The 143,789-nt window shown below is 46.8% G+C and overlaps 2 protein-coding genes across 7 annotated transcripts; one reads left to right on the top strand and one right to left on the bottom strand.

The window, feature by feature from the left end:
- Positions 1-51,827: 51,827 nt before the first annotated feature.
- Positions 51,828-121,342, top strand: LOC149358129 (serine/threonine-protein phosphatase 2B catalytic subunit 2-like). Of its 6 annotated transcripts, none has more exons than XM_089585053.1 (13): positions 51,828-52,013; positions 63,459-63,662; positions 75,235-75,359; positions 77,071-77,328; positions 86,947-87,086; positions 89,491-89,568; positions 93,386-93,480; positions 95,621-95,746; positions 98,116-98,193; positions 104,211-104,243; positions 112,951-113,026; positions 115,422-115,519; positions 117,739-121,342. In XM_089585053.1, exons 1-13 carry the CDS (start codon positions 51,965-51,967, stop codon positions 117,903-117,905), a joined length of 1,527 nt encoding a protein of 508 aa, XP_089441179.1. In that variant the 5' UTR covers positions 51,828-51,964; the 3' UTR covers positions 117,906-121,342. The 6 variants fall into 6 exon arrangements, with proteins under 6 accessions (XP_089441179.1, XP_089441178.1, XP_089441176.1 ...); XM_089585052.1 differs by having other exon boundaries at positions 112,942-113,026; XM_089585050.1 differs by having other exon boundaries at positions 104,190-104,243.
- A 7,479-nt stretch (positions 121,343-128,821) lies between these two features.
- On the bottom strand, positions 128,822-133,665 carry LOC149358128 (uncharacterized). The gene is made up of 3 exons (XM_089578028.1): positions 132,559-133,665; positions 130,179-130,408; positions 128,822-129,179 (listed from the first exon to the last, which is right to left on the bottom strand). The coding sequence occupies exons 1-3, from the start codon at positions 133,663-133,665 to the stop codon at positions 128,822-128,824; spliced, it is 1,695 nt and encodes a 564-aa protein (XP_089434154.1).
- Positions 133,666-143,789: the final 10,124 nt, after the last annotated feature.

Here is a 143,789-nt window from a genome sequence, read left to right as displayed (position 1 = left end):
GCGTCTCAAGTTACCGGGCTGCTTAATACGAGCCCGCCATAGCCCTAACTCAACACTGCATCCCCATCAAAATATCAAAATTCAGGGAGGCACACACATGCGTCTAGGCACGGCAGCCAGCTTGGAGGTTCTTCCACACCAAAGCACACTGTTCACGAAACAGAGATTTGGACGATCTTGGTGGCTCGGCATGTCTGTCCATCATACGGTTTTTCCAAAGACTGAATAGACCCATCAACACAAACAGATCATAAGGCACAACAGAGTTTTTGCCAACAGACAGAAATCTAATAGTGTATGGTATAATTTCAATGTCCTTCTTAAGAGTTCGTTGTAGTATGTCCCAAAAGAACATGGCATCACGGCACAGGATGAAGCAATGATCAATTGTCTCAGGCACGTTACACAGACGGCAATTCACATTCCAGGGTACAAACATCTCCTTGTCATTATGAAATGTCTTGACAGGCAGCGTCGCTGTGTGTAGTTTGAAAAAGAACGTTTTAGCGGCTGCCTGAATGCACATCCGCCTAACATGCTTTAGAACACTGATGTCCAAAGACCCCAGATAAGGCTGCCGATACAATGGTGTAGGGAACAAAGACTCAGTGAGAGCCTGGGTCATCTGCCGGAACACACAACCAATAACCAACCATCCTACACAAGGTTATACCCCTGTCAGACTAGCAAATTTAATGTCATTCTCATCGAATGACATTGACTCATAATGTCATTAATCGGCTGCTACACGGGAACATTTATTACATTTATCAAATATGTGGTTGACTTTGTACTTGGTTTGGCTTCTGATGGCTAGAGTGATGCAGAATGGCCGGAAATTATATTTTAAGCTTATAATATCGCACAGAAATGTTCTCACCCGTTCTTAAAGCACTACACAACAATTTCAACAACTTCATGCGCGCTGACATCTTTCAATTGCATTATTTTTTTTTCACTGATCGCCACTGCCATCATTTTCGAATGACATTATTTTTTACCGTGTAGCACCGAAAGAGACCGAATGACATTCGATGGTTCCAATGCCGTTCGGTTCAAATGACATTAAATCTGCTAGTCTGACAGGGGTATTACTGGTTACTTTTGGCAAAGGCTGAGCATACTTCACATGCATACAACATTGCATCACTGTAGTAAAGACCATCCGACCAGTGCTTGTACGCGTCTTTTCTGTCCCTGCTCCTTCGTTTTAGTTGCGCTGTTTTGTCCTTTACAGATAAATACCGCGCTAGAAGAAAAAGTGACGTAATAGTCAGTAGCCAGCGAAGCTGATCTGTTCGCGCCTCCGAGGGTTCGAGGCCCACCCGCAGCCATAGAGTGTTTTGCATAGTTGGCCATGAAGACGTCTGGCAACTTGCCCACAGCCCGTTGGGCAAGTTGCCACCAGCCCAACGTGGCAGCTGCAGGCCACCTTCCGGAGTCATCCTACAAAACATCGGCGAAATCTAATATTGCAGGTTTTATTGCTAACGCGCTGAAAAATTAGGAAACTAGGCAACTTGTGAGCAATCACACCGTTTTCCCGACTCGTGGTACAGGCGCGGCCATAAGTAAACGGAGCACGCTATTGCGTTCGAAGTGCAATCACGCTTTCTCCATTGGTAATGAAGAAGCGTTGTTCGTCTACAAGAAAGCCCACCAACCTCCTCTACCAGCATGCGCGTACCACAGCTGGAAATTTCAATTTGGTGACGCGTGAAAAATATTCGAAGACAGTTGCGTGCTCCGTTTACTTTTGTCCGCCCCTGTACGTGGAAGTACGCTCAAGGTGTGTGGAAGTGCATGAACTTGGCGATGACCGTCCTTAATTCAGGGCGAGGACCATTTGAAATGCTGACGGTTTCTTCGCGAAAGAAGCAGACATGTTTGAAGTGAATATGCAACGAATTAAAAGTCGCTTGTAAATTTTTTCAGTGTTTAGAAATGATGCTAAGAAGCATTCACACCAAGTACGAGCATTCGGAGCTGAGCCGGCAACTTATTAGGAATTTTTTAATACCGTGTTTTTTAAAATTCGCGGGCCGATTGGTGTCTTCGCAGTGAACGATTTTGAAACTAAAATCATGAAAATAGACGTCACTAGTCCCGTGACGCCGGCAGGCCACCACACGCTGTCATTCGCTGTAGCCACGGCAGCCACGACGTCACGGGCACACTTCCGATAGCCGTGAAAATCAATTCAATTCAATTCATTTCATTTATTTTAACCACATATTTACATGGTTGAAGCTCTCGGGCAAAAAGCTGCTCGGGGCAGCTTGACGAGGCCCAAGAGACCGTAACAAGGTATAGCAGTGCCGACATATGATTAAAATATAACAAAACGACATAATTACGGCATAATTACGCAAAGGACATCAGTATTTGATAACAAAACACAATATGATGATGGACTGACATTTTAGGATTTCATTGTGCGTTTAGAAATCGTTCCCGCAAGTCGCTTCTTGTGGGCCTGGCATCAAATTTATACTTGTTTAGCAGTGAGGGGAGGTTATGTTTCAATGACTGGTTCTTATAATTTGTTCGGAAACGAGGAACGTGCCAGTTTTCTGTGTTTCGTGTAGATACTATTGGTTCGTGGCGTTGTAGTGAAGCGGTGGCAATTAAAAAGTCACGAAATGAATTAGACAAAGAGAAGTATGTACGCAAAATCCGGAAGTCATATAATGAAAAGACAGGAATGAGCTTATAGGTTGCGAAAAGCAGGTCAGTATGTGCTAAGAGTTCGTGATTCCCGATGTATCGTGTAATTCTTTTCTGGATTGTAAAGATTTTTTGTTTATTTCTATTGGTTGTAGTGCTCCAGACAAGGTTACAGTAGTTGATATGTGAAGCAAATAAGGCATGGTATATTTGGAGCTTAACGCGTGTTGGAAGGAAAGTGCGGCAACACGAGACCACTCCAGCTACTGCGGAGATTTTTTTGCATATATTAGCAACATGCATGTCCCAGCTTAACGTGCTGCTAAATGTAACTCCAAGTATTTTAAGTGATTCTACGATATCAATGTTCTGTGCTTCATAGGTTATGACATGATTAGATTGAAACGTCTTATTTTTCAATCGTCTGCTCGTGCAGCCGCGCGAGCCAGCTAGGCATTGCCTTCGCGCGCCTCTTTCAGTCGGGAGTTCGGGAGCCACTCGCAGTGCCTTTGTCGCAGTGACAAGCAAAGCAATCCTACGCGCGCCGCAATCCAGGAAGGCGAAGAGAGACCGGAGAGACGCTGCCGACGCTGCTGCTGGGGTGCTGGGTCGCTTGGTGCGACAACCGGAAGTCGCGAACCGAACGTTAGCGAATGACGTATTCATGGCAGGGCCCAGTCCCACAGCTGTTTTCTTTATTTTTTCTGGTGCCCCGCGTGCCCCCTGCCCTCCTTGTGGTAGACTCCCCTGGTGTTGCTCTCCCGTGTGCTTTTCTTTTGCCTTTACTATGTACAGGTCAATAGCAACCTTTACCTCTCGGTTCTTGGCCGATCCCCCAGTGTGGGTATGTGCCATTCTTTCAAAGGCTACAACAACAACAACAACAACAACTTCGTTGTTATTGATGCTAGCTCAAAAATTCTTGCGCTGGGGGGGGGGGGGGGGGGGGGGGGAGTGATGGAATGCCTATCTCCCGTCTGCTTTACGTAACCTCAATTAATTTATTGCATAGTCCCTTTAAGCGCAACTTGAACTGGCGGCGCACTCTCGCGGCACCGCCTCCACATTTCACGGAACTGGGGCAGCCAGCTAGGGCAGCCATGTTGAAGAGACCTGCTACTTGTCGGATACCCTCTTTTACCGGCCCCAGTGCGTTCTAAAAATTCACTCACGAATGTTTATTTTCTTTTTATTTGTTGTGCTTCTGGGTTGTCGAACATATCATGATTGAACTTGTGCTCGTCGTCCTGCGCCAGTTGATACAACCCCCGTAATTTTCGATCAATCACGGGAGAGCAGGCGCAGGTGCTATGGGTGCAGGAGATATCAGCCATTCCGTATGTTTCGATGCATGCCGTCGAAAGGTGAGGACGGGCCGAGACGCGTGTGACGTCACACCAGCACGTTTGTTGGCGGGCTTCTCACGGACTGCGCATGGGAGCCAGGGCTCCTCGCCCGGGAACGAGAGTTCGTGGTGTCGGATAGGCCGGATGCATGCACAAACAAAAAAGAAGCGACGCGGCGCGCGAGCTCCTGGCGAGTGTCGGCTATCACGCTGGCGTTCCCACAGTACACCTACACGGTACACCATCAGCCCAGCGCCATCTTGATCAGCCTCGCTCCGTCGTCGTCTGCACTCTCTGAAAGCGACTTAAGAAAGGTGCAGTGAAGGCGAAGGAGGGTTTTACAACAGATAAGCGGCATCAAGTCTCTAAAAAAAAAATACGGAGGGCACTTAGGACAGCTTACCTGCTGTGAAGGCTAAAGGATGAATGTCTCATCGTGAGTTGTAGCCTCCAACTTCTCTTCGCAGGTTTCGTGGGCTTCCATGAGCGCGTGGGAGATACTTTCAGACTAAGGCAATCTATTCACTTCCTGCATTCTCCGCTCAAGGCTCCTTTTAATGCCTGTTAAGCTAGAAGGCTACGGCGCCAGCAGCTAATTTCCCTCCTACCGTGTCGTCTGAAGTCGGGAGGGGTTGACAATGATGACAGCACGTCGCGCGCGTCGGACGCTGTTCAAGGCCGCGGGAAACGGGGCCAAGGGGCTGACGACCGTTTCCCATTGAAAAGAGATTAGCTCTCAAGGGGTAGGGGTCAGTGGGGTGGGCGACTTCTGAAACGAATAAGCGGTGGACTTTAGTGGCGCCTCGTGAGAGTGCATATTCCAGGAAAAGTGCGCGGTCCGCCGAGTCGGGCTCTGGCGAGCACTGGGCTCCGCCCACTTGTATGTACAGTGCCATCGCAGCAGCATTGGTTGAAATTGGGCGAGAGCAGATTTAATAAAGCTCCACCCAATTATCGAAGGTATTAAAACCCGCTGCAAACAAAGAGCGGGGGGGAGCCGCCGACTCTCACTCTCTGCCGCTTTTCTACAGCCCTTCTTTTAAAAAGCCTTTTTTTTTACACCGCCTTTTTCTCTAAGTTCTTGTATTTGGTCCCGTCTTGAATGAACTAGTTTTGCTTCTGGAGATGTTTGGAGTTGCTGCCCCAACCGGCAACGTGTCGCAGGACGAGTGGACGAAGGCGCGAAGTACCCTTCGAGCTGCAAACCACGTACGATCAAAGACGACGACAATCCGTAGGAGAAACTTGGTTGGTTGGTTGGTTTATGGAGTTTAACGTCCCAAAGCGACTCAGGCTATGAGGGAAGCCGTAGTGAAGGAATACGGAAATTTCGACAACCTGGGGTTCTTTAACGTGCACTGACATCGCACAGTACACGGGCCTCTAGAATTTCGCCTCCAAAGAAATACGACCGCCGCGGCCAGCATCGAACCCGCGTCTTTCGGGTCAGCAGCCGAGTGCTATAACCGCTGAGCCACCGCGGCGGCGGCGGAGAAACTTAACTATGCCTGAAAAATTTACTAGCTGAAACTTTTCGCCTAGTTTCAGGGCTTTAAAAGTTGATCAATTCATTTTGTCTAATTATTTAGAAAAGGAAGAAGCACAACATACTCCAGTTTGGTCTGTATAGCGACTACTAGCTATGATGTTTCAGTTTTGCCGCATGGCTCACATTAGCTGGAAAACTACATATGCTGATTGAACAGCTAATGTAAGATCTTCTACAAGGTGAAGCGGAGAAACTGTCATGTGGTTGCACATCACCACCGCAACGGCAGCTCGCAATACGACTCGCAACTGCTGGATTGGGAAAAGCGCATCCTTATTCAGGGTGTTACACCTAAGACTTCATACAATTTTTAAAAATAGGCTTTTGTAGTTACATGAGCGCTTTTGTCGGCGTAGCATTATCAGCGGTGTAGTGCATCAGACTACAGCTAAGAAGTGCTAACTATCAGGATGTTTAACTAATATTGGATAGTCAACTTGTTAACTGCTGCTGTTATAGCCTCCTCAATTATTGAGAGGCGTGTAGCCCACCTTAAAGTTTTGAAAATTTTTGAAAACGGGGTTTCCTTCTGCGCCGTGGCCCAACAAATTCTGGCTACATCGCGTCCAAATGCATGAGCTTTCGAGAAGCTTGCAGGCAAAGCAACCTCTACAGTGCATTTAACCTGTCGAAATAGCCAAAATTTGTTGGACCACAGCGCCGAGGGTAACCGCGTTTTCGAAATTCCATAAACTGATATAGATATTACTTACGGTGGGATACACGCCTCTCAATAATTACAAAGCCTGACGTTAATAGTTAAAAAGTTAGCCATTCAATATTAGTCAACCAGCCTACTAGTTAACACGTCTAAGCTGTATTCTGATGCGCTACACCGGTGACAATGCTATGCCGAAAAAAGCGCTCTTCTAGCTCAAGAAGCCTATTTTTAAAAATTGTGTAAAATCTTGTGTAAAACATCCTGTATACACTAAAGCACGGGACGAATGCGTTTTCTGACGTGTACGCATAGGGAACGTGTACGAATTTGCTCTGTCTGCAAATTAAGCGTTTTGTGACGAGCAACAAGAGCGACTAATATGCTCAAGCAGCGCTTAATTGTCGAGGGTCGGAGCGCTTCTCGCCCAGCAACGGCTTCCGGCTGTGGCTGCAGTGTCCGCATCACGGGCCCCGGCTCTCTTACACATCAAGGAATCTGCCTGGACTCTCCTGTGTATATAGAAAATGGAGACCACCGACCGAGGCCAGGAGGACTGCATAATGGCCGGAGTGCTCAGAGCTCGCACACCCTCCTAACCCCGTCCCGCCTTCGTCTCTACGTCTTCCGATCCTACCCCCTGGCCTGCAGCTGCCCCTAATTGCACTCTACTGCCGTATACCTTTATAGTCCACCAACTCTTCCTGTCCCTGTCACCTCACGTGGAACGCTCGGCTTGCCTCCAACATGCTCGAGAACCGGGTGATGCTGGTGGCCCAGACAAAGTCATCAGCGCCGTAGTGGTGGTGTGCTGCAATTACAAATACAATCCCTCTCTCTCCACCACCACTGACCCAATGAAACGTGTTGAGGGTGCTTTATTGCAGCTCTACATCGAGGCCCCCTAACCTGCTCAATTGCTGAGCGCTGCCAGCGCAGAGAAGGGTAAATAAGCTAAAAAAAAATTGTTAAATTGTAGAAAATAAATCTAGCAACCCTAAAAAATCTGTACCGTCTTGTGGCATTAAGCATCATAAGAAATTTCTGCCGTGCTCTGAGGGCGTACTATATAAAATACCTATGTCCTGTGGTCAAATTTACAAAGGTCAAACGGGACGGTGTATTAACACACGACTCAGAGAACATCTTAACTCATTAGATTCTACCCGCTCCACGAATTTAGTTGATGATTGCCGAGAGTGGCAATCCTGTTTTCCTTCCTTACACTATAGTGACATATTGTGTAGGCACCCCGACCAACTGACCAGGGAAATCGTCGAAGACTATCAAATGAGAAAAAAACCTAGATTGTGCGTCAGCAAACCGTCCCTGCTCCTGCATGCTTAACAGTGAGGTTGCCTATCTTGACCCAACGTGCCTTGTGGTCTTGTTGCTCGGTTGTTATCCATTCGCTTATATTTCTGGCTGTCTCCTGTGATTAAGCTTTCGTTGAGAGTCAGCGCTTGTCCTGTGTTTTTCTACCCTTCGCCCTAGTTTTTCGCGCTGTTATTTTTTAAAATGTTTCACCAACTCGCCCGCCTAGCCATCGTGTTGAAACACGAGGCTGCCCGGGCCTCTGGCACAGCAGTGGCTCTGTATGGGCGAATTCAGCACACCGTGGTTCGTCCGATGTCGTGGCCAGTCGGAAAATCTGGCTCGGCAAAAGGAAGTTTGCATGGACTTCTTAGGCGTCTTCCTGGAAACTTGATTCTTCTAAACAGGTAATATATGCCACCCCTTGCTGTCCAACTCATTCGTGGGGTGCCGGAAAGAGTCTCGGTGCCCTGTTTTTTTTTTTCATTTACTACCAAGCTGTTAGCTTCAGTGTGAACTTATATGACACGAAATGTATGTGAGTTGCAGATTGAGTGGCTTTTAACAGTTGTATAGAGCCAACCACTTAGGACCACACGTTATTCGGAGCGGACCCATCTATCCACCACCCGCCGCGGTGGCTCAGTGGTTACGGCGCTCGGCTGCTGACCCGAAAGACGCGGGTTCGATCCTGGCCGCGGCGGCCGAATTTCGATGAAGGCGAAATTCTAGAGGCCCGTGTGCTGTGCGATGTCAGTGCACGTTAAAGAACCCCAGGTGGTCGAAATTTCCGGAGCCCTTCACTACGGCGTCCCTCATAGCCTGAGTTGCTTCGGGACGTTAAACCCCAATAAACCAAACCAAACCATCTATCCACCATAGGATACGACGACGATGTATGAATCCGCGTCTCCCTCAGACCTGCGTCCCACTTACAATGAACTTGTTAAAAGCGACGACTACCGTGGCCTCTTTCATCTCAGATTTAGCGTTCCTTTTTAAAGGGGTTGAGACACCAAATTTTGAGGCTATAAAAAGCTTGTTGTAGGCTTCCTCTGTGTGTATAGGTCACCCGCGTCCAAGTATTGGATATGACCAGCGCTTAAAATATATTTTAATTCAGCTCGAAACAGTCTTTAAATGCCCTTTCTGAAGCTCGAGACCCATCACCGCTAAAGTGGTAGTTGCTCACGTATGGGAGAGGCTTTCATCCCTTGATCTCACCCCCGCTGCTCCCTGCGCATGCGCAGCGTTGCGGCTCGGCGCGTCGTCTGCTTCCCGCGGCCCCAAAGCCGTTCGCGGTGCAAGCCAGGTGTGTGGAGGTATCAGATTCCACGGCGGCGTCAACAATTCACACGTAGGTGGTGAGCGTTGCCGGATCGCAGGAATGGCTTTGCTAACACAACAGCAGAGGTATACGCAGAGTTCACCCCCGTTCTCAGCGCCTTGGCGCTAGCATTTATATTGTTTTCAGCTGCATTTATTTGCGAAGAGCAGGCATTCCGCCGCTCTCCTTCAGCGCCGCACGCTGCATAGCAGCAACTTTGGAAAATAAATAATCTATACTCGTGTACCTCATAGCCGCGCGAACACCTGCGTTGCACAGTTCTTACCGGCCGCGCTTCGATGGAGGTGAAACGCAAAATGCACTTTTGCGCTGGATGATGGTTCGTGTTGAATTTCGATATGCTTTGGCTGTCGAAGCTAATCGGCAAAGTGGCGCTAAGAACCTCGGAACAGCGCGGTTGGAGGCTGTGCCGACTATGCCGCAAGCCAAGCGCCATGTTTGCATTTCTTTTCATCGTGATTGGATATCGTATTGATTCGCAGTCTTTGATACCTTCAAAGCAGTTCGCTGTACACGCCTTATCCATATTTTAGCGTGTACTTTGGAAACTGACTCGACGAAGCAAGCACAAAGTCATTGCTAATGGAGAGCGAAAAACAAAAACCGAAGCTAGGAAGCAAAGGTATCAAGCGGATGATGGCGTATGAGTCCGCCCCACTTCTAGGCACGCCGCGCGTGCTTTTGCTTTAATTAGGTTGGAACAGAAGTTTATGGGAGGCGGACGAAATTTTTTCTTGGTGCGGTAACCTTCACCTCGGAGTTTTTTTCGTTTCCTTTTCATAAACCACAAGGACTGTGCAGTACCAATCACACTAATGCTCTACATGCTGAAACGTCATATGCTGCAGAACACCCGGTAATCATAAAAGAGAAAAAGGGATTGGAATCAGTATACTGTAAGCAAAACATTAAGGGGGATTTTGTTACCTCAAAACTATTGTTTCTGGTTCAGGCATGCACTGACTTTTTGAGCTGGATTAAGCTATTTTATTAACAAAATACTTAAAAAAGACAAAGGAAGGCTGACTTATACAGCACAGAATTAGTGAACCATTTATATATTGAACTAAGATCACGGTAGTACAGCGAACGGCTTGGTGGCCGCGGCGCCAAGAGGCAGACGACGCGGATAGGTGTGTCGTCTGCTGACCACGGCGCCGCGGCCGCAAAGCACTTCGCGGTGCAATCATGCCCTATTGAAGCACTCGAGCCAAATTTCTGAGGCGGCATGGTTAAAGCGTTGCAAGCTTCGTCCGTGACCAGCAGTGCGCCTGCCCATGACGGGCGCCGTGTCAACGGTATCTGAAGGAGGATAAATTCTGAGAAGACATTTGTTGGATTTAACCAAGGAAACATGGAGATAGGATATGCACCATCACGCGAGGGGTTGAGGACCTTGAACAAGACCTCGCCTGCATCAACATAACTTTCCGAACTGAGCAAGGTTCATGCAAGCGTATGCGAGTCAGCTTCTAAAGCACACGCTAAAATAAGGATACGGCGTGCACCACGAACGACTTTGAGGTATCTGGTGGCTGTGAAGCAAATTTAAGATTACTGTAGCGGTGAAAAGGAAATCCAAACGGAGTGCGTGGCTTATGACAGAATCGGCGCACTCTCTAACCGCTAGTCCGATATTGTGCGCCTCGCAGAGCAAGGATGCATATTCGTGGGCAGTGGACGCCCGCGACCTGTGACATGGCCGGCAACGAGGACGCCGGCGACGTCACCACCGCGCCGAACATCAGCTTCCTCCTAGCGACGTTCCGCTCACTCTTGAAGTCGTCCGTGCGGTGATCCACGATCATCTGCGTCAAAAACGCCCAGACTCACGCATCGTGCAAGGAGCACGCATCTCCGCTGTCGGCGTGTGCTCTTCAGCGCCGCGCCTCCAGCGTGCGATGATCCTTCCAATGCGCGTCGGTTGCGTGTCGCCCGGGGAAAGACGGGCGCCACGGATATTCACTCGGCGACAAGTTCATCTGATTGCGGTGCAGTCGAGGCAGTGGAGCTCCTGCTCCTGCGCTGTGCCGCTTTTGCAGACGCGCGTCGCGAGATGCTCGCGGCGTACAGGGCGCTGGGCATCATCGAGGCGCTCCTGTGGCCGTGCGGCAGTATACGCACCCTTGAGCATATGTGCATTCATCAAGCAGGCGGGCCTTACATCCCGCTTGCTCTTCGCCAGATAGTGAGAGCGTGACGTGAACGCTCTGTTTGTGCTACTTTGGACGTACAATATGCGGCCGAGCGCACCACCTCGGCTACTCGTGCAATGTGCCACACGCGCGATCATTTAGCGACAGGACGCTACGACCCAGTGTCCTAAAAGGGGGGGGGGGGGGGGGGGGTCGCTTCCCCCTTCCCCCTCTCCGCAAAAATAAGAAGCCTTTGCACCACATCTTCCCGAACGTCTGTTTTCGGGCTCTCATAGGGCGAGATACGGTTTTTGACGTAGAACTGGAAAGCTTTTTCGTCTGTGATGCGTCAAGTAGTCCCCTGCTTTGTACGTTCACCGTGTTAGCGGCTGTCTAATTTCATACAATTCCACGTTCTACAGGTTGGTAGTTATACGAGGACAATTCGCGGTGATTGCCGAGGTGTCGTGGTCCTGCCTTGCCCCCGCCGTTGTCTTGCCTTGGCGCCGGCGCGGCGACGACGGCGGTCACGGTGGCCAGCAACCTCGTCGGGGCGGCAGGGAGCCACCCATCCTTGTCTTTATCCCCCCATGGGACACAGCGACGCCAGCGAGGGGATCATCCCTTTTGTTGGCTTGTCGGAGGGTACCGAGGGCGGAACACAGCCCCTTCCCCGAACTGCCGCTAACCCCGCTCGTGAAACGCCCGGGCAGGGGCTTTGACCTTCCTGGACACCCCGCAGCGGGGTATCTCAGCTGACGACCTGTTTTCCCCTGGCTTTCAATCGCATGTCTCATCCTAAACTATTGTTAAAGGTAAAATCACTAATTAAAAATGATACTCTGCTAGCGGGGACTGAAGCTTGTCTCTCGTGCCGTCGTCAGAATGTTAAGATCGATAATGTGTCCTCCAGACCTGCTTTAGTCGAGTCCGGAATTCCTCAGGGATCGGTTCTTGGACCACTTTTTTTTTTAATCTTCATTAATCACATTGCCTGTGAAATCCGTGTTAAAATCAAACTCTTCGTAGACGACTCCGTAACTTACAATGAAATCGGTAGTTCTGAAGATCAGGTTAGTTTAAACACATCACTGGCCAGAATAAAAGAATGGTGCAACACATGGCAAATTACCATAAATTCTAAAGAAACTGCAGCAATGACGGTCACTCGGGAAATAATCCGTAACATTTCACTTATTGCCTAGACAACCATGCTTTAGATATAGTATCAAGTTATAAATATATTGGTGTAATAATTATAAGCGACTTGAGACGGAACGAACACATACAGTATGCCGAAAAAAGGGCTGCGAAAAAGCTCAGGTATACCTGAGAAGAACACTGGCAAAGTCCACACGGGACATACAACTACTAGCACACAAAACTACTAGCACACAAAACATACATCAGACCGATACTGGTATACGCTGCAGCTGTTTGGGACCCCTACACACAAACGAATATCACTGAATTTGAAAAGGCACAACGCAAATCGGTAAGATTCATCTATAACGCCCATAACTGGCGCACATCCCCCCCCCCCCCCCCCCCCCAACCCAGGTCTTACTTGACGCAAACATGGAAAGCCTAGCCTCTAGGCGTTACCATGAACGGATGAAACTTTTTTACTTTCTTTATCATGACCAGTTAGGAATTAACAAAGCACTTTACATCGATACCGTTAACCCGCGTGCAACACGTTCCTATCACCCTAAAAAAAAGTTAAAGAATATGCCGGCAAGACTAAAATTTTTAAAGAACCATTCTTTCCAAGAACGGCTCGCCAGTGGAATGCCTTATCTGCTGATGTTGCGCAATCTGCAAATGTATCCTTGTTCTCTCGTGCGCTGTCCTGAATATCGAAGTGTGTTCATCACCCTATTGTTGCTTGCTCTTTTTATTTATTTGGTTTAGACGTGGTGTCAAGTTGAACGGCCATTTCATTTCATTTCATTTATTTACCTTAAAGGCCCCTTTCGGGGTATTACATAAGGGGTGGGGTAATCAAAAAATTTGTTACATTTTTTTCACGATGACATAGGAAGTTCAATGTTGTCGTTGAAGAATGATGGGCAGGTGATAGCAGCAATTCCAGTCTGACGCGGCTCGTGGAAAGAAGGAGGTGGAAAAGGTTACGGTACGGGCACGTGGACGAGTAACTTGAAGGGGGTGACCAGTGCGATGTGATATGCGCGGCGGAGGTGCGCAGATGCATGGTTTTTGGCCGAGTGAGCAGTAATAAAATTTATGAAAAAGAGATAGGGTTGCAATGCGACGACGGAAAGAAAGGCTTCATAAATTGGACAGTGATTTCAAGGATGACACAGTGACTTCGCATGAATATTGGGAGTGAATGAAACGGGCGGCGCGATTTTGCACGGCTTCAAGTGCGTCGATTAGATATGCTTGGTGGGGACTCCAAATGGGGGATGCGTATTCTAGTTTTGGCATTTATTCTAATTTGTCATGTTTTTTCCTTGTCCGGCAATATGTTTTTTTTTGCTTTGCAATTAACTTACAGCTCGCTAGTATCAGTGATTTGTCCCTAGCAATAAGTTTGTGATCCCATGCATGAAATGTTCTTGATGTCATGTTCATACGTCTACTCCTGACTCCTGCGTAAAGCCTGGCACTCAGGCTGGCATGATTCTTCTAAATAAATAAAAATAAAATGACATCGAAATTAATGTTTCTCACGTAATTGGTAACTTTCAAAGCATGAGTTCTGGTATAACATCTACATCGTTCGCCATTTATTTTTCAACACCAAAGCGCACAAAAATTGTTGTACATATAAAATGTAAATAAAAAAATTCTTGTGTCTATTTTTTTTCTTCTTTTTTTGGTATACGGAAGTCCGTCCGTAACCCCTAGAACCAATCTCTGGGACCTACACTGCTACGACCACGCGGCTTTGTATATAATCAGATGTAGAAAAATTTGAGGTAAGTGTGAACACGTTCCTGGAGGACTGCTGTGCAAATCTGTAATTCTGTGTTATTGAGTTTACTTTAGCGATTAATTTAGCGATTTCTGATTATTCTCGTCATACTAGCGTCACCGCATTAAAGGCTCGCCCCGAACTTGATACGTTATCACATCGCCGCAAACTATCACGTTTAACCTTATCCCATAAACTTTACCATCATGTTCTGCTCCATGACGATTTTTTTCAATCACCTGAATCTTTTTTTCCACGTCGCGACCACCCGCTGAAAGTTAAACGCATATCATGCCACACTTCTTCGTTTGCTAACTCTTTCATACCACGTACTATAGTCGACTGGAATAATCTTCCATCACACATCGCTTCTGAACGGGATCTTAATAAGTTTCAGGACCTTCTTACCCAAATGTCTGTTTAGCTTCACTAATTGATTGTACCACATGCTGCATTCAGCTTTTTTGTTATTTTGTTTTGTTCCTGCGGTTGTTATGCCTCTAAAACACTATCTGTTCTTTTTTTCGTGTAAATTACAATGTATACTACAGGTTTTTGTTTATTTCTTTTGTTTTCTACATGTGTTTTCTGTTCTTATGTATTGCACATTGGCGCTTGCTCAATATTATTTTGCGTTGTGGGTCATTGCTCCCCCCATGTAATACCCTCGATTGAGGGCCTTTAGGGGTTTATTGAATAAAAATAAATAAATAAATAGAACTGCACTTGTATTTGTATATGTTTCCCTCCCTGTAATGACCCTCATACAGAGAGTTAACGGTATGAATAAATAAATAAATAAATAATACAGTGCATTTTTATGTTTTGTAATTATGGGCAGTGGTCTTTCGCGCGCGGTTATACTTCGAACAGTGCCTGGAGCTCTCGCGCTCGAGTTGCCCGAACTTATTTAGCTTTTGCATTCTGTAAATACCGGTCATATATAGGTCTCCCTATCCCTGCCCTCGCAATCCTCTCCCTGCAGACCTATTAATTCTTATTCTCATTGAAGCCTCACCATAACTTCGTGCCTTTCATTTCCGCCGGCCGCGCAGCTCCGGTGCTTACAGCAGTTACCACGTCCGGCAGCTTTCTTTCCTTCCTTTTTGTATTTTTCTTTCTATAAACCACTACTACTAGCGCGCAGTGCTAGAGGGGAGCGGCACAGTCTTGCCCTTCGAAAAGAAATGAAAGCGAAAGCAAATCAGAACAAAAGAAATTCGTGCCGAGGCGGCAAGAAGGAGGGAGGAATCTGCGTATACCTTCGTCACTGCTGTTGTAAAGACAGTAGACGACTCCACTCTCTCAGCCAGTTCTTTCTTCCCTCCATGCTGTCAGCCTTCTCCCGTGACGTTGCTCAAGTAGAATTGAAGTAGTAGTTGAACTCGGAGTTGAACTCAAGTAGTAGTTGAACTCGTAGCCCACGCTAGCAGCGCGAACTGCTTTTGGGGCCACGGCGCCGTGAGAAGCAGACGGCGCGCAGCTCCGTCGCCACGCTGCGCGTGCGCAGGGCGGACATCACAACGCAGTAACGTTGATTGGCGACGCGCGTCCATGGGCCAGGCGCTGCGTCGTCAACTCAGCGGTGTGCGGTTCGGTGAATATGCTTTCGCTCACGCACCAGACGCTGCAAGCATCGGAGGCCAAGCGATACCTGCTCGTCGCTTAAACGACGACTAGTTGTTCTTGTCTACACCTTCTCCGTACTACGAATAAGTGAAACGAGCGACTGCACTTCATATGTTCACCGTTCGACATTAACCAGCGGTATACGATAAGCCTATAAGTGAGTGCGCGGGGTTCGTATGTGCGATGTCGACGATTGTGGAGAGCTCGAGTTCCGAAGTGTTAGCGAATACAAGTGGCCATCGAGCATATAGTTTCGACAACAGTGACCTAAAATCGAGTATTTCTTGCATCTTAGGACGCAAATGCATGGGGCGAGAAGCGCCACTGCTTGGCGGTGTGACCCAGTCTGCCGACCAATTAATGCTGCAGGCGCCCGGCTGGATATAGCAGTCGTCAGCGTCGCTTGCGAACAACAAATTAAGCCATTGTAACTATCGCAAATGGGCCCCCAACGTAATTCTAGATAAACCAATTTAAAGTCAAGTGCTGGACACTTCGGAAAAAGTAGTTACAACGAGCAAGAAATGCCGGTCCTACGCGGTGTCAACAACCTGCATGGATATATGAAGCGTCCCCCAGGCTGGCGCTCGCATTCTCCGGCGATTCTTGCGGAGTTACCGCACTGCGTAAACAAGTAAACGTACAACTGGCGCAAAAGAGAAGAGGCTGTTTAACCTAAGTAGTACGGAGCTTGCAATTCATGCTGAACTAACGCGCAATTGCTTCCTGTATAAAGATGCAGATTCCATGTAAACAAAGGTAGCGCTGTGATGCAGTCGTCGTCATGGGCGCATTCCTGGGGGAATTAAGAACTCGCGCTGCAAATGCTGAATTCTGTGCAATTGCCTGGAAGAACAGCGAATACACGGGCTGTTTGCTACACACACACAAAAAAGCGAGCAGCAGAATCGTAATCAGCAGCCACGGGACCCTGGGCAGTCTCGCAGCGCGGCTGCGCGGCCGGAGCGAAGCGGAGGCAGCGAACAGGTATTGGTAGGTGCGAACAGAGAGACATAGTATCGCTGCAATGTGAGCAGGGGATCGGCCGATTGACGCGCTGTCAGGCTACGGCCCACCGACACAGACGTGTCGGCGTGGTGTGATCGGTGGTGTGATCGGTGTCGGCGTGGTGTGACAAAGCGAAGTACAACGCGGAAACCGCGTTGGCGTACGCGTACGACGACTGAGATCGGCCCAAGCGAGCCGCTTGGTTTCAGAACAAGGTGTCGTCCCTTGCTCGATTGCCTTTTCTCAGCATGTCGCAGTACCGACTAAGTTTGAGGGAATTTCGAAAGGCGCTGGTATGCAGCAATGTGTACGAGAGCGGACGACGCAGCAGACCGTGAGTCACAACTTTTGGGGCCCACGTGACCAGGTTTGCTGCTCTTCCCTGATCATGACGTCACAGCACACGGAAACCGCCCAGAAACCGAAATTGCTCAGTACAAATAATGCAATAATAAATTATTTACCGCTCATATAATGAGTCGCGCAGCGCTCATCACGCGTCCTCGGGCAAAGCACAACGTTTGAAACAAGGCACAAGTCAGCGAAAAATTTAGCCAAAAAGAAAGCGCACCTCGATCAGCGATTTAATGTTAGACAAACGGCGAAGAATGTTTTGGAGAAGTTTTGTCAATAGTAATGAATTTGTAGTTCTGTCGCGAGAAGGAGAAAGCTGGTTACAAATGCCGGAAAACTTTTTTTACGCACTTTTGTCCCCGAACAGCAGTGTTCAGTATTTCGAAAGTTCTGCAATGCGATGAAGCAGCTGTACTTCGCATTTATGCAAAATAACGTTTTGTATACAATCGAGGAACAATTTTTGCTTCCGGATGCGGGTGCGCGGGAGAAAAAAAATAAATTGCTCACTGCCCAGTCAGCTAGAATTTATTCCAGCGGATTGGGCATGCATTCCCCTTCATGCTTCCAGGCTTTTCAGTGAACTGGTTGGACCTAACTGCGCAGAAATAATTTTTTTTTTCGCGCGCTGCCATCCTTGAAAATTTTACCGAGCTGTACTTCGTGAAGAAGGAAACCGGCTGACGTTTGCAGCCTGATACCTCGCCAGCAAAGCAGCTAGTAGAACTCCGATCAAGAAATGGCCCGTAAAAGATGTCGTCGTCTTTTGAATTACAACAGGATTTTTTTTTTTTTTTACGCGAAACCAGATGCGACTGGCTAAACGGTATGCTTACGGAGAAAAGAGGCGGCATTGGAGTTTACCCACATTACCCGTTTCTTCGTCCAGTTGTCCCGCCACACCTTAGATCTAGACTACCACCCATATTTTATCGCAATCTGGAAACTCTTACACCATCGAGCTCCCCTGAACGTGGCCTCTGCAAAAGGCTTAAGGTACCGCTTAGGAGAAGTGAGCAGTCCTCTTGCGACCACTGCGGCTCACTCGAAACAGTACAGCATACTGTCACGTTGTAGTGACGGCAGTCCAGCGGTCAGGAAGACAGCAACATGACTTGCAAACGAAGCTCTTTATTCCGGCTGACTTGCGCCCGCAAGAGAACTGAATCACTCGGCGGCGGCGTAAGCAACAAACGTGCTCATCAGTCGTCGAACTACGAATGCCCGCCGCTCGCGGCATCGCTCCATTTAAAGCCGGCAAGGAAACTTCGAGATAACAGGTCAAGATCAGCTACAGTAATCTGGAAAAACGTAGATGCAGTTATTCATGGCTGCGATCAATCGAGATTAGTCGGGTCGCTTCTCGCGTCACGAACAAAAGTGGTAACGCCTCGTTCCTGCGGCCTTGAGCGCGAACGAACGGACACTACAATGACACGTGGCAATACCATGTTTGAATGCCCAGTGTATGCCGAGTCGCTCGCTCACCCAAGTGCCTCTAACAGTTAGCCGCGTATTCGGGCCCTTAGCCGCCTGCCTTACGCAGTAGAGACTTGCAATGAACTTTCTATTTGCCGATTTAGACGGCTTCGGTCAAATCGGACAAACTCAGTCTACTTGCGTCGCCATTATGCGCTCTTCAAGCAGTGAACTTTGTCAGTCCATTTGCAGAACATTGCCTTCTAGTATTACTCGTTGATGTGCACCTAAGCTCAAATTCAATGTCCGCATAGTTTCTTTTTTTTTCTACTTCTTTTACTTTATCATTTCCTCCTCCTATCTCCTTCCATCGTTCTATCCCGAATTCTCTTCCCTATGCAAAGTAGAATCTCAGCGACCTTCATCGCCGGTTAGATTTTAAAGCTTTTCTCACTCTTTCTCTCACGTACGGCACTTTTTTCTCAGCAGCTGTCAGATGATGATGTCCACTTATGGACATCCACTTATGTCCACTTATCAGGCTTACGATTCGTTTCGCTCAGGCTGATCACGGTTATGAAATGAATCCGAGACAGCCGTGTAACGCTCAAAGTTATGAAATTGACTCATGAAACTTAAGCAGACAGTGAGGGCAAGTAGAAGCTGGCCTTTACCTATTGGGTACCGCGTTCTCTCACCGACCACTCTCACCAAAAACGGAGTTTTTTATCAGACATAAAATACAAAAAAAATGCAAGTGTCGCCATCGCCGGTGGATTTCGCAAGTGAAACGCGTGCCTCCACGCTAATCTTTTCTGCATTGGATCTCAGAGTCAACGTTCCACCGCCATTGGCTTCAAAGCAGTGGCAACCCGCCCTTTTCGGTGAGGACGTCACGAGTTTGAACCGACTGGCGGGAATATTTTTAAATGCATTTTTTTTCCGGCGACAGTCTTTTGTGGCCGTACATTCGTCAACATAGCCAGAAAGAGCCAAAGAATCAATGTTTACGGAGAACAATAATTAGACGGAGTTGCTCTCAGCGTCCCTTTACAACTATCCAATGAACGGAGGTGCAAAGTTGTCCGCACGGTGGGCCAGATTTGCCTGTGCCCCATCCTCTTGCTCTGGCGAGCGGGCGGCCTAGCCCGCACTGCGGACGCCTCCGCACAGGGAGCAGCTGTCCCTCGTTCCTCATGGTGGCGCTGGAGGCACCCTTCGAGACACGACATTCACAGCATCCGCGGACGCACTGAGGCGGGCGGCCCTGTTCTGCGTCCTCGCACGCTCTGGTGACGATGGGTCGCCATTAGTCTCGGACAACCGTCCGACGTGTTGTAGCTACCGAATGCTAGCTCAGCTGTCAGTGCGGCCACGGGGTGTGCCGTTTCTCAGAGCCCTGACTGGGCCGTTAGCAGCAACGCTTTTTCTCGGGTGGCCACGGGACTGGGCGGGTGATAATTAAGACGAGAGGGAAAATTGTCTTTGTAAAAAAGCCTGCTTATAAACAATCACGACACACCGTTTCAAGTGGGCAATCCATTTCGCTCGAACAAGCCAGAAGAATACCAGCCTTTTTTTTTTTCATTTACGCTTTTTTTTTTCATTTACGGGATGGATCAAAACGTACACTTACACTGTGTACAAACATGAATTCAGCCAGTTGGATGGTGGTATGAAAGCAAGGAGTCAACAGTGGGCCAAAGCACGCGCCACATGAACCAGAGGAGGCAGCGTGCGCCAGAAAGAGACGAAGCAGCGGGGTGGAGAGGGTGAGAGAGGGCGATAGAGTGACGCCACTGAATTAGATGTTGGTGCGTTTCGCTCCCCTATAGCTCTCCCTGCTGGCTATACGCTCCTCGAACAGTTAGACCTGACCCTTGCACCAGGCTCGCTGGCCGCGTGTACTGTCGTCGATGGCATAACGCGACAGGAGGGGGTGCAGGTGGAGAGGGCCACCATCTGGCCGAGTCGTGCGTGAGGGGGGCACTGTCGGAGGTGCACGTTCGCCGCGAGGGAGGCGCGCGAGCGAGCAGCGCTTTGACGCCATCCGACGCTGCGTATATTTTTGGAAAGAATGCGGCGGCGGAGCTCCCGCGCTAGCGGTCACGACTCCTCCTGCGCCGCCGACTCGCCATGTACGCCGCCGCTCTGCTTCCGGCACACACCGCACCCGGGGGCTGACCGCCCAATCCGGCCGGGAGACTGCGGCTCTTGCCAGCGGCTGGGCCGAGAGATGCCGCCGCGCTTTCGTCACGCAGTCTCCGGCGACTGATGAGAAATCCCGTGCCAGGTTGAATCAGCCTCCGCTGCTGCGCCGTTAATTGCGTGCGAACAATTCTCGAAATATCGGCGCCTTTCTAAGAACTAAGAAACAAAAAACATGCACGCGAAGTAAACATAATTTAAAGATTTGTGTAATAAATAGTTTCAAGAGCGTCGCTTAAGTCGGTGTTACACTCCCACCGAGTGTATAAAACAGGCGGAAAGCTGCTGCCAAGGTGCTCGTCGGTTCTTCCAGCGACGGTGCACAATGGCGTAACCAGCTCTTGGCAGCCGCGTCTGCCCCGTGTACCGAACCGGTTGACGGTACGCGTGCTCCCACCAGCGAAACCCGACCAACGAGAGCGGGTGACGACCGCGGGAAGGCTGAATTGGGAACTGGCAGTGATGCGCCAATTTACGCGTGAGTGGTCACCGCCTCAGACGCAACAGAGGCACGTTCTTCTCCGCCAGCTGTGAGTGTTGTTCTTGAGCGAGAACTGCCGTTGTGAAAGCGGGCGGCGAGGGGGCGTTGCTAAATCCTTCTCCGGAGAAAGTCCGCTGTAGTATACCTGTCGCTATAAAAAGAGACTCCAGCTACTCGCTGCAGCAAAAAAGAACCACGACAAAATAGGACAGGGGGGAATCGAAAAGTTCTCGCGACGCGCCTTACGTCTCAAAAGAGCTATCAAAGAGGAAAAATTAAGCTCTTCCTTTCTCTCTTTTTTTTTTTATTCCTCCGCGAGAAGGCTATAGACCGCATTGCTCCCGGATTCCCCCGTCGTCCTTCGCGCGCGCGTGCTCCCGGCTTATTTTATTTATTTTTTTGAACTTCGACGCCTCACCTATTCAAGTTCACTGTACCTCAGCATTGCTTTTCATTCCTCGAGTGCGCGTGCAGCCCCTCCCGCCACCAACGAGTGCGCGCTCAGCCATTCAAAGAAATGAGATCTGCCGGGACGAGCGGTTTTTCGCGAGGTAGAAATCTCCTCTCGTGGCGTTCTTCCCGCATTAAAACGACCTTTCTACTCTGTCCGACATTTCAGCGCTCGTGTTGACGAGATTCCCTCCGAGCCTCTATTTTTTTTTCATCGCTCTCTCCCCTCTCGTCGAATGAAACGGAGGAGACTGAGAAAAGGGGACGAGGAGCAAAGGCTTGGACGGTCTTATTTTCTTGCACGCTGGAGGCTTATCTCGACCACGTTTGCGGGCGCCCCTTTCGCTACTCTCTGGCGACCGATTTTCCGCTCGTCGCAGCTGGGAAAGTCCGGAGAATTAAATCAGACTTAAAAGATCGCGTGGCACAGGGACTCATCGCGAAATGTTGGGTTTATTCGTCCTCTTTAAGTGTTGGAACGACGTCGTTGGGTAACGCACACCGCGCCCCACCTCACTTTTTCTTTATATTTCTTATTTTTCACCTGCCGTACTGGAGCAGTGGCTATGGCGTTCGGCCGCGGCCGCGCCTATAGTGGCAGCGAAATGGAAAAGAGTCCGTGTACGGATATGTCGGTGCACGTTGTAAGTAACCCAAAGTGATCGAAATTAATCAGCACGCAGCCCTCCTTTATGGAGAGAGAGAGAGAGAGAGAGAGAGAAAGGAATATTAATTAGACGAAAGGAGGAGAGGTGGGATCTCTTATAGCTTCCCTGCTGAAAAAAAGTTATATGATGCAATAACCTCATAGAGGCTTCGTCATAGAATATCATACAATTTTCATGATATTCTATGACATCTCTACGATGACTGTATGATTTTACAGAAATGTATTACATTTGTATGATAATTTTCTGTGATTTGTATGATAAGTCTATGATATTTGTATGACAAACTGTATGAGTTTATTGCATCATACAACTTTTTTCAGCAGGGTTATAGTGCCTGCTTGGGCGCGTGAGATTCAACGAGTTCTATTCTTTTCGCGAGGCGCGGATACCGCTGAATCCTTACTACATAGCGTCTCCCAGGAGACGCCATTGCGTTCCAGCACCCTATGAGGCACAGTCCCGGCGCCCGCCTGACACAGTTGACAGTGACTGTCTAACGCGCACAGGTTGAGGAAGGGGGGGGGGGGGGGGAGTGTGTGGTTTGTTGCTCGTTGTTGGCCAGTGTATGTAGTGGGCGAGCCGGTGAGTGGGATACTTAATGGGTGAAACCATGGGACGAAAACATGCGAGTACAAGACAACTATATAGTCGGCGGAACGTCGCTGGGCTAATGACAGCTTTTATTCCTTCTGCGCAATACTCCCCGATCTCCTGCTTGTCCAGGTTTTCTGGACATCGCCAACTATAGCGCCATCTATCTGCTGCCAACAGAGAACAGTGCGTAACTAGATTGGAACGTTTCAGTCTAAACCAAGGAGCGTGGTGACGTGGTGCGCGGTGAAGTATATATAGCACTGATGTTCTACTCTTTCTACGCGATGAGAACCTGGCTTATAAAATGCTTCCCGCGCTCGCACCGATTAGTTCAAGCGGCCGTAGGAAAGCAATGGGGTGCATTGAATATTCCCGCGGTAATTTTAGATGTTCAGCGCCTTGCAGAACGTAGTGGCAGCCGCGTAAACTAGAAGCGTTTGTCAGGATTCTCTGGGCTTGATGACATTGTCCGTAACGTAAGCCACGGCTGAAATTTCGTTATATTAGTGTACAAAACACGCATTGTATTATGTCAGCGAGCCTACTGTTTTTCTTACAGACGAAGGACTCATGTTTTCAGCGGGTTATAGGATCTAGCATGCGCGCGTAGTGTGTGAAATGGGATGCGTGCTTGGGCTTGTGGTCCGCATGCACGTCTTTGGCCTTTTGAGGAACAGTGTCCAAAGAATAAATAAAGACACAGTTATTACCCCAGCGCCGTCTTGTCCACTTCTGCGGGTGCCTAAGTGTCTTTGCCGCTGGTCGCTCCAGTCAATTATTATTTTATCTGTTCTCGTGAGATAGCATGATGAACCTGATGAGGTCGCTTGCAGTGACCGTGTATACAAGCTAATGGTTGTTTTGTATCCTTTATTTAGTCGGATTTCGCTTTAGGTGCGGTGGTTTCCGGTCCTGCATGCTGGCGCTTGGCCTGACGGACGTGTGTCGACTGTGATGCATGGTCAGTTGTTCTTTTGCGCTAATATTAAGCAAAGACCATTCAAAACAGCCGTGGAAATGGCTTTATAAGGACCGATATTTACGCTTTCCGCTATTTCTTTCCATATTTACTTGCTGCAAATTTGTAGCTGCTGCACTCTTGACGACGTAGTATGGTACTTCAGAAGTGGCTGCAGTGCTACGCTTGGCTGTATTTCTCTGTACGTCTTTATTTTTTTCGCTGCATTTTTCACGGTCTCCCCGTCGTGCGTTCGTAGCTGTTCTGATAATTCGTACGTCGTTTCATCGATAATGCACTTGGCGGTGAAGTTTGCAGCATTTTCCGCACTGCTTTGAAACGGGTCATCTTTTATAAAAAAAAAGACGTCCTAGCAGCAAGACGCCACAAATCGCATTATATAGGTCCGATTTATTTCATCTGAATCTAATCCTCATCTAGCTGCTCGAGACCTAGCTTGACAACACCAAGAAAAAAAAAGTAATGCAAAAACATTTCATCTGGATCGCAGTTGACCGCCATAGCGGAGGGCCACAGATTAATTTTGACCGGTTCTTTAACGTGCGCTTTATTTTATTGCGTAAGCAATACTGCGCCAGGTTTCGAGCCGTCGCGTAGGCCAGTGCACGTTAAAGTCAGTGCACGTTAAAGAACTCCAGGTGGTCGAAATTCCCGGAGCCCTACACTACGGCGTCGCTCATAGCCCGAGTCGCTTCGGGACGCTAAACCCCCATAAACCATAAAAACCAAAATCGGAACGCCCAGCCGGATTTCAGATGTACACAGCGCTTCCCGATGGGGGGACGCCGGTAACACACTGAAAGCTTTTTCGCCAGTTGGTTCTCGACATGCAGAGACATAATTTCCATGCGCTGTAACAGGGTAAGACGGAGTGATCAGGACATGCGGGTCTTGGGAGGACAGACTGTATCGAAGTCCTTGCATTCCTCTTCTTCCTTCTGCCCCGTTTTAGCGCCAAAGAAGCGTGTCCCTCTATGCTCGGGGCGCGTTTAACGAGGCTTCGGTCGGTGGAGCGTGGGGCAAATATCCGCGTGCCGCACTCTCCGCGCGGTAATGGGCAAGGGCGTGACTGGCGAAATCGACCGGCGCACCACTTACGACGGGCAAACTGTGCTTGTGGGAAGCACACCCACTTTCGATCGCGCTTTTCATTGTCGTAACGGAAGAGGGAGGGAACGAACGGATGAGAATGGAGGAAAATAGTGAGCCCGAAATTCTCGCTCTTGAGGCTCGATTCGTCCAGCACTTTAGTCTTCGTATACGCGACGTTCGCTCTTGTTGTCACTCTCTAAGGGGGCTGTCGGGCACGTGTTCGATTTTCGCGAAAGACAAGGTAACTTCCCCGCACGAATTATTTTAGGCAACGGGTAGCGACATTTGGGAATGAAGTGTTTCGCGTGCCGAAGATGTTCCCGTCGCACTTTCGGGCGGTATGAATGTACTTGGACGCCGCCTGAGAGTGTTTTGATAAAGCGTGCAGACCTGAGAGTCGCTTTCCTTTCGTCGACGCATGCATCCCCATTCCGATGGGACCAGCCGAAAAGATAAAAAAAATATGCGCAACGACAAGGCCCGTAAATAGCGCTGCTTCCGTTTGCATTGAAGGAGCATCGCCAGCTGTATCACACATCGCGCATTTGCTCCCAAAAAGGGGGGTTTGAGGTCTCTATAGGCCACGTTCACTGTGCGCGAGACTACATTTACAAAAACACCGCCTCCAATGAATATATAGCTGTATTTCCTGCGCTTTCAGCGCGGCTGCTGAGGCAAGCCGTGATGTAATTGTTATAAACCTGATAGGCGAGTTTGGGACATCGTAGACGTAGGCGTAGAAAATATAACGCAACAGCAGAACAAACGAAATGAAAATGAAATAAGAGTTTTGTTCACTATACGCCTGTTCGCCTGTTGTCAATTTCTATGCTTCGCCTTCAATATCCTCGCCTTCACTTTTAATGCCTATATCCGTGAGTCTCCAATGGCAGTTTAAGAATTGGCCCAGCTCCGCAACATGCTGATTGATTGATTGATTGATTGATTGATTGATTGATTGATTGATTGATTGATTGATTGATTGATTGATTGATTGATTGATTGATTGATTGATTGATTGATTGATTGATTGATTGATTGATTGATTGATTGATTGATTGATTGATTGATCGATCGATCGATCGATCGATTTATTCTTATTTGGCAAAGCAGCATTGTGGCTATGGGAGTGGCCGTATGTGGAGGGCTCTTCGACTCCCTTGAAATGCAGCGGCCGCGGGATCGAAACCGCGAATTCCTTGCGCAGCACAGCACAGGCACAGCTGGTGGTGGATATGGACGGTATTGCAGAAGATGTCTGTTCGACTTCGCTTGGTCACGTTGGCTCTGCTTACGGCACACTCAGGGCCAACATACTCGGGCCAACGTGGCGAAAACAACGTGTACTCCGCGGGTGTGGCGTGCGGGTTGCCGCGAGCGCGTATTGCATTCACAAGAGTTTTACCGCACCTCGTATTAAAGGGCGAAAGAAAGCTGAAGCACTGCTGAATAGGTAAATAGCGTCTTACGCAGCTTATGCTACAACACATGGCTAGAAACTTCCGCCGTGCTCCGGGGCGAAAAAGCGAAAGCTAAAAGCTTTATACCCCACACCCACTCCGAGGCCGATTTAGATCACGTGACTACGCAGGGTCACGTGACCCTGGTGACCATGCACAGAGAGCCCTCTCCCCGGTCCGCCCGAACATACCACTCATAGTGGCGAGCAGGTGAAGTTTTTGCTTACAACTTACTACGCCGACGCCAACGCTGCTTGCCCCGGGAAAGTTGGACGTAACTGTCCACCTAAAATACTCTTGAACGTAATCTTTTTTTTTTTTTTTAATTAGGAGAGAGCATATGGGTGACGTGCGCTATTCCTGCGCCGCCGTGTGTACACACACTCTGGTCGCGCCCCTAGCGCGTCTCCCGCCGGGCGTTCAAAGCCAGCGTGCATCTACCGCGCGCCGTGTCCGTATCTGGGTCAGGCCTCTTCCCCCCTCCCCGCCCTCCTCCGGCCAGGGATTTCGCGGGTCGGCCGAAATGAGCGGAGAATCTCCGCCAGTACACGGCGGACGACCTCGCGTGTTGCGGCGGGGCATACGCCCAGGGCGGGGGCACCAGTGCCTCCCGTTCGTGACTGCGCCACCCTGCTGCCACCATCGATCCACCGCCGCCGCACCAGCACCACAGGTCTCGCCCCCGCTGACCTTCCGGCCAAATGTTTCGGCCTGTTGCCTCGCGCGAGGCAGGTAACGATCGCAATCAACGTAAAGGCGACAGCACTGATTCCCCTGCGACGCATAACTGTGAGGCTCTCTCCGACAACGGGAACAGAAAGAGAATTCCTTCCAGTCCTGGGCTCCAATCCGAAACCACATGAACTGGCTCGAGCGGCAGAGATATTGGTCCGCTAAGTTTGGGGCAATCCTGGCAAATGGATTAGATTTCAAACGAGGGAATATTTAAGGCCGCCATCAGAAAGTTTACACAGCTTGCATTTTGCTACGTATACGGCTAATTGGTAATGCTTCCCTTTGCAGTCGTACGACTGCACTCAGGTGCACGTTGAGTGCAATAATTTAAGATCTCATCCACCTCGAGGAATTCCCCTTAGCGCCTTGGAGTCTCACATAGTAACGATGAAGAGGCTATGTGAAGCTGTCATTCCTCCTATCTGTCTATACTACAGTTTATCGCGCGCAAATGCCCCTGTGCACTAGACGCACTGTGTGGTATAGCGTGCAGCCGCAGAAACTGTTCACAACAACGAGCAAGCTGCCCATCCCGTGCAACACCTTTCCGGTGCATTGTACGTGAAAAAAAAAAGACTCGGCGCAGTCTCTAGATATGTAGTCGAGATGTGTAGTGTTTAGAATATTTATATTCCAAACACTTCTTTCACATTCCATACATATTGTTGTACTCTTTTATATTACAAACTCTGGTCAAGCTCCTGAAGAAAAAAAAAAACCCCGAGAAATTTCACTTGTTTAGCGTTAATGTCCATAATCGCTGCTAATGCTGTGCTACGAAATGAAGCGCGTGGAGTCTTGCATAAATGAAGGCAACGATAAGCGGGGCTTCATTGAAGGGTGTGGCGCTTGAAAACGTTTCCTTTTTTTATATATATAGTCCACGGCTGATAGTCGTAGAGTCTTCTTTTTTGTACAGACAGGAGGTGTGTGCATCGCATCGCGGGTTGCCCCCGCAGTTAGCGGCGTGTTCCTAAGCTTTGTGGACGGAAATATTGCTCGCAATTCAAATAGCTTGCTCCTAAGGGCATTCGGCTACGTGCGTAATTAGCGGTTTATAGTAGACGACTGCACCAACCTTGTTCGAGAGGCCAGTCACTTCTGAAAAGTTGTTTAAAGATAGTTGGCCTGGGCCAACTTTTACAAATGAGATGCCCAAAGCAGCGGTATTGTTCATAACCCTCAGGTTAACCATCCTCTCTGGGCCAAATAATTGTTAAATTGCGAGTGTGTTCATTCGGATTGCGGTGTCACGCTTCGAGTTCACCATGTCTCAATCTTGAAGGTGCCCAAGAAAGTGCTAATCAGCAGGTAAAAAAAAAAGTGTAAAATGCTCACAGGACGCTTACGAGATAAGAAAGTCACAAGAAGATATGACGTCCCAGTCATTTTTTCAGACCCGGGAGAGCTATCAAGCATTTGCCGAAACGTCCAAAGAACCTCCGAGAATGGCGGAGGATATACAAGGGCAGGTGCGACGACCAATTGAGCACGCTTCGCAATTTGTATCATACAAAATTACAGTAGTGAACAATTTGCCTATTTCCTGTGGGCTCGAGCGTGTGGTAGTGAACACAATGGGTGCGTTACTGTGCATCTGAAAGAACATACTAATACAGTCATGCCTCGTCAATGTGAACATTTTGGTTCCCGCGCAAAATTATCCGTAAGGCGAGTCGTCCGTGATAACGAATCGTTAAAAAAGAAATCAGAAATCAAACACTTCGTAATCAAGTTCTGGTTCTGTACATATTGGCGGTAGGCGGTGAAGTGAAAATTAGACGAAACTTTCGGAATTCCGAGTGCATTATTCTCGTAACTATTATCTTTTAAATATTACGGTGCTATTTGAAGCCCCTAGTTGTCCATCACATGCGTGATTGTGTCTTATGGTATGATGGCTTATCTCCTGCTACAACTGTTAAGATCCCACAAACCAAGAGTTTGTACACATCTGTACTCTGTGGAGTAGCATATGCTAGACTCATAACTAGGCAGACCTCTCCTACATTCATTAAAATCTCTCTCTCATCTGTACTCAGTCGCTGACAGCTGTTCAACGGGCAACACAGCATACGGGCTACAGAGTTTTCTTCAGGTAAATTCATGCAATGTGGAAAACCGTCAAGTGGACACCGTTGTAACTTAAAACACGAAAGCATAAGAAAGGGCCATCACTAAGGCAAATTTGCAAGTTTCACTTACCTTACCCTCCTGATTTCAAAATAGAGGAGCATAAACATTTGGTTGGGGCAGTCGAGATTTGTTCTCTTTGCTGCCCATATTAACGCGGCAGAAATACATCGGCCCCAATGAGTTCTGTGCATTTTCGCCCAGTACGTTGTCCGGACAGCCAGTTTCCATATTAACAAGACGTACAGTACGGTCCATTGTTAAAGGGAACATGCGATCGCGTGGTCTCCGCGCTTCGCGAAGCCCTGTTGCCTATATGCGGCGAGAATGGGCGGCATCAGGCGGATGCGCGGAAAGACTGCCGTCAGTTCTCGTACGTTCTGGGCGACAGCGCTTCGCGAAGCGCGGAAGCCACGCGATCGCATGTTCCCTTTAACAGTGTACCGTACTGTACATTGCAAAAGTTTAGACCCCAGAAAAAATGTCCACAATTCGAGTCGTCCATATTAACGGGGGTCGTATTAACGAGGCACGACTGTATCTTACAAGGTAACATCCCCTGACCCTCTAATGGTTCACTATCACAAGTGCGGGTGCGCTCTCCTGTTTCCCAGCCCCATGCGAAACTTTGTCTCTCATCGTTATCTACTGACCCAGGAGACAGGAGAACCGTATCGCACGCGCTGTCAAGAGCAGTGGGTCACGCGTGAGGCAACCCTCTCTGACCCTTTAAGAAAAATAATTTTTTTTTTTTTGACAATCTTCAGGCGCAGTCAGCGCTTTAAGCTCTGTTTCGTTAGGCAAGAGCATGTAATGCACGCTGTGACCAATGAGGTTGATGCTTCCTTTGCTTTTGCGCGGCGTATATATAGACCCATCGTTCTCTCTACCCAGTTGGTATTGAACCACCGACAGGTTTCTTAAAAATCGGGTCAAACCTGATTTATACCGGGGAATATCCTTCCGGAAAACGTATATCTTTCCAGTGAATACACCAAACAAAAATTATCGAACATCTTGTGCTTGTTCCAGAGGGGTGTTTTCAGTTTGCTCATGTTTTCAAGCCAGTTTTGGCGTTTTCTATCGATGACTCGGCTTGACAGCTGGCTTCATAAGTTAGGGGTGAAAACATGGGAAGTGACCAGACGTCCTACCGGCATCATATAATATCAAATCACGCGAACGACGTACTGCTATACGTTTCTGAGTTTAAATTGGTTCTGGTGTTGAAGTAATGTTTCGCAGTGCGCTCACAAAGGCAGCCAGGTGCTGCACGGAAGTGGAAGTGCTGGGCAGGAGATGGTAATGAAGGGGACAAAACATTTATAATAGACAAAAAAAAAGGAAATACCTTATTTGGTGAACAGCTTTCTGCGGTCCAGCCAGAAATTTCCATATTGTTTATGAAAACAAGCAGCAAAAAATTTATCATTTTATGCACCGTACAAAAACGAGCGTTTAACAGTAAATTGTCTTTTGCTGCTAAAAAAGACCCGAATTATGTAACTGTTTTGCCGAATCACCCATTTGCGGGGGAATTTGCGCTCAAGAAATATCATCCAAATTCCCCCCCCCCCCCCCCCCCAAGTCGGGAAAAAAATGAAGGCCGAAATCTAAGGACCCTACGTACTCTGCGAACACAAATTAATTGCGATTCAACGACTTATTTGTTTGCCTTCCTATTCGCGTCGGTTTCCATTGAGCGCTCCTGTTTTCTTTCCCGTAACGAACGAGCACGTCGATCCCATCGCTTCTGCAGCGCCATTTGCAATGGCAGGCTGCTTTGGTATAGGGGGCTGTAACGTTCACAAATTGCACGTGGGCTATGACTATGAGGGATTCCGCAGTGGAGAGCTGCGATTAATTCAGACCACCTGGAGTTCACCAGCATTGGATTGACGACCTGGACTCAGCAGCCAGACCGCCATAGCCACTGAACCACGGAGTATGACAGCAGGCTTTGTAGTCAAGACTATACACGTGCTAACAGTTTAAGCATGCGAACCGCCTGATCCTCAAAGCATCATATGAAACCTCGACCACCCGACTTGTGGTGCTGGCGGAGCCGATGATAGCGACAGGACGGAATCGCAGCCTCGCCGTCAGGAATGTCCTTCCTTCGGTTATTGTGTTTCGTGACCTGTTGTCCTTGGTTATCGTGGTCGCCTTGATAACAATTACTGTCCACTGCTTGTACGTTTGTCAATCGCGGGCATTCTCGGAGTAGTTGTGCGAGTGGGGTGTGTGTGTGTGTGTGCGTTGGGGGAGGGGGGGGGGGGGGGCTGTTTCCTTTGAGAAACAGATCTTTGAGGGAACGGACGACAGGAAATCGAGCCGTCCGGGCTGTTTGCGGAGTGACTCCCGTTCTCTGACAAACAGAGCGCCGCCCGAGCGGTGAAGGGAAGGCCGATGCCGGCTGTGGTGACCGAGCACGCAGGCTGCGTCGAACGAGAGAACTGCCGCCCCTTCCATCTTTCGCTGCGGTTACAAGCTAGCAGTGGTATCGTCGCACAAGGATGCGCTTTGAGCGGCGTTTGTCATGAATGTGTTCGCGATTGAGGCATAGCTGAGCTGACTTTACAGCACGAACTCCGCAGCATAAAGGTGCACAGGAGTGTACTTTCAGGATTTTTGGAGACGGACAAAGTGCAGAACACGAAAGCCACTTTCGCGCGTATAGGTTATGCACCATGCGGACAGAAAGTAAGGGGACAACTGTCGTCGTCAGCCTCTTGAATAATTATAAAGTCGAGCGGTAAACTTTTCAGCCACTGCAGTTGGCGTGCATGTTCATCATACCCAGGAATTCTGGACGAGCACATTTTTTTCAAAGGGAAGTTGTTCACAGACGCAGTTTTTTTTTTCGTATATCGTAAGATTCCTCTATAGCAATCAATATATCAGCAGGTCTCCTATCGGCAGGCTTGCATTTTTTTGCTGTTAAAGTTTTTGCTATTGTCAAAAACGTTCCGCATTCGCTTTCCATGGCAGTCTTAACTACTCCATGCGAGCGATGAACAAACTTTAAAAGAAAAGATTTTGCCATGCATCGGAAGAATGGGCCATTACCTGCAATATTTGCGTAACAGTAGATTACAATATTTCATAGTTACCTCACAATTAGAATCCTCGTCTGTGAATCGTCTTGTTGGAAACTTATGTATGGTCTCATTCGTAGACTATTCCATTTGGTATAATTTTCCTAGAACTCACGCGTTCCGAGGTACTCGATCGCCTCCAGTTTTTTAACTCAGTCACGTAATTACGCATTCACGGCGGCAACTTCCGTGTGATGTTTCTTTCATTTTGACAGTCGAAAGTGAGAGGGGAACAGTTATCAGCTTCACCTGTCGTTCTGCACCTCTGGCAGACGAAATGTGGTGTGCAAAAGCTGCGTCACATAGGGAGGAGTTTTATTTTTATTTATTTATTTACAATACTGCTGGTCTTATTGCAAGACCATAGCAGGGGCAATTAGTACAGTGCAAAAAACAAATATAAACATGTTATTCAAAGGCAGCAAACATGGCATAAAAGCAAAGGTAGGGAAAAGTGAATTGGCCATAGCAAAAGGATATACAGAACAGATCTTCGACAATGGTAGGCACAATTTCAAAATGCACTCAAAATCGCATACATGACAAGTTAGAAGGGGTTGTCTTCTTGCCTAGATTTGCAGTCACGGTTGCTGCATCGCCACTGTGCATTACGACAAATGCTCTATCTGCGACACGAATGATGATAAGGATTGAGTGCAGGTGATGTTACGATCCAAGCGATTCCATTCACTAATGGAGAGAGGGAAAAAGGAATGCTTAAACGTGTCATTATGGCACACATACTCGGTTAGTGTGTTCGTATGTTTGTGCCGTGAAGGTGGCGATTGTGAGTACGTCACGTATTTTTTCACATCTATCCTGTACTGCTCGTGTAATAATTGAAACAAAAATTTTAAGCGCGCTTGTTTTGCTCTTGCGGATAATGTTTGGAGACCGGATGAAGCTGCAAGCAATGTTGGGGAATCTGTGCGCTTGTATTTATTGTGAATTATTCGTAGGGCTTTGCGTTGTATAGCCTCAAGTTTTGTGATGTTAGTTATTGATTGGGGGAACCAGACTGTGTTCGCGTATTCTAAGACTGGCCTTACAAGGGTTTTGTAGGCCAGGAGTTTAGAAGATACTGGTGCGGACCGCAAGCGTCTCCTGATAAAGAGAAGTTTCCGTAAAGCAGTAGACGTGATGTTAGCAATGTGAGAGTCCCACCTCAGGTCAGAAGACAGCGTAATACCTAGATATTTATGGTGTTTAGTTTTCGCTAGTGGAACGCCGTTTACAGAGTAAGAAAAGCAAAACGGGAATTTTTTTCTTGTTACTGTCATACAAACGGATTTTTTAGTGTTTATTGTCATTTGCCACGTGTTACACCATTCTGTTATTTTTTTTAGAGAACTGCTTAACGACAGATGGTCTTCGCGGTTGTTAATAGTTTTTTAAAGAATGCAGTCATCTGCGAAGAGCTTAATGTTACAATCAATGTCATTAGTTATGTCATTGATGAAGAGCAGAAATAACAATGGACCAAGGACTGATCCCTGAGGAACGCCCGACGTTACTGGAACTGTTTTGGATGAAACATACTCAAAAACCACAAACTGAGACCGATTTGACAAAAAATCTTCTAACCAAGGTCGCCTTCCCCGATAACAGTTTTTAGTTTTCCTAGCAACTTATTGTGTGATACAGAGTCGAATGCCTTTGAAAAATCGAGCAATATTATGTCTGTCTGGCTACAGTTATTAATATTAAGTGCTAGATCGTGTACAACCTCTGTTAGTTGAGTAACGGTTGATAACACGCGTCGGAATCCATGCTGATGGGGTGTCAATATACTATTGCGCTCCAGGAATGAGGTTATGTGCTTCGAAATTATGTGTTCCAAAATTTTACATGATGTACTTGTAAGAGAGATTGGCCTATAGTTTGAGGGTGAGGTAGTGTCCCCTGATTTATGAATAGGTATGATCTTTGCCATTTTCCAGTCTCTGGGCAGTCTTGATGATGAAATAGACTTGCGAAAGATAATACCAAGGTACTTGCTACACCATTCGGCATATCTTTTTAAAAACTCATTTGGAATATCATCCGGACCTGTTGATTTTTTTGAATCTAGGTTCAGCAGAAGATTGAAAATCCCGTCATCGGTAATTCTGAGAGGTTCAATATTTAGCAGGGGCAAATTGCAGGAGTCGGGGATGATGCCGTTATCTTTAGTAAAGACTGAAAAGAAGAAATCGTTGTACATATTAGCAGTATTGGCCTTATCTTCTACAGAGAGACCGGACTGCACCGTTTTACGGCCACGAAAATGGCTCCAAAACCTGTGTGGATTATTTCTCAAAAAACTTGGGAAAGTTACGTTGAAGTAGTAGTCTTTCGCTTGTTTCGTGACCTGTTTGAGCTTTTCAACGGCACTGCTTAATTTAGATTTCCTCACATGACTACCACCTTTGGTCTTGATAGCTCTGCGTAACCTCTTTACATGACGCTGCGCGTGAATGACGTCTCTAGTGATCCAAGGGTTATTTTTAGCGATGCGTTTGATCTTGAGCGGGACAAAGTTAGTCATACAGTACTGTACAGCGCGTTTAAAGATAAGCCACGTAGCGTCTATGTTTGTAGATCTATCTGATGCGCTCTCGGCAAAGCTGTCGAATTCATGGGCGAGATAAGTTAGGATAGCTGCGTCGTCTGCCTTTGCAAAGTTTTTTATGGTGGTGGTTGGACAGTGGCATGTCATGGTGCATTGTAGCGGTAATTCACAAACTGGGATTTTATGGTCTGAGATGCCTTCGATGACGTGGGTTGCAACACGATGGACGGGGAAATGTTCACTGATTAAAATCAAATCAAGAATGTTTCTGTTGAGCTTTGTACGCGTGTAGGATCGAGAACTATTTGATGGAGGTTAAAGTTTATCATCAAATTAATTACAGCGTCGGAGATAATTGAAGTGTGATGCATGGTAGTCCAGTCGATATCTGGTAGGTTAAAATCGCCCATTAGAATGATTCGCGAGTTACAACAGTATTGCTGGAGGAAATCTTGAATTACCGATATGCATTCGTATCCAGAAGAAGGGCTTCTGTAGAAGCTGCCAATTATAATGTTGGTGTTGTTGCAAATAACTTTGCAGAAAACAGCTTCAGCGCCGGTTACTTCAGGAAGCATGACAAATGGGATGCGCTTTTGTATCATAAGTGCCACGCCACCACCGCGGGAGGCGCGATCCTTTCTGACAAGTTCGTAGTTCGGTGGAACAATTTCATCGTCGCTGACATCTTGGGAGAGCCAGGTTTCAGTAATCGCAACTATATCTGGTTCGTGCTCAAGCAGAACAGTCTCTAGGGATTCGACCTTATTTATAACGCTTCTCGCATTGATGTTGATAACCGTCAATTCTTTGACCGTGCTCCCCGTCGAGTCATTGGTGGGCTTAGATCGGTAGAGTTTTTTTCCAGAGGTGGTTGTTTGGTCTTCCCATCATGTTCTTTCAGAGGTACTCGATTATTCTTCTCATAGTCCCAGACATATGCACGGCCGTTGATGAATAACTTGTCGAAGGCCAAGGACACCTTTTCTTTTCTTTCGCGTTCATCTTTCGCGCTCGCCCAAAGATTTTTCCTGATTTCCCGAATTCTGGGGGAAAAATCTTCGCCAATACAGAATCTTGTGTCCTTTAGCTTCCGACCGTTCTTCAATATAGCTGTCTTCTGTCTCGAATCTAATAGTTTAAAGATAACCGGGCGGATCTTGTTGCGGCTGTCGGTACCGCCTTTCATAAGCAATTACGCGGATTGAACTGAAAATCTGCAGTTCATTAATTACCACGGAATCACCCGTGTTCTAAAAGGATACAGCTAAATAGAATGGTCTAGGAGTGATAAACATGTACGCTAACTGCAGTGACTAAAAAAGTCTCTGATTAATTTCAGTTCTCTGTTCTGTTCCCTTCTAGCAGTCGTGCGACTTTCTTATACTTTCACCGCGACTCGATCAGCTCGAGAGTATCGCCTTGAAAGGCGTTGCTATATATCCGTGTACCATCTCCGATATATATACCGGAGTACCAGTGTGACATACACAACAGCACTCATCAGAAGCCACGTTTACATGAGCGCGACAGAAATCGACTCGAGTCCACTTTTTGAAGGAAAGGGTAAAAACATTGCGGAAGAGAGTAGAGGACGAGTCGCATCTTTCCTTCTCAGAACTCGCCCTTTCTCTCGAAAAATCGACTCGAGTCGCATTCTGTCGCATTCATGCAAACGTGGCTAGGGAAATGCACGGGCCCCATTCGGCGGCCCGAGCCCGGCCCAGGCCTGCTACATTATTTCTCTTCTGAGCCCAGGCTTGGCCCGGGCCCATTCCCGCAGTAGCTCAAGGGGTAAATTTCTCAGTGTGCACACAGAATGGCTCCTACTAGAAAGGTCAAGTAGTGACCGGCAAAGGCCCTCAAATCACAATAACACTTCTAAAAATCGGTTTGGTAGGCACGAGAACAAGGAGGGTTTGCCCACTCGGCTTTTAGAAGAGTGATCTCGTTTGTGAGCAGCTCCGAAGTTCCGAGAGCTTGAAAAGGGTTGCATGCATACACGCGCAATTAACTACTTTCCGTTACCTCTAGATTTTTATGCAGTCATTTTGTGCGGCTGGCAATGTCTAAATACTAAAACGTCGTCGTAGCCGTAGAAATTACTTTTTTTTTTTCTGAACACAATTTCGCTGGTTGCTGTCATGGCGCATTGGCCACGCTTCAATGGAGACGAAAAGCAAAGGCGCCCGTTTATTGCGTAGTATGTGTTATTAGACCCGAAGTGGCCTAATACGAATACGCTCTTCCTAATGGCGTTTTCCACGGCGCACAGATGTGTTTTTGGGAAATGAAGACACGCAATCGAAGACCATCTTAGAACAAGCGGCTGCACTTCGAGCAATCGAATGAAGGTCCTTCTCCAGCGGTTCTTATCAGACTTAAAATGTCCAGTCGCAAGGGGCAACACAAAACTGAGGAGATGCGGAGTGCATTTCGGTAGAACTTCATGATGGCGTGTGCTCGCTAATGACTGAAACAGCCTAAGCCAGCAGTGCTCTGTGCTTTAGTAGACGAATGCTAGTGACCGCTGATACGGAGCACGTGAGTGAAATAACTAGAGAAGAATAAGAATTGGGTGCATGGAGCGCATTTGGCAGGTTTTCTCGTATCATAAATTGAAGTTCCCAATATCCTAATATCCCTGTACTGGGCAGAAACACGGAGGCTAGCGAAGAGGGTTCAGCTTCAGGACAACACAGTGAGATATGGGAAGGAAAATAACAGGTGTAACGTTAAGAGACAGGAAGAGGGCAGAGTGGGTGAGGGAACAAACACCGGTTAGTGACATGCTAGTCGAAATCAAGATGAAGATGTGGGCTTCGGCAGGGCATGCAGTGCGATGGCAAGATCACAAATAGTCGTTAAGGGTAACGGAGTGGAATTCCAAGAGGAGGCAAGCGTAGCAGGGGGCGACAGGGAGTTAGGTGGCTGGATGAGATTAAGAAGTTTGAGGGCATACGGTGGCCGCAGCTGGCAAAGGACAGGTTTAATTGGAGAGACATGGGAGAGGCCTTCGTCCTGTAGTGGACATAGTCTGATGATGAAGTAAACCGGTGGCAGTGAGGAAGCGAGGGACGAAAGGCATCAGCTCGACAGAAAGCCACGAGGACGCACTTAGGATTGGCCGCGTTGTTCTCAAAATTTGTTTCTTGACTGGCGAACACCGAGAAAAAATTAACAAATCCTGCCCGGGATCCTGGCAGGAAGCGGACGAGTTACGGACCTCGGCGAGAAAGGCCTGAAAACGCTGCAGTTCTGTTCCCATCCATGTCGACAGCCTTCGACCGGCAGAGACTCCGGCACAGAGACTGTGGAACGTGTTGTTTTCTTTCTTTTACTGTTTTTCGGCGATAACAGCGTGTATTTCAGCACTGGTGTCCTGAATAAAACCATTCTGTTCTTAGTACAGCGCTGTGTTTTGTCCCTTCCTTGTTTGGCTTCGAGCCGTTGCGCTGGTTCGCAAGAACCATGTCTGATTCTTTCTTTATAGTTCCACTTCTGTAACATAGATGAGTGTTTCCGCACTGTTAATTTTAGGTCTCTGTTACGAGCCAAATCTGAGAACAGGGTGCAAATGTGTAACAAAAAATAAAAATTAGCTGTGAAATTGTTTCGCAAACTTTAGACTTTTTGTACTACTGCTTCTGCGCGTTATTTCTACCAAGTTTCATGTATGTGGCTTTGATTATACCATTGCTACAGAATATGTTATAATTACTCCTTTTCACAGAAACAATCCGCCGCGGTGGCTCAGTGGTTGTGGCGCTCGGCTGCTGGCCCGAAAGACGCGGGTTCGATTCCGGCCGCGGCGGTCGAATTTCGATGGGGGCGGATTTCTGAAGGCCCTTGTAATGAGCAATGTCAGTGCACGTTAAGGAGCCCCGAGGTGGTCGAAATTTCCGGAGCCCTTCACTAGGGCGAATCTCATAGCCTGAGTCGCTTTGGGACTTTAAAGCACCGTAAACGATAAACCATTTTCACAGAAACAGGCTGTGCATCCCCGACCTCGAAGTTCACAGTGATAAGCTGCGTTAGTATTTATTGGAGAGCGCAGTACGCGGTGCATTGGAGGCTTGTTCGAATGTATTAAAAAAATGAGGGGGGGGGGGGGGGGGGGGAGGGGAAGCTCTACGAAGTTGCGACCGTGTCTATTGCAGCTGTTGAATAACTGAATAGGAAACAAGGAAAGCGCACGCAGGGGGCGATTTATTCAAGGCGCACACGAAACAGTGAAAGGCGTGGCGGACGATTTGTTAAGAAGGAAATCAGGCAGTCACGAGCGAGCTCATTGCGATCTGTATAGCCTGCTACTTCGAGCAGCAGTAGGAGGGAATGCGGAAGATGGCGTGCTTGTGCGCGCATACACACGCGCACGACACAACGGCATTCCCGTAACGACCAGCGCAGTCCCGTGCGAGAAGTGGCCGCCTGGCGTGCGCATCTACGCGGGGCTGGGCCGGGCCCAAAGCGGCGAAAAACGCTCCCGAGCCGCGGGGCCAGTGGGCCGGGCTACGGAGAGCAAACAAGCGACAGCCAGCGCCTCCTGTTCGCGGCCGCACCAGCCCGCTGCCATCGATCCAGGCCGCGCGTAGTCCCGAACACGCGACGGCTGCGCTGGGGTCCCGCTGGTTCCGAGTGGCCGATTTCGCAACGGCGAAATATGACCACCACCGCTCCTCTTCGCTCGCGGCGACCGCACCCCCCCCCCCCCCCCCCCCTCCACCCCCGCCAACGCGCCATGTCGCGGAATGCCTTCGAACGTGGGGCCGCGCGGTGGTTGAGCAGCAAGGACGCGTGACCGACGCTCACTCGCTCTGACGTTGTTTGGGACGTGTGCTCGCTGAACTAACTGCAACCGAGAGTTCGTACTGTCGGACTAGTTGGGGTCGCGTAGCTTCAGATCACGAACAATCACGCGAGCACGGGAGCATGGACAAAATAAGACGTCAGGAACGTTGCACGCGATATCTTATTACATCGCGATGATAGCGCTCATGAAGTCATATATCCCCCCACTGTTTTCGTCCCTGCACGCTTGTTCGTGGTCTAAAGTAATTGTAACTAACTGGCAAATGCGTGTTCATCCGTCATGCGGGAACCGATAGCGGCGGAACTGATTTCTGCAAAGTCCGCCTGGTCTTATGCACGACCAGCATTGACCGGCCACCGCTGGACGGGCTCCCTGGATGTGCGAGTTGCAATAGCTGAATAAATAGTAGTTGCTTCCTTAGACAAACCACTTTAATGTAATGTCCTGTGTCCTGTGTCAGTCTTCCTGTGTCATGTGTCAGTCTTTCTTGTGTACGTCTTTTTGCAGCGCTATTTTCCTTTTCTGTCTCAAGTAATAAATTAGCTACAGTTTACTGGTACTAAATAATCGAAACATATTTTAACAACGAGAACAAATAGCGCCTTTCTACGTATATTCTATCTAGATATACCTGATTCTTTTATAAGGCTTCTTAAGTTTATTTTCAAGCTTTCGAAATTCTTAGAGCTAGGCTTCAGACTGCTACCTCCTCGACTCATTACTCCAAATAAAACAACAGATCATCAAGATACATCTACACCTACATGTCACCGAGATTACCGGAATCACAGCTGCGTGCCTCCAAACCATCTGAAAACTGACGCATTCAAGGGAAACCTTCCATATATATATATATATATATATATATATATATATATATATATATATATATATATATATATATATATATATATATATATATATATATATATATCAGGTGTCCCAGCTAAATGTAAATAAGCTTTTAAAAAACACGGGATGCCCTAGCCGTCTGAAACCAAATGAGGGTTGTTTAGAGTCGCGTGACCTAGTCTGCAGTATTTTTTCGTTCTTCAACGTTGACTAATTAGTTAATCTTAATTAACTGACTTTTTAATTATTGACTTGAGGAACAAAGTGTCAACGGAAAAGTTGTAGATGGCTTTGAGAAACAGCTTACTGAGACATTTGCAGCAAAGTAATATTTACGCAAAGTGGTTTTTTACCGGCCTTTAACCATAACCCGCACAATAAGAAAAAGCTTCCACATGACAACTGTGCCACTTCAACGTCCCAAGACGCGCCTTAAAGAATAAAATCCGTTTTTTCTGAAGTCCTCTCCTCGATGAGACTTTGGGTGCACATTGGGGCAGCGATGTGAGCGAGCAGCTGGTCACGTGATAACTTTCTTTTAAGGCCAATAAATGAAGCTACGTAAATGGTAACTTGACGTAAACAGCACTACTAGCGGTTTTTCGAGGTGATCTAAAACGTTTTCGTTGATACTTTCTGCCTGAGGTCCATAATTAAAAAGTTAGCTAATTAAACTTAACTAACTACTGAACTTTGAAGAGCGAAAAAAATACTCAAGACTAGGCCACGCGACTATGAACAACCCTCAGTTGGTTTCACTGGACTAGGACACTTCGCCTTTTTTAAAAGTGTGGTTACATTTAGCTGGGACACCCGGTATATATATTCATCTCTTCAATCATTGCTGTACAAAGCAATCAAGCCAGATCTATTTAATAACAATATCCGTCGTCAATACCTTACAACTACGTACGGTAAATATTGTATAATGTTCAACCAAAATCGTGTAAATACTTTCTACAACATTTCGCAACGAAATTAACTATTGAAGTAGTCGAGAGTTCGACGAAAACTCGTCTGGTCGGGGACAAACATGTTGACGATGAAGATGGAACGCCGACCAACCACTTTTTTTTTGTTTTTCTTTGGTCGGCGTTCCATCTTCATCGTCAACGAAATTAACTATTGTGTAATCAAATTGTCATAATAGACATACTGTATAATTCCCACATCTTCTCGTTTTCCTTCAATAACTATTTTATAATATTCATTCGAAATCGTGTAAATAACTTTTCATAAATTATCGTGACCTCATAGCTACTGTATAATCGAATAGGAGAAGTCTCTACATTGCAAGTAGTGTTTCACATTTTAAGTAGTTTTAATGTATAATTATTTTAATTAAACTACAATTGTAACTGAAAGAACAATTACGCAGCCGTAATAACCCTCTATAGTTACTATTCGTTAATTGATTTTAAGAATTCAGTAACCGCCCCTGAGCCTTTTCGCCCCTTGTTGGGTTTCGCTATGGTAGATCACCTATTCTTCGTTCTGCTTTGCACGGTTTTTTTCTAATTACCTCGAGCCTCATTATTTTAAATTGGTTTAGATCCTTTGCGCGACAGGCTCTCCGGGCAGGGCAATTTATTTACTTTTTCTTTCTTGGGATGCGCACCACCATAGCCAGCCTTTATTCGTAGCAAAAAACCCTTCCGATGGGGGCGCGGCCCGCCCCAGTGCCGGAAGTTGGGTGCAGCGATGAAGAATTCTACTTGGCACAGCTGCGCCTCACTCTTCTTTCGCGACTGCAAAGCGGGAAGCAATGGGTAGGAAAGGCAGCGCTGAATCCCTTTAGTGCGGCAGCAACGCGAAGCAAAGTGTCCAGGAAAGGCTCGTGCCATTATTCTCACAATAGGCGTGTCTCCAGCGCTGCAGCCGATTTCTGGCCCCAGAACAGGTTTGGCCACCGTGGTGGGAGCATTTTGGCTGTGCAGAGAAGCTGACTTCTGTTTGACCTCCGCAAAAAAAAAAAAAAAAAAAAAAACGAACATTTACTCGCGTTGCCGGAGCAAGGGACGACGACGTTTCATCGTGAGGCTGGCACGAAAGCCGTTGAGAGAGGTGAGACCGAGGGTCGGAACGTGGGAAGGCCTCGCTGGCGGGGAAACCTGCGCGGCTGGGTGAGGAGTGCGAGGTCTGGCCTATTCACAGCCAGCGCCGGACCGTTACGATGTGACGACAAAACGACGCCGCCGTACGAGACGGGCTTCCTTGTTACGATTCGAAGGGCGCCTATTGACGCCAATGTCTCGAGGCTGAATAAAGCAAAACAAAAAACAAAAAAATGGAGACACGTGCAGTTGCCAGCCAATGCCAGCGCGTGATGCGCGGTTCAACCTGTGGGCTTCGACGAAAGAAAAGAGAAGGCAAAAAAATAGCACCGGAGAAACGTGGGCCGTCAGATGTAGACCATGCGTATATAAACAGACAGATTTATCTCCTGCACTAGAGATCACCAGCATGCATAGCGTGCAACGCGCAGTCATTGGGGCACATTGCGACACTCCAGGAAATAGCACTTGATGTCCTAGCGCTCGGCTGCCCAGCAGGACAATAACACGTGCCCATTCCACTTGCGCGGGTTGAATATGAGGAAGCTGTTGACTGTACTCAAAAAGCGTTTGGAAATACTGCTGACGAAATATGTTTGTTTTAATCTCTAGGTTGCTTGATGCTGGCGCTTTAATTATGAAATTACGTTCATGCGATTATAAACGACTTCAATTAATTTTAGTGGGCTAGCAGTGAAGCCCACATTAACGAAAAAAAATAAACGTTCGTTGTTCCGGTCCTCCGGTTAAAAGGTGTTTGCCGCCTGCCACGGTGGGCAGGACGTGATGCCGTCGTAAAGTCAGGTGACCTAGGTGGAAGGTGGACACGTGCTTTTCCGCCGGATTGTCTGACTAATGGGAGCCGGGACTGATATGCATGCATAGAAAGACTGAAAATAAACATTGCCTCATATGTATGTGCTGTGCTCCATCCATGCCATGCAGACACACACAACGCCCTGGATATACCACTTTAAGCACATAGCAATACGTATGTCATGTATGTCATAACGAGCTCCTCTTCCCATTACCTTGTCTGCTGAAAAGCACAACTACGATAAGCAATGCAAAACAAAGAGAAGCAATAAAAAACAATAGCCACTCAGTGCCAGAGCACGTAATTCTCATTTGGCCCAACTGCGCAAATCGACCATCATTTTTATTTTTGCTTTCGTTCTGAGTGTATTTTTGTTTGTACAGTTGGAACTTATTAATTAGTAAGAATTGTTCACTTTTTTACTTTGTTTTAATTCGCATGGCTTTTAGCACAAGTATGACAATTATTCCACCACTACAAAGTGCTTGCCGTTATAAATTTCAGTGGTATATATACATAATGTACTATCGGCAGATAAAGTTTACGGGACGCGTGTTCTCGAAAAAAAAATTATAGCTCTGCCTCGCGACCGAGTCGTCGCGTGGTATTGTTACTAGCGGGTGGAGCATGCGCGACATATCAGGCGAAAGAATTGCGTGACTGCTCCGATGTAAACTTTTGTTGCTGATGGTACGTACCAAACTGTATGCCTTGTCATTCATGTGCGCAGCTGAGTTTTCTTTGCGCTGTTTTTTCCTGCTGTTTGTTTGCGTTTTTGACTATTTAACTGCGATTTTTCAAATATGGTTGACATTGGTGCTGTCGATCTTTACAAGAAGGCCGGAACCCACGTCAGGCATTTCTTTGGTTTTGCTTCCCCTCGCACAAAGACGGAGGAAATAAACAGATTTTAAATGCGCAGGATGTCTGCCGCGATCGCCCACGGCGCCTGGTTTCAAAATATTAGCGGAAGCTCAGCATTGGTTAATCGGCCCAAACAGTGTACAATTTCACATTCTCTGAACCTGCAATACACAGAGTCGCAGACAGCACCTCAAAATCGTTTTCCGGCCGTTTTTTTCTGTTTTTTTTTTAGGATAGGCCGAGGTATTCGATACTGTGTAGTGCACGCAACATGTTCCTGCGGAGAATTCGAAGACACTGCGTCATCAACTGTTCTTGCACTAACGCAAAAGCTCCATGATGTCCTGCACACATTGGACAGCCGACTACTTTTCGCTGCGAAAATTCTGGGGCCTTCGCTAAAGCGTGCAGTACTCGTTTCATTTTTTTGGTAATGCATCCAATATATGATATATGTGGCTCATACATACCCGAATGGAGTTGTTCTCGAACCACTGAACTTAACGTGACGTGGTTGTGGTGCACGCCTTGTACTGCAGGTGCATAGACAGCCATGAACACCGCCACCTTGCCCTGGCTTCCATGCCCCGTCTCCACCCGCACCGAGTGGCGCCTAAGTGATGCCGGCGACAAGTCGAAGGAATGCTTGTTTTCTTGCATTTCTCAGTTCAGTGTTCAGTTCAGTGCATTTATTTCAGTCATGTACAATGGCTGAGGAGAAAGGAAAAAAAGCCGCGCACGCGGCTTGACAAAGCTCCCATCTCCCGTAGCGGCTTGGCACGGCGATGACAGACAGCAGTAAAACAATAACAAGAGAATGCATGAAATAACAAATATGTCCAATATCTTCATAACCGATCACCAGAATAGTCTCGCTACTGTTACACACACGCAAATGATAGTTTAATCACAGCACATGGATACTTTGTTTATTATACAGTGATATTATTCGTTCTTTTGTAAGAACATATTTCTGACAGCGTTATATGAAACAGAAAGAATGGATAGATTAGTCAAAGTGTTTCTATTGAGGAAAGACGGTAACACATAGCTGAGAGTCTGAAAACCGTAATTTGTGCGTGGACAAGGTACATACCAATATTCGTAGTGTCGTGTGTTGTGAACAGCGGTATTTTCCCGTAGATTCGCAAGGTCAGCAAAAAATGTGGTGTCACTATGTACCTGAGATTTGTACTGCTGAATTACACGGTACTGATGAATAACCCTTGCATCCATAATGCAAGGGTTATTGGGTTTTATCCGATCCGTTAAATTCTTTTGCTCCGTTCTCATTTTTATATGTGTCGTCGTCTTCATCATCGTCGTCATCATCGGTAACGTCCGCTGCAGGAGAAAGACCTCGCCCGTAGACCGTCTATTATAGCTCAGCCCTGTGCCAGCCGCGACAACCCCCCCCCCCCCAAAAAAAAAAAAGAAAAAATCTTTTAATTGGATTCCTTGACCTGACTTCCTGCCGCCTTCAGAATGGATTCCATACTCCGTCACCCCGATCACCGGCTATCTGTTCGCGGCCATACAAGTCCACCAGACACCGTTTTCCTGCCTCATTTCGGCTGCGAAAATATTAACTTGAGTTTGCTCTCTTAATCCATGCTGCTCTCCATGTCTCTCAAGGTTACCACCATATCATACTCCTTCCCATAGCACGCTGCGATGCCCTTAGTTATTTTCAAGCCTTCAAAAGGAACTCGGTTCTTCAGTATTCCTCCGCGATTCACAACTGTTCTGCGTTAGGACATCGGTCAGCTGAAGTGCATGTCTTGAGAGCGAAACAGTGTCTTCCAAATGCACTCCAACCCGTCGTTGTTCTCCTGGACATGCGTACACGCGGGCGAGCATCCAATGAGCTCGTACCGGCCTTTCCGTCGCTCTTGAAAATATTCGCAATTTAGCAGCTTGTTTCATCCTCTTCAGTTCACAAGAGCGGGAAACTGGCCTAGTTTGGCGTAACCCAGTGATTTTTGACAGACAACGCTACACACAAAGAACAAATAAAGCAGGAGTATACAAATGAAGCGGTGACCAATAACTGAATTTCGCAAAAAAAACGCGAAATATCTACACTGCAACACAGCTGCGGCAAGAATAGTAAGGTTATAAATAACTAAAAACTAATAACTCGGAAAGCGTATGCACATATGGCCCAATAGCTATAAATGAGATTTCGCTCGAGTGTATACTGCAGTGGATGCTGCGCTGACACAAAGCACATGCTGCCTGCTTGCCGCGTACACCTCCCCTGCTTCAGTTCTTTAGTCACTCTCGTCATTCTAGAGTTGCATTTATGACCATAAAACAAAACAGAAACCCTTTATCTACCTGACGGTACAATGCGCCAAAACTGAATTCCCAGATCACGATGTCGCGGCGCGGCCCCGGCTGAGGCGAAATGAAGAACCACACCCACGTTCTATGCGAGGACATTAAGAACTCCATACAACTTTCGTTCTTAGCAAAAATGAATTCTTTGTCTCTTTCTGGATATACTGACGACGTCTGTCCGGCACCAAAAGACACATTTAGGCCGCAAAACTTGCATTTAATAATTGTCCCACTATTCGATTCAAACTCTTGACATCCCTATACTGGGAAGGACTCAATGCAGGGGAGGATTTATGAAAGGAGGGGGCGGGCGGAGTGGTTGCGCCAACCGCCCCTTATCAAGCGAGGAACATTTTACAAAGGAAAATCATCTTGGACCCCACTCTGTTTCGATTTTAAACGAAAGAAGTCCAAGAAATGCATGGTTTAAATGGAATGGGGCCGCCCCCATCAGCCGCTTCCTCCGAGAGTGACATATAAACACGCCCCTGACTCTGTGATCACCGTTTACAAGTGCATTGCGTTGTTGCATAGCCTCAGGGATTCGGGAAGAAAAATCAGTCATGGCGTACCGCATTTAGCTGGCGGAAACGGCCGGTGACAGCGAGACCGGTGTTTCATTCTTTGACCTTTTCTATCGTGTAAAAGCTCCGTTTTTAGTAAAAGCAACGCCTTTGCCATTAAAACGCGATAACCTATCTACAGGCCAGCTTCAATACGCCATCAGTATTCCTTTAAATAACCCCCCGATAATGTTAACCCAAAATCCTCTATTACTTAATTCGTCCCTCGCAGAAAAGGTGTCAGAAAAAGCCTACGTTCATTAAAACCAAGGAAAGCATAAGGGAATGCAGCTGTGTTTTTCTTTTTCTGGAGGGGGAGATTGAGGTGGAAAATTACTTGTGTAATTGTTTAGAAGATCACTTCAAGTAGAAGAAAGGACAATCACATGCCGCCAGTGGGGTCAGATCCCACGACCTCTGAATATCGCTTACGGTGATCTACCAGCTGACCTTCGGCGACGGCTGTCTGCTCTTCCATTTCCGAATGTATTTGTGTTTCGTGTAGCCTACGCTAGTAAGTGTTGGCCAGTGCCTCCCACAACCACAGCAGCGGACGGGGAGCTTCCTATTATACCGCAGGTGCGACGTATAACGTTGTTGAACTGGAATGATGATGAGACCTGCGCTAAGGTACTCTTGTGCTACCTGTGGCCAGACACGGTGAAGAGGTGAGGGTCTTGTTAGGACATACACACGAAAGGGGCAACTCGCCTCTTTCGCCTCTTCACCCTTGTCTGTTCAATTCAAGGGCGAGAGCCTCGCTTCTGGCAGTCCTGATAAGCATATAGGGGATTGTTGGGCTCCCTTCTGCTTTAAAGTTGCATTTTCCCACGCTTTTCTTGGCTTCTATGACTGTTGACTTCTTTCTCGTCTTTTGCACTTACTTGCTCATATGTAGAAGAAGAGAGCTTTGGAGTGTTAAACCCGCCATTCCATACTACCACCTCCCCCACCAAAATCTGCCTTCTTTCACGAAATATGTTACGTCGTTGTCTTTTTACAGCTGTAGCTGAGTCAGGGACTCTGTCCGCTGTAAAGAGCGTCACCACTGTGCCTTGCAACCAAACACTCAGGATTAAGGCAGGGTCGTCCTCTGTCACCGCTGCTGTTCATGATTTATGCGATAAATCCTGAAATAAGGCTACAAGAAAGTAATCTACAAGTTATAATCTATCGTACAGAATACGGGGAAAGGTTTATGGTTTACGGGGGTCTAACGTCCAAAAGCGCCTCAGGCTATGAGGGGCGCCGTAGTGGAGGTCTACGGATAATTTCGACCACCTGGGAATCTTTAATGTGCACTGACATCGCACAGCACAGGGGCGTCCAGCATTTCGCCTCCATCGAAGTGCGTCTTTCGGGACAGCAGCCGAGCACCACACCACTGGGCCACCGCGGCGGCTTAATCAGGCGGAAAGGTCGCCGAGCAGCGACTCCCCAATTGAATGTACGCGCACGATATTGTACTATGAGCTGATAGCCATGGAAGATTTGCAGACTCTGGTTAATTATGGTGGAGACGAAGCAGACGATCTAGGCTTCACTTTTAGCGCACTTAAGTCCGGTCTGGTGATTTTGAACGATTCCACTGATCAGGTGCTTACGATACAAGGCCATGAGACACCCATTCTGGCGGAATTAATACAAATATATCTGTGTAAGGGTAAACGAAGGACAGATATATGGCACAAACAGACGGTTAGGTTAAAAGGGCGAAGAGATGCCGAGATAATAAAACATATATAGGGCATTTGAGGGGTGCAAGTGCGCTGTACTGAGAGGTCTTTGGAAAAGAATAATGGTACTAGGGCTTACTTTTTGGAATGTGGTTTTGTGCCTAAGTGCAGGAGTTAGGTGGAGAAATAAATCAGAGAACTGTTGGAAAATTCGCACTAGGTGCTCACGGCAACGAGACAGTACAGGTGGACATGGGCTGGGCATCGTTCGAAGCACAGGGAACTCAGAATAAAGTTTTATATGAAGAACGCCTGAGGAAATTGGACGGCAACAGGATGGCGGCTAAGGTGTTTAAATACTTATGCAGAAAGAGCGTTCACTCACAGTGGCGGAAAAGCGCTAGGAAACTGACCAGCAAGTAAGTAGGAAACAAGGACGGAAAAATGAAGACCTTTAAGCTACATGTAAAGCAGGCTGAGGGTCAAAACTGGATTAATTCAATGAAAAAGAAGCAGATTACAGAGCTATATAGAGAGTGGAAAAGACAAGTCAGGAAGGAATCGTTCTATAATAACTCAAGAGACAGTGCCCTACTCTTTGAAGCCAGATCAGGGCATCTTTGAACTCGAAGCTACAAAAAGAAATTGTACCAAGAGGATTACACATGTGCAATGCGTGGTAAATCTGTAGAAACAATGCAACATATCTTACTAGATGGTGGCAGTATCCATCCAGATGTCGATACAGGCCCAGTAACTCTCCCTGATGCTCAAAGGTTTAGAAAAAATGTAGCGTAAATGAATCTCCGCTAGACATCAGGAAAAAGCGGCTGGAACATTGGTGGCTTAAAAGCAGGGCGGTGACGTAAGGATACAAGTGCAGGATTAAAAATTGGCAAGACGAAAAAGTCAGTAGAATCTATATTCAAAGAAAAATCGCGAATTTATAGATCATACCTTTAAATTTGACAGATTGGTTGCATAACTATACAGAAAAGGAAATACCAAGAATCGATGCATATGATACCATCCCGTTTCAAACGGCACTCCTAACATCCATCTATATGCCCACGCAGCCAAAAGCCTTCTTGCCTAAAATTGCTTTGAATGTTCGTTACAGTAAGTTCAGCGGCCTTCCTTTTGCAACTGTTGTTGCTCCCAGAGAGTTCTAGCTCCAAAGTCTGGCACCGCTTAAAGGATCCGATAATCTTTTCAGGGCCATTGTCACAGGACTTACGCCCCTGAGCCTTCAGCGGTATAGTTAATACGTTTTTCATTAGGCTAAAATGCCCCGGCAATTCAACAAGCTGTCAACACATCAAGGAAAATACGATTGGCAAAAGTGACCCCCCCCCCCCCCCCCAAAGCAAAACAAAAAACAAAGAACCAAGCACCGAGAAAGTATTTCACCGCCTTAAAAAAATTGGCAATGAAATTTAGGCCACTCTGACTTCCTCAGATCATAGAGCCTTCTTTACGACAACCGAATAATCATTCACAAGAAATCCAAACAATCTCGGTCATCAAAGCATTAAAAATCTCCTTCTTTTGGATCTTTTCTTTTTTTATTTTGAGATTTCTCGAAATTTGCGCAACTGTAAAGTGTGGGGTTTAACGTCCCGAAGCGACACATGGACATTGAGAGGCGCCGTAGTGGAATGCTCCGGATTAGTTTGGACCGCCTGGGGGTTCTTTAACGTGCACTGACATCGCGCAGCGCATGAATGTTTTTGTATTTCGCCTCCATCTGAATGGGACCGGCGCGGCCGGGATCGAACCCGCGTACTTGGGTCAACAGCCGAACGCCAAAGCCGCTGAGTCCCCTCGCCGGTTAGAATTTGCAAAATGGTCATACTTATGCGCCTACATAGCAACATCAGTCTAGTATGAAAGAAAACATCACAATGTTGTGGTAGATATTACATGTAGTCAGATAAGGTTTGGTTCGGTTTATGGGGTTTAACGTCCCAAAGCGACTAAGGCTATGAGAGACGCCGTAGTGGAGGGCTCCGGAAATTTCGACCACCTGGGGTTCTTTAACGTGCACTGACATCGCACAGTACACGGGCCTCGAATTTCTCCTCCAAAGAAATTCAACCGCCGCGGCCGGGATCGAACCCGCGTCTTTCGGGCCAGCAGCCGAGCACCATAGCCACTGAGCCAGCACGGCGGCGTAGTCAGATAATATCGAGTGTTTGTTGACTCTATTGTCGAAGGCTCTACAAGCTGTTTGATTTTATGTCCGAGAACTTGCTTGTACAGAGGGCAAAGCACATGTCTAGAACGACCGAACTGTGTGTCCCACAGCTCCCAAAGCCGCTGCGACCAGGAAGGCAAAGAATTACGATTAAATCCTATGAGTTTGACTGCACCTGGTCACACCCACACCATTTCTAACCAAATGTTATCGCTAGATATCCCGTGTTCAGCCCGAAACACGCCCAGAACGTGTTCTAGGCAAGCGTTTTGCCCTGCGTACACCTTGAGTGCTTTTAAATTTGCCGCGCAAGCGAGCACGCGCGCCATCTATTCCGGCTAAAAAACGTAAGCTATGAGCTGCAACTTTTACTGAAGGAAGCTCAAATAACAAAAGCACTAAAAATGTTTTTAAGAATTATGATTTACCTGCGCACGTGTGAAACTTTGGTGGTACGATACTATGGCGTGCTCGAATCAAAACAAAAACTCCTGGAGAACGAAGCTTGCCGCGGCATTTCGTGAGCGAGCCGTACACAGCGTTGAGTCTTTGCACGAGCTCAGTGTAGCTGGCTACATTTCTTTATAACATTCCCTAATCGCCTTGTATAATCGGCGCAAATTTTGAAGCAGCCAAAGGCCTGAGAATTCCTTCAAATCGCGGATCTGCTTTTCCGAAGTTTGAAATTGAAGGAACACACTGCGGGTTGACTGACGTCAGCAGAGCCACCCAATGAACGCGCTCCTCCGCCGTGAGCAGCGAACGGGGCGCCTCCGCTGCTTTCCCGAGCCGCGATTGGTCCTCTCAGTCTGCGCGCAAAATTATGCGCAATGCAGCATGCAAACAGGAGTTTGTTGTTTACGCCATTTGTGGCCGTCGTAGTGTTGTGTGATCTTTCTTTATCGCAGTGATATACTTGTCATCCGTATGTGTTTCGTGTAACGTGAACACCTAGGATTATTAACATGTCGGCGAATAACGCGAAAATACCAACGACGGAACGCGTCGTAAAAAGTAAGTCGTTTTTATCTACCCTACTGAGGGGCGTCCATGGTCTCAGACGGCCGAGGATTTTTGCAGAGTCCGGCGCCATTTTTGTCGGGTGCAGCCCCTTTAAATATGCACTGCGTATCCGATTGACCTTTCAGTGCTCGAATTCGTGAACCTTCTGAACGAATTTGATCCGGATGCATGATCCGTGCGCACGGAATACGTCCGGAAGGGCGCCTGGCGAATGCAGGCCGGTCGTCGGGCGTTTAAGCCTAACGTTCCCGGTCTCGACCCTTTAAACAAGCTCAGCTGATCGAAAGCCGCGGTCGCCGTAGCGCTGTTTTTGCACCGAAATTCGCGTCCGGCGACATGGTCTCCACTGTTGCCTGTTGCCCCTTCGCCGCGCCGCGCCCTAGATCCGTCCGTGCGGCGGCCTTTGGCGGAAGGCTGTCCGTGTTTGGGATCGCGCTACGTCAGTTTCTGGTGACCATCGCCAGGGCATCTTCGCTGTCCTCGGCCTCTCGGCTTGTCACATAGCTGGTTTCATGTCGCGGCTTCGCGGGCGATTCTATTTAGGTCTGCACTGAGGTGTCTGCGTGTAGTATGCGTAAAGCGGCATTGAATTTGAGTGTCGGGATCGCTTCGCCGAAGAGTCGGCTCGAGCTGGCCGTACGCGTCGGCTGCCTGCGCTCTCCGCGAGGTTCCCCGGAGAAACGCTGCGAGCGGCTGCCTCCCGAACGCATCTCGCGCTCGTGAGGGAAGCTTGGGTTTCCCCTGAGCCTGAGCTTCTCTCGAGCAGCGTCGTTTCGCAGCCGGAGGGGCTCAAGCGCAGTGCCTCATGGGTCGACCTCGGGCGTTTTTAGCAACCGCTCCCAGTTCAGGCTGAAATTGGACGTCGCGGTCGTGTTTTCCGCCGCGACCTCCGTTGTCCGCTCGCCGCAGGAACACAATGCCGCGTTTTCGCCTGCTTTCCGAGAGCTCTTCGGAGGGAGTCTCACGACGGTGGTTTTGCCGAACGAAGGGGGAGGGGATGACGATGGGTTGCCATTTTGGACCCGTGCTACCGCGATCGTCGTCGATGTGTGCTACAAACGTCGCTGGGGCCGGGTCGTTAGTACGAAACAAGGAAAAAGAGCGTTCAAGGTCGTTGTCGGCGCATTGCGCGCGCGATTTCGCCGCCGGCCGTGCCTGTACAGACGAGCAGATTCTCGGTCGGTACATTCGTGCGACCAGACCAGTGGGAGCGCACATCCACAGACCCAATCGGGCGAACATTTCTCCAGCGACGGCAGCGCTCGCGGCGGCCTAAGTGTGGCGTACGATTGCCTAAAACTGCGCCTTGCTGAGGTTTTAATGTTCCATTACATTACCGTGTACCTTACGCAGTGTCAGTGTGCCCTATTTAACCAAATATAGACGTCCCCAGTGCAGTGGCGGCTTGTGTGAAGCCATGTCAAAACCAACATGGCCTCGCACATACGCCACGCCGGTAGATCAGACCTCACACTTTTTTTTTTTTTACGCCAACCAGAAAGAGTTTCCAACTATCGACCTGGCGTTAAGCACTATTCACTTCAGACGCGATGCGATCCACTCACTTGCGTTGGAAGCAAGACCGGTTTATTGCAATGAATGTGCACATTTGCTCGTTGCATGTCGATCAGGAAATTCACGTTACAGAGGTGACGTTAAACAGCTGTGATGATGTGTAACAGGCGGTAGCTGTCCGCATATCGACAAGGAATGCTTTATTGATGGCGCTCAGCAGTATGTGCTTGTTGTTTGATATTTCGCTTCTTCCTAGAGGCCCACGAGAAGCAGGACTCGTTCTGCAAGATTTCCGTACCGAACAAATGAGTTACGTTTCGCGCACACCTTGTAAACAATTATAAACTGCATGGAATTCTGCTCGAACTGTCACTTGATAGCTAGCTGCTAACCATCTGCGCAGCAGGATGCATGCCGGCCGTGGCGTGCTGTTTGCGGTGTGGCTCCGGGCTAGAACTGTCATCTACGCGTGCTGGCGCAAGCCAGCAAAGCTCGGGCTCTTTTTCAGCGGCCACTTATGAGTCCGGCTCCTCACCGGCTGCCCGGCTCGGGCAGCTGAGTTGTGATCGTTGGCTGGGCCGCAGTTCATGACCGTCACCTCGGGCAGCAGCCCACAGTCGAGGCGACTTCTGCGTGAACGCACTTGCTGCAGCGCTGCCTGCCACGGTGGCGCTCTTGTCGGCCGCGAGACTCGACTTCAGCCCGCGGCCTGACCCCCGCGACGGAAGGGAGTCTGGCGGCGGCGCGGTCGTGCTTAGAGCCTTCCTTGCCCGGTCGATGACGGGCCGCTGCGGCGCGCTCTTGCCGAGAAAGTGCGCCTACTCGGTGCTGCGTGGGAAAGCGCGCGGTTGCAGAGGTATGCGTTTCCCCACCTATCCTGCGGCGTGGGCAGCGCACAGCTGGTGTCGCGGCCAGGCTACACATTCCGAACGAAGTTAGAGGCGCACGATGGAGGACAGATGTTGCCGAACGGCCATCGCCGTCCGTTCGCCGCGTTGCGTGCGACGGCAGCACGGACTGGGCGTACCTTAAGTGGACTTGCTATTGGTTGTTACTACAATCATAGCTGGACTGCTTGGGTCTGTATTGCCACAAAGAACAATAAATAAGAAAACAAAACCAGATTCAGAAGTTGCATATGTGGTCTACAGTGTCGGACAAGCTCAGTAATGAGTAGATTGACTGAAATGGACATACTTGGGAGCTATGAGCGGTAATTGGGACTGAAGCCGATGCTGACATGTTTTTGCAAATTGCTTTCTTTTCGTTTAATTTTCTGAAGCAAAAGCGTTAATTCAGCTTAGCGGTATCATTAAGAAGCTGTAAATTTGTCAGTTTATGCGCTCATGATGCTCCAGTTTCAGAACTTTCATCAGGCTGCATTATCACGTAGACCTTTCTGGCTTCACTTAGCATAATGTAGATAGAGGTGAGGCAGACGTTCCAAAAAGGTGGTGGTACTGTAAACGCTATGGAGAACTGTAAAAAAACAGGATCTGAAATAAAAAGGGTTATTTGTTCGTCTTCAGATGTTAAAAAAAATTAAGGTGTGGGTCACTTCATACTTCCCGTTCATCAGCATGTTGGCCATCAAATCTGAGTTACACAGTAATAACAACAAAAATATGTGGAACTGTGAGGCACCGCGGGGCTCAATGGTTATGTTGCTCGGCTGCTAGACACGGGGTTAGATCCCAGCCACAGCAGTTGAATTTTGATGGAGGTGAAATTCTAGAGGCTCGTGTACTGTGTAATGTCAGTGCACATTAAAGAACCCCAGGTGGCCGAAATTTGCGGAGCCCTTCACTACGGCGTCCCTCCTAGCCTGAGTCGCTTTTGGACGTTGAACTCCCATAAACCATAAAACTAGTCATAACTGTAAATGCCTACTTCTGTGGTAGCTCAGGACTATGCTGTGAAAAAAAAATCCAAGGGCAGGGTGTATAATGGAAAGGGCCATGTAAGCTGCACAGTAGAATTTCACAGGCTGTTTGAGATTCCTGCCTTACATAGTGACTGCAGTTTACACTGCACAAGTTAAGTATTCTGCCTGCATTAAAGCGGGACAGCTGTTTGAATGCAACCAGGAGTGTGCTGTACAAAACTATTCTACAGTAATTGCATAGCTTATCCTTTTTCACAATAGTTGTTTGGTTTACTTTACGCACATGGAGGATTTTGTGTCAAATATGTCGCTGAAAACCTTGCCTGGAGAGCCTTATGGTCAGGCTTAGTCGTAGCAGAGGGAATCGGTAGTGCCAGTTATAGTGAAAATGGTGGAAACAGTGAAAACATGACAAAGGTCCATGGTTCTCATTGTTTTCCAGCAACCAGAGCTGCAATGAAGACTAAAGCAGCTTTATTATTGCTATCTGTGTTTCCATTTCCTCCGCATTTCAGCCGGCACAAGCACAACACGAGTTTTGGAGAGGCATATCTTGCTAATGTTAGTGGCAGTGTTTGTGCTACTTAGTGCAGCTCCTTCGGCAAGTGCAATTTTGCTTAGACGGTGATGTTTATATAGGCTAATCTTGTATTTTTAATTCAGTGTAGTAAATCAGATGCCATTCGTGCAGTCGAGCAGTTGTGTTGGCAGTGTTTACAGCACCTCCATGGTCAACTCTAGTCCAGCAGAGCTTCAATCTCAGTATGTGTGGTGCATGAATATAAATTTAAATTACCTTTGCAGTAGTCTACCCTCTTGACTGAAACTTAGATTGAGTAGTGTGTGCAGGGACCAGGTGCAGCTGCCTCTGTCAGTGCTGGGCACACCTACACATCTGGGCATGCCAGTCGCATGCACAGGTGACTTAGCACGGGAGAGGTATGGTTCCAGGTATATTTCCGAGCCCCCTTTGTGCATCAGGCTGATGCCACTTGAATTAGGTTCTGAAGGTCAGAAACTCTCAGTCCTGCATACTTCGGGATCAAAATCAAATATATTTTATGCATAGCTTGCCTTTGGTACTTGCCTGTGTGTCTCTTGTCATGCATAAAAAGCCTTCAGCAAGCCTTTTGTGTCCTAGTGGGCGTCTACTTCCTTAAATGACGGTGTTGCGAAGAAATTGTGAAAGCCGCCTATCATTTAATGTCCACAAAAACCCTGTGCATGGCCCTTGCAGGCTAGCACGACAGGCATGCTGTTTGGTGGATGTGGGGAGAATTGAAAGGGGGCATATGTCACACATGGAAGATTTGGTCATTGTGATGCAAAGGACTGGCAGTAGCTCCTACATTGGTACCCAGGATACAGCACTGCCTAGTGATGTTGGTGATGGTTGCACATCAACATGTTCACTGCATCGTGGGTCACCGGCACTTCACGTCGTTTTTTTATGCTGTGTGGCCTTGAATACTGGGTTGATGCAGCCCTTGTAGTCACTATTACCAGTTTTCTTTAGTTGCAATTAGGCTGTGATGGGACTTCGACGTGCATATTCTGGATGGATCGAAATACCCATTTACTATTCTTGCTCAGGAAATTGGTAATAACTGTCAACAGTGGACTGTCATGGGGCACTGTGGTACCTTTCCTTAGATGTTAGTGTCCTAAAGTTGCTTAGTACTACTACTGCTACAACTTTTCCTTGCTTTGGCTTTAACAGAAACCCCAGTGTTAACTCGCTTTCAAGAATGCATCATTACCATAGCTCCTTTGCTGCCGAGAGCAGTTTTGTCTCTCGGCTGTTTCTCGTCTCATCTCACCCACCCGAATATTTAAAAAAACGCTGATCAAATAAAGGTTTCATTGGTGGGAGGTGCAAAATTTGGTGATAATGCTTGTAGTTTGGTACGAATGAGGAATCCTCTACTTAAGAAACACCGACTTGTTGGTTCTGTCCTCATGTGGCAGACTGGTCTGCCCATTTGTGTTTCTTGGGCATATTCCAATCGACGATCTGGAGCAGCTCTCCGAATCTGCGAAGGAGCAAAATATCTGTCACGGTCCTATCAGAACTCTGGATCTGAATCCAAAGTGCCCATTGAAACAGGGCCGTCAGTTTCGCGGACCAAGAAAACTTGTTCCAGATTGGCGATTGGAATGTGCCATTACATAGGCATCCTTTTCACCCCTTTTGCTTTGTTCATGTTTAGTAAGGAGGTTAGGAGGGTAAGCTTTTCCGAGTTGCAAAAGGAGTGTCGATGTCCTGACCTCCTTCAGCATCCTTTTGCGACGTCTTCAGTCTATTTGTTTGGGGCTTGGCCAGTGGCCTGCTGTGCTTGCAGCTTTACAGCTTTTCTTGCTTGTGAAATCAATGCAATGGGGGCACTTTTCATTTTAGATCACAGGAGAAGCGTTTGTAATAGATGAGTTCTGCATTAAGTAATGGCTGGAATTGGGCCTCAAAGAAACCAGGTTAAGTTAGCTGTAATGATCAAAGCCTATAGTGTATCTAGGAGAAGCAAGAGTAAAATGGCTGCATACATCCATTGCATTTGCGTGCATGTTTCGCTGCACTCATGTTATGTACTGATTGGTGTAGTCTTAATTTTGCACAGTCCAAGTATTTTCTTTGTTACTTGGCAAGCACCACCTGCTGCCCCAGCAGCATTAGGTCATCCAATTGCATGCTGGTGTCGAGCTTGTGGCCTATGTCACCGGGAGGGACAGAGGACCACAGGAAAGGAAAACAGAGTGTTACAGAAGTGGCCCCTTGATATTTTTCTCAAAGTTGAGGCCAGCATCTGTCCTGTTTGTTTGAATCGCAGGTGCTCTACAGTGACACTGATTTGTAGAAGTTCCTACTCATGACTGCTTCACGCTAGACTGAGGTTCTTTACTGCGTATGAGGGGTGTTCAAGTCAGTCTTTTCATCTTTCGCAGCAGTAAAACTTTCTTAGATGCAAGAAATGGGCTTTATTTCTCGATGTATTCCCCAGCTATGCTGATACTTTTTCTAGTGTTTCACCATCGCTCCGATGCCAGGAGTGCAGAAAGCTTTGTCAATGAAGCACAGCCGTGATCAGGCCATGTGCTTCACCTTGTCATCAAAGCTGAAGCGACTGTCCCATAGGAACTCTCTTGGTGACCCAAAATTTTGAAATCGCTTGGGGCGAGGTCTGAGCTGTAGAGGGTTGTAAGTGGGGTGTGGCAGTATCTCCCATCCCAGTTCCTGTAATGATGCATGCACATTATGGTGGCGAACAGGACTCCCTTGGTGATAAAGTCCAGCTGATTTTTCTTCAGCACTTATATGCACATCTCTCAGGACCTGGCTACAGCAGGTACTGTTGATCTTCACACCAGTAGGCAGGATATCCACACAAACCGTGCAACCACTCTCCCTGAAAATGTGGTGGCCGTGATTTTTCCAGCAGACAGAATACTTCAGTACTTTTTGGGAGGTGGCGAGTTGACATGCATCCACCTTTTGATGCGTGTTTCGACTCTGGGGTGAAATGATGCGCCATGTTTCATCACATGTGATGATCCGATCAAGGACTGGCTGGCCTCACTGTTGAAACATTGGGAGATGTGCAGTTTTCTGTGCTGGTTGAGCACAAAGCTGCCTCGGCACCTAAGGAGCACCAACTTTCCAGAACTGAAGGTGTTTGTGAATGACAGTGTTCAAACTTCCCAGAGAAAGATCAGTCTTGTGAGCAAGTTCGTGACATGTAATGAGTATTTTCGAGGATCATGTGCTCCACGCATTCAGTGTTCTCAGTAACAGTGGCACTGGGCTCCAAGCCGCTGCAGCCGTGGTCACCCTGCACTGATGTACAACCCTCTCTAAATCGTTTGCACCATTCAGATGTTTTGCTGCGGCTGAGCATATCTGGGTCATACTGGGCCTGAAGCCTACTGCGATTTTCACACGATTTTGCACCTTTGTTCTTAAGAAATTTCATCATAACTAGCTGTTTGAAATGCACGCTCACCGTGTGCTCCGCTGTCTTGTTCAGCTCATGACTTCAGTTTCAGACAGACTTTGGGCCACCATGCAATAAGAGTGAGGGTGTGTCCGTGTGTAAATGAACAAGTGGCAGAATCCCTTTTAACTTTGAAAAGAAAGAAAAGTCCTGGTTTGACTGGAATGCCCCTTGTATATAGAATGGGCGTAGGCCAAGTGCAGCCAGAGTATGTTGCTATGAACAGGCTCGGCAGTTGTAGAACTGGCATTTTTATTGTAGTGAAGTCATATGTTCATGGAATGTGAGCATGGGGAAGTAGCATTTTTAGCTAAATTATTTTGCAAATTAATCAAGGGAAAGTGTGAAACATTGCGTATTCATGCATAAAATCATTTACAATTTGCTGTTACTTGCACAACGAACCCTGGGCTTCTAATTGCTGCTGGCTTCAAAAGTACGTCTTGATTAAAATTTTTACTTCCGAGTTGAGGCTATGAAGTGTGATAAAAAAAAAATGGCTGGCGGTTTAGCATTGCTAAGCATAAAGTATTGTGCAGGAGCACGGTTTTTGCACGTGGACTGTACTGCCACGTATCTCAAAGCGTGTTTCACGTGTCCCAGGGTGCCTTTCCTTTCCTCAAAATCAACAGACTCTTCTAAACCTTCTGCTTGTTTTGAGAAAAGGAAAGGTGCATAATTTAAAAAAAAGGTGCCTCAATTTGTAGGTCGATGCTGCCACCTACTCATAGCATGATTGAGGTGTTCACTGACGCAGTGAGCCAGTTACACTTGCTACTTATAAGCTCCTACACACACACAGACACACACTTGAAACCAGGGTAGTGCTGCTAGAAGTGTTTTCGTACTAAAAGAAATGTCTTGCTTGCACTAAGCCTCTAACTTAGCATAGGAAAAATATGAAAAAGCTGGAAAGTATTGAGGAAACATTTTGGTTAGCCAAAATCTGCTGCTCGTAGGGTGGAAGAAGCTCACTTGCAGATGTAACTTGGCATGGGAAAGAAATGTGAATGGTGGAAGCATACATGCTTCTGAGCTGGGGGTTAGTGAGATGAAACAGTTTTACTTAAATTACTGGTGCTTAGGTTGTTTTCTTTTGTTCTCGGTCAAATTAGAGTACTTCAGATTTCCGATGATGGTAGTGATTTTTATGGCTCAAGGGCATCTATTTTCTTTTATGGCTCAAGGGCATATATGTTATTTTCATTTGCTCAAGGTGGGGTCAAAGACCCATTTCTCAAGCATTTCACCCTGAATAAGCCAAACACGAGGCCTTGGGAAGCTTGTACCCATTGTATCACCGATGGGTACTCGCCGGCACTTGGCGTCAAATCCCTACTTCGCGTTTCTGCTTTCATCTTCTATCCTAGACTGCTATGGAATAATACGTGTGGATGGTCCAGGTATTGCATTTTGCTAGAAGTGCAGTAAATATTGGATAGCGCTTTCATTTACGGCAATACTTAAGCTAGCTACCTAGCAATGTAGTGAAGTGACTGTCATAACTTGTCTTCGTTGCAGTGGAAGCTACAAATAGGTGAGAACAGCACACTTTTAGATGGTGGCCTGTGCCATGATTTCGCTGGCTCACTGAGACGTTTAAGTCTTTTGATATTGCAAGTTATTTCAACTGCATGGTCAGTCATGTGGTCTAGAGAAGAGAGCATGCTAAATGGTGAGGAAATCGAGTGAAGCAAACTATAAGTGCAGGGCCTTCGAGGTAATCAGTCGCAATTGAATTGAAAGGTGTCTGAAAAGTTAATGCAATGTTTATTTTTAAAAGTAAGCTTAACCTTAATTCCTTTGTTTTCAGATGTGTAATAGCCCTCATGCACTCTTTAGTGATCAGTTGGCAGATGTTTTTGTGTAACTGGTGACATGATATTCTTGAAAGCTCTCAAAAGCTCGATAGTGCTCTGTGCTATGGTACCTTCGGTAATCTATTGACTCGGTGGCCATTGAAGCTGCGTGTAGGCCACCATGGTGTCTCAGTGGTTATGGTGCTCGGCTGCTGACCTGAAAGATGCGGATTTTATTCCAGCCACAGCGGTCGCATTTCAGTGGAGGTGAAATGCTAGAGGCCCGTGTACTGTGCGATTTCATTGCACGTTACTGAACCCCGGGTAGTCTAAATTATCTGGAGCTCTCCATTATGGCGTCCCTCATAGCCAGAGTTGGTTTGGGGTGGTAATCCCCATAAACCAAAGCAATTCATCACTATTGTGTGGTTGCTTTGAAACACTTCTTTTGCTTTTGGCAGGAGATTTGGAAAACGCGCAAGGCTGTTTGAGCCAATATTTCCACATATTTGCTGCAGATAGTGATGGCCTGTCACGTGCTATGTTCGAAGGACTGCAACTTTTACTGTGCAGACTAAAGTCAAATGATGAATGAGCCTTTTGTATGTAAATGCTCGCACTGATCAGTTCTTGATGCCAACTCTGTTTTCCAGCAACTAGCACTGTCGCAACTAGCACTGTCGCAACTTCTCAAGAAGTGTCTCGACGAGCGAACCCAAAATGCCAGAAAGTCATTTGAGTGCATAGCCTGAAAGCGCACGCCGAAGAAGCGCATTTGAAGGAAGGCATTCTCTGAATTGCTATCCTAGGCACAGCACTTAAATTCAGTGATTGTGGAATGGCCAGAGTTAACAGGCTATGATATTCCCGATGACATTCCAAGGCATTTGGCTTTTTACCGGGATGCTGCATCATGATATGTGTGGCGGTCTGTCGTCAAAAGTACCTCGCAGTGATGTGCAGAACAGATCAAAGGCTTTGGAAGCAAACTTTGAAGTAAAGGAGTGTAAAATTTATAGACTGCATGGCTTGTGGCTATTAATAGAAGTTTTGGTGCATGCTGTTTCTGGCAAAAAAATTCAGGTAAATGTTTTTTTGCCTTTCGCCCTGTATATCTCAATTTGGCATTGTTTGTTATGTTCAACACATTGTTAGAAAAACCAGGAAAGATAAAAGGCTGATATTTTTTCTAGTTTGATCTTCACAGTGATGAAAAGCTACTGAACTAGAATAGTACATATCTATGTAGCAGGCCCCTTTTCTAGGAGTTTTATTGCATGAAAAGACCCCAAGAAATGTGTGGTTTTGAAAAATAATTTTGAGCTGTAAAATTTGTTGCAAAACAATAATTCTAGTTACTGTGACAACTTTTTTGTGGAATGTGGAATCTTGCAGGGGTGAAAAATGCGAGCTGTGCTGTGGTAGTGGGTTTTTTGGTATTGATAAACTGACATGCCCATTTCTGTATGCTCTCTCGTGGCTCTTTAAAGTACTTGACAGACTATAGTCTACAGCAGTACACAGGGCAAAACGCTTCTCTAGAACACGTTCCGGGCGTGTTTTGGGCTGAGCACACGATATCTAGCGACATTTGGTTAGAAATGGTCTGGATGCAAGCATGTGCAGTTAAGCTCGTAGGATTTCATTGCCATTTTTGTCTCTCTGGTCGCAGCAACTTTGGGAGCTGTGGAACACACAGTTCGGTCGTTCTAGGCATGTGTTTTGCCCCCTGCACATTTGGTGGTTAAAGCCTGGATGGGCACTGTTCTAGTGATCCATTTTCTTCTGTGCCCCAGGTGTCTCTACTGTAGCAAGGATCTGCTTCATGCTCTTATGGAAGGTTCTTGCATTAGGCTTTGCATGGGGTGGTGGGCGCGGTTTTTTCTCCGGATTTGGTGTACCAACTGTCTGCTCTCAGTTGTAGGCACCTCCAGGGCATGAAATAATGACCGAAAAGGGTGCACATGTGCTGATTAGAAGTGGAAAGTGCATGGGCGTGCAATTGTTTTGTTCAGATCAAGCAGCGAGCTTGCACTGGTTTACAATGAAGCTCGAGGAGTGCATGCATTGTTGCCACTTAGTCGTGAACTAGGTGCTAGCTCTGGAGCCTTTGCTCATAACTGTAACACACTCCGACCCTTGAGCTCGTAAACTTCTGTACCGGATTGGGCAGTGGTGCAGAGTGGTTGGTGAGCCTTGGTGCGTATGGGGCACAGGCCTGACCAGTGCTGCTGTCTGGACCCTCGTGCAGGTGTGCCGTTTCCGCCGAGCCACAAGCTGACCCTGAGTGAGGTGTTTGAAGCAAAGAGTGGCAAGCCACGGATCGAGGCCCTGAAGCAGCACTTTGTGCTCGAGGGGCGCATTGAGGAGGCAGCCGCCCTGCGCATCATCAATGAAGGGGCTGCGCTGCTGCGCCAGGAGAAGACCATGATCGACATTGAGGCCCCCGTCACGGGTACGGCTTCTTCTGCCCTCTGTGTGCATGCCTGCTCAGTGGGAACACTGCAAACAGTTAGCAACTAGTGGAGGAGAGTCACTGGTACATACAGTCTTGTAGTTTGGCAGCTCCCTCCGCATTTCAAGGTACAAGAACAGTTTTTGCATTTTTAGCACTTTTGGTTTTGTTTCGATGGTGTTTTTTTTTTATTTTTGGCATAACAGGTGCTGAATTTGGAGACTTGTACTGTACTATTGTACTGCACCATTCATTAACTTGTAGTACCTTGAGTAGTTTCGCAGTTGTGTTACAGATTGCGAGAGTTGTGGACATCACACTTTAGCTGAGAGGGGGTTTAGTTGAAACCTGTGGCTCAAAAGATGACGTGTATGCTGGAAACAGCACTGTGTGGGCTAAAGCACGTGACTTGCTTTATACTTTTCCCAATTTTATCGCATAAAGAGAAAGGTTTCCTCTCTAACACGCTTCCCGTCACAGCTGCCTTCCAGATATATAGACATGTGCATGAAATTGCCCCTAATGACAATTTCACTGCCTTCTCGTAGCAAAAATTACAGGCCTTCAACTACAATGCATATTGGCACTGTGTTAACGTGTTCATAGTCCTAACCTGCTCACAACTTTTTCAGTAAAGAAAAAGCATTGTTTTCTTGGTTTTGGTTTCACATAGTCCCGACATGTTCCGAATTCTCTAAATAGACAACAGTGTCAGCTTAGGAGCAGAATGTACTTTCCCTTATGATTGCTTCTCATTCTAATGGCTGTGAAAGAAATCAAGTAGCATCGAAGAAGGTAGCATCTCGAGCACATTTTATGTATAGCTTGATGTAATTCAGTCCATCAGTTCTGTCACCTGTTGGTGAAATATATGGCTCACTTTGAAAAATATATGAAATAATTATTTACTTTATTTTTGCTTTTAACCAAAAGAATTGCAGTTTGTGCATCTCTCATGCTTACAAAGACTTGTTTTCAGGTTATCTCTGTGTTACATGCTGTGATAATTTAGAAAATCTGCTTACCCGCATCATACATCAGTCTTATCTTTTTTAGGGCACATATTGAATACGAATCAAATACTGAGAGTATCTGATTCGAATTCGATTGAGCCCCTTGAAAATTTGCGCTCATTTTTAAGTTCCTCTTTGCAAACCTCTTAGTTCTGTGCTTAATTTTGAGCTATTGTAGAGTGGCTTTCTGGTGGCATTTCGTATCTGTTTGTGTTAATGGCCTGGAAAAAAGGCTGTGGTCTGTGCTCCTGCTAATAATTGCTGTGTGCACACTTGCTACTCGGGGGGGAGAGGGGTATGCCTGTAACAGTGCCTGACTTCTGAATCGTTTGGCATTCCAAGTAGGAGCGAATAACAAGCGTCCCGAGGCTGAAGCCCTGGAACTTTTGTTGCAGCACTGTCCTGGCTGATTCACATTCGCAGTACTATACTGGCTGTCATCTCCATATGATTGATGAGCGCGTCTTGTGTGGATAACAAAGCAGGAGCACATGCACGCAGAGCTGCCCATGTCACTCCTGGGGCTCTTGAACTTGAACCGTCCAGTCTAGTCAGCAGGGGTGACGCATGCGGTGAATCACCGACTCGGATGCCTGCAGAGTTGCGGGGCTAAGGGGGTGTGCGCTATGGACAGTGTCAGTGTAAAATTGAGTGCACTAGAGGGGCATCTTGAAGCTTCTCTTAAAGGTTAATACTTAGTCAAAACTTGTTCCTTTTCTGAGCAGTGAAGCCAACATGCTTGGCCTACCAGGGATAAATACAGTGTTGCGAGATAGAGCAGGTCTGCTGGTACAAACCTGTGTTTCTCTAATCTTTAGGTGTAAAAAATTTCTTAGTCTTAATGCATCTTTTTGCTTTGATGCCCTGTTCACCAGGCAGCTTTGTCTCTGAAATTATGGATTTCTTTTCAGGTTAATCGTAATCAATTGTGAGCCTTGCTTGACCAAGCCATACTTGTTTTACTGCCCTTGCTGAGAACTCAGATCTTTGGCCTCAGTTGTAGGCACTCTGCCCTTATTTTTTTTTTTTTTTGCAAAGCAGGTTACATCACTGATATTGCTCAAGGTTTCCTTTACTTTGACTGTTTGACTAAGTTAGCCCCAGTTCATTGAAAAGAGCAGTATTTGCTTGTGGAAGCCAAACGTGGACGTACACTGTTAGCCCCTTCTGGTCATCTGTCAGGCATCGTTCGACAGCGGAAAAGTGTGCGTCCAGTCGTTTGTTGGTGATGGCCCGACATGGCTTTTTGCCTGCAATTTCTGTGAGAAAAATTGCATACCATGTGGTTGAAATTATTTTCACCTGCAAATTGGCTATTTGGCTTTCCTCCCAAGGATAGCAGCACCGTACTGATGCAAAAATATTTTTGAGGGCCTGGATTAGCGTTAGAAAATTGCAGCATGACTCCCATTCTAGCAGGGCTGTGTTTGGAAAGTTCTCTAATGACTTTGTAGAAACCGAAGATGACTTTAGTGACGAAGGCAGCTATGTGCCTCCTTTGACAAAGATTGTGTGCTGCGTGCAGTGACAGAACGATCAAAGGTGACAGAAGGGAGACTTTTTTTTTTTCTCGGGACATGTGACAGGTAGCCTGGCCTCCACTCAGGAGAGTGTTTCAAGAGGTACCACACTCTAATAAAGAAGTTCAGTTGAAGCTCTAGCAAAGCTGAAAAGAAATGCTTTAAGTAAGCGTTTATAATCAAATCATGACGTGGTACTCCCCTTTTTTTGCGAGGGGCTAGAAGTCCTAAAGAATGCTCACTAGTCACTGGAAAAAGTACACCTGACTGAAAAGAGTTAAGGGGTAACTCAGCCCACCTTCTACATTAAACGCATGCAGTTGCCCCACATGAGTAACTGTTGCAACCAGATCGATCAGGTTTCTTGGAGCTTGCGTAACGCTTACAGGAGAGTGAGAGCTTAGGATCATGGCATACTGTAGCTTACTGGAGGGGTGTATTTTCTTTGCCGGCCACTTGAAGTTGCGTTTCTGTTGAGTTTGATGTGAATATTAGTGAATACCTATTCACTCCATGGCTGGTAACTTGTTTAACCCTTCGTTTGGGTTAATTACGACCTTATCTAGTTGTGTAAGGCATCTGGGATAGACCTAGAGTTGATTGCTGCGTGTGTTTTTGTGCGCATTTCTTAAAGGAGTATAGACACCTAATTTTCATGACAGGCCGCCGCAGTGTCTCAGTGGTTACGGCGCTCGGCTGCTGACCCAAATGACACGGGTTCGATCCCGGCCGCGGAAGTCAAATTTCTATGGTGGCAAGATTCGAGAGGCCCGTGTACTGTGCAATGTCATTGCGACCCAGGTGGTCGAAATGTCCGGAGCCCTTGACTACGGCGTCCCTCATAGCCCGAGTTTCTTTGGGATGTTAAACCCCATAAACCATAATTTTTGTGACATATTTTCTTCTCTACACTGATGCAGAAGACACTATTATGCATGAAGCACCATGTGGTATTCGCCTACGACCGCTTTCTATCACGCTTTTTTGGCTTCGCTTTCAACAGCTGAACGATGGCTGTGACGTCAAAGTGTGGTTATGTGTCACGTGAGGCATGGAAAAATTGTGATGTAATTGCTGCTTGATCGTTTTAATTCATGACAGTGCTGAAGCCAGCCTTACTCAAGAGCTGTAATAACAAATGTACAAGCAGCAATGATGTTTTTTTTTTCATGCCTCACGTGACCTATAACCACACTTTGACATCAGTCATCGTTCGACTGTTGAAACCGAAACAGCATGAGAAAGAAATTTGATAATTATTTAGCATCTTCGCAAAGAAGAAAGCACGCACCCGAAAGTTAGGTGTCTATATACTCCTTTCAATTGTTGCTCTCTTAATGTTCTTCAGTTGCTTGTTAAGCCGGCCATGCAAGCTGTAGGGCCCTGGGGAACAAAATGCGAAAAAGTACCGTTCTCAGGGATATAGGTTGCTGCCGAACTGTGCTGCAAATCATAGCAAAAGTGACTTTTGTCAGAGAGCATATAGGTTGCTGCCGAACTGTGCTGCAAATCATAGCAAAAGTGACTTTTGTCAGAGAGCATCAAGATTAGCTTAGGTGCTTGAATTGTTTGTCTGTAATTTAAGTGACTGTTTTCATTTCTGGGGTGCAATTGCTATGCTCCTCATTGTTTGATAAAGTGAAACTTGGCTACAGCACTACACAGCAACGACTTCTCAGAACAGCTGAACAGTCATCAAAAATGAATAGCATTTGGTGGCTTAGTGATTCAGGTGCTCAGCTACTGTGCCGGAGTTCCCGGGTTCGAACCTGGCCGCGGCGGCCACGAATTTCGATGGAGGCAAAATGCAAAATGCGCCCGTGTGCTGTGTGATGGTGCGGTTCGGGTGTCCACCGAGATGTGAGACAATTACTGCGCCATTTGCTTTCCTCAAGAACCAGTTTTCCCAACTTTCCCATCTCTCCGTCCCAATACGATGTTTGTTGTTTGAGGTCCAGTTAACAGTTGAGAAAATTTATGCAGTGCACCTTTCAGCATCCTATTTCATACCCATACTTTTAACAGCGACGAAGAAAAGTGTAAGTGAACTGGCATGAAGCATGCAGAAAATGTTTTTTTTTCCCTCAACAATGGTCAGGTTGCATGTACATCGACTCCAAGCATGACTTTGTTAAGGGTGCACGAAAGGAAAGTCTCGTTAGAGCCTGAAATTGGGAATGGTAGAAATGTTCACAGGTTTTTTTTAAAAAACATTTTCTGCTTTATGTAAGCACCTTACACCTTCGTAAGTGCATCAGTGAAACTTAAGGTAGTCCATGACAATGGTTTGTTCCATACGTGGGCAGATACCGGGTGCCATGTTGGATTTGCTTTTGTAAATGCTGCTAGCTGGCTCATAATCAATGCAAGAGCTTCCAGACAAAAAGTATGCCAGTAGCAAGGCAAATTGCGGGCTGGATGTGATTGCTTTCAGAGCTGTTTGGCGCTCACTGGCAGTAAGCAGAATCTCAGATTAGTAGCTTTAACTTAAAGGCTTGGGGAGGCTTAAAGGCTTAAGGAAAACCTGGAAAAAGTGCTCATGTTATGTGAAAGGAGATCAGCAGGATGTATTTATATGATCCGCCCTGAGACCTGCCTTGTCCCTCAGTGAATATTTGAGAGCCTGAAAGTCAATCTGAGCTGCATATCCACAACAACTATGGCTGGATATTGCCGCATTTTCCATTGCTGCATGAGTTTCGAGGTGCAGGGCATTCCAACGTTATCGTCAGCAGCTGCCTCTAAAGTACAGTATCACTGGCGTGATGTTTTGCTTAATATGCCTGCTGTCTTGGGGCAGTAACATCGTGGGCGCATCAGGGCGGGTGTTTGTTTGCGAAGCAGTTGACACCCAGCACAGGGCTTGGCGGGCTTCCAAATGAGCGTGTCTGATAAAGGGGCACGTTGGCATGGCCTACAAGCATCGGGGCACCACGAGCGTGCGGTGCCCAGGGCCTATTTCTGACCTGGCAGTCTGCGGAGGCACCCAAAATCTGCAACCACGACAGCACTCGGCTGGGCATCAGTTTAACTTGTTGCCTGTGGAGTCTTACACTGCGGGGCATAGGGTTCAAGGGAAGTGCTGGTGGCGTGTGCATTTTTGGGTATTCCATTTCAGACCACACCCGAGACGCTAGTTGCAGGCGTAATTATTGTCGTGGGGTGATTCATATTATTGCTGTTATGTTTTGGGCCATTGACAGCTCTGTCAAAGGGAATAGTTGGTGCCTAGGGCATTGTTTAGGTGTTGGAGGTGTTGCTCTGCTTATATGGACAATCATAATGTTAAGTTGATTACTAGAGTTTGTTATATATAGGGGTGTGACTCTTTGGTGTAAACCTTTAAAAAGCCAAGAAAAGTACGCAGATCAGTTTCCAAAATTTGGTTCTAACCAGTATTTTTGGCTTGCAAGGCATAGCTAGCTGGTGGCTGAATGTAAGTTACACTGTCAAAGTTGAAAATGAACGAAGTAGAGAAGCAGGGGCATGATGCGACGATGGCATTGTAGGATAAGCAGTGCCGTTGTGACTTTAGCTATTGCTGCGCAGCTCACACACCTCCGCAGACCGGGAAGCATCATCTCCTCGCCGTCTGCTGGCTAAGCACTGTTTGTTCACTATCATCACCTGCTTAGAGAATTCCACCTTGCTGTCATTACCAGCCGACAAAACGTTGCCTAGGCAGGGTGGCCAAAAGTCGCATCTAAGGTCGCAGGACAAAGCTTGGTTAGATGTGCGTGAGCTTCTACAGCAGAGACACTTGCTTGTGTTGCGATAGCTGTCATGCTATTGTGAGTTGGCTATGTGCTGCAACGCTTTAAAAAAAATTTCTTTGGAGGACAATCGGGGATATTGAAAATGGATGTTTAGTGCCTGTTTGATTCAACAGGCTGCTCCAAATTTCTGCTAAAACTGGAAATGGAAATAGCCCGGCACTGATAACTGTTGCCAGAATAATACAGAGAACACTTTGGCAATCAAACTCCTCTCAGGCATTGCATAGGGAAAATTAAGGGGTGCTGGACACATATGTAGTAAATGCTGCTTGTGCATAAGTGTAGCGTGTTTTGTATTATTCTGGGTACAGCAGTACATATAATACATATAATGACAGTAATACAAATTGCGCCCAAAAGTTTTGTGGTGGGCAAAAGTTTTCTTCACAAATTCTTGCATTCCTTAGTGGTGTGCACCAGCAAAAAGCAGCAGCAAACAGTATTCCTGATTGCAGTAAAAGGTCAGTAACCAGTGCATTGTGTCACCCTCATTTATTATGAGGCATTTTCTAATGTATTTACTGGAATTAGTAAAAAAAAACAACTTAAATTGAGGATGCTGATCAGATACTTCCTAACTATGGGAGAGGTTTTCATCCTGCATTCCATCTGCTTGACAATATCCACACTATTGCAGGGTATCATGGCATCTGAAAAATATTTCCAATGCCTGCCTTCCACACTTTGCCTGAAAGGTGGGCTCACCTAAGCTTGGATTTTGTTAAATGGCATGGGGAAATCTGTTCTTTTTAAGCCAACTGACACTTGCTTTAACCTCGTCTTTTGCTTTTTAATTGGCCAGGCAAGATACATTCCTTTTGCAGTGGCGGCTGTCGTACTTTCTGGCGACAGGCCCAACATGTGCAAACTGCATATAAAAATGTCAGTGGCATTCAAGAAATCCTTTTTGGTTTTCAGTAAGCTTTGGTACGGTCTAATTGTGCTGTGGGCTTTTGCAACATGGCTTGCCGGTCTCCACTTGTAGTTTGAGGTACATGATGAGTGCTTGCCCTGGTCACATTTTTCTCCTCGGGAATGAGGACTGACTTGGAAAAGAGGCCTGCTGCGGCCCGAGTGTATGTGGGTTCATTTGTTGTATATTATGCTGGAGCTTACTGTAATGAGGCTGTGCAATTTACTTCAGTGAACCGTGAATATTATTAGTCCGTGGATATGGTGTACTATAATTGAGTGTATTTTTTGTCTGTGTTGTTAGGCTGTCTTACAAGTGAGTATATAAAAGATATTACTGTTGAAATTCTACCAGTGGCTAGACGGTCGTGCTGCTTCAGCTTTTGAAAGTGAAACTAAACAGGGACTCCAGTTCTAATGTACGATGGGTTATTTTATGTATAGGTCAGTGATTGCTGTTTCCAGCCAACACCTTCGGTCAGCTCCTTATTTGCTTGTTATGATCACCCTTACTTTGGCCATGTCAAGATCTTTAATTTTAATCTCTTTATTGAATTTTTTGGGGAAAATTTGGCTTTGGAAGGAACAATTTCATAATATGGATTTTTCAGGTTATCTTTAACAATGACAACAATTAACTAGTGGTCGTTGTGCTGTGGTACCTAAATGTTCTACTTTAGCTTATTTTTATAGGTAATCATTAAGTAGCAGCTACTCTCTTCCAAAACCTGTTTGCCAAACGAGATGCATTCTTATTTCTTGCAACTGTTTCTTCAGATACATTATTGTCCCATGGACAAACACCTGCAAGCACTGCGAAAACATTCAACATCGCAGTGTCCATTTGAAGCAAACAACTGCACCTGAGCAGGACATCATTAGTATGGGTAACACTTGATACAGTGATGCCAATAAGATGTCAGGCTATTACTTGCGTTCTGGTCACTCACCCCCAATGCCTACTGAGCTGCTGCAATGGCTCAGTGGTTACTGCGCTCGGCTGCTGACCCGAAAGATGCGGGTTCGATCCCGGCCGCGGCGGTCGAATTTCTATGGAGGCGAAATTCTAGAGGCCCGCGTACTGTGCAATGTCAGTGTGCCCTAGGTGGGCGAAATTTCCGGAGCCCTTCACTACGGCGTCTCTCGTAGCCTGAGTGGCTTTGGGACGTTAAACCCCATAAACCAGACCAAACCTAATGCCTACTGCTAAGTCTTATCATGAGTTCAAGCCATGCTTTGGATAAGAAGCGGGGAAAAAAGGTTTAAAAGCAGCAGCTATTGGTAACGGAAACCTAGGTTAGATTTGGCATAATCACTGTTGTGCATGTGGTGCTCTCAGATTTTTATCATGGCCAAGTACACTTTCTTGGCAACTTTTCAGGTAGAGTTTGGGTTAAAGGGATATATTTGAAATCTGCTTAGTGTTTGAAATCAGGTTCTTATTGGGTTTTACCCAGAAATGTAGGGCGCCGATACTAGTTTAATCTCGGCTGAAACCTGGCTACCGTTTACAAGCCATAAGGGCTCAGCATGTAAATGTACTTATTGCAGTTTCAAAGTAAAAAAAAAAACCTATTTTATGCCGGCAGAAGAATGTGAAACGATGCATTTGAGAATTGCTTGAAGAGTCTTTGAAGGCGGTTAAAATTTTCAAATTTGAGTAACTTGTGCCTCATAACCACTTGTGGTATTTTGAAGGATATCATCACATTGACAGTTACATTCTTTTGCAGAAGGGGTAGTTGTGTTGCATAATTTGCTTCAGCAGTGTTATTTCCATCTTTACGTTCCCACATTGCATGTCCACTCCTTCTGTACAAAAAGTAGTGCACTGCTGGAGTTAATTGCACCCCTGTCAAATGCGCAAGTTAAATACGCTTATCGGGAGTTCACTTCAGCGCCTCAGGTGGCACTTTAGACTACCCGATGCTACACGGGGAAGTACAGTGTCATTCGAAGTAGCAAAAATTGCGGCAGACAGCAACTGAAGTTTTGAAAGTAAGATGGGAAAGCAAGACCTTCTGAAAATTGATTGACGTGGTTGCACAGATAAAACAAATAGAAGACAAGCCGGGACAAGCCAAGGTTAATTCCTAGCCTATCCAGAATTCTAAAGACGACATGGCGACATGTAGAGGAGTTGCATCTGATCTCATTCCTTTGTTGTGTCGGTTTTGCTTGTTGCTGTAACAAAAGATCTTTTAAGAACAGTGGTAAAGAAGTAAAATAAACTTGAGTTTTTTTTATGCATGGCATTTTCTGCCTCTGAAGTCTGTGCTGGCAAGGCTACACACTAGACCAGTGAAGTGTTCCGAGAGGGCACTCCAGTTGGAGTGCACTCTTCTGCAAGTGGCACTCACTTGCGGTCTTTGGCTTTGCCAGCACTTGTAGTGAGTGACATTCCCCGTAAGTGCACTTAACTTGCACACTGGTTAGGGGTATAAGCAACATTCTTCTTAGTTCCAGAGTCTTTTACTAAGGAGCTGCAGAAGCAGTTCTACTAGACTTTCTTGAACAGGAATTCTATCATGTTAAGTGACAGAAATGATGCTCGAAACAAGGACAAGTGCTGTTTCTGTCACTTAATGTCATGCACCCACTAGCCCGCCAAAATTCCCTTTTGGAACAGGAATTCGAATTGCTGACTCGTAGTCCATGCTTACTTCGCATGGTTAGCGTTGCAGGGTGCTTTGTCGCATTCTGCTGTATTCCAGGACAGGATGGTACCTTGGATGTTTAATTAAGGGGGGACACTGGTCTTTGAGACCAAAGAATGACCAAAAAATCGATTTTCAGAAAATGACATTTGTGGAATCTACAGCTATTATTCCCCAGCTATGCCAATTTTTTCGTTAAAGAAATCAACACTTTGACCACAATATTGAATTCAGATCATCGTGTGGGCTGAATTTGTGCAGGAGCAAATAATTTAATGGCATGAAAATTTTGGACATCTAGCTGTCTTAGTATGTCGATATCTTAACATCTAGGACAGATAGAGATGTCATATTGCTTGCTAACTGAAGCTGAAGGCACAGTGTGTGCAATAATCGAAGCACGTTTGTTCAGTCGCACTTCAAAAATTTACAATTTAGCAAAGTTTATCGATGCATTACATTCACGCCTTAAATATTGATATTCCAAGTGCTGTAAAATTACTAATGAGGGTAAAATAGAAAAATGGTTTTGATTATTGCACTATCTACTCACCATGCTATGTAGCCGTGGATTAAAAATGTATTTTTATTGAGCAGTTTTTTTTTGCACCGAGGTGCTGATGAATGACTAAATAAAATTAGTTATCTTTGGAACTGACTTGTTTATCAGAAAGGTAATTTCATTGTTGAAATCAGTATAAAAAACTGAGCAAGGCGGTAGAGTTTCATTAGGATTGGATTAAAAATAAAGAAAATAGGTCTAAGACCAGTGTCCCCCCGTAAGAGGCGCCTGAAGCTTGATATAAAGGTCTCCTGTTTTGAAGTTTTTGTGGAAGAACTTGTTGCAAAAAATTCTTGAGCAGTGGTGCAGTACAATTACAAAGGAAGGGGTCACCTATGGATTCTATTTTTTTTAGATGTCATCCACTAACATTTGGTTGACCTCACACCTACAACCAAGGCTTTCACAGACTTCATCTGAATGTACAAATGGTTGTCATTTGGGTCTAGTCTCCAGTTACTACTATAACAGCTGTGATCTGAAAGGAACTGTGCAGTGGAGTGCAGTGTAATCTTCAGCATGTATGGCAATTCTCATGTGATATCTTTGAGGCCTTTTGCACATCTAAGAAAAGGAATTTGCTTGTAAGGTGGCCATCCAGTGCATCAAGTGATTAGAAGCTTGCATATCAAAGCAGTGTATACAAAAATTTGTTCCCTTTTTTAAACCTGGATAAGTATGTCCTGTGTTTACTTCCCCTGCAAGTTTTTTTTTGCTCTTATCGTCTTTTTTAAAAGCATTTGTTGTGGCATTTGGTTTTTGGTGTGTAGCTACACGTGGTAGATTTTGTATATACTTGGTGTAAAGGTTTACCTGCAAGAAAGTCCTTGTTGTGTGCTTCCTCTAGTAGTATAGTTATTTTTAGCATTTCAGAAATGAAAGCAATATGTAGGGGCGTATATGTGCCATCATTACCATGCTGTTCATTGAAGAGAGACCTTTGTCTCATCTTCAAAAAGACTTCGGGTGAAAACGGGGAAGCTTGTGTGAGATGGATATGGGTCATGTGGCTCACTGAGTGTTCGTGGTCATTTCAGAGGACAACTTTAGACTGGCGTGGCAAAAGCACCACCATGAACTGGTGTCTTGTTGCGTTCTAATCTTGTGTGTCTGTGTCTGTGCATGTTGGCAGTGTGTGGCGACATCCATGGCCAGTTCTACGACCTGATGAAACTGTTTGAGGTGGGTGGGCCACCTGCCACCACCAAGTACCTCTTCCTCGGGGACTATGTGGATCGGGGGTACTTCAGCATTGAGGCAAGTGGCTGCTAACCCTTGTTGCACTACTGCACCATCCATTCTGGGCGCATATTATGCAAGGGAAATTGAGTGCCTTACTACTACTGCTATGCACGCTGCCCTTGGCTACATGTGTGGGGGCCTTCTGATGTGGTCCGTTGTGTTGGTGATTTGATTTTAGTGTCGCAAGGGCAGTTTGCTCCATGGCTGAAACATTGGTGCAAAATGTAAGTGCGGAACAATAAAATGCACTGGAATTGGTTCCCTGACTGTTTCTGCAAATAATTGTTGCTGTGCAAGTGTTATAGCTAACAAATGGGCAAGGAGCATATCCGATCTGAATATGATTGTATTCTTCAGTTTGTAAATTATTGTAACTTCACTTTCTCAACGCCCCTTTCAGAAGGTTTCATTGTACATTGGGTTCATTAAAGGGTTCATTGTTTCCACGAAGCTTCATTTCGTGGTCACCTCTAATTCCCAGACAAAGCTCCAATTTTCTTATTTGAATAGGTGGGAAATGCATGAATTTATGAGGAAACCAATGAGCTTTCTAAAAGCATATGAAGGAACTTTCAGAGTCGAACCTGGATTATATGACCCTCCATGTGACTCATAATTAGTAGTCCTGGAAAACTCTCTATAGAGGTAATGCATCAAAAGTCTGCATTAGCCGCCGCGGTGGCTCAGTGGTTATGGCGCTCGGCTGCTGACCCGAAAGACGCGGGCTCGATCCCGGCCGCGGCGGTCGCATTTCGATGGAGAGAAAATTCTAGAGGCCCGTGTACTGTGTGATGTCAGTGCACGTTAAGGAACCCCAGGTGGTGGAAATTTCCGGATTCACTACGCCGTCCCTCATAGCCTGAGTTGCTTTGGGACGTTAAACGCCCATAAACCAAACCAAACCAGTCCGCCATCTGTCGTGCTGGCGGGTGGCAAGTCGCTGCGGAAAGTACGCCACTGGTGGGGGTATGGCCCAGTCTCGCGTTTTTATACCAGGAGAGTGTTATTGTCATGTTTTTGTCCTTTCTAGTGCAAATGTCTAGCACACAGAGATAAGCTAAATAGCGCTGGAGCACTGCTGCGCATTTGTGCAGTGCTTCGTCGGAAGCATCAGATTGAGACTCGCATGATCTTAATATGCTGTGACCTGTGTGTATGCATACCTTGTTGACACCAAAATACCTCCTTGCTGGTTAAATTCGGGGCGAATCCTTGCAGGACATATGCAGGTATGCATTTGTGTGAAGGGGAAATGATTCACAATTTTGTGGCTAGAATAGTAGCTGTGTTCTTTATGCAAGTGTCCATCATGAGTGAAGTAGTTAGTTTTCCTAGTACAGTCAAAGCTTGTTACAGGAAACAGGTTAAAATCCTACAATAGTTTGATACAGCCGAAATTCATAACATAAAATTTCGTCATAAATGCATGTAAGACTAGTGCAGCTCACTTGGTGAAGGGACGGCAACTGGGGTGATCCTCACCGGAGAAACGGGGAGACCTTTTCTGAAGGTTTAGCAACTTGCTAGTGTAAGATGACAGACTACTCTGAATTCTTTGCATGTGGCATTTGTCATGGCCAGGTTGATGCTTTTGGACATCGGACTTGCTAGTCTGGATTCAACTCCTATGTTGCTTTTGTGCGCAAGTCTCCATGTTGCCGTTATTTACATTTTGTGGAATTGCTGGTAATTTGCCTTGGTTTTTTTCCTTTCTTCCCGTGTGCAGTGTGTATTATACCTCTGGGCTCTAAAGATCTGCTACTCCAACACGCTTTTCCTGCTACGTGGCAACCACGAGTGTAGGCACCTAACGGAGTACTTCACTTTCAAGACTGAGTGCAAGATAAAGTATTCAGAGCGTGTGTACGATGCCTGCATGGAAGCCTTTGACTGCTTGCCCCTGGCTGCCCTCATGAACCAGCAGTTTCTCTGCGTCCACGGGGGGCTCTCCCCAGAGATCCACAACCTCGACGACATTAAGAAGGTGCGTGCTGTCATGCTCTTGAGTGTCATGCGTTGCGCTCACCAGGTGTGCTCTAGCTTCATTTGCAGCCGTCTTTGAGAGCACATTCATTCAGTGAAGTGAACTGGGATGCGTTCAAAGGGTTGCGCTGCTGTGTGTCTGCGTATCGAGTGTCTATGAGTGGCGGAATCTACGCCACTGGTAGTTTGCAAAGGGCACAAAGAGCGTGTGTTTCACTTGAAATTTGTATTGAAACCATGGGTGTGGCTGTCATAATTACTTGACAAAGTGCGACACTTGCCTCGGTTACTAAAACACAAGCTCAGCGTGGTCTTTGCTGCTTCAGTAGAAGCACTGTGAGTGGGACTGACTGTGAAAGATAGTGTGTAACGTGTGAGGGGCTTGACCTACATGCTCTTGCATTGTGATGGGCATGCACAAGTACAGAAAGTGCAGCATATCTTGCTTTGATGCTAAGCCTGTAGGGCTTTGACGTGCGCAGCCACGGTATGTTGAGGTGAGGAACTTGGTGCGTTGCATTAACCTACACTGAAAATGTGCTCTGTCTCCTCGGAATGGTCACGTGAGCATGGTACTTTGCTTGCAGTGGTGGTACCTACACCGCTGTGTGATTGCTGGAAAGATGTGGTGGTAGAACGGGCAGATTGTGCTTCCCTTTCTGCCACTGCATTTTGTTGCCTTTGTGGTTTCATTCGTGCAGGCAAGGGTGTGAACATTGTGTTATCCTCTGCATGTGGCCAGTGCTCTTTGCATTGTTTGACTTGTAGTGGTGCACCCATGACTGGTTTCATGTCCATGGCTGTTAGTGTGTGACACTGTGCTGTTGCCCTGAAACATAGTGCTATGGTTCAGCACGCTTGTTCCTGGCACCTGAATGCACCTGAGCCCAATGTAGGTGGGCTTCATTTTATATTGTAATAGCCCTGTTATGTTGATGTTAAGTCTTCCTAAAGCACTTGCTAAAGTTCTTGCCCTTGTGCGTGTGCACCACTGATCAGGTATTGTAGTGAAGTGTGACATAGGAAAAGTTTTCTGTATTTGCTATTTATGGTTACTGGTGTGCCCATATATGTGCCTGTAGATTGGCACCTAATGATCCCTGTGCATTACTGCTTTTATGCATGTGTACATTACACAGCAGCTGCTCTTTCACTTTTCTAGTATTGCAAGGATAAAGATACGTGTCATCACCTCAGAATCTCTGCCACTTTTGGGGGTCAAAGACCACCAATACTGAAAGCCTACCAGGAAGGTGTATATTTATGCAGTTGTACCTCATCTATACATTCTAAAGGATGCGGGAAAAAAAAATGTCTGGGAAAAGGTGATTCAGAGCCACTAATATTTAACAAACATGTGGCTCACGAGTGAAGTACAAAGGCATTGAATTTTATCGGCTAAAAATGGTGGCCAGCATTTGTTCTAGTTCTTCTGGTGCTTGCAGGCTTGTGTCTGCATTTGTATAGCCCTTAGTGTGAAAGAAACTTTGCAGTGTATCTGGTCCAGTGATGGCAGGGACGAAAATAGGCAGGGACTCCTTTTTATCGTTGCTGTTGGTTTTATCTGCCTTCCTGCTTGGCTCGCTTGTGGGTTAGTGCATCACTGTCGTTCTCGGACACTTGGCCCCCGTGTATTTATGCCGCCGAGGCAGCTGACCGCCCCTGTGTTCCTGCTTTTCGTGTTGCGTGTGCCCAGGCTTGGCCCATGCGTATGGTAGTGCATCTTGTGGTGGTGGCTATTGCAGGGCGAAAATATGAGCGTATTAACTGGAAGAAAAAGTACAATGCCGTGCGGCCTTTTGCTCACGATTTTGAGCAGATGAACCAGAATTTGAACTTTCTTTTCAATGTCCTCTGCCACTCATAAATATTTGAAGCAGCACATAATTGTCCTTACTTTTTATGGTTCTGTACTGGTTTCTAGTGGCCTGAATTGGAAGAGGATGAAAAGGAGTCCAAAGCAAAAACCATTAAAAGAACAATATGCAAGAGTAATTAAATAAAAAAAAGTCAATAAGCGAGAAGCTGTGATGGAGGGCCACTTGTGAACTAAAAGGCCCCCCCCCACCCCCTCTGTTTTTTTCCCTGTCGTATTCTTCATGAAATAGCAAAATGCTCTTGTGGATATCTGTGGGTGGTAGGTATCACCAGTCCTCTTCTAGTGGTGTAGTTTCTTTAAGCAACCCTAGCGCTTAATAATGACAGGTTTTACAGATGCCACCTGCCAAATGAAATTGAATGTTCCCATTTCGAGAAATTGCATTCTAAAATGTTCTGTCGTTTCTCAGTACCTTAGCTGGGTGTATTTGTCCAGGGAACTATTGATTGCCACAAAGAAAATATGGTGGATAAAATGTGGTATACTGACCTTTTAAATTAGGGGTCTTAAACATCAGTCCAGTGTACCTGGAGATTTCAGCCTCTGTCCTGGACAACATTAACCATAGTCTCTTTCGCTGTCTGATGACTTACAGCCACAAATAATTCTTTGATGTCCAGTATATCAGTAGTTAGCTTTTATGAGGTGGGCCTGGAAACTTCAGATGTAAGAAAAATGAGAAAATAGCTGAAAAACAAGACAAAAAATTGTTCAGTCATGAGTTTGCTCTTTTTGCCGGAGCTTTTGACTTATTCTCTTTGATTTTTGCTTGAAATCACTTTCTCCTCCTTTTTTTTTTTTCCTTCTTGGACCCCTCATATTTATTCTCCCCTCTTTTAGTCTACTGGCCCATGGGAGAGAAAAGGGTGACATTGTGGCCCACGAAGCGTCGCTAGTTTGAGGCCCGTTTCAAATAGTGCAGAAAGCCACTTGTGCTCCCCATGTAGTCCAAAAATGAGCTGTATTCCAGAGAAGCCATTTTTTTTGTATAGTCTTTAGCAGGTGGCTTGAACGGTGAAGTTTGATATGAAAAAGGTTTTTGAGTGAATGACGGCCCCCCTCGCGCCAGCAAGGGTGGCGCTGGTGAGCACTCTCAAGGTTCACCTTCACTTACACGTAAATACCCCCGAAAAGCAGCAGATTGGACAGATGCCGCCATAGCTCAGTTGGTAGAGCACCGGACGCAAAATTCAGAGGTCATGGGATCGGATCTTACCGGCAGCATGTGGTTGTTTTCTACTGCTTTTATTAATCTCCCATTGATAACAACTACAAAATAAAGACATCCCCTGTGCTTCTTGGTTTCGGTGACTGTCGGCTCCCGTCATTTAATGTCAAAACGAGCAGCTCTTTCCATTCCCTTGTCTTCTGAAGGTTTGTGAGTGGGTAGACTTTCTCAGTGGTAGTTTTAGGCCGCATAATGCAATGAATTGATATGGATGAAAGGGTGAAGTTGCCTTCTGCTAGCTCCTTTTCACTTGTCGGAACTTTCTCTTTTGTCAGAGTTGAATTCGGTTTGGGTTGGTTTATGGTTGGTTTATGGGGTTTAACATCCCAAAGTGACTCAGGCTACAAGGGACACCGCAATGAAGGGCTCCGGAAATTTCATTTCGACCACCTGGGGTTCTTTAACGTGCACTCATATCGCACAGTACACGGGCCTCTAGAATTTCGCCTCTAGAATTTCGCCTCCATTGAAATTCCACTGCTGCAGCCGGGATCGATCCTGCGTCTTTCTGGTCAGCAGCTGAGCACCATAACCACTGAGCCACCGCGGCAGACAGAGAGTTGAATTCTCATATTTCGTGTTGGCTTTGTTGGCAAATATGACATACTTTATTTACTCATGTAATTTGTGCTGTGTTTTTTTCTTTAAATTAAGGTGTTAAAAAAGGGGGTGTGTAAATTCCGTGGATATTTTTTGCTCATCTATTACAGATATTCCATCACTTACTGTATCAATTTCCTATAAAGCACTCCCGCGTCTGATTAAGACCGGGCTGCCTTTATTTATACAGTGAGGGAATATTAACATCACAGCGACGATTTTAAACGTGCAAGGTCCTTGGATCATGGTGTCATTGCCATGGGTAGCACTTAATACAGTGGCTCCTATGAGACATCTTGCCAGTAGCCTTGTTTTGGCCTCTGGCTTCTACATGGTCCTTTTCAGAATTATCCTCAAATTCATCTGCCTCATGAAAACGATGGTTAAAGAGGCTTAAGTAAAATCGCCAGTTGACCGAAGATACGTTTCTGGACTAAGCACTAGATATCCACAGATAATTTGTGGTGTCTTTTCAGCTTTGTGAACTGGGTAACCAACATCGTCTAGAAGGCCCATTTTCGGGGAGAAATTGGGTTTAACCTGATCTTTAAGAAATGTGTTCAGGGCGCAAGAATGGAGTAAAATCACGTTTTTCCCGAAAACAAAGTGCTCTAAAGATATACTGTACATTGCCGCTTATATGTCAACGCCCCTAACTCGCACCTCTCACTGGCCAAAAAAAGAAAAAAAAGTTGACTCGAAATATAAGAATATTGCCCCTTCTTCCCTCCCTACGTTGCGTAGTCCCCTGCGGTATGGCATGGTGGTGCGTGTGCAGCTCAAAGCAATAAACACGCAATGATAGTCGCGAAGCTAGCACTCCGATCAAAATGGAGATGGAAGGTGATGAAATGGTACCCTCGAGTGCGACCAAGATGACTGCTAGTGGCTAACAAAGCGGTTCTGTAGTTTCCGCAGTGTCCGGTTTATAGTTTTGGATTCCTATGTGAGCTGGAGGTTACCAAGAGCTAGGTCTTGCAACTGTTCGTCCGGTAAAGCACCTGTCAGTGGGAGCGAGCCAGGTGAACTGCGTGCAGTTCGACCCCTCGCCATTCAGAATTTTTGCGGCCACCCCGGTTGTTCCACATTATCTTGCACAAACACCCATGTGCATGCTGGTGCTTTTTTTCACAAACCAGGGTAATAAATTAGGAATGCAAAAATTGCATGAGTAAATATGGTAGTCCTACTGTAGAAGGGTATGCCAAGCAACTTAGAGCAGTGCAGTGCATTAGAGCAGTGCAAACTGTTTGTGCACATGGAGCATTCTGCATGTTTTGCTTTCAACGGAGCATGCTGGAAGAAACATAGTCTGTGAGAATGATCTTAGTAGTTTGTGAGCTTCTTTGGCTATGCTGTGACCACCCAAGCAGAGCCAACAGGAGTCCCAGTTGTTGCAGAATGCCGTGTAGCTCAGGGAAGCCCTCCACTCATTTTTAATAATTCACTTTTGGAGGTAAAAACATGGCTTTTTTGGAAAAGTAATACCAGTGTTGGTGGACGCCAGAAAACAGGCGAATTGTGTTAACTAGCAAAGTGTTTGACTAAATTCTAATTGCTGACTTTTTAACTATTACAGATAGCCACCTGGTTGTAGTTAGAGGTTTGAAGCTGACTATTAGTAATAGCCATATCTCTTAGAATTTTGAAAAGGCATTTTACGTTGGTTCTGCGGCTCATCAAATTTTGGCCATTTCTCGCACAGTTTGATAATTGCATGCTGGCTTTATGTGCACAGCGACGTCCACCAAATTGCGCCACTCTGCAGTGCACATGTCATGTGACCTTCTCAGTCCTTCCTGCCTGTGCTACCTGTGCTGTGCTGCTCACTGCTTCTGCGAAGGCAGGGACGAGTAGGCCACATGACATGTGCACATTCACTGGTGGTGTCACTTTTGCCGCTACTTAGGAATTGCATGAGAAATAGCCAAAATTTGTTGAGCCACAGCTGTGAGAATAATCGCGCTTTCGAAATTGTAAAAACGGATATGTCTATTACTAATGGTCAGCTACAATTCTCGAATTGCAACCAGGTTCCTATCTCTAATAGTTTGAAAGTTAACTGCAGTAGAGCCTTTCTATAGTACGGTTGCTCATACCAGCAAAAATATTTACTATGTCATTGGCGTTACTTCAACAATTGTTGGTGATAACATTGGTCTGAGGATGCTGTCTGGTAATTTGGCTATTTACTGAACACAGTGTTGGTTTAGAAAAGAAACTTAGAAATACCTTGTCATCCTGTTAGCTAAATATTTATGGTTGTCGCATTTTATGTTATCAAGTTATTGATTTCATCTGTCTTGTGGAAGTACTGTATTTGCACAACTATAACACGAGGGGGGAGTTTGATTCCATATGAAAACCAAAGCTTTGCATGAATACAGCTTTTACGATGTTTAGTTACGCGCGCCACAGAGCTGAGTGTCGCAAAACCACCCTTGCAATGTCTCTGTGCCCCCGCTTATTCTCTGCTTCGTGCTTCGCACCACCCAGTGCTGGAAACGATCGCTTCATTTTTTTTCCTTTCCTTCTGTCTGCACTTTTGCTGTCCTTCCTTTCTCAGTGGCCCACACCGCCTTCTTCCTAGGCCTACAGCCAACTTTTTTTTTTTTCTCGGTGTGCCTCACACACTTTGCCTCATTCCCAAGGCCTTTAAATATTTGGCTTCTCCTCTTCATTGCTCATGAGCTTTGTGGTTGAACCGTCTTAAAAAGTGCCATTTTTTTCGTTGATATTTGCCTCCGACTGATGGCCTTGCGATTACACCATTACTTATTCAGACTCACGCCGCCGCGGTGGCTCGGTGGTTACGGCGCTCGGCTGCTGACCCGAAAGACGCGGGTTCAATCCCGGCCGCAGCAGTCAAATTTCGATGGAGGCAGAATTCTAGAGGCCCCTGTACTGTGCTATGTGCTGAAGAGCCCCAGGTTGTCGAAATTTCCGGAGCCCTTCAGTACGGCGTTCCTCATAGCCTGAGTTGCTTTGGGTCGTTAAGCTCCAATAAACTAAACTAAACTAAACTAAACTGAGTCGCCTTGGGATGTTAATCCCCCGTAAACTATATTTTTACTCTGAAATGTCCTAGACTATGCGCGTGCTCTGATGTCATCATTCCGTGGGAAATACATTGCTATAACCATTTCTGAATGATCAAAACAAAATAGCTGTCTATAGAAGACAAAATGGCACTGCAGTTTCACTTTACTGTATCAGTTTATTGTAGCTGGCCTTTACTATATTAGAATTTAGTTCAAATTGCCTGTTAGTTAACACGATTCACCGGTTTCCTGACGTCCACCAACACTAGTATTACTGTCTCCAAAAAGCCTGTTTTTTTTAATTAGTGGTAGGCTTCCCTGAAACACCTGGTATAGTGGCTGTTCTCTTCTTTTTCTGTCCAGTGTAATGGTTATTTGTTGGTCATCTGCTTCCGTTTAACTTTTTCCTCAAACTGAGCTGTATGGTCTCTGGTCACAAAGTTTGGAAAACCAATTGAGAAATTACAAAATTTTGCTGCCGAGTTTTTGCCATCTTTTGGATGTGTGCACTTGCTTGTTGAAGCCCATTTCGGTGTATAAATGAAGGTTTATTCCCATTTTGGCAAAAGTAGGGAAGGGACTTCAAGTGAAGACTTGCAGCTTGGTATTAAAGCACTTGACCAGACCTAAACTTTGGTGTCGCAGCCATGAATGAAAGGGGTGCCTGGTTCATGAGCTGTGGATAATTTGGTAGGGTATGATGCAACATTGAGGCTGTGTAAAGAAACAAATTTCCTCTGCCTGTGCCACTAAGTATGCAGGCTGGGGATATTTTGGTAGCATGAGAGGGAACTTGGTCAATATACCTGTGATCGTAGTTAAAACAGAGCCCTGCTAAATGGAATACTGCACATTTGCTTGTGCTGAAGAAGTACTACTCGAGAGTTTCTGAGATGTAAACTAATAGGCAGATGTTATGTTTTTTGTGTCTAAAATGGCTGGCATAAAAATGTGCGAAGTCTCCTTTCCACTGTTCATTATATTATGCAAGACTGCCCACTCCATTGTACATGCTGCATGTAGGCAACTTTCTCTTGCCCAACTCTGATGTGGTCCAAAAGGAATTTGTTCTCTGGTAGTAACTGCACATGGGGGCTTCCATTGGCATTGTTAAAGGTGGTCTTGTAATCTGCAACTCTCTGGTTCAGCTGCTGACTGAAGAGAATGATCCAGGTGGTCTACAGAGTGGTCTCTAAATTTAAAGTATGCCTGGTGTGTGATTCTCATGGGGGAGGGAGAACGGGGAGAGAGGAGGAGGGATAGCTGTCATTGCCACGCTTCCCCCCCCCCCCCCCCCCCCCCCCCCCCTAATGCAGGGCGTAAATTATGCAAGTTTTTATTTGGATTTGACATTTCTGGGAAAATGTTGCAGAGGGGAATTTTGTTAATGCAACTGCATTAGGTTGCTCATCAGCACGAAAACCTGGCACCACCCGAAACGTGGTGGTGTTACAGTACTTGCAATTGGTCGAAATGGTGTGATGGCATCGAAGCAGGAAAATAGAAAATGCTAAGCGGTATTAATCGGTACCAGTGCTTAAAACTGCACCAACCACAAAGGATTGACTACTATTGGAATAAAATTGCTGTAGAACTGAAGTGCTGTTGCATTACTCCCATGCAAGGTCCTTGAGTGCCCTTGGAAAGTTGTATGCTCATTTGCTTACGAAAAGAATGCGTTGAATGGTTTCATTGTACACAGGGTAGGTACTATCGCGTGCAGTATGACTTGCAACGCTCCGGAGTGTGCCACAGAGCACTGGGGGGGGGGGGGGGTGAGCTCACAGCGAAGCATGTGACGCACGCAAAAAAAAAAGGCGAGGGTTTGGCCATTCCAGAGATGTGCGGCACCCCTGAGCAAGGGCTTTGCAACAGGGCTCACCGGCGCGCCCGGTTATCGCCGTTATCGCTTAAAGGAGCGATCTACTTTGCGAGCGAGAGAGGAGGAGGAAAGGGGAGGGCTGAGGAGCGACGTGCATCTCCAGAATGGCAAAACCTCCGCCCTTTGCCTGGCTGCCGCGTTGTGAGCTCGGCCGCCAGGGCACTGCGGAAGCGTTGCAGTCATACTGCGCGCGATAGTACCTCTGAAAGGGAACGTGCTTGTGCTGGGCCGTGGTCATTATTCAGTGAGCTTCTAGCGTGCCACTTTGTTTAGTGCCGCTTCCGAGCAGACCTAAGCCTACAAAGGAGAACAGCTGATTCAACTGCTGCTGCAGCATTTACATAGGCTGTATAAAATGGTTCATTTAGTTAAAAGAATCGTTGTTCCTTCCTTGCTTTTGTAAGCTGGCTTTGTTTGCACCAGCATCCGAACATGGAGCCGGGAGCAGTCAGTGTGCCATAGCTCCTTTCAATTCATGCTCTGTGTACATGTGTCAGGCTTTCCCAGTCATTGACGGCTGATGATGGCAGCGTTAGGCTCAGGTAACTAGGTGACGTGCTCTTTTGTGTACCGTGTGTAACATAAAACATAGTTGTGCCGTGGGTACCTGCAATGATTCAGTGCCAAGTATACTTAGTTCTGCCATGTAGTCATGAGTTCAAGCCCTGCCTATCCAGTTGTACTGGTTTGGCATTCAGGAATGCCGTATCTCAACAGAAGCAAAGTGTAGCTGAAATGCTGGTGCTCCCAGCCGTCTTTGGAGGTTGAATAGATAAAGCCTTGAGTACCGAGCCTTCGTGGCATGAGGTGTACTGCATGGCTCGGGCTTGTGGTTTAGCCTTGAGAACAGTTCTGTGCAGAAGTAGCTGCTCCTTGTGCAGAGTGTTGTGCTGTGTAGTTGGCCTGATTCAAGCTGCTGAGTGCGTTTGACTGTGGCGAGTTGCTCTGGTGCCCCTGCAGCGTCTGACCTCTTGCTTTGGCACATGCAGCTGGACAGGTTCAAGGAGCCGCCTGCTTTTGGTCCCATGTGCGACCTGCTATGGTCGGATCCACTTGAAGACTTCGGCAATGAGAAGAATGCGGAGCATTTTAGTCACAATAGCGTCCGTGGATGCTCATATTTCTATAGGTGGGAACCCCCCCCCCCCCCCCCTCCCTCTGCTTGCTTTTCAAAAAAGAATGAATTGCATAATGGTCATGTGGTTGTAGTCAGCCATAGCTGTTCAGTTTCGGAAGGCACTGCTTTGCAGAGAACCTCCGTTGTAGCATGCTTCCTGTGAAAGCTGTGCTTCTGGAGAAAATTTTCTTGAGAGTTCCGTGTCAAATTTAGTTTCCAGTGGGAATATGAGGACAAAGACCTGGAGGCAAAACTAGCCACTACTCAGTGAGAAAGTACCAAAAATGTTTATCGTTCGTAAAGTTGCATGGGCATGGCTAATGTCTCCTCATGTTTCTTTCTGGCTGCTGTGTTTTGCTGTGTGGCGTTACCTTCGAGTGTACAGCAAAGCATTCATACGGCATTTGTCCTCATGTTTCTGGTATTTGTCATTTTGGCATTTTTATGGGAATTATGCCTCTTTTCACACGGCACTCCTCAAAGGCCTTTCCAGCGAAGGTGCCTCTTTTTACCAAAGGAGTAGCAGCGAGCTTATAAATTTATTTCAAGCTTACTTTCTGTATGAAATGGCTACTCTCATCAGCAGCCGCAAGTTTTGTTTGTCACCTTAGCCACCATGGGCACTGTGTGTTGCTGTCAGTTGCTGTAGCCTGAGATCTGATCGTAAAATGTAAACACCTGTCCAGAAAGTAAAACGAGGTGAGGCTTTTTTTATATTTGTGAGATGTCTTCAAGCATTGTTAGTTGCTTTTTTTCTTCTTCTTTTATATGCTCTATAGCGCTGTGATTACAGGTTCTTTCTTGACTGCTACTCCTTGGGCTCTGAAGGTCTCGAATAGGATCTTTCGCTTCTAAGACCCTCAGCGGCAAAAGCGCAAAACTTGTGCCATGTAGCTATGCACCTCGCACTTTAAGGACCTGATTTTCAGAGGTGTTTGCGGGGCTGTGTGACAGGGGTATAAAGGATGTAGCTTGTCACATTTCTCAGTGTGAGTCAGCTTGCATTACTTGCATTAGAAAAAAAAAAGTGGTGGGCTGTGGCAAGCTTATATCATGCTGCAGCTGACGAGTTGTGAAATTACATTTCGCAAGGTGGAGTTTTGGGCCAGTTGGTGATTCATGTTTTGCAGGTTGGCTGAGCGCGAGACAAGCGAGGACAAGCGAGGGACACAGGATGAGTGCTAACTTGCAACTGAAAGAAACTGTAGCAGACTTGCAAGCTCAAGGAACTGAATGCGCATGCCCAGCTGTCCACTGATTAAGATGAGGGGGCAGGATAAGGACAGTCTGAACCAAGATAATGTGGGGCTAAACTACGAGATAAAATTGCACGGAAAGTAACAGGAAGCGCCTCTTCCACCTTCAAGCAGCAAAACCCAAGAAATTACGCGGCATTTAGGAACATAGATTCCTTTCGCAGCAGAACAACAGACGCTTCACTCGCTCACTGATCATTTCCTAACCTATGCATAAATGACTCCTCAAGAAGCTCCCTTGCAAGTTATCCTTTAGAACGGCCAGGAACTTTTGTTTTTCTAAAAAGTGGGTCTTGAGGCGTCATTTATGCATAGGTTAGGAAATGATCAGTGAGCGAGTGAAGCGTCTATTCTGCTGCGAAAGGAATCTATGTTCCTAAATGCCGCGTAATTTCTTGGGTTTTGCTGCTTGAAGGTGGAAGAGGCGCTTCCTGTTACTTTCCGTGCAATTTTATCTCGTAGTTTAGCCCCACATTATCTTGGTTCAGAATGTCTTTATCCTGCCCCCTCGTCTTAATGAGTGGTTAGCTGGGGATGCGCATTCAGTTCCTTGAGTTCGTAATTCTGCTTCCGTTTCTTTCAGTTGCAAGTTAGCGCTCGTCCTGTGTACCTCTCTTGTCCTAGTTTGTCTCACGCTAAGCCAACCTGCTAATAGTTACATTTCGATTGTGAAACTAGGTGTGTAAACAAGTTGACAGGTTTATGCTGTCTACTTCATTAGTTAACTGGCTTCAAATAGCGTATTTATGTGACGAAAACAGCAAAAACATTTGATGCCATTTTCGTGGAGGGTATAATCTAAGTAATTATTTGGGCTTCGGAATGTGAGGAGACAGTGATGTGGAAACAGTTTGAACTGACGTAGGCTGCAGAAGCATGTGCATTGCGGTGTCTTTTTTTCTGTCCCTGCACTTTTGTGCTGTTCCTAGGATTGCCAGAAGTTAATACCTAGTGCTACGGTGAAGAATGTCAATTTTTTTCAGCTAAAGTTCGGGTTCAGTTGAGGCAGGTTTGGGTTCAGTTGAGGTTTTCTGTGTATGAAGCTTTGTATAGCAAGAAAGTGGTGAAAGAGGGGCGGCAGCAACAAATCTTGTGGTGCATGGCACAGATGTGTTTGGTGGGTGGATGGAAGTGGCAGTACAATGTCTTCTTTCTCACAGCTATGCAGCATGTTGCGAGTTTCTCCAGCAGAACAACCTCCTCTCTATCATTCGGGCTCATGAGGCTCAGGATGCTGGGTGAGTCCGTGTCATTGGAATGCACTGTAGCCATTGCTATCTTGTGTAAATCTTCCAGAGCAGATGCAAACTTTTTTTTTTTCTATTGCAATTCAAGCATGTAAGTTTGAGAACTTTCATCTTCCATTTGCGTCTATGTTGACTGCTTGAGAGTGGAGCATTACAGGGGTGTATTGAAACATGCCATATGGAACACATGTGAGATACACTGTGAACCATGCTACTGATGGTGATGGTGGCGGCAGTGGTGTTAAAGGCATCAAGGGCAGGCAAGAATAGTTGCATTGGTGTCGGCATTTGCTCAGCTTGTGTCTCACAGGATCTCATAGACGAAATGAAATACATCACCTACTGCCCTGGAAGGCCTATGTTCTCTAACAACTGAGGTAGTAGCCTTGCTGCAGCGTGTCTCTCAGGTTGTGGACCTCGAGTGCAAACAGTACTGTTCAGTTACCCATTCCATGTCCTCAGGTTGTACAGCAGTGCCTTGCACTCATTGCCAGGCATCGCGTGGTTACCATGAGTGGCATGGGCCTAGTGTGCCACCTATATCTATTTGACTGTGGTTGCTGTGGTTGAAATGTGAGGCTGGAGAAAGCTACTCCAGGTAGACTTAGCTGTTCTGCTGTTCTTAGTTGTCAGTGTAGATGCTGTTTCATGTGCTTGTCTGCTACCCACAGCACCTTTTGACATTGCAGCTGGGGGGTTACACGCTGTTGAAATGCAGTGTATACATGTAGAAGGGCAACAGACTTGGCACATTGAACTAAAATAAATGATATATGAGAGAACTTTAGGTCAGTAAAAGTGAAGGTAAGTGTTTTATAGATTGAGGCAGTGGTAACTGTAACATCATGCTTTCATGTCACTGAAATACATAAATTGCAAGCCATACGGGCATCAACCAGCTGGAAGTGCAAATGTAAACGAAGAGAACACAGTGACAGGTGTGTCATAGTGTATCATGGAGCTGCCATGACATAGTTAGAACATTGAGTGCATCAGAACGGCTGTACACAACTGTGAAATTTGCTTCTGGCACGGCAAGAAAGCGGCAGGTCTATTCAAGAGTGCATGCACAAATAAATAGCAAGTTGTCATTCTGCTGAAAAAGCAGTAAAGAAAAGGGGGGGAAAAAACTTTTTTTTCATTGTACTCCCATCAACTGCTTAAAGGACTACAGACACCTAACGTTTGCTTGAGCGTTTTTTTTTCTTCTTTGAAATGATGCTTTGGACATCAGTATACAGGGCTTGCCCTGTGGTATTACCGTATTTACTCGCATAATAGGCGCACTTTTTTTCCAGAAAATCCGGCTCAAAGTTCGGGGTGCGCCTATTACGCGGGGTAAAATTTCCGGAAATTTTTCGACTCGCAAAATTGAACGTACCGCTTAAACGCACTCGTGTACGGGCCGCACCCCCATTTTCCCCGAAGAAAATATTAAAAAAAAAAAACGTGTAAGGGCCGCACCGAAACTTTCCACGACCCACGCGGGAATAACCTTTGGAATGCACGCGTCGAGGCCTCCGCGATCAGCTCCGGCTGCGCGCAACGGGCGCGGAGGCGACACACGCGCAAAGGAGCTTCCAGACGCCGCCCACGAAGGGCGCCCGAGGCCAAGCTTATCATCATCATCAATGTTTTCTTCCGCTGCGAGCGTTCACTATCTAATCGCCATCAGCATCACCAGCTCCAGGTTTTTTTTTTTGTTGTTGTTGCTATCAAGTGCCGGGATCTGCGGTCATCGAGGTTTGTGGCTTTGCCGTCGAGCGTTGCTGTTTTAGCTCGACGGGCAAGCACCTTAATAGCTACACGGCTGGGAGTTTGCTCTCGAACACGGCAAGCGTGCCGCAGGTCGGAAACTCGACGTGGCCGAGAAGTGCGGCAGTTGCGTCTGTGGCGTGCCTAAATTTTCGTACGTGACTCCAGGCGCCGAGGTTTTCGCGGGCCTAAGTCGGGAACGTTTCGGGCTGGAGATGAAACTTTCCAAACAGACGTTTAAAGTGAGCATCCCTGAAAACTGAGTGCGGCTGTTCTACGTGATGTTGTACGTGCTGTGGGTCCGCAGCAGCTGCGACGGCAGCAGCACTAGTGTGGACCAGTAGTCAGTTCAGCAAAAACTTTGTTAAAATAAAGATTGGGGGTGGGGGGCGGCGAGGCGTCGGCCTGCAATCGTGTAAACACAGTATTGATCACAGTGCCAAGTTCGGGGTGCGCCTATTATGCGCGGAAATAAAAAAATCGGATTTTTCGCGACCAAACTAGGGGTGCGCCTATTATGCGAGTGCGCCTATTATGCCAGTAAATACGGTAGCTTACCACCGGTAAATAATTTATAATCGAATTTGTTCTTGATGCTTTCCGATTTTTCTTTGGACAACCAAATGATAGCTGTGACAACAATGGTGGATTTAGATCATGTGAGGCACGAAAAAAAAAACTATAATCTCAGATGCATCGTTTCGTGTCACTCGGGCTTTGGAGCGGGCTGGCCCAACCATTCATGGAAATTAAAGCTACATATCAGTGATTTTATTGTTTCTTTTTCATACCTCATGTGACCTAAAGTTATATTTGATGTCACAGCCGTTTTTCGGTTGATGAAACCAAAACCGTGACAGCATGGGGGTAGAAAGTAGTTATAAATTATTTGGTAGTCATAGGCAGGTACTACATGGTAATCTGTGTATTCTAATTTAGGGTGTGGGAATATTTGAAACTGCGAACGGTTGGCAAATAGTATTTGCTATTCGATTGACACCGCACTTCCCTCCTAAACTTTCAGCAATTAATTTCTCGTTAAAGGTGCACTAAAGAGGAATCTGAAATTGTCTTTTTATCGCGGGAACTCCATCTGCATTCTCCGGGCATTCTTAGAAAGTTTGAATTATTGTTCTGTGCGGCCAATTTTCCTATCAAATCGAATTAAACGTCCCGGCTGCCGCCTTTTTCTTTAATTTGCCTTCGAAAAGGGGAGATGTCAGCCAGTGCTGGAGTTCCTTTTAGCCAGTCACGTGGCGGCTTCGCTCTCGTTTTTTTGTTTTTTAGGTTTCCGTGAATTAATAGTTTGTCACAGAATACGTAGCCACAAATTAGGCCCGCAGAAATAAAAATACGCGTGGACTTTCGCCGTTCGCTACATATCACTCCGCCGACGGCAAAGGGGCAAGCCACCACGTGGCTGGGCGAAAGGCACCCCACTGGTTGGCTTACTCCTCCCTTTTTCGAGGGTGAGTTGAAGCAAAAGGCGGGATCAGGGACATTTAATTCGATTTCATAGGGAAATTAGCCCCACAGGACAATAATTCGAAGTTTCTTAAAATGCTCGGAGCGTGTAGATCGAGTTCCCGTGGTAAAAAGACGATTTCAGAATCCTCTTTAGTGCACCTTTAATCTAAACTTAGGCCAAACACAGTGAGAAACAGCAGTATCTTGCACTTTTCGTATGAGTGAACTTGTCCTTTCCTCATGGAATCGACTGCCAGCACGGGGCAAAAGCCCGTGAATGATAATGTTAGACCTCTTATAAAATAAGTGCGCTGGTGGCCAATGAGTGCCACTGTGAGCTTGTAGGTCATAAAACGAAAGTGCAGCACTAGGTGGCACGTCATTGCGTTGTGCCACGCAAGAAGAATTAGCCAGGGATACCTCAGTTACATAACTGTGATGCAGTTCTGCTTTGGACCGTGCAGACATTTGTTTTGTGAGCAGCTAAGCAGGCAAGCTGTTGCTGGTGAATGACCCCTTGCTGTTGCTGCAAAACTCTTGTGGCCGTATCGATCAGGAGCACCCTTCTTGATCCCTCATTTCTCAGGTATCGGATGTACAGGAAGAGTCAGACCACAGGGTTTCCATCGCTCATCACCATATTCTCCGCACCAAACTACCTGGACGTCTACAACAACAAAGGTGAGCACCGCCCTCTGCGTAGTGTCAGTGTGCTTGGTGTAGCTGCACCACAATATGGTGAACACAACTCAACAAAACTTGCAACATTATTAGTCTCCTAGAAAACGGCATACTTTTTTGTTCGTTTCAGTAAAGCAACTTGCCACCGCAATTTCGATTTAGTGAAGTGTTTGGACATTGCATGCGTCGTGGAGCCTTCATGGCTAGCAGAGCAACAACAAAAACATTAGCTTTTTGGCGTAATAAAGACTCGAACCTAAGACCACAGTAATCTGTTAATTACATTCAATTGCGCATCAGTTCCTTTCCTTCCTCTTCTCCCGTTGTGCCTTAGGTAGTGCAGGCTGGGCAACTTATAGTGGTGAAATAAAACGTACACTCGCCAAAAGATGGTTTATAAAAAACTTAGTTTGACGTTTCGGGACCTGTACGGGTCCCTTGTTCACAACAAGGGACCCGTACCCTTACCAACCCGTACCAAGGGACCCCTACGGGACCCGTACGGGTCCCGAAATGTCAAACTAAGTTTTTTATAAACCATCTTTTGGCGAGTGTACGTTTTATTTCACCACTATGCCTCTCCCTCGCCAGACAGGATTCTGTCGAATCCTTGATTACTGGGCAACTTATGTTTGTCTTTTTCATCTGCCCAAACTAATTTGTCTCACTCCTGACGCTCATCTTCAACACCGTTCTGTAAGGCCAAGTTATGCTCAAGAACCTGTGTATGCAACATTAACTGGCTGCCAGATCCGTAAAAGCATATGCTGAGGTGTCCATTGTGTGATTTGGTAAAGGCTTCAGCATATTGCTACAGCAAAAGGGCACTGATTCAGGTCATAAATGTGCGGTCTTTCTTGGACCCCTGCACCATTGTACTCGTACTGTACTCTTACTCGTACTGTACTTGTACTGCACTCGTGCTGTACTCATCATGGGAGATTATACCAAAATCGTTGATAAGTTGCCCTTGTCCGGCCTGATGTTGCGCTGCTCGCATCACCATAGACAAGTTTCGTTGGTTTGCGATTGCATTGGTTGCAGTCATTTTTGGCAAAAATTGGCAAAAAATTTGGTGATTTTGGTACATTTTTTGGGAATTGATTTGGCGTTAAGGGGTTGAGCACAATGGCTAAAAGTGGAAAATGACTGCTACATTGCTCACAACCGACCCACTGATCTGTATTCAGGGACATCCTGTACTGTGCATGGTGGTTTCTCACTGGCTGCTTTCAGTGCATATTTCCATGCGCTGCCATTGGAGCTACACTCACGTGCATTTCATTGCACCTTGCTTGTCAACTGATCTACAACATACTTAAGAAGCTTGGCTTCCTGTAATGTGAGCCCATCAGCATTGGGTTGTTTGGTGGTTGTTCTGAACTGCAGGTTATGAACAGTCATGGGGATGATCACACAAGGCACCATCTGACAGTGGTTGCAGTCACTTAGCATGGTTTGCACCACAGCCTCACCCTTGGCTGTGTTTGTGTCTTTGCACGATAATACACACTGACTGCCAATGCTCTTGTGCCATCAATATTGCCACTGTCAGGTACCTGATGACTGTCCATCTGGGGTGGACAGTCGTCAAAAAACCTATTAAGATATTCAGACTTCCTGTCCAAAACGGTCAAATTTCAATGGGGGTGAAAGTCTAGAGGCCCGTGTACTGTGCGATGTCAGTGCACATTAAAGAACCCCAGGTGGTGGAAATTTCCAGAGCCCTTCACTACGGCATCCCTCATAACCTGAGTCGCTTTAGGAAGTTAAATCCCCATAAACCAGATGTGCAGACTGTTTGGAAGTTTTTCAAAGGTGGAACTGCACACTCCTTAATTAAATGTGCTTTCTGTAAAAATTTGAAGAGTACTGGAGAAGGTGAGCTTTAAAGGAACCTCTTTTCTGTAACTTGATCTTTGGTTTCACATGCTCTTGTCGCTACAGATTACTTGCAGCCTTGCTGTTTTGGCCATTTGTAAGTTATCTGCTGTTTGTTGCCTTTCAGTGCTTCTTTTTTTGGAAGGTCAGAGAGTTTGCATTCTGCATATCTGTTGGCGCGGTGAATTGTGGTTTGCTTTACGTGGTAACAGCTGAGAAATCGGGCCCACATGTATTTCCCTTGGCGTAATATGTGCAGCGGCGGTGCTCAAGTACGAGAACAATGTGATGAACATCCGGCAGTTCAACTGCTCACCTCACCCGTACTGGCTGCCCAACTTCATGGACGTCTTTACGTGGTCTCTGCCTTTCGTAGGCGAGAAGGGTAGGTGTGCCTGCACTCTTCTTGAAGGTGCTTGTGTGTGTGTGCGTGCGTGCATGTGTTACAACCTGGAGGGATTTAAGGTGGACTGTGTTTGGTCAGAGCTTAACTTTTCATGGCTCTTCCTCCCATTAGAAAATGAAGAACAAAATTGAAACCAAAGAGTTGGTGCTATAAAAGAAAACTAGATGGCGCAGCTTGTCCTAGAGTACCAACTTGAATTTCTGGCGGAGTGTTCAAAACGTAGGCCATATATGTCCGATGGCCTATGGCACGGTAGCGAAAGAGTTAACTCATTTGTGTGCGTGGCCCTCTTGCCAGAAAAGGCGAAGCATATGTTACCACAACGCAAGAGCAAGATAAGGGTGCACTTACACTAGTGGCTGTCCTCCTAGAGATGTGTACTTCCCACCTTTACACTGTGTGGTAGCAGACTGCTAGCACCCTGCTTGTTCAGTGCTGCTAGTCCTACCTAGGCTGCTTTGCTTCAAAGCTGCAGTGGATGGTACTTTGGAAATAGCTGTCACTTATGATGAAAGGTTTCATCTTGATGAAGGTGCAGCCGGTTTTTGTGTGAAGCCTTTGGCAGGGAAGTGGTGAGTCAAGCAGCGAACTATTGGCCAAACCATTGTTGTAATGAGTTGTGTGACACTGTCATATGCGCATGTCTCGGCCTTAATTCGGAATAGCTTGGGGTGAAGCAAGGTCTGCCTGTAAAATTTTGTCAGCCTGCTTTATCTAATTCTCACTGTTTGAAACTCCAACTAATAAATTACCTGACACAATGAATGCAGCCGCTGCATTTTTGTAATATTTTGAGTAAAGGGTGCAGTGCACTTATTATGTGACAGTATTATGTGACAGTAAATGTGTCAGTAAATGTGTACAGCCCCTTTCACACTTAGAGGGAAACTGGCAGCGCGTGACCGCCGAGCATCTCGAAATGCTACAGCCGGCGAGAACCGATGGTAAAGGCGCACGCGCAGTAAGCCTGGCCGGCTATTTATCTGCGCATGCGCCCTGTGCCGCCCATTGTCTCCTGTTGTCGGCAGCAGTGCTTTGCAAAGCACGGTTGTCACGCGCTTTCACTTTCTCCCTAAGTGTGAAAGGGGCTGCTTGTACATTGAGCAGTGTATTCAGCCTATGCTGCGTTCTGGCCTGTGACCGAAATGGCATGGTGTTTAGCACATCTGGTTCCCAACCCAGCGGTCAGGAGTTGGATTTTTCACTTGTGTATCACTTTTTCTTCTGGCCATTGTGGCTTGGTTTGTTGTGCTGGAAAAAATGCACTGTAAACCCTGCAAAGTGCCCATCATGCAGCTACCTTTGCAGGAACTTTGCTGGGCGGCTGATGTCAGTATGTGGTCTTCACTATTGACTTACAAGGCAACTGTATTCTTGCCTATGGCTGGAGGTGTGCACACATGCATCATTGTTTTGTGTGCTTTGATACCCACTTTCTGTTTGTGAGGATTTGGGATGCACAATTCCTGCACTCAGCTAGCTGATGCCCAAGAGACTTGTGACTTTTTCATTCTCTGTCATCCAGAAGGCAATACGATGGGTTCGTTGACTTGCTAGCCTGATGCAGAGGAGGGTGGGAACGGGTGGGTGCTGCAGCTTGTGTATGGCAATCCCAGGAAGCCCGCTTGGCTACGAGGCAGCTGGTAGCAGAGAGGAGAGCTAGGATGGGGGCTGCATAGTGCGCCACACTCCCTACGAGCAAGGAAGAAGGGGATTTCCATCAGGGATGAGGGAATGCCTGGAGGGCCACTGCTCCACCCCCCTCTGCACTGTCCTGACTTGGGATAAGGGTGTCAAAGCAGGTGTATTGCACTGTCAACACGAGTCTGTGCACGATCACCCGCTGAAGATAGCAGTCTCCAGGGCGTCAAGTTCATGTGGCCATGCCTAGCCACATGTGAACAGGGATACTGGGGTTCAGAGGATCCCTGTATGCTTTATTAATTGCTCAATCGTTCATCTGAATAAGCAGTGCCATGTGTTTTATGCGTCTTCAGTCGTATAATTTTTTTTGTGGCGATCACATAAACTAGACAGACCCAAACGGATGCGGCATAAAGTTGGGTCAGCTAGATTTTCACCTGGCTACTGCTGCAGCTGTGAACGAGCATCTGTGTGCATTATAAGAAGTCTTTACACTGCTGAGGGTCTTTACCACCAAAAAGGTCAGTGTATTGGCATAAATGGTTGTTGGAAAAAATGGCACTGGTCAGAAAAGAAAACTGGAGGTGGTGTGTGCTTCTTTTCAGGTGTTGAGTCTTCTCGTGCACCGTCTTTTATTTGCTCTATATGCCACTGAGAACTTGGGAACTCCAATGATCACTTTCCCCTTGCCATCTCTTGTGCAGTGACGGAAATGTTGGTCAACGTCCTGAACATCTGCTCAGATGATGAGCTCATGACAGAAGGGGACGACACGTTCGAAGGTAGGCACGGGCTTCATCAGGTGCTCTTTGTTTGGACCAGAATGTTTTTGCTCCAGGCTTGTAGCTATTATGCATTTCGACAGTTGTGTGCCCTGTTGTTGATTGAAATAGCTCGTATAGAGGTGTGATCTTTACATTAACTGTTTTACATTTATCTTAGCTTTACATTAAAGGCCAACTGCAACAAAATTTTTTGCCCTGTAAGACTTTTTTTTTCTATAGTAGTAGTATGTCAAGAAACAGTACTAGGAGCAAGAGGTAGCATTCATAAGAGCAGTGAGCGCATTAGGAATTGCTCGCAAAAACCATCGTTTTTCATACTGAAACTGGGAAAAGGCTGGCCATTACCAAGTGCTGGAAATGACTTAAAAACTAATCACTCGTAACTACTTGGGTGTTGTAGTTGCGGCGTTTCGGCAGCTCGCTGCTGGCCGTAGAAACTGCGGCCGGTGGGCACGTGCTAAGTGTGTACTGCGAATGGCACAAATGCCGATCATGTGGAATTGCTGCGCTGCAAACAAACGCTCGCGAACGGAGATCACTTCTTGTTTCGCGGCGCCTGCTTTCGTCCTTCATGCACTGACAAGAGATAACACTGCTAGTACAGCTTTTGCGAAAACTCTGGTTTCTGGTCAGAATAGCCACATCCAACACGCACTTTAGATTAATTCTGATCAAACCAGGCAAGGATCCGCCCGAACGCCGCATGAAATAAAAGATGTGCAGAATACGGCAAATGCTTGCTGGTCGCTGTTCTTCCGAAACGCATGCAGCATGCACATTCTTGTCCAGCGCGTGCTGGGGCCCCTGATGGCTGCACAGTATTTCGGCATGGTAATTGTGCCTGAAATTCATCAACTTGCCACGGTAACAAACCTAGGACTGCCAAACCACATTTCAGCCTCCAGCCTTTCACTTTATGCCGTCCGTAACCCGTACCTACATCATTAAGTTGCCTAATTATGCAACATACCGCCCGGTGCACGTGTTGTCTACTGCAGAGCTTTTTAAGGGGGGACACTGGTCTTGAAAAAAAAATTTTTATTAATGGAGTCACAGTTACGAAATCTTCAGGGAATGTGTATTTTTGTGTGCTGATTCTAAATATGTCATTTAATTTCAAGTAAAATTATTCCTTGAACACTTATGCACATTTTATGCAAGTATTTTGCGGAGAGTTTTGAAGAAAATTTGCTGCAGGAAACTCGCTGAAATGTATGCCATTGGGTTCTCTTGACACCAAGGAATACAATTAGGGTGAAATTGTCTTCTTGCCTATCATAGAACTTAAGTTATAGAGTTTTGAAGTTGTCGCTTCAGAAATGAGAAGGAAAGTGTGTATTCCTGTTTCTGTAGTGGCAGCTTCAGTACCGTATTACTCAAGTTCTATGAGAGCCAGGATGATAATTTTATCCTTATTGTATTCCTTGGTGTCAAGAGAACCCAATGGCATACATTTCAGCGAGTTTCCTGCAGCAAATTTTCTTCAGGACTCTCCGCAAAATACTTGCATAAAAAGTGCATAAGTGCTCAAGGAATTGTTTTACATGAAATTAAATGACATATCTAGAATCAGCGCACAAAAATGCATGTGCCCTGAAAATTTCATAACTATGACTAAATTAATAAAATTTTCTTTCCAAGACCAGTGTCCCCCCTTAAACGCTTGTAACAAGTGTACCAGTTTTTATTAGTTTCATGGCATACCAAGCACATTAACGGGCATTGTAGCCAAAGTAAAATTTCGTTTCAGTTGGCCTTTAATGTGGTGTTGGGTGCTTTGACATGAATTGCACCTGTAGAAATCATGCGAGTTGAAAATTGCTTTTCAGTTGAGTTGTGTGAATATTGAATGAATATAGGGTAAGTTGACTTATGGTTGACTAAATGAGCAAACATGATGTACACAGTCCTGCAATTTTGTGGATAAACATAGTTAAAACTGCACGTATTATTTGACACTCGGGTTTGCTTAGCACCTTCTGTGAATTGTATGGGCACTATGTTGATGATTTTAAATGAAAGGTCTACAGGGTATCTTTTTTTTATTTTGAACAATTCTAGAAGCAGAGCCTTTGGCAGCTGAACAAGTCCTGTCCGTTCACTTGTGTTATGTGGCAATGCAGCCATTAACTACCGAAGAAAGTAATGTGGTAATCAGTTTAACGCTGTTGACATTGTTAGCTTATTTTGACCTTTACGCCAGTTATGTCAAGTTGAAAGAAGTGTTGGCGAAGTTAGGCTTACTTCGTGAAGGTGTAGTTTAAGATGAACTGCATGCCGAAGAGTCTATGTAGCTAGTGTGCTATTTGCTGTTTTTATTTGCTAGCTTGGTAGGCTTTTGAAGGTTTCTTTTTTTCCTCGATGCTTTTACTGTTGTCAGCTATGGCATATTGAGATACATCACACAATGTTGGCTTGCCCTTTTATGTTAAATCACTGAAATGGACAGTGTATCTGATAGCATAGACATGTGAATTCAGGGCCAGCACTCGTGGATGTTAGGAAGCATATGCTCATTGCAAGGGTTTGATAGCTTAGTCTTGCAGAATGGCTGACTGTCTTTAACCTGATTGAAGAATAAACATCAGGTTTAGCGACACACTGCTGCAGTGCATGTCTTGACAACATACGAGCATTGCAAAGCATCTTAGGATAGCTTTTTTTAGTGACGCTGTATCGACTTCACTGTCACCATTATGCTGCATGTCTCAGTTTTAACATTTATTTAGAAAAAATACATACTTTCAAGAGCTGAATGGAAAAAAACACTCACCTATTAAGTTTGTATGAAAAATGCATAATCCTGGGCATTTTGCCTTTGAAGAAACAAGAGGCAAAGTTTGAGTGCTTTGTTAATGAGATTTGCCTGTTCTGTAGGAACAAAACTTTTGGAACTGAATCTCGTGTATGCCTTAGTCACCTTCAGTTATTTCTCGTCAAAATTTTCTGGAGAGCAGTTCCCAGTGTGTAGTGGTCAGCCTCACTTTAAATGAATGGTTTGTTCGTACTTTTAAGACATTCGTTCTTTCCTGGGCTTACAGTGAAGATTCATTTGTCCTCATCATTCGCCAGTTAGATATAAAATTTGGAGGAAAATTAGGATAAGAAAGCATAGTCCAAATTTAAGTGAAGAACTGCCATTTGTTGTGAGCTATGTGAGGTATCTTCAGAGGCTTTTTATCGCTGTGCAAGTGTGGCTGGAATAATTAGAAGCGTCAGCCAGACATGATTCGTGCACTACCTGTGTCTTTAGTTGACTTGAGCTCATCACGTCTGCAAATGCTTGCACATTTCCTATGCAGCTAGGTTGAAGCTATCAGTATTCTCTCCCTGCGAGTATTGCAGCATTTGGGGACCGTTTCTGAAAAGAACGGTCCCCAATTGTTAATGATGCTTGTAATGCGGGGATTGAAATGTACCCTAGAAACCTGCATATAATACAAGCTGTAATTTGAGGATAGAAAAACAAAAAAAAAGGTTCTCATTCACGTATAATGTGAGTGTTGAAAATTCATCGAATGCATTTATTTGCACTTTATTTCACACTTGACTTGGGGACAGCTTGGTACCTTCCTGCTCTATGATATTCTGGCTGAAGACAAGCTAACGTTTTCATGGAAACTGCAAGGTTGTAGTTGTAACCACTTGGTCTTATTTTTTTTTTTTCTTGACTTGTGTCAAACAGTAAAAATGGTTAATATGGCTTCAGTATATTTCAAGGAATTGGTTTGAAATAAAAAAATGACACCCTGTATAGGAAAAGATACTGGCAATGCTGACATGCACCATAAACAGTGTGCATGGCAGCTCTATCACATTTGTCAGCACTAAAGTGCATAAAGAGACACACACACATCTTCAGTATTTTCACCATTGTAGCATGGTATATAAATCTTTATTTCTGAGCAGCAAAAGAGTTTGAGAAAGTTCGCACTATGCTTTGGGAGGATGCGACACGCACCCCATGCTTTGTGCCTGCGTTGTGTACGTGTGTGTGTGTGTATGTCTTTTTTTTTTTCTTCTGGTAGTGGTGGTGGTTCTCTCTGCTGCCTGGAGTTTGCCCTTTCTACCTTTCTTTTATTTTTTTGCTGTTTTCTTGGCACCCCGGCGGATTGCTCTGATTGGCCCACACTTGTTGGAAGCTTTGGGAGCCAGTTCTAAGTGCGTTGTGCATTTGAACTTGGTTAGTCCTTGTCGGTATTATCTAAGGCACTCACATCTGCTAGCTTCTTGCCAGTAGTTTCCTTTCTCGGTCTTCGTGACCATCGTTACCCATGGAAACAGTCTATTCTTGCCTTGTGTGGCAAGTGCATAGTTCACGGATTTTGCGGACTGTTTGGTTATTCGGACCATTTTTCGGGTCCCGCCAAGTCCAAAATGTCAGTTGGCGACTGTACCAAAGTTAAGCAGTGAAAGTTTTGTCCCATTGTCTCACTGGGGCTTTTTTTTTTTTTTTCTCACTTTACCGTTAATTCTAGTCTTCTTTTCTTTTTTTTCATTTGTGAGGAATTTGTCAGTTCCAAGTTTTTTTTATTTTTTTCATGAACGGTTCATGTCATGTGTACAGGTGCGGACAAAAGTAAACGGAGCACGCAACTGTCTTCGAACATTTTTCACACGTCACCTAATTGAAATTTACAAAGTATCTTCTGGCGGGCTAGTTGGTCTGAATCGTTCATACTTAAAGGGACACTGAGGAGAGCACTATTAATATATTTTTTATAGCAAAATCCGATAGTTCGGCATGTCATGGCTTTGTTGCCACTTGGCCGGCAGCGAAAAATGCATTTATTTCTAAGAAATTTGGATTCGAAGTTGAAAAGGTTTTTCCCGCCGCTGTGATTCAAACTTGGGATTCGGCTATGACGACAGAGGACTAAGTGACGTGAAACATGACGTGACATGACGTGATGCAGACTCCGTGATTTCTGGCGGCCAGCAGTGCGGCCTAGCAGCAGCCGAAAAGAAAGCTACCGCCGGCCGCACGTTGAAGGCATCTATCGGCTATTGCGGCCGTCGCTACAGTCGCTTCGCTTACGTTTGCATCGGCGTTTTGCGAGCGTTACGATGGATCTCGTTCTCGAAGTCGTCAACGAAGTTCTCGCAAATAGACACCTTTAGCATACCGTGTACCTTGATACCGCTAGCGGAATACCGGGAGCCCGCCTAACGCCGGCGAGCAGGCGCTGATTGGTCCCGATGCTTCAGGCGAGCGCGTAGCTGCCCGGCACGTGGCGCCATCTGGCGACGTCAAGGAGATTTGCGCACGCATTGGCTGCGCCTCAGTGATTTGTGCTTCTCGTGTCCTAGCGTTGCTAGAACCATTGGTTCTAGCAACACTGTTTTGTTATATGACGTCATGACGCTTGTACTTGCGAGTTTGGCCTGTGGCGGCGATACCTGTATTTTGGTTCTTGCTCTTTTCTACGTTACAAGAGCTTTGTTGTCAGTATGAGTGGCGTTTTTGTAATCAGGAGCTGGTATTCTGTCGATACAAGCCAACTTAAATTTCTCCTCAGTGTCCCTTTAAAACTGCGCGAACAAAACAAGGACCGAGCAAGAACACAGAAACACACACAAGCGCAGTGCGCGTGTGTGTGTTTCTGTGTTCTTGCTCGGTCCTTGTTTTGTTTGCGCAGTTTTAAGTATGAATGAAATTTACAGCAGTGGTACGTGCATGCTGGTAGCGGAGGTTGGTGGGCGTTCTCGTTGACAAACAACGCTTCTACATTACCAATGGAGAAAGCGTGGTTGCACTTCGAACACAATAGCGTGCTCCGTTTACTTATGGCCGCGCCTGTACGTGCGGAAGTACATGAAGGGGGTAAACAGTGGAAGTTTCTCGTGATTCCACAAGGAATGGGGAAGAAGGCCGCCGGGGTGCCCCGCCTTTCTTTGCTCTCTCTCTCTCTCTCTCGCTGTACCGTTCACTTGTTCTTGTGGTGTGGTGGCGTTGGTCTGTGCTAAGACCCCGGTGTGCATTCTACCTCTAGCCGCCTATTTACTGTCCCTAGGTCTGTCCTCGGGAACCGAATCTCAGGAGGATAGTGAGTAAACCCTTTGTGCACGCCCGTGTGTGTGCCGTAGATGCAGGAACGTGCCTCTGTCCCCTGCCCCCTCTTTTTCTCTCGCTGCTGTGTTGATGCGATTGTAGCCACCGTCAGGGAACTCCCCCACTGCCTGAGGAACATCCTTGGTTGTCTTTTAACCCAAGAAAGCTCAGGGAAGTTAGTGTAAGGGCTGAAAAGAAAGGTTAGTTGAAGTACCTTGTGTGCTTACGAGTTTCATTTTTCAGTGTACATTAAATTTGTGAAATGAGCTGAGCCCTTTCGCTCTAAGTCTGTAAATGACTTTTGATTCTTCTATTGGTCGTTTTAGCCTTTTTTCTGCTCTGTTGAGTTATGCATTGAGTGGTAGACAGCTGAATGTCATTTCATTTTTCTTTGTTATTAGGGGATAATTAATTTTGTAATAATGTGCAGTGAGCCCCGCCGAGGTGGCTCAGTGGTTACGGCACTCGGCTGCTCACCCGAAATACGCGGGTTCGATCCCGGCCGTGGCGGCCGAATTTCGATGGAGGCGAAATTCTAGAGGCCCGAGTGCTGTGCGATGTCAGTGCACATTGAAGAACCCCAGGTGGTCGAAATTTCCGGAGCCCTCCACTACGGTGTCCCTCATAGCCTTGGTTGCTTTGGGACATTAAACCCCAATAAACCAATAATGTGCAGTGGATGAAATTCGATTGTAGTACAGAGGGCAGTCCATTGCAAACATCATGTTGTTTGTTGTGCTGTTCAGGTTAAATGATGGGACAGCGTTGTTGGTCACATATAGTATGATTTTTAAAGATGGATTGCAAATGCAGCAAAACATGGACAGTACGGGTGTCTCCAGATGACTCTGGCCGCGTTAGTAAGGAAGGTGTGCGAACGGTTTCGAACCACTTTTGAAGGCTTCTTAGGTGTATTCAATTGCAGCAGGTTTTTCTGCTGCCATATTCAAGATGTGCTTCCCCTCGTGCGAAAGTAATTTACTCGGAGTCTTGCAGGGACTGCGTAATTGTTCCTATAGAGAAGCTGACTGCTATTGAGATGAGTGACACAGGGCAGATGTCAGAGGTCTTGTGACCCTTGTTGTGAGAGGTGTAGTGGAGGGCTCAGCCACCAGGAGTTCTGTAAAGTGCTTCAAAAGCTTAGAGCTCGAGTGTTCTCGCAGTCTACCTTTGTTTAAATGGAGGCGTTAGGTGCAGGTGTAGTTCTGAGCAGCTGTAAAACCATCTGGACCAATCAGAAATGACAGTAGTCACTGGGCCAGCCACATCGAGGTAGCATCCTGTACACACCACCTAGGGTATGGGAAAGGGGGGACAAAAGAAATGGAAAACCTGAGGTGGCAGTGTGCAGTGCCTAGGATACAATCGCATTAATATGGTATGTTGTTTTTTTCCTTTTTTTTCTGCATTGTGTGGCAGTCTCTGGACTTCAGTCCTGGGGCTGAGGCATGCTTTGCTGCGAGGCCTGGGGTGCCTCTCCTCCCTGTTTCCCCCCATTTTCTCTGCTGGTCCTTTTTGCGGGCACTGTTTGTGTCTTGGCTTCTCTCATGTCTGCTCTGTTCTCTCATTCTTTTCCTTGCGACGGGAGAAATGCTCTTCGTGACTGCTGGCGACTTAAAAGCGCTGCTGCTCTGCTGCTTATTGCTTGCCGCTCTGAAGGGAGTGACTGCCTGTGGGCCTTAGTCACCCCAGCACCAGCTGGTGCCGCCTTATTTTGCCAATGGAATGATGAGCCGTGGGCTGGTTTCTCTACACTGCTTGTGCCAAGCTCGTGGCGATTTCCAGGGAGTCAAGCTGGTTCTGCCGCAAGGTTGCACTACCTGTGCTGCTGACAGGCTTGGTTTTTGCATTGACAGCACGTTTGCCTAGGCTCCGGCTGTAAATCGCCATTTTATCTGTTTGCTCCTGGCACGATGGCTTCTGAAGTTCAGGGTTTTGTACTGAAAATGAGGGAATTACAGAACCGTGCGTAGTGCACCTTAAGGCAGGAAATGCAGCTACTGTGTACTTCATTATTTATGAATTAGGCATAGTTGGTTTCTCATTTTTGCTTTTCTGCATGTCATTTGGCTTTGCTGTTGAAACTTTGAATTCGAGTGTGTCTGTGTGCTGGAAGTAGAGGCAGTCATATTCTGTACTGCAAGCGTAGACACTGTTCGCTGTGTTTTGTCTTGTGAGAGAAAATTGTGTGCTTGAGGAGGACAGGAGTTGCAGTACTTGGGCAAGCACTGATGCGTTCTGTCTGGGCCTTTAACTCCGTTGTGCTGTGTACGCATTTCAGGACCTGCCATCTGAAATTTCCAAAGTGCGAGTCGGTAATTGTTGCGCTGGAAATATGAACAGCAACAGTTAAAGGGGGGATCTTTGTTTTTATCAGTGCAGCCAGTGTTCGCTTTCAACTTACACCCCCATTTCTTCTGTGCTTTTTTTATAAACTAGCACCTTTTAAGTGATAACACTTGAGAAGAGTTTCTGCGGTTAGATCAAGTGTTATCATGTGCCTAGGTGCCTTTGGGGTTACTGTATTTGACACAGTGCTTTTCTAGATATGTCTGGTACATTTGTCAGCAAACAGTAGGTTAGTGCGTAATTTGCATCATGACCTTCCGTGACTGTGTTGTGTGCATTAAGGTGCAAGTGTGGTACTTATCTTTGCATATTTTTTTTACTGTGAAAAGCTTGTTTTGCTTTAGACAGCCCCTGTAACTGGTTTAGCTGAAGCTTTTGTGCGGGGTCGTCTGAAGCGGAAGTAACTAAACTGGGAGTTACTGATGGTTGTGCATGTTATAAAGCATTGACCTAATGAAACGTTTCAAGCTATATTAGAGTGGGTAGAGGTGGTCACCTACTGAGTGGTTATGGTGTGCTGACAATGTACCTGCTGCTAGGTTATTTGGGGCATCATTCTGTTGCTGCAGCTTCAGACCATAACTCCATGTGGGGCATGTTTATGTGGCCACTTGCTCTTTTCATTTGAATTCTCAGGTGACCATTCACATGCTACACAGACAGCAGGAACATGGGATGGAGGGTGTTTAAGGAGTGCTGTATTGTCTTTGATTGTGTTGGATAGGTGTACAGGGAGTGTCTTTGGCATATATAAGCAGGGACACTGAAAGCAGTGCATGTTTTCATTCTGATTTGCATTTTACTTTTGCTGGGGCAGTGCACTAACGCTAGCTTTAGCTTGCATTGCACAAATGTGACAGGCGGCAGTAAGGCCTGGCATCTCGGCACAGCACCAGATGTACTAACAGTGGAAGCGTGCAGTGCTCACTACTTGCAGAGCACGATGTGAGCAAGAGCTGTTTAGAGGACCAAAAGCACTGGGGGGTGATAGTGCACCTAAACTTGTGGCATTCATTTGAGGATATGCACTAAACTAACTGGAAGTAAATATTCCTGATGAACAGCATGGTAAAGACTGCCAGGCTTGCTCTTGCAGAACTGTACCGTGAATGTGCCTGTTGTTTGGGAAGAATGCAGTGTGACCTTGGGAATTAGTCTGGGATGAAGGTACCTGTTGGGATGTGCTATCCGCTCCCCTCTTTCCCCAGTAAAAAGGTGATGCAGTCGAACCTGGATATACCCAACTCAAAGAGAATCGCAAAATAGTGCAATAAATCGACAATTCAGTATATAAAAAATGGCAGTAGATACGCTTATGTGCAACTAACCTGGAAGCAGTAACGCAGTGCACCCACGCTGTGGTTTGATACAACTCAGGAACGAAACGGCAGATGCGTCTCGGAGGAGCCCCTCCAGCCAGTGGAATCGACGGATCGTCCCTTTTGACCGAGTGTCCCCCTCTGCTCCTTTACTGATCCCCTTGTACTTGCTAGCATGAAATCGCAGGAGGTGGCAGATGAATGGGGAATAAGCATGGATTAATTGGATTAACTGCGGTGTCATGAAAATCTGTTGACACCATTGGCCAGAGTGCCTCCTTTGAGGGGCATCGGCCACTTCGTTCTTGAGTCCTAACCATTGAGAAGCGTCAGGCCGTGACGGATATGAGATAGGTGGCGCTAGCGTCAGCAGTGACTTTCGTCGCTTAGGCTAAAAGTTTTTTAACGTAATTCACGATATCCCGTCAAGTCGTACTACTCTTGCACGGATATAGAGTCGTAGTACTCTATATCCGTCTTACTACTTCTTGCACTTAGCAATCGAATATGCAGCATCGGTCCAGAAGCTGAGACTGTAGACTATTACTTTTCCTGTATACCTTGTACTTTCTCGTTTTCATTGTAAAGTCAACATAGTCTCCTACCGTAGCCACGTCGTTGATGCCAGATAGGAGCGGAGAAGGAAACCGATGCAGCATTCCACCAGGCAATTCAGTCTGGCGGACAGGTTGAAAAAGTGCTGTACTACTCTCCGGGCATCAACAAAAATGTCTAACCAGAAGAGATGCACACGCTTTGAAATAACTCGAGTTGGTTTCTAAAGCATCGCTTGGCGCAGTGTAGACACGCTGCGTTTTTTGCCTACACCCCATGTAGCTGGTGACCACAGCCCCACTTTTGTTTATGAGCAGGGCGCTTGTCTATAGCGGCGCACTTGTTGTAGCAACATGCAGCCCTCCGCCCACTAGGCTTCACTAGGCCTAACCTGCACAGTAATGAAGCCGCAGCGGATGGTGCTTTGGAACTAGCCTCTGCCTATCATAAGATGTCTAATGCTGTTACCAGTGCACCATAAATAGAATAGTCTCGTTAAAGAGGGGGTACAGTTGGTTTTCACAGTGCCTTCGGCAGCAAAGGCTTAAGTTGGCTTCACCACAAAACAGCAAAGCGGCATGGAAGACTAGTGTGAGTCCGAAGGCCACCCTCGAGCACACCCCGTACATTCACCTAGCAGCACGGTTTCACAGCGCCAGCACTGCCAGCAGGTGCCCAAGGCCACAAGCTGGTCAGTCTCTGCGCACGAAAACTGATCGCTGAAAAGCCATGAGGGGAAGTGCCACATGCAGGGTCACTGTGCGCAGTTCTATACATCATACAACCAGCGAAATCAGAGTTCTGTATACTATGCGACCTTTCTATACTTTTACGCAATATTTTCGGGGGGGGGGGGGGGGGGGGGGGGGGGGGGGGGGGGTAGACTGCATTTAATGTAGCTAATAATTCAAAATATCCAGGTTCGATATACCGTATAAATGTGTGTAAGGGCAGCGCTTTTTTTTTTTCCACCAGATTTGAGGGCCAATTTTTGGGGTGCCGCCCATGTATGTGATATGTGAAAAAAAATTTTTTTCAAGGAAAAACACATCAATCAGCTAATGAGTGGCATTTCTTCTGTGCTCAGTCGTCATCACTCGCCGAGTCTTCAGACTCCGAACTGGTGCTGTGCTCTAGTACGTGCTCACCCCACAGGAAGTAGTCGTCAGTGCCATACAGACTGTTTGAGGTCACGGTCATCTTGGGATACAATGTCCGTAGACAGAGTTTCACATGAACAAGATCCAGTCGAGCACGGTCATGAACAACGCACTCTTGGGCCACCCGGTCAGCGTCCGCTGGTGCTAATATTTCAACATGCTAAAATTCTAATGCTCGTCAGCAGTTCACGGGGGAAAAAAAGAAGACTGCTCACGAAAGCCACAACACACGTGTGGTTGACAGCCACAGAAAGCTGGAGTTGGTGATACTGATGCCGATATGGATAGCGGGAGTTTGCGGAGGAGGAAAATTGTTGATGGTGGTGATGACCCGCAGTCTCGCGCGACATCCATGGGAGGCACCTGGAAGCACCTGTGCTCACTCATTTCGCAGGCTATTTCTGTATAGATGGGTTGGGGAAAGGTTGAATGCGGCCCTTACAAGGATTTTTTTTTTTTTAATATTCTTCGGAAAAAGAAGGTGTGGCCCTCACGTGGGTGCGGCCCTTAATTGTGTTTATACGGTGTCCAGGCCCCACTGTATTGTACCTCAATGTTCTCAACATGTGCAAATGGATTTTCCATGTTGAATGCAGAGAGTTATTATGGGCTGTGAATGCATCGCCCACGTGTGTAAAGTTTCAAAGTGTTGAGTTTGAATTTGCATACTGTGCTGTCCTGTATGCATCAAAAGCCCTTTCGGCGAATTCTCCCAAACTTCAGTTGCATTCAAATTTGGGTACAGAAGAGTTGTGGCTGGTTCTCGGGTTGTGTGCCAGCACGGGGCTGACAGGAGATGCGTGCACTTTTCATCAGCGCTGTTGCGAGTTCTTTAATGTGGCTTCCGCAGCACATTGAGGAGGCACTAGGTGGGGGAAAGTGTGCACCTGTGAAGCTTTTTTGCCATGGCCAAGCAAGTTTTGCCCTAAGTTTTTCTCTTAACCTAATTTGGTTTGTGTGCGTGAGTGGTAACTTCTTTTAACATGTGAATGGAGCGTGCGTTTTTTCATTTCTGACTCTGGTTTTTGTTTGTTTTTTCTTTTCATCTTATGTTTTGCCCTGCCCCCTCCCTCCATTGCGCGATAACCCCAAATAACCATGACACGTAAGTGCACATTTCTTTTGTTTTGTCTAGCTGTGTGTCTGTCTCGTCTCGTCCCTGTCTGGTGGTCTGGCAGAGTAGTTTGCGTGTGTCCCCGTGGTCGAGCTCCGGTGCCCGCGCTGGGCGTGCACGAGTGTGTGCAGTGAAGCTGTTGTTGAGACCCCCCCGCTTGGCTGTGGTGCGTCATTTAGCCAGTGGGCATGAGATGTCTTTTCGTGAGGCCCAGTCCAGGGTGGCACTCCGCTTGTTTGGAATGCAGGAAAAAGGAAGGCTTGCGCATGCTCCCGTTTGTGTCCTGGGTGCGCCGTGCCACAATTTCGTGCGGGGTTCCTTAATGTGCCTGGAGCAGACTGTTGCCAAAGGTTGTAGTAGTGTGGCTTGGCGTCGTCCTCTCTGACTAGTCCAGAAAACATTCAAGGCATGCTCCTGAGCACACTCGGTGCACAATTTTGAATTTGTTTGGAATGGAAACAAACTATTCAGCTGCCTTTTAAATTAATGGTACTGTAGCGCAGCAGATATTGAGGCGACAGTCTGATGCCTATGTATAGGCCAGTGTGGCTGCTGGCTCTTAGCTAATGCTGTCTTTCCACTGAAAGACCTGTTCAGTGTTACATGAGCTTCAAGCTACCTAGCCTTCTGGAGAAAGCACTTGATGCTCCGAAGCCTTATTCCTGCATTCTAAAAATGAGCACACTGCCACTCTGCCAGTCCCTGTCCATTGCCTAGCTGTGCTTCTTGGAGCAACAAGCTATGTGGAAAGTGTCATGGGGCAATCCTCGTTACCTACTGTTTCACTGAAACAACACTGGCAAAGTGGGGCTGCTGCACAGTTCAGTAATTTCAGTGTGGCAAAGTCTTTGTGGAAGGTGGCACTCGCTGTTCATTGCAGTTTGTGTGCATTGTGACCACCAGTATTGAAGTACAGTTGCTTTTGATTGGCAGTTCTGGCCAGCACTAACCTGGCCGTTTTGGAGCAGTTCTTGGAGGACTTTAGGTCTCTGTCTGGCCAGTAAAACGTGTTTGTCTAGCTGTTGCATCTGACTGCAAGCGAGACATTGGCCAGCATATCAATATTAGACATCAGTTATGAACTTCCTGCAATCCTGAGCTTTTTGAAATTACTAGTGTTCTTCCTGATTGAATAGTCTTCGTGCTAAAAATTCTGGGGGGCTCATAGATCAGGCTTTTTTGGAAGGTTTTAATGGGATTGGCATGCTCCAGGCCTCTTTATTTGTTCTTTGGGAGTGAAGGTGGTGTGAATCACTGTATGCAGGAGTTACATGCACGTGGTGATCCTCGAGTGGTTCGCATTCTGCACCACTCCAAGACATCCTGAAAGATTGATAGACAGACACACGGTGGAACCCTAGGCTGCACCTTGATAAAACCTGCAATGGGATATAGGCATGGTGCTTGTGTCAATGTCTGTGAAGGCTGCCAACTCAGGCACTTATTTCCCTCCTTTGTCCATTGTTTAAACTACCTACTGCAGAGAAAATTTTCATTTAGCTCTTGGCAGAGCTTTCGTTGAGAATGAGGCTCGTACCGGGTTGCCCAGACTAGGCATCCCCGGTTGTTCTGAGCATGGCTTCAGTGCAGCTGTTGTCAGCGCTCGGGAGTGGTTGTGCTGTGCCTTGTCTTTGGCTTCTCGTCAAAAATGGAAGAATTCGGGTACCTTTTGAAGCAGGGTTCTGCCCAGTCTTGTGGCGCATGATGGCCGTTGCTGTCTCTTTCCTCACTGAAAAAAAATGTCAACATCGTTAGTGCTTGAGGTGTTTTCCTGTCATGCCATCTGGTGGTGCAGGGAGCCCGTTATTTTTACCCTGGACGCTGTTGCGCTAATTAGTCTAACTGCAGCCTTGTAGTTCAGTGGCGGGTATGTTCCAAACCACCTTGCTTGAGTGCACATCTGTGCAGTTCACCAAGTCTGGAAAGCCACTGTGTTTGCTCTGCACCCGCAGTATTTGTGCATACACTCTTGTGCCAGCCCCCTTTTGCCAATTTTGTCATGGCTTCGGAGTGTGCAGGCCCCACAGTTTGCCACCAGCTGTTTTGGGGGTGGCTGTGTCGCACAGCTTGTTCCTCCAGAGGTGTAGTGCTGTCTGTCGTAGGAGGCATGTGTCCCCTGTGTAGAGAGATGGCTGCAGCAGTGGCCCCAGTCTGATGGCTGCTCCTTTCTCTCTCCCCTATCATCCCTCTATCTAGGTGGTGCAGCGAGCGCTCGAAAAGAAGTTATTAGAAATAAAATCCGAGCTATTGGCAAGATGGCCCGCGTCTTCTCTGTGCTGAGGTGAGTGTCATGCAGTGTGGCCATGGGTCTGCCATGGCAGTGCCAAATGTGGCCGCTCTTGCTTAAAGAAAGAGTAACAACAAGTTGGTGGTCACTGACCATGTCAAGGTTACAGTTTGTCACAAGATGGGCTGTTATAAGCAGGCTCAATTGTAACATAGGGAAAAGCATATAAAGCATCAAAACAGACGCCACAGTGTTGTTGCCACACATGACTGGCAGGCTCATGGTGCACAATTTAGTAATACCTAGTATTGCATGAAGTCTTGTATGCAGCTCATTGAGCCGCTGTGGTGTAAAACTCATGTTTTAGTGTGTCAGAAGTGTTTTACACAAAGCAAGTGCAAAGGTCTAATCCAAGAGCGGTCCAGTCCTTCAACTGCACTGAAGAAATTAAATGCTCAGTTGAGTCTTAGGAACCTTTAATGGTCAACTGAAGGTGTTTTTTTTTCCAATGTTTTCAGTTTATTGCATTGTGTTTCTGAAAGCCCCCCTTTTTTTTTTGGTACAAAAATCATTACTTAAACCCGCGGTGGTGGTCCACTGCTGCTCCCGGGATTGTGGATTCAATATCCACCATGGTGGCTGATATTGAATCATTGTGACAGACAGTAGAGCTTTGCTTGATATACGCCAGCAACGTCACAAACATTAGGAGCTACTATATCAGGGGGTTGAAGAGTGTTATGTGCAAATATCAGAATATATCTGTAACGACTGCGCAGCTACAATAGTCCTCCATAAAGTCAGCAATAAAATTCCAATAAGGAAAGGTGTCTGGCAGGGAGAAGCTATCTTGCCAATGCTGTTCACCACCTGTTTACAGGAGGTATTCCGAGGCCTGAATTGGGAACAGTTGGGGATAAGAGTTAATGGAGAATACCTAAGTAACGTGCGATTCGCTGATGACATTGCCTTGCGAAGTCACTCAGGACATGAACTCTAAAGCGTGATCAGTGAGTTAGATAGGCAGAACAGAACGGTGGGTCTAAAAATTAGCATGCACAAAACCAAAATGTTCAACAGTCTAGCAAAAGAACAGCAGTTCGCAATTGATGGTGCGGTGCTGGAAGTAGTAAGAGAATGTCTATTTTGGGCAGGTAGTGACGGCCGATCCAGATCATGAGAGGGAAATAACTAGAAGAATATGAATGGGGTGGAGCTCATATAGCAGGTCCTCTCAGATCATGAATGGCAGGTTACCAATATCTCTTGAGAGAAAAGTATACAGCAGCTGTATTTTACTCACCTACAGGGCAGAAACGTGGAGACTAACGAAAAGGGTTCAGCTTAAGTTAGGACAACGCAGCGAGCTATGGAAAGGAAAATGATAGGTGTAACGTTAAGAGATCGGAAGAGGGCGGAGTGGGTGAGGGAACAAACGCGGGTTAATGACATCCTAGTTGAAATCAAGAGGAAGAAATAGGCTTGGGCAGGGCATGTAATGCGAAGGCAAGATAACCGCTGTTCCTTAATGGTAATGGAGTGAATTCCAAGAGAAGGCAAGCGTAGCAGGGGGTGGTAGAGAGTTAGGTGGGCGGATGAGATTAAGAAGTTTGCGGGGATAGGTGTCCGCAACTGGCATAGAACAGGGTTAATTGCAGAGACATGGGAGAGGCCTTTGCCCTGCAGTGGCTGTAGTCAGGCTGATGATGATGGTGGTGGCCATTTTTAGTCGAGGCAATGTACAAAAATGCTGGTGTGCGCTGCGATGTTGGCGTGCATTGAAGAAACTTTGATGCCCGAAGTTAACTGGAAGCCCTTCAGTACAGTGTCTCTTATAGCCCATCTGTTGGTTCAGGCGTTAAACCCCTCAATTTACAATTTGCATGTCTGTACTTAAAATGTTGAATTAAGTTTTGAAATTACTAGAAGTGCAAAATCTGATTCCACAACATTTAGACAGACAGCAGAGCTTCATTGATATATGCCAGTAGTGTCACAAATGTTAGGAGCTACTATCATGCATATGTTGAATAGCTGAATTGACTGTATGGTGGCCCTGCGAAGTATCTGAAATGACTAGAAACAACCCCTGGCATATTTTTGTTCATCAAGCACATAGTGGGCATCAGGGGTGGGCTCTAATTTGCAGCATAGCAAGAACATGGTTCCATACTGGAGAACCTGCAATAGAAGTTCCACAAAACGCGATGCCATCCTTTTTTTTGCATCATGTTGCAAAACTGATACTGAATGTTTTGAACTGAATGTGAAGCTGTCTTGGGACAGGTGTTGGATCTCTCAAATGGCGTTTGAAGTAGGAGGTACCCTAGGGATCACTGATAGGGCAAGAGCCACCTTGTCCTGTTGTGGCTGGGTGCTTCATAGATTTTATGAGAGCTGAGAAGTGTTGTGCGCGCGGTGAGAGCTGTTTCGTTTCTTTTGCTTCTAGGGAAGAAAGCGAAAGCGTTCTTCAGCTTAAAGGACTCACACCCACTGGGACTCTGCCATTGGGAGCCCTCTCTGGAGGCAAAACCTCTCTGCGCAATGGTGAGAGCTGTGTGCCTGTACTGCTGCTGTGCGTGCATGTGTGTAGCAACGTACGTCATGCGTGTAGGAAGCTGCTTATCGGCCACTGGTGGTGCAGTGGTTTCGGTGTGTTAAAGGGGCTCTGAAAATACCTTCTGATCAGAGTGCGTAAACTTGTTCATTCGCTACATTCTGTCATCGTGAACACCTGAGCCAGACAATGCACTTCTACACGCAGCAGAGAACCCACCATCGCTTGCGAAAGTTGGCGAGTCCTTTCCGACACTTTTTTCACGCTCGCACGCTCCTGTGTAGCTCTGTTCAGAGGTGGCTGTTGGTTAGATTCTTTCAGGCGTCACGCAGCTACCATGGCCGCAGCTGCATTTCTCCAGTGGGTTAGGGAAGGTCTGCTCCCCATCCCCGTTGGTGTTCCCCGCACACTGCGGTAGGGCCGGTGGAGGAGCACCGACCTTTAAATGTGCAAAAAGTGACGAGAGGAGAGGGGAAGGCGCGAACACGCTGAAATTTAAATTTTGGCTGCAGATAACTCAGCTGCTACAAAATGCTTAAAACAAATTCTTGCTGGAGGGTATCTGTGGTGTGGCGTCCTTTAACATCCCAGGAATACCACACCTTTGTTGAGAGCCACTTTCCGAGCCCCTTTAAATGCATTGGCAGTTTGCTTAGGTTTGGGTGCACTTGTGAACGCTAGTGCAGTGAAATCTTTTTTTAATTTGAGTTCTTGGTTAACCTAGTCTTTTGGTGGTCCCAAGTTTGCCACGCAAATTGTACCGCACAATTTGGTCAACTAGTGCATGCCGGCCAGATTATTTGACAACTGTGGTTGGGGCCTCTGGACTCTTGACGTGAATGGATGCTGTGCTCATTCTGTGCAGAGTCCTCAAATTGGCAGCTGTAGGTGACGGGTCATATTTGGGGTTTTCGCAGCTTCAGGCTTCGCTAGTCTAGCTTTCCTTGCCTTTAGCTGTGTCGAAACGTTTGCGGTTACTGTGCAGAGGATACCACAGGATGAAACTAATTTCAGGCAGACCTAAAGATGTGCTTGTTGACTAGGAAGCTAAATGTCCTTCATTGAGCTCGTTGTGCAGTCCTCTGTGTACCATCATGCGGACGGCTCCACGATTGTGCTGCTCTCAGTCCTGGCTTGGGTGAACGAAATCAGCTGCTGGTATGGCGCGACGACCACATAGTTCCGGCAGGCCGGTATGTCGACGGTGGTTGCGACACCCGCGCGAGCCAGTCTCCAAGCGTGACTGTGCAAGTTGCGCCGCAACCACGGTTGACATACCGGCCTGCCAGTGCAGTGGGGTCGTCGCGCCATACCAGCAGCTGATTTCTTTCACCCAAGCCACGATTGAGAGCAGCACAATCGTGGCGCGCGAATGCGCTAGTCATGCGATTTTTTTTTTTTGTATTTCGCATACTTCCTTTGGAGCTCGGAAAAGATACATGCGAGGCTTTATTTATCGCAAATAAATGAAACGGGGGTTTCTGAAGGTGCTCTCCAACTTTGCGGTTCACATTTGCTGTATAAAGTCAATATTTACGCATTTAGGAAAGTGAATATTTATGCGTTTAGGAAAATTAGCTTAATTGCTAATTAATGGCAAAACAAGAAATTGCCTGTGATGCTAAAGGCGGTTGGTAGATGTATGTAAGTGGTTTCCCTGGCCTACCTCAAATATTTTATCTTTTAACCCTTTGCTAAAGTTAGCCTGGACACCCTGTATAATTTTGCACTAAAATTGGCTGCTTCATGGTCATTGCACCTCTAGAAACGGTGCATAGCTGCTCCAAAACACTCCACAGTCCATTTTTTTCATGCTCCAAAAATTGTTGAAAATCATGATTTGGCAGTAGCAACGCTAATAACGTAAAACTGGATGCATTGTGATGTCTCACTGTCGCTATAACATTGGCATTAGGCCTGCCATGGTGATTGTTTTCATTTTGTGAACTAAACTGTTTTATCAGCGGTCTATTGCTATATGCTGAGGCTCCTGGAGAATGTACTGGAAAAATTCTGGGCCTTGTGTCTTGTTCGCACATTGCGATTGCTCAGCCACGATGCTAGTATACAAATCAATGGAGCAGCAAAGGCAATTGGTGCCGCCTAGGAGCTGTAAAGTTTTGTTGAAGAGGAGTATCCCTTTGCAAGGTCTCGGCTTGACACATGGCTCTATTTGTTCCGCATTTTTGATGATGGCCTTTTGGTGCAGCGCTGGCAGGCTTCTCGCCACACCACAAGATCACCAGCTTCGAGGAGGCCAAGGGTCTCGACAAGATCAACGAGCGCATGCCACCGCGCAAGGATGCACCGCTGCCGCACGGCGGACCCTCATCGCCTCAGGAGGAGCATGGCGGCAGCAACTCTGCCGGCTCCTGAAGGGGGTCTCCTCTTCCCGCCACTCTCCCCCTCCTCCTGCCGTCGGCCCAGTTCCTTTCTCGTCGTCCTCGGTTTCCTCCTTCCTCGTTAAGTGCCTCGCTCCTCCCACTTCCCATCTCATCATCCCTTGTTGTGCGCTGATGATGCCACAGCGCGGAGTGTGTGCTGCATGTGCGACGAGGAGACTGCTTGCCGCGTGGCTCTTTCCTCGGAGGGTGGGCAGGCAGGCGGGTGGCTCCCACGTCTCCGTCTTCCTCCTGCTGGTCCTCTTTGTTTTTTGTTTTTTTCTTATGGACGCACGTCCCCTTCCCTGCCATGACTTTTCTCGGTGTATGGCGCCACCGCCGTTCTTTCCCCCCCCCCGCCCCCGATATTCAGGTTCACTTCTGCCCTACTGTTGCTCTTGTGCATTTTTGTTTCCTTCTGCTAACTTATTATGAGCCAGTGAGTGATCACGGGCAGTTGCGAACTTCCATCTGCCCCCTCTCTCCCTTCCCGTTTCTCTGGAGCGCAAGTTCCGAGTGCCCCTCACGATGCTCCGCAAAGCACTGATGTGTCTGGGTCTGGCCGTGGGGGCGGACACTGTTCTCTCTCTCTGCCCTTTGTTGTCGCTGTTGTTCTGGTCAGCTTTTTGACTTGTTATTCTGTGCCCGGTTGGCAGCGTCACATGGGCAGCGCATGCACACATATGGGATGCTGAAATGCTGCGCTGCTGCTCTGCACTGCGTGATTGTCTTTGTATCCTTTCTTTTACACGTGTGAGTCCTTTCTTATTCTGTCTTTCTTTTTTTTATGTATAGCAAGGGGCTTCTGTTTTGCTACAGCTTTCCTCCTTCCCCTCCTCCTTGCTGTGACCGCCCTCGTGTTCAACACCTTGCAAATCGTGCGTGTGTGTGTGTGTGTTCAGTGGAAAAAGCAATGGGATGCAGCCGCCAATTGAGGGGAGGGGGTTGCTGGGTGGGGAAGGGGAGTCCCGAGTCATTACGTCACCAGACGGGCAGAGCTCTCTTGCAGTGTCCTGCGCTGCATCCCCTGGCACTGGCGGCGCCAATGGTGACTACTGCCTCAGTGCACGGAGGTCAGTGGTTTGTGCAAGCTGTGGCTGGGAGTGTGTGTGTGGGCCGGCCATGGGCCGCTCACAGCGGGCCCTGCAGTCAGTGATGTGGTTGAGGGGAGAAGGGTGCGCACATCTGGCGAAACACGAGGGCAACTCTATACATACACGAGTGTACATAAGAGTAAAAAAAAAAGAGAGAACAGGCCTGACACAGGGGTCGCTGGGCTATGATGCAATTTTCACATCGGGAAATTGCCGTGCAATGTCTCTTATCTCTCTCTGTCTCGCTTTCTTGTTTTTCTCCTCGTCTTTTTCACGTCTTGGGCATGCCCCCTTTTCTTTCTTTTCTTTCACACATCCCTGTATATGTGTCTATATATATGTATATATACATATATAAATATATATATATATTCTTGTGTATATATATGAATATGTGTATATGTATGTATATACAGAAGGTCTCCGCAACATGGAGTACCATTTGATTTCTCATGCGCGTCCATTCCCGATGGCTGGTGGCAATTTGTGAAAGAGCTAATATATATATATAATACATATAATATTCATATACATATTATACATACTGCACGTGCAAATGCTTCTCTTTGCTTCTTTTTTCTTCCCTGCCCCCTCCTCGTCCTTCCACTCCGGTCGTCTGTTTCTGTTTTCGTGATGCGGCTTTCCTTTCTGTCGCTGACCTGCCTCTTTCTTCTGCCTGTTCTTTGCAACATCAGAGGGCCGACTTTGTGGGGCAGAACTGCTGCCTCGTTCGTTGCATCTCGACTTCAGCCTCCTCCCTGCCTCACCCCTCCACTGCTGTGGGAGGGCTGCTGCCTTGCAGGCATGTGTGTGTGTGTATGCACCGATATGGCCAGTGCACTCGGTGACACTGCTCACCTTTGCCCCCAGATGTATGTTCTCCGGATGATGCACTTTGCATCCAGAGGATCAAAAGTGCAGTGCATACATAGAAGGCATGGTAAGCAACACGCAGACCGTATGGGCCATGTACGGTCTGGGTGTTGCTTTTCCTGGTGAGAAATTTAAAGGGAGTCTGAGACAGCTCTTTGCCTCTTTTATTTAATTTTGTTTTTGTGAACATCTTCAGTGTTGCCTGAAGTATACATGGTGTGGCAGCAAATATAACAGCTCTGAGCTGGTTGTGATGGTTCATGACCTTGGAGCTCTAACTTGAATCATGGAACTGAGCTAGGGAATATGAGATGCTAGTCTTATATCTCATGTTCCTTCGTCTTTGTTTTCCTGATTTTGAGCTCCAAAATGCCTTTTAGAACGTCATTGTGAAAGAAGGCATTTAACATGTTTTACTGTGGCACCAGCGATGTCGCTGTTATGTCATGTCGAAGGCTGTTTTGAAGAAAGTTTTGTGCCATTTGGCCCTTGGTACCGGAGAAGGACGAGGCACCAAGAAAAAGGCACTTTTGAAGTTGGGCACTATATGGCTTCACAATGCCTTGGGCAGATTTTTTGGGCATTATTTGCTCTCTTATAGCTGTGAGGTCAAACTTGTCGACCATGGGTATATGCTCTTTTGAGTACTGAGGTCTTAAGTTGCCACAAATTTTCAGGGTCTTGTTAATGAAAGCTGTTTAGAAATGAACAACTGTGAAGAAAACCTACTCAGAATTATGGAATGGGAAAAATATTTCTAAAGCAAGCCTTATGCATCCAAACAGTGCTTGACTGAACGTCATATTTCCTGACTTAAAAGGCAAACTTTCTGTGTACAAATCTGTGAGCCTTCATATGCTCCATACAGGTGGTGTCTATTTTGACTTGATGGCCATCAAGGAACAGCAACAAAGCATTTTGGTGCTGAACTCAGTTGTGGACGTAGTGGCCCTGTTAGTAATGATTCCGGTGAAAGACCAGTGCTGTCATGGGTTGAAAACCTATCGGTTGGCACCTTATTAACAATGAAACTTGGAAGTTTGTGGCAAAGCATTGGTCAATGTGTGTGGCAATGGATAATCTGTGCAGAGCTGTCTGCAAACTAGGCTGCGTTGAGTGGAGGGGCGTGGCACGGGTTTGGGTACTCTTGCTGACGGAAAAAAAAAAAAAAATGTTCTGCTCTACGCGTTTGAAGAAATACGCACATTCATGTTTAAAGAAAAAAATCTTTTCTTCTTGATATTTCCGAAAGCTCTCTTGCTCTCTGGCGAACTGTCTTATCGAATTCCCTCAAGAGCGATGGCCTCGTTGTTTTCAGCAGTGCGGAAGACAAGAGGTGCGCTTATGCGGGCGTTTAATAACCCATCTGTTGTGCAATAGTTGTACACAAACACACACAAGAAAATTGTATCTGTTGTAAAAATGACTGATTTATGTTGAATAAAAACTGGAGCTATGAACTTCACAGTATAGTATTTCTTTATCTTGTTTGGAATTGAACTTCTTTTTGTGTGTGTGAGCATATGCACACTTGCAATGCTGCTAAACTTGTTGATCCAAGGCCCTTCCAGGGTTTGCACATGTGCTATTCGGTAATTTGAGCAACCTTGTGCTAGCCTGTGGGGACAATGTTGCATGCAGTCGTGCTTTCAGTGGTTCTGAAGTATTTTTCTTTAAAAGTTACAGTACTTTTGGCCTGGCATCCTACATCACTGTGCTCTATTAATTTGAGAGGTGTTTAGTCAGGGCTGGACTATGGAAGCCCCGTGGATGCTGCAGCTACATGCAATAAATTTGTTATTGCTTGCACCGTGTTGGTGAGGTGTTGCAGTGTTTTTTTTTAATCCAAGACATTCAAAACTTCTATAATACAGGACCCAAACTTGGGAGGTCTCTCCCTTGTTAATTCTGCTCAAGAAAAAAATTTGAGTTTCAGAATGGAGCTGGTTGTATTTGAGTATTTAGCCGCTCGCAGCGACATTTCAAGTGAAAGTGAAATGCTTAATATGTAAGTAGATGACTGCCTAGATTGGCCAAGGGGCGATTATGCTCAAATGGTTTCAGGCTGCCTTATAGCATGTAAATGCAGAGGGGTGTGGCCACTCCCCTTGCTGCACTGTGGTACGTGCGGCCTGCTCATTGCTCTGCCTACTACTACTTGGCACAAGACTCATTTTGGCAGCTTCAGTGTGTTGCGTAGCAAATTGGAAAGGCTAAAAGTTGTCATAATGAACATAAGGGCACCCAGGGTCCTGTTGCTTTGTTCATTTTGTCATGTGGCTGCGGGTGGGGCTCGGTGGTTACGGCGCTCGGTTGCTGACGTGAGAGACGTGGGTTCAATCCTGCCTGCGGCGGTCGAATTTCGATGGAGGCGAAATTCTAGAGGCCCGTGTGCTGTGAGACGTCTGTGCGCCTGAAACCCAGGGGGTCGAAGTTATGTGGAGCCCTTCTCTACGGCGTCCCTCATAGCCAGAGTTGCTTTGGGACGTTAAATCCCCATAAACTAGTCATTTTCTTGTTCCAGCTTACACCAAAGTGCTGACAGCCACAAGAAAGTTCCTTGCCACTTGAGCTAAATTCCTTGCTCGCCACAGAAAGATGCAGCATTCGCAACAAAAAAAAACTGTTCAGAAAATTCAAAACTTCAGAAATACTTATGAAATTTTTGTCCTTGTAAAAACCACAACCTGTGCTATTGCACTGAATATGAGCTGCAACGTACATTGTGGTAGCAGTAAGTTCTTGAAGCAATGTGAACCCCGCATGCTACTGGTTGTTGATGCATAGAACACAGTTCACTGTGTAGTTGTACAAGTTGGTGCTTTGGGTGAGGGTGCATTAATCTCCCCTTAATTTTCTGTGGTGTGGAAACCTCGACTGGTGCTCTCCGCATGTGCTGCATGTATTGTAGAGCGTGATAGTACATGGCTTTGCCTCCATTATTGCTTCAGCTCATTGCACTTCCTCCTCCATGGACTGTCAAGTTGTTTACCCAAGCGCACTTGCACATATAAACTCCCACTTAACTCCAGCAGTGACAGATTGAAATTATGTGCCCATTGATGCTATGTACCACTCCAGAGCCATTTATCCATTTATATTAAGACCTCCATGCCATGCTTTAATCCATCTGCAAAAAATTGCATCGCACAGACCGGACATTTCAGTGCGTGCTGTACTCCACATTTCCGACTAGTTCGTCCAGCACAAATAATTTTTTTACAAGTAACAATTTATTGGCATGTTCATATTTCAGTGCAGTGGATTTGTTTTGTGTGCAGTAGGCCACCCGTTACAGCTGTGCCGGTGCTGCAGAGGAGTGGTTAGGTGATGTTGCTTGCAGATATTTATTGCAGCATGTGCATGTCGTGCTGCGCCATTGAGAGAGGGCAACACCCTGTAAGTTCCTTGCAAACATTGCTCTTGCCATATTGGAATAGCTGTGTTAACAGCACAGCTTCAAATTTGAGCTTTGAAAATGTTGGCCTGTCGTGCTTGCAGGCTAATGAGCCCCACTACTGGCGAGGCAGATGTATTTGGTTCTGGCAAAGTGGGGTAACCTTGAAGCTGCATGTCCTGCACTCCTCAGCAGCATTTGCTGTGAACATGACTATGTGCCGCTGCGGTGGCTCGGTGGTTATGGCGCTCGGCTGCTAACCCAAAAGACACGGGTGCTATCCCGGCCACGGCGGTTGCATTTCGATGGAGGCGAAATGCTAGAGGCTCGTGTACTTAAAGCATTGGGAGACAACGCTGCTGGTGTGCTGCATTTGGTTTGGAATCTTGTCTTGCTATGCTCTTCAGCCAGGCCTGCTACAAAGTTGTGAAAGCCAATGGCTGGCTAATATACAGAAGTGCACTATCTTTCTGAGAAATATAATGTCTTGTGGAGTCTTGGTCCTGGATTAGAGAAATAATCTGTGATGTGTGCAAGCATTGCCATTGCTACGAAGTCTAACTGGTTTTAACATGTACTGTGCAGTGGCCCAGTGACACTAACAGCAGTAGTTCCAAGCAACAACACTGCCATGCATCTAATAGTTGTGAGAAGGAACAAGGACATCAGCCGGCAAAAACACTGGCCTCAAAAATTTGGCCAGTGTGTGTTCTGTATGCTTGCATTAACTTGGTGCTTGATCCCAGAGCATAGCAGTGATAACAATAAAGGATAGGACAGATTGAAGACATCATATGTTCTTGAAACAAAGGAGGCAGCTCTAAAAACTACAAGCATGGCGAAAAAGCTCGGGGACAGCGCTTGTGTCTCAGAGAATGTGCATTATCCCATACCAAAAAGTTAGCATCCTGGCCTAATGGTGGCTATACTGGGTGTTACAGCGAATGCTTTATGAAATTCTTACAAAAATAACTTTTACAGAAAAAAATTATCTCTTCAGGAGGAAACTGTCAGCTGCGGTGGTCGTCAGTGATTGTGAAAATCATGCTGATCAACTCGCTAACTAAAATTTACTAATTGGCTTTCTGATTACCAAAGTTTCGTAATTTTTTGGCAATGTCAAGTTAGTAGCCACGGAGAATACGGTGCCTTAAGAGTTTTTAAAGCGAAGAAAACTTCTTGCTTTAAAGCCCTATACAGCATGGGAAAATAGTTTTCTGCTCGAAACCGACACTCAGTGCTTTGGAGCACTAAGTCTAGTGCAGACGTCTGCTGGTCTGTGGTATGCTTAGCTTAGTTCCTGGCATGGTGCAAGATGTATAATCTATATATAATCTTGCGTTGTGGTCCCTGGCCACCCTTATGTTTTGCTTCTTTGCTAGGTGCAAAGAAAAGGATTGCGATTGCCAAGAGCGATTAATTTTCAGGTTAGGTTTAGAACCATGATGGGCGCTGGCCTGGCGCTGTCTGTGCAGTTCCCTCCAGAAGCAGTCTTTTTTTTTTCTTGTTACGCTAGTGTCATTAAAGGAATAAAGAAATGCTTCTGTGACAGCGTGCTGAGCTCTCTTTAGCGATCCTGGTATCTTGACATGCATTGCATAATTTGTCAGGTGCTTATTTCCATGGTATAGGCTTGGTATCTAAAACATGATTTCGTAGCTGGAAACTTTTTGGCATTGTAGGATGACATTGCTTCCTACCAAGTGCCTTGATACCATTGCTGTGTGAGGTAGCAGGCACTTCTCATTTGTTATAAGAAATGGTAGTCCATGATTAGGAAATCTTGATCTCAGATCTCTAGCAGTTTCAGAGTTGTATTGAAACATGAATGATCAAAATTTGCATATTTTAGTGCTTCAATTGGTTGCAGCCCCATTCGGGTACTCCACGAAGGAACTATCATTTGGCAAGACAACACAATTCTTGCATGTGCTTAAATTGCTTTCCATCCATTGCAATGTGCAAAGAAGGCGGTCTTTCATGGCTTTCACAGCAGATAAATTCATCTGCCTAGGAATGCTTTCAAGTGATATTATTAAGTGTTGCTTCAGATCTTCAAGGCTGGCCTGTTCCAACAAATCCCTGGAGGAAGAAATCCAAGGGTGAAAAATGGGGCAACCAATAGAAGCCCAGGTTGTGATTCCACCATGCCCATTCCTTTGGGAAAGAACTCTTCCACGAATTGCCTAGCCAATAAAAAATGCGGAGGGGCTTCATCATGCTGGAGCTGCATTTAAGTTTCCATTAATGAAGTGAGGACAAGCAATGCAGCTGTCGTAAATGCAACAGCAAACATTTGCTGACCGTCTTGCATGGTGCTTATGTTTACGTGCTTATGAGGTGCTTATGCTGATCATGCCAATAATGGCTGTTGTGCAAATTGACCTTCGAATCCCTGCAAAATTGGGCCTCGTTAGTCAGAAGCACTGTGGACATATCATTGTTCTTTGTTGCATTGAATTGGACACAAGTTGCAAAAATCGAGTGTTCTTTTAAGTCATTTGGTGTCGGTTCCTGGTAAAGACATATTTTGTGGGTGGTAGTGTCTTGAAAATGGCCTCCAGACTGAAGCTTGGCTGGCTCCATATGTGCTGCCAATTTCTGTGACGCTTCCAGCCTGGCAGAGATGTGTGCCAGGACATCGGGTGTCAAAATCATCGGTTGCACTGGCGGGGCTTTCTTTTCTGAATATGGACTGCATGATCCAGTGGCCCTGAATGAAATATCGATATAAATGTGGAATGAGTATACGCATTCAACGGCCAAGATGTTGGGTAGCATGCAGTCTAAATTCCAGCTCCGCGACCGTATGCGCGTTCCCGTCATAAGCAAACATAAGGTCCAGATTCTCGGCATCAGAGTCTATGAAGTTGCGCAGCCATTCCCACAATCTACACACTGTGGCGTTGAATCTTTACATGGACAGGTGGCACTTCCATGCAATAAGCAATTTGAGAAACTGACCAGGACTGCAGTGGCCGTGTTGCACGCGCATCTCTAAAACGAGCACCTCAAATGGAGATAAATCGGTTCTGAGGAAATGAAAGAATCTGTAAATGTTCCGCTCCTCGGTGGACACCTCAACTACGTCGTGAGGGAAGGCGTGCACGTGGGAGTGAAAGGTGCCATAGTGGAGGGCTCCGGAATAATTTCGCCGACCTGGGGATCTTTATGTGCACTGACATCTCGAGGGGGCACAAGGGCACCTTTTGCGTTTCGCCATCAAAACGCGGTCGCCGCTGATTCGAACCCTGGTACTCCGGCTCAGTAACAGCTGAGTGCTCTAGCCACTAGTCGACGCTTTTTGTGAGGGAGAGACGGAACTCTATTTAACAACTTTGTTTTAGTCGTCGAGGTTGGAACGAGCTTGTTCCTCCAGTGCCAGTTGATCTAGCTCAAACTGGTCCCAACCAGGCACTCCAGGAGGGTGTAAGTGGAAAGGGGGATTGTAGGGCGACTTGGCGTGTGTAGAGGCAATGCTCTAGGTTTGCGTAAGGTCCAGTGCAGTTTGGGCTGCTGGGGTAGCTTGGAGACGATGTAGGTAGGACCGGGCGGGGTGTGTAATGTTTAGCTGTATTTTGCGGAGTGAGGGTGTTGGTAGCGCTGGTTGGGGGGAAGGCAGTGTTGAGGGCCTTCCTGACGTTGTCATAATGAGTGTTTATGTTGCTCTTGTATTGAAGGCCATTTTCCCATGCCGGTTGCAAAGGCCAGGGGATTGCAGGTGCGCAGTGTTGCAGGTGAGCCGGTGGTGCCGGTGGACCAGCTCATTTCCTGAAATTCCAACATGGGGACCGTAGCATGATGTCATAGGTATTCTTGCGCGGTGTACAGGTCGTCTCGTGGTATGTGTCCATTCTGGAGCGCCCTTATGGTCGCATGGAGTCTGAGGGTTTGGCGCGAAGGCTGTGGGGTCTTTTACGCTTGGCACAAATAGTAAGAGTTCTAGAGTGGGTTTTGGAGGCGGGGAAGAGAAAAGGTAAAGAAATCTGTGCAATATGACGGCGTTTGTATTATAGAAAGGAGGTGGGGGGGAGGAGGAGGGCATGCTGCTGCCGTTGTGGAGCTGGCGTCCCAGCTAACTTTAGCCAGGGTTTAAAAATATGCCGCGGCAATCTAAGACGACGCAAGCAAATGCATATTGCTGGCTACTGTATGGAGCAAGTCGCATATTATTTTTGGTATTGCGTTTAATTAGTTATTAGTCGAGATTAATTAACCAACTGTGTAAGCAATGGAGATAGGCGAAAAATTCCAATGAGAAAGTTGTAGAACGGTCCGCAAGACGGCCGTGCACGCTAGACAAAGGATGCTCCACGGTTTCACGCCCTCTCAAAGCGCGTGAAACCGACTATACCTCGAGCATATCTCAAAGGCTAGTTTTTTACGCGCCTTCGAGATACGGTTACTGGGTAGCCGGTTACTGTTTCCGCGCAGTGGATTCTTTGGACCATTTGCCAGCGCTTGCGAGGACGAGGTTTAATGTGTAGTTTTTTTTTAATGCAACACGTTTTCTGACGCGCTGTTTATTCGTGAGGCTTGAGACCATACGAGATAGCTATAGTCTCTCTTCCCCGGGGATTTGCTCGTGCCGATCGAGATATCCGAATGGGTGCGTTCCTGACTCCTGCGCTAACTCGGCGTATGTGTTAGCGCGGTCACAGTAAAAGTATAACGCTTTGAGTTAATCAGCAGATTGACGACGGCCACCTGGTGGCATAACCAACGTGTGAAAATTGCTTTCGCATACTGATCGTCCGTTTTTAAGAAATCTGTAAAGCCTAATTTTGAACACCCTCTAGAATTACCCTCGCTAAAGCGCCATCGTATTCGAATCGAGGGCTAATGCTGGTTGGGAACGTGGCTAGTCTCTGGGCATGTGCCGATCGTCACCCCTTTTTTTTTGCACGAAAACAGCAGCGTGCCATCTTTTCGAACCAGTAAGCATGCACAGACTGCACAAAGATTTTCGACAACACGTATAAGTTAGTGGAAATTCAAGTTTTTAGTACTGCTGCCACCAAATTTCTCTTAGCTTTCACTTCCCAAGTTTCCAAACGAACATGCTTCAACTGTGCAGAACCTACACTTGACTGCAGTGACCTACTCATTATTTCATCCTCTTGAACGAATTTATACAATCGGCAATGGAATTAGTTGACTACGTGCTGGAACTGCTGCTGGGCTACGACTATGAGGCTAGCTTGTCGTAGTTTGAGGACTCCGAAAACGATCTAATGCAGATCTCTGCACGGGAGGTGCGCAAAATCTTTCTTTGTTCAGCTGGGCGCAGATTACTAGATGATGCATTACGCGCCCGCTCCGTCTTTTGGTGCATGCTTCTTCGAACGGAGTTTATTAAATGATTGGTGCAATACACTGATATGCGGCGTTATGCCTAATTAGGGCGAATGTATTCTACTCGGTTCAGCTGCTGCTGTGCACCGGTAGAACGAAGTCCCACGTGGTTATATCCCTGCACATCGGGCAAGGAGCTTGGACGCATTCAGGAGAGTCTGGTGCGTGTTTGCCCGTCCGTTGGCGCGAAAGCTATCTACCGGTGGGAACGCAGGCCTTTCTGCAAGCTTGCATGGTCGGAAACCGGTTGGCTCCCATGAGACATGCGCGTCCCTTGCGTCCAGTGGTCATGGACGCCATGCTTATGCAGCGGAACGGCGTCGTGTGCCGCGTCCTGTGTGCGAAGTAAAAGCCCAGGCGCTGGGCCTCGCAGGAGGTCGAGTTTGGGGCGCTGCACGCGGTGGCTTTCGCTGCTGTGCAGTTGCTCCTGCACTCCTGCGCAGTGCTGAACAGCTGGCCGTCGTGCGAAGGACATCGATCGGGCCGAGACAGCCACCGGCGGCATCGTTTTCCGTCGAAGTACCAGCGGGGGGCGTCCATATGGCCTTGCCTGCAGGGCACAAAAAACCCAGACTTGGCTCCGCTTCCTTTTTTGAGCCTCGATGGGGAGACACTGAGCCTCAACAGGGATGTGCAGTCGGGGACAAAAGTCTCTGGACCGCGCGCTCCGTAAACAAAGCCCATAGCTCTGTTATTAAACCGCCCGCTGGAGATCACATTTGTGGAAGTGTAAGTCAAAAATTTTGTTGTTTCACCTCCACAGGTGCGGTGTCCAGCCGCCGGCTGTAGAGGTAACGACTTCGTTTGCAAAACACGTGGTCCAGAGACTTTTGTCCCTGACTGTACGCACACAATGGACGGTAACGGTCGATGGAGGCAGTCGCGAAATAGAGGGCACAGTTGTCGCCACGCTTGAGGCGCAGGATATCTGATGTAAAGTGGAAGAAAGGCCACGAGAAAAAGGTGTATTACGCTAGAGGAACGATCGCTTGTAGTGCCTCAGCTGCAGTGAAAGAAAACCCATTTATAAATACCTTTCTGGCGTCGTTTTACCGCTTGCCTGTATTGATATCTAGTGGTCCCAGTATCCTTCGTCTGGACTAATGTCGTTGTTCACCGCAACTGTTCGGATAAGAGTGAGTTTTGGAGTCTGCGCTCCGATCATCACTGCTTTGTTGTATTTCTTCGGAAGTATAATACAACTGCAGCATAGTGAACTAAAGGTGCAAATAAAAAACAGCATATAGCCGCGTTTCTTGCTTTGCCTTCGTGGGAATAATGTTGCTTGTCTGTGCCCAGCATCTGCAGTGTCAGCGATTCGAGGGTCTACACCGCTAAGCTAAACAGAATAACTCCCTGACCATGCAGTCACGTTTACACACACACAAAAATAAAGAAAGAAAGGCATCCTTTTGTAAGATGACGCCTGTCTTAATTTCTACAGACCGCATTGCTGCGAGCAGCACTGTCGCGTCGAGTCTGGCTTCCTGCATTCCAGCTTGCCGCACAACGGTGGTCGTGCTTCCCTGCAACCGACGGATTGTCTCACCTGGAGCACTGAACAGCACTGATTGGGCGGAAGCAGTGCTTGTCCGGCCGCTGGGTTTCCACGCACTTCAGGCGACAGCTGTCTTCCGACGAAAACCTATTGGGACCACGGTTGCAAAGCTGGAGCAGTTTCCGCGTTGTCACGCAGTCACCCGTTGCATTTTCGTAGTAGAACTCTGGCCGGGTGGCACGGCAGTACGTGAAGACGGAAGGGCCGCAGGCATGCCCCTTCTGGAAGAGCGGCAGTTGTGCTTCCGCGTCAATGTAAAATGACGCAAAAGCTCAGCATCTTGCGCTTCTACACAAACTTTTTTCAATCGAGTCTTACGCTAAATGCACGCAACGAGCCCTTCGTAATGTACTGTCACGACGCAGGCGCGCCGTGGAAGAGAAAAAGTGAATGAGCTGAGGGAAATGGAATGAGTAAACTCTTAAGCGCTTTTGGGCGCATCGTTATGGCTATTAGGCGCATTGTTAGGGTAAAAAGCCAAGGAAACGCCGCTTCTTGGCCCGCCGGAGGGCCGGAAGTCAACATTGTATAGCTCCTCCGATGCAAGAGTTGTGTCTTCTTTTTTTTCTGCCACGGTTAAGAGCTAGCGTGTGTAGGTACTGCTTGCGTTCGATGTTGTGCGCCTTTTCACAGCGAAAGCTGTAATAGCTTAGAGCCAGACATGACGAGTACAACGGCGGAGTCGATGTCACAGTTACGCGTAACCCGCGTTCCACGTAGAAAGGAGGAAGCCCGGCGCGGCGGCAGCGGTGAGTCCTAGTCTTGTCTTATTCGCAGTGTGAACCCTCCGTTGGTTTTTGAGAAAATGCAAGGCGCCTACGACTACCTCACTTTGTAGGTGGACACCTCGCAGTGCGATTGAGAAGTCCAGTGAGCCAGATAGGCGCCTTTCTTCAAAACCAACGGGCTAAACCCTCCGTTGGTTTTGAGTAGAGGCGCATAACTGCCTTACTTTGTAGGGGGACACCACTGCCACCTCACAGCTTGGCTGAGGTGTCCCCCTACAAAGTAAGACAGTTATGCGCCTTTGTTCAAAACCAACTGATGGTTTATACTGTGAATAAGACAACACTGGGAGCTAGACCTGTATAGTTTACATCGTGCAAGCGGGCCCTGGAGTCCATGAAGTGTGCTGGGAAAGCGATCGAACCGAAGACCGCAAGCTGAAGAAGGCCGAGTATGCACGTGGGCGTAGAGACGCCAAAACTGGCCTGTGAGACTCCCAACCAGGCAGTCGCCTGTGAAACGTCAAAGCGGGCGAGCCACTCCAGACCTGTGGGCCGCCGATATGCCAATTAGCTTTCGCTGATTAACGCGCTAAGCCGGTAAGCTTAGGTCTATAAATTTGTCGCATACAAGAAGAAACGTCACAACAGATACCTTTCAAACAAGCTTAGAACAACAGTGAGTCCAGAACCGACTGCTATAATGGTCTGTATAGATTCATATGTTTCATGCGATTGTTCTCAGTTTATGAACAACTGCTGTCGTCTCAGGTTGATATACTTTTAGTCCATTGAATACGTGAAGCATGTATGTGATAACATGATAGCTTTTCGGGCGACAGGGAATAAGAAACAATACCAACAGCTTCTGACATCTAGGAATTCAAAATCATCATAATTCACTTGCCCAATGCGCCTACCTGCTACCTCATGAGTTAGTTCTGTCACTTGAGAAGCCAGAACGAAGACACCGCTGCCAAAAAAGAGAAAATTTGTTCGTAATATTGATATAAAACACGCACTGAGAGCTTCAAAACTACACTTAGCATTGGCACTGTACGTTGATCGTTAATAATTACCGTGAAGTATAGTGTATTTCAAGTGCAACTCGTTAAAAAAATTTAGGAGTGATCAATTGGATTGATGCGGAGGAAATGCGACAGCTTTTTTCTTCCACTTGCCTATCTATTACAACTCTGATTCTATTCCAATTTTGAAATATGCTATTCCGGTTCTAATTCTATAGCCTCACTCACTGTTCAGTCATTTTCATCTGAGCTAAGTAATTCTTAGTCTGGCGCCTCCCTCCTCTCGCCTTAAGTGGAGAGGGTTTAGGGGAGAGGAGGACGTTTGGCAGGTGGCAGGAGTGAGAGCCAGTCTGGTGGGGCTTATGAGACCAAGGTTGCTTTTCCCGACCTCTTCCCCTACAGCAGCTGCCACGGTTGGCAGGTGAACGCTTCACACAGACGACCCGAGTCTGGTGACGTCACTTCTAGGCTGTTCTGGCAGTGGCGTCACTGATGACGTCACTGCCGGCCAGCCAGTCCGGATGCCCACCAGTGTGACGACGCCGGTCGCCGGGTTTTCGCTCCAATGAGGCTGCTGTGCTATCGCTTAATGCACACGAATCACTTAGCCAGACTTACCTTCGCTCTACGCGGAGCGTGTAGTGTGTCGCTCCTCATTTGGCGCACCTCTCCGAAGACCTCTTGCAGCCCCGAGCCGATTGGAGACTGAACTGGCGTAGCACTCTTCGCTGAAAGTTCTGTAGCTTCTGTCGGGGTCTCATCGTGTAAAGCAAGACAGTCCGTATCCTCAGCCGCACAAGCCGTAGATTTTCCAGGGCCTACTGAGGCTTGCGGCGGCTCCTTGATGTCGCTCAACGTGATCTGCGGCAGAGGCATTGATTTTTGGTCTTCGTCAGGATCTTCAGCGCCTATGGTGACAGCTTCTTCAAGCTGCCTGCTTTCAAAGTTACCACCGCCGTTTTTACGGCTTTCGCGAAGCATTAGCGAGATTACGAAAACGAGTGCGAGGCCGCCGAGAAGGCCCATCAGCGTCTGCAATGGGAGCGATGATCGCCAGGGGACATCTTCGAACAGCGGTGACGGAGACGATTCGTCGTCTTGTTCAGTGCCCCTGGTTTCCTGGGCCCGACGGTGTGGCGTGCCATTGTCTCGGCCTGCCAAGAGACGCGTGATGCCATCCGGCAACCAGCTGGGCACTGCCATTCTACGACCTCCCAGCCCCATCTGCGTCGTCGGTGCGATGGCCGCCCCAGCTGCCGGCGCTGAGGCAGCTCTCTTGCTTTTTGGGGGAACCAACCACTCTGGGCTGTCCAAAGAGACGCTGCTCTGCAAGGGCGAAGACGACGTGCTCGAAGTGCTGCTCTCACTCTGGCTTTCCTGGGTGCTTTCTGACATGGTCGACGATACCTCCACTTTCTTGAGCACGTCCCTATTTTCCTCAGGCTTTCCCTGACTAGGCATAGCAGGCTGGGCGCCAGCTTCACTGGCCTGTGTCTGTAACGTCGGCGTTGGTGGGGCCAGCGGTGCCGCTGGCTGTGATTGCACGGGCTGGTCCATCTTAAATCTGAGAGTCTTCGTGGATGGTTCTTTCTGAGCTGGGAATACACTCGGAGGAGACTTCAGAATTCCTGGGCGCGCCGGTTTCGTCGGCAGCTCCGGTGGTAACGCGGGTGGCTGGCTGCCAGCGGGTTGCTTGAGCATTTCTTCAGGGGAATGGTGGTCCATTGCGGTGGGGAACGGGGAAGGTACCGGTCGCTGCCTCCTTTTGGGTGCTGAACGAAAACTGTTCGCGATGTAGGCTCATGCAAGGCACGCCGCTCTCTTCGTCTTCCATTCTGGAACAGCACATGCCCGTGGTGCACCATTGTCAGTGCGCCCAATGCACTTTCAAGAAACCGGAACCTTAGCTCAGAACGAAAGAAAAAAAAACTATATATAAATTTGCGAACTTAAGTTTTGGCCTCCCAGAACCAACACTTGGCTTTGCCCAATTTACTCAAATAAAATGAAGTACAGTCGGGAGAAGGTCATCTGAAAGAGAACCGAATGTCGAAGTCTAAAATGATGGTCGACGGCAAAAAGAAAGCCAGTCCGTGAAGTCCAGCTTTCTTGGGCTACACTTTTCATTGGGAGCCAGCTGTGGAATATTGTCAGATGCTGTTATAAACGCATTGATTGGAATGGTCTGATCTTCCGATTTGTCGCAAAATCATACTTTCAAAATTTCTCCTGCACTCGCACTGAGTAAAGGCTTGCATAAAAAACCAGTGGGGTTGGTTTTTGATAATAGAGAGTTATAGCATAGCGCGATGCGCCAGCGTGGTGCGCTTCCGCCAGGCGCCACTGCGCGTGCGCAGAATGCCCTGAGGGCCCCAGATGGCGCCACGTACCCGTCAGCTGCAGGTAAAAAATGCGGAAGGTGAAAAATCGGATGGAAAAGAAGCATAGACTGGAAAAGGCAGATCAGGACGCAATCGTTCTACGATATCTAAAGAGGCAGTGCCCTACTCTTTGAAGCTATTTTACGGTGTCTTATAACACGCAGCTACAAATAAATTTAACGAAGAAGATGACGCATGTGCTGTGTGTGGTAGATGGGTAGAAACAATTGAACACCTCATACTCATATGTGATGGTATCCATCCGTTTGTCAATGCAGGCACAGCCACTCTTCCTGATGCCCTGTGGTCTAGAGATAACAATGGTCATGTAAATAAACCTGCGGTGGAAGTTAGCAAAAAGCGATTTGAAGATTGGTGGCTGAAAAGCAGAGAGGTGACAAAACGTATTTAGAGAAAATGGCGAATTTTAATAACAATTGACAACACAGTTAAACAAAAATAAAAAAGCCGAGCATGGTGGCAATTGTCACCACCCTGTTTCTAAGGGGACGCTCCCATCTTCCATCCATCCATCCATGAACGCGCGCCTGCCGCGTCGGGGCCAGTCAGCACGTACTATCAGCGTCAATTGAAACGCGAACAGCACAACTCGCAGATATTATACTAGGGAGGCAAAATACATGAGAAGTTGGTTTTCCCATCGAAGCCGAAAAGACCGCTCTTCTGAAATGTTAATAGGCCACGCCTGTATTTCACCTCTAGCCTCTAATATTCTTGATTTTTTGTGCTCGCGTTTCACGTGTTTTGTTCGCATTTCATTTGACGCTGATAGTACACAATGGTCCCTCGCGGAAGAGGATCACGGTAGCGGATCGCGCAATGCTTATAACGCTCTAATAAGTAGCGGAAAGCTATACTGGCGTCCCGATGCAAATCTGCGGGTATATCGATTGTTACGGTACAACCGGCTATGTTATGGTGCAATGATACGCGAAAACCTGCGCTCATAATCAACACGCCGTTGAAAAAAAAATCTTTTCCATCATTCCTGGGTAGGTGACGCCAGGTATAAACGGTAAGCAAAAAAACAAAAAAGGGCTATCTCGCACCTTGAAGTAAAGCTGTGCATGTCACACCTACATGCGGATAGCCGTCTTAAATGAGCAGTATACGAGTCCTTTGCGGCACCCATTGTGTTTATGCACCGCTTGCCCATCGGAGCTATCGCCGTTTTTTTTTCTGCCATCTGGAGAATTTTCTTCCTGGGACACGCACCAAGCCTGCACTACGCCAGCAACATTACCTTCTCGCTGTCTTTCTTACTGCTAATACTGCGATCAACGTGAACACTGCGATCAGCTACACAGAAAGGAAGCGCAGCTACCTTACAAGGGCTCCGAAAACGCACTATTACTCTAACACAGTTCCCTACAAGCTTCACGTGTGAAGAGGACGCTATATACGTAGAGTGTGTTCGCGGGTAGGCTTCAAGTAATTTTCAATAATGGGTCTTTTTCAGATAAAATGATGATCCTTTCGCCGTAATGATTGGCTGTCGTGATAAAACTTGTGAGATAAGTCAATTACTAGGGCATTAACTAAACCATGCTAATCAACACTTTAATAACACTTAAGCGCTTGGTTGCTGTTAGAGATTGGCAATTAAAGAATTTTAGCGGGCTGTCAACCCACCGCGGCGGCTCACTGGTTATAGGGCGCTCGGCTACTGAACCGGAGTACCCGGGTTGGAACCCGACCGCGGCGGCCGCGTTTCGATGGCGGCGAAACGCAAAAGGCGCCCGTGTGCTGGGTGATGTCAGTGCACGTTAAAGATCCCAAGGTGGTTGAAATGATTCGGAGACCTCCACTATGAAACCTCTTCCTTTCTTTCTTCTTTCACGCCCACCTCCCTTCCCTCCCTCACGGCGCGGTTCCGGTGTCCACCGACATCTGTGAGACGATTACTGCGCCATTTTCTTCCCTCAAAAACCAATTTCTTCAATTTCTAGCGGGCTGTCAAGGCATCCAGCACCAATTATCAGATGTGCGCAAACGTAATTGCCCTTGGTGTAATGGGGCCAGGATTTTCCGCTGTCCAGACGCATCCAAATAAGACCAGATTCTTTTACCCTCACACGCAGGCTGCTGGCGCGCCTCTCGACACCAGTCGCCATCTATCGGCGCGCGCGGCCCGATGGACTGCGGGACGCGCCGGCGCCGCGCGTAGAACGCATGTTTACGTGTTCGCTTCTGTCGTTGTAGTGCTTCATCATAACGTATGAGGGTGTGTGCTGTGCGTCACTACTCACATTTTCCCTCTACCAGACAGTACTGCGGTTATCTTGCGCGCAGTTAGTTGTTAACGTGACATCTGCGAGTTTTTTTTTTTTCGTTCATTTGGATGTGCGGCGAGGCAGTGCGCGTCTGTCTCGTTGTTTGTGCCCACCATGATGATATTGATATTGATGATTAGCGCTCGTGTCCTGTCTTCACCTTTTCTGTGTCTCGTTTTTCAATGATGATATTCTGCTGGCTAAGGATTCTAAACGCTGGCACCGCAGCGGCGACGCTGCTCCACCGAGCCGCTGGTGCGGCGGAGCTGCTCAGGGGAATTCTGGAATAGTATTGCAAACAGCAAGGATTTTTCCCGCGGAGTAGTCGGCCAGGTAGCGCATGGACTGGAAACCCGCACTTCTAAGCAGGTTTCTGCGCTGGCGTGTCGTTTGTTGCCGTCTTTTACGTGCGCTATCATCTATGATAATTTTAGGCACAGGAATGTGGATTTATTGATTTGATTCAGTGGTGTAGTAAATGGTTAGGCGAGCTACAGACTGAAGGTTGTCCCGCCGAAGCGCGTGTTTTCGATTACCTTGCGCTGAGCTTGTTATGGTTCCCATTAAACACATTTCATGCACAGGATTGTAAGCACGACCGCTACCGATTTCAGTTGCTCTTTCCGCACGCAAGTCATAGGGATCAATGGGGGTAAAGGGTTTACCGTAGTGTCTTTCTGCTTTTGCATCTACCTTAATCATAGGAAAATATGAGCAATTTTAATACATTCATTCACACTTAGCCAAACGCCTACGCAATGCTGTCACACGCGGCGAGAGCTGCCGAATAAAATGAACGCGATTTCGGACCTCAGAATTCGTGAAAGCTGGATTCGCTGCTAATATCTATTCAAGCTTTGATAATTTGAGCAAAAGTACGTTTTTATGCACCAGGTTGCAGAAACCATGACAAATTTTGTTTTCTGTTGGCGCTGCGACTCAGATAAGCTCACAGCGATAATTTGTTGATAAACTGGCGCACCACGCATGCGACAAGAAAGCCCTGTTTGTAGGTGGTACTTTATGGCCGAAGGATTAAGAGTGCATGGGAATTGGAACTGCATGCTAGCCGCACACCTAATACTTGATATTGAACAAAAAGTTTTTTTTTGCAGTGGAGCACCAAGACGGTAGCGATATAAGCACGAGCGCGTTCTAAGCGTCAGCACAATTCCCGTGAATGTCAAACTAAATGTCATTAAAACGCATCAATGTGCTCCCTTCGATAACGTGAATACTTCCTGCAACACAGCCACGCTGCGGAAGTATGCTCGGCAATGTTTCTTTAGCGCTCGAAGCGCGGCTATATGCAGGCGCGGCCGCGGAGCTGCCGCAGCCCCGCAGTCCCCAAAGAAACGCCCGCACCGCGGCGCACCAGTCGGCGGAAAATGGCCGCGCCCAGGAGCGGCTCTGGATTCTGGTCTTAGCCCTGCTCGAATCAGAGGAGAAGAGCGAAAGGAGTGCGGTGCGTCCGCTCTCCGCTTCGTCATTCTCGAGCACGCATTCCGCTGGCCTCTGTGTATGCTACCAAAGGTAGCCGAGTTGCGCGTCGGTTTTCAAAACGCCGCTCGCGACTCCATTGGTAGAGCGCCATCATGTGGTGTCCAAGCAACCGTGTAATGCGGAGAAGGCGACGCTCGGGACACTTTTTGTAATTCCCGACGCCGCCGCTGCAGCGAACTGGATTGACAGCCGGCCAAGTTCGAAGCGCTGTTTACGTTCGCTGCTGTTCACGCGCGTAGCTCTCGCGTTTTTTTTTTGCTAAAAGTTGCATTGGGGTTTGTTTACAGAAAACAGGCTGGACTTGCGGATCTGCGCTTTTTCGTGTACGCTGTTTAAACGCTAAAATAGAGCTCTGCGTTGCGTATTTATCCCTGTTGGCATAAAACTTGAATGGCAAACAATTTTAAAGCGAGGGAAAACATGTTTATACATCTGATCAGCGCTGGATTAAGGGGGGGGGGGTCTAAGGGGGCTGCAGCCCAGGGCCTCACCTTGGACAGCAGGAGAAGGGGCCCATTTATTCTAACTTGCTTAGTATTTGGAACCGTGGGCAATGAAACTTTGAGCGACACGTATAAAGCAAGAAAACCAAAACGAGGAGATGGGTCCCCACCTTATGTAACTTCGCTTATCCTAATCAGTTTGGGAGAGCTTGTCAAGCTGCAAAAACAGGAATATCCCCCGCCACCCCGAGGGGGCCGCCTTTCTTACGAAGCGATATACGCGTTTGCTTACGAACTGCGGAAAGGTTTTCATGGTTTTTTGTCAATCCCCCCGTCCAGTGGCGTCTGAAGGTGTAGTGTTGAAGGTGTAGCGTATTTGAGAATCCTGGCGTCGGCATAACAGGCGGGACATATCCCGCCTCACCGCCAAGCATTCTGCTGGAACTGCTTTCATAATCTGCTAAAAATTCACTAATTTTAATATTACACATATATCCGCTAGTATGCAGCGCAGTGCAATATGTAAAAAATACTTGCTTTGCGCCCTCTGTATGGCTTAGAAATATACAGACTGATGAGAAAATAAACGCGCACAGTAGAATGCTTTTCTCTGCTACACGGGTGGATTGTTCGAGTTCGAATTTCGCTCAGTTATGACATTTGGTCGTCAGAATTATTTTATACAACACCGGGTTTTCTTCTATAGCTTTATCAAATTGAAAATCAAATCTGGCTATGCTAGCTTCTTGGAAACCCCACAGTTTCACTTTGTGCTCCGGCAGCCACTAGGAAGGCGAAACACTCGCTTATGGGTTTATGTTTAGGTTTATGTTGTTTAACATCCCAAACCAACTCCGGCTATGTCATCATCGTTCACTGTTCGATTTCATTAAATCAGCGAACTTTACTCATTTATTTAGGCATCCTCATCTATCATTACGTACCGTTTTATGCCCTGAGGCAATCAACATCGCATTAAAAAAAACTCCGGCTATGTGGGACGGCGTAGTGGAAGGCTCCGGATAATTTCGACTACCTCGGTTTCTTTACAGTGCACTGATATCGCATAGTGCACGGGCCTCTAGCATTTCGCCTCCAATGTGACCGCCGCGGCAATTTATTTTGTTCGTTCTTTTATTGGGGGATTGGTTTTGTAGAGCCAGGTGAAATTTGATTTTTTAGGAAACAAAAGGCGCAGTAACTGCCTCACTTCTAGGTGGACACCTCAACCGTGTCTTGTGAGGAGGGAGGAAGGTGTGAATGAAAGGAGAGAAAGAGATGCTGTTGGTTTATGGGAGTTGAACGTCCTAAAGCAACTCAGGCTACAAGAGACGCCTTAGTGAAGGGCTCCGGAAATTTCGACCGCCTGGGGTTCTTTAACCTGCACTGACGTCGCACAGTACACGGGCCTCTAGAATTTCACCGCCATCGAAATTCGACCGCAGTGGCTGGGATCGAACCCGTATCTTTCGGGCCAGCAGCCTAGCATCATAACCACTGATCCACCGCGGCAGTAAAAAAACGAGGTGCCGTTGTGGAGCGCTCAGGAATTATTTCAACCACCTGGGGATCTTTAACGTGCTCTGAAATCGCACAGCACACGGGCGGCTTTTTGCATTTCGCATCCATCAAAACGCGGCCGTCGTGCGGCTGGGTTTGAATCCGGGTACTCGGCTGAGCGCCGAGCACGCTCACCAGTGATCCCGGACTTAAATTCTGCTATTGAAATGTGCCCCATAAAGGCAGTAGTAAATGTTCACCGTGTAATCAAATAAATTTTAATAACTTTTAATAATACCCTCTCGGGGCACTAATTAACCAGTGTTTCTATTTCCTAGTCGCTGCCGGAGCACCCAGCTCAACTGTAGGAAGCTAGCTCAGCCTGCTTTTCTTTGATGCGTTAGCATTAAAAACAGTGCTGCGAACAAAAACCCGTCTGTCGGCTTGTGTACGGTGCCATTGAAAGAGGAGAGTAGGCACTGCAGCGCGCTGCAATGCAGCGCCGCAAGTTGTCGGTCGGCTCACGTGGCTCTTCTGTGGAGTTCGGCGCTCGGCCACAGACGGACACGTGTCGCGCGTTTCAAGAGTCGCGTTGTGTTTTGTGCACTGTAACACTAATGCTACTGCGTTACTGTTGCATGAATACCATTGATCGCACTTCGTTCGTTTTAATTAGATGAAATTGGAATGAAACATGGGATATATTCCAGTAGCGTAGCAGGGGGGTCAGTTAAGGGAAAGGGAGAGGGGGCCTACATGCGCATTAGCCCAGGGCCCCCATTTTTCTTTATCCGGCCCTGCATCTGATTGTTTACTTCAGATGCTAACGTTCATCCAGTTTCGAGTAAACTGTATTCTGGATTTTATACTGTCCTTTAGTTCCGGCTCATAACATTTTGCAGGAGTTTCGTATTCGATAAAGGTGAATATATAAACAGGTTTTCTAAGGGCCGTTTCACACAACGTTACTAGATTACCTGGACAGTTTGCAAACTCTGCTGCAGTTCGGCGGCCAAACGTGGCCCCATTCGGCTCCCTTTCGTGAGGTGGCGCTTTCGACGCTGTCGGCCCGCTCCGGCCGGTCTCTCGTCACACGAACTATGCGCTATGAGACGAGTGCGCCGTGTTTCACGCCACTTTACGCCGGTAGTTCCTGTTTAACGAAGATATTTCCAAGATAGGGCACAAATATTATTCTGAATGTGCAACTACACTGGCATTAAGGCTGCGCGAACGGTCCTCGGCGGCAGAGGTACAATCGGGATGTCTGAATCATTAGCTATTTCGATGAGACATCTGGTCCAGTGCCGCTCCTGGGCGCGGCCATTTTCCGCCGACTGGTGCGCCGCGGTGCGGGCATTTCTTTGGGGACTGCGGGGCTGCGGCAGCTCCGCGGCCGCTTCGGGCGCTAAAAAAACATTGCCGAGCATACTTCCGCAGCGTGGCTGTGTTGCAGGAAGTATTCACGTTATCAAAGGGAGCACATTGATGCGTTTTAATGACATTTAGTTCGACATTCACGTGAATTGTGCTGACACTTAGAACGCGCTCGTGCTTATATCGCTACCGTCTTGGTGCTCCACTGCAAAAAAAAAAAAATGTTCAATATCAAGTATTATGTGTGCGGCTAGCATGCAGTTCCAATTCCCATGCACTCTTAATCCTTCGGCCATAAAGTACCACCCACAAACAGGACTTTCTTGTCGCATGCGTGGTGCGCCAGTTTATCAACAAATTACCGCTGTGAGCTTAACTGAGTCGCAGCGCCAACAAAAAACAAAATTTGTCATGGTTTATGCAACCTGGATGCATAAAAACGTACTTTTGCTCAAATTATCAAAGCTTGAATGGATATTAGCAGCTTTCACGAATTCTGAGGTCCGAAGTCGCGTTCATTTTATTCGGTAGCTCTCGCCGCGTGTGACAGCGTTGCGTAGACGTTTGACTAAGTGTGAATGAATGTATTAAAATCGCGCATATTTTCCTATGATTAAGGTAGATAGCAAAAGCAGAAAGACACTACGGTAAACTCTTTAACCCCCCTGATCCCGAAGACATGCGTGCGGAAAGAGCAACTGTAGCGGTCGTGCTTACAATGCTGTGCATGAAATGTGTTTAATGGGAACTAGAGCAAGCTCAGCGCAAGGAGGTGATCGAAAACACGCGTCTCGTCAGGACAACCTTCAGTCTGCAGCTCGCCTATCCAGTTACTACACCACTGAATCAAATCAATAAATCCACATTCCTGTGCCTAAAATTATCATAGATGATAGATAGCGCACGTAAAAGGCGGCAACAAACGACACGCCCGCGCAGAAATCTGCTTAGAAGTGCCGGTTTCCAATCCGTACCCTACCTGGCCGACTACTCCGCGGGAAAAATCCTTGCTGTTTGCAATACTATTCCAGAATTTCCCTGAGCAGCGCCGCCGCACCAGCGGCTCGGTGGAGCAGCGTCGCCGCTGCACTGCCAGCGTTTAGAATCCTGAGCCAGCAGTATATCATCATTGAAAAACGTAGCTCGAAAAACGAGACACAGAAAAGGTGAAGACAGGACACGAGCGCTAATCATCAATATCAGTATCATCATGGTGGGCACAAACAACGAGACAGACGGGCACTGCCTCGCCGCACTTACAACCAAATGAACGAAAAAAAACTCGGAGATGTCACGTTAACGACTAACTGCGCGCAAGATAACCGCGGTACTGTCTGGTAGAGGAAAAATGTAAGTAGTGACGCACAGCACACACCCTCATACGTTATGATGAAGCATTACAACGACAGAAGCGAGCACGTAAACATGCATTCTATGTGCGGCGCCGGCGCGACCCGCAGTCCATCGGGCCGCGCGCGCCGATATATAGATGGCGACTGGTGTCGAGAGTAGGGGCGCGCCAGCAGCCTGCGTGCGAGGGTGAAAGAATCTGGTCTATAGTTTTTTGTTGCATTTACTTCCCTGCAAAGTAACTGACTCTTTGCTTACGGCGAGCCACGACACGGTAAACGAGTCGCATGTTTCCGAAAATATTGAAACCTAAGGCCAAGTACCATCGGTTAGAAGCAAGACAGTCAACCATGCATACGTGCTTTTTAAAGTTAGCCTGCGAGGTGTCCGAGGTATGTAGTAACTATGAAATAACCATGAAACTTTGACGTTATTAAGGTCATAAAACGCGAAAAATGACGGCAATAGCACAGGTCAGAATGAAAGAAGTTTATTCAATTCATATAGGAAAAAAACATATACACCTTAATGGGAGCCACTTTTAATGGGCCAAACACTTACAAGAGACGTGCTTTTACAAGAGACAAGAGACGTGCTAGGGAAAAAGTGCATTCTTGTAGCAATAACAAAGTTCAGTATCTGACAAGTGATGCCGACACGTGCTCAGCACAACCCAAGCGAGGAAGGCTGCACTTCTATAGCTCTTCCAGCACTTTTCAGAAAATGTTTGCAGCCTTGGCGATGGTCAGTGTGAATCAGTGGCGGTCCTAAGGGGGGGGGGGGCGGTGGGGGCGGTCGCCCCCCCCCCCCCCCAAAAGCCTTTGCACATCTTCCCGAACGTCCGTTTTCGGGCTCTCACAGGGCGAGTTGTGATTTTTGACGTAGAATTGGAAAGCTTTTTCGCCTGTGATGAGTCAAGTAGTCTTCTTTGTACGTTAACCGTGTTATCGGCTGTCTTATTTCACACAATTCTACATTCTACAGGTTGGTATTCATACAAT

This window comes from Amblyomma mixtum, chromosome 3 (genome assembly GCF_055824585.1).
Source record: "Amblyomma mixtum isolate Tamu chromosome 3, ASM5582458v1, whole genome shotgun sequence".
NCBI classification, from domain to species: domain Eukaryota; kingdom Metazoa; phylum Arthropoda; class Arachnida; order Ixodida; family Ixodidae; genus Amblyomma; species Amblyomma mixtum.
Note: the sequence above shows the minus strand (reverse complement) of the source record. Positions and strands in the feature narration are given on the sequence as shown.

Bases quoted from the DNA above. Each gene is read 5' to 3' on its own strand.
- LOC149358129 (XM_089585049.1), top strand. From the start codon at position 51,965: ATGTCGGCGAATAACGCGAAAATACCAACGACGGAACGCGTCGTAAAA. The intron at 75,360-77,070 runs GCAAGTGGCTGC...TCCCGTGTGCAG, and splicing joins GGGGGTACTTCAGCATTGAG to TGTGTATTATACCTCTGGGC. The intron at 93,481-95,620 runs GTGAGCACCGCC...TAATATGTGCAG, and splicing joins GGACGTCTACAACAACAAAG to CGGCGGTGCTCAAGTACGAG.
- LOC149358128 (XM_089578028.1), bottom strand. From the start codon at position 133,665: ATGGACCACCATTCCCCTGAAGAAATGCTCAAGCAACCCGCTGGCAGC. The intron at 130,409-132,558 runs GTAAGTCTGGCT...CCGCTCTTCCAG, and splicing joins ACGCTCCGCGTAGAGCGAAG to AAGGGGCATGCCTGCGGCCC. The intron at 129,180-130,178 runs GTGAGACAATCC...TGTGCCCTGCAG, and splicing joins AGTGCTGTTCAGTGCTCCAG to GCAAGGCCATATGGACGCCC.